We start from the raw sequence: 142,811 nt of genomic DNA, 5'->3' as shown, positions 1-142,811 counted from the left end.
CTGTACGATGGTAAAATGGACTCTCTCAGGAGGTTGTGGGCTCTCCTTCCTTGGAGGCTTTGAAGCAGAGGTTGGGTGGTCACCTGTCATGGATTCTTTAACTGAGATTCCTGCATTGCAGGGGGCTGGACTAGATGACCCTTGGAGTCCCTTCCAACTCTACAGTTCTATGATTCTAAGTCCCTCGTCCCATTAGTACAAGGATTTGCGCTTGCCCAGTGGAACTCCCCCCATAAATGTGTTCTGTGGGTTCCCCCAACCCTCCAGCCTTTGGGGATGGTGTGGGCTACATGGGGGAAAGAGAGGGGGAATGTTCCATGGTAGAAGCAAGGACATTTGATACTGCATCATCATCATCAGGGGTGCCAACTTGAATAAAATATTAAAGGATACCAGCTAAGCTCTGCCCTGCATAATCGATCACAAGCAGGGGCGTACCCAGGATCAAAAAAGGGGGTGGGGGGTGGGGGCAAGCCATGATTGTTCAGGTTGTGACATTTCAGCACGGAAAAGGCGAATGAAACCAAAATTTTAAGAAATTTATATATAATTATAGCAGTGCTTTATTACGGTAGTTCTTACAATTATTTGCTTGAATTTTTTTTATTCTAGTTACATGTCTTATACTAATATCATTTTTCTTGGGTTTGAAGAAAACTTGTTCAAAACTTTTGTTTCAATCCAGTCCTGATTTTCCTTGAAGAATTTCCGATGGACACTCATCAAACACAACCCAGTCAGTCTGTCCTCTCCCACTATACTTCTGAGCCAGGTCTTTACCCTTTAAATTTTAATTTTCTACAGAAATTACTTAACTTACCTTTTTGGAACCAGTTTCTTATATCCATTTAGGCAGCCTCGATGTCTTCTAAATGTAAATAAGAAGGTAAACTAATAGCGGGCAGCTCAGTTTAGCGGCGGGCAGCTCAGTTTAGTGACACGGAACTCACTAGACCCCTCTAGAAGATTCCCTCTTCTCTCTGCTAGAGCCCGCTAGGAACCTCTCCCTCCCTTGAATCCCAATGGCTGGCTGACATAGATTCCTCTACCAGTCGCTAAGTGGCTCTAGATACTTCTCGGTTTTTACACCATTTCAGTGTGGTAAACAACTGATTTTCGCCATCGCCCTACCTAATTTTGTTTCGTTTCATCAATTTATAACCATTTAATATATATTTTTTGCTTCTGGGGGGGGGCAACTGCCCCTCCTACCCCTCGCTGGGTACGCCCATGATCACAAGACATGGTACACGTGCACCATTTGAATGGCAATGCCCATTCAGCCGGGGGGGGGGGAGCTGAAAGGGCCCTGGCCCCTAGGAGTTGACTCCTATAATCATCATCCTATTCCCTAGCAATCAAACAACAGGTAAATGTGTGTCTAAAGTGGCAGGTCTTCATTGCAACAGCAGCAAGCCCAGCATCCTTTTCAGGGGACCAGAATTCAACTTGCCCTCCTCCTTCCCCACAGCACAGGAGCTCTAATGCAGCTATGTCTGTGACCTCCAAGAGTCGCCATGCCACCCAACACAGTCACCTTCCCACCGGCTACAGCTTCCTGCACACCTTCTGATGTTGACACTCCCTCCCTCCTCCCTCCTGTGCTCCTGGCATCTGCTGCCAGGGCTAAGGGGCCTTTGTTCCTTCCGTGCGCCTGTGTGTTTCTCTTTGACGTGTCCCCAACGGGTCGGGAGCCAACAAAGGAGCCTTATCGGCCGCAACCTGGGAAAGCGACGTGGGAAACAGCTGAAGAACAAACAGCCAGGCAGAGAGTTAAGGAGCTTTTGATGAGTCAACAGCCGGGAGCATGTGCCGCCAAGAGTTTGCAAATGCTGCGGCTGCATTGAGCCAGGTGGGCATGGAGGGGCTTGGCAAAGGCAGCCTCTCTGCTTTTACTCTCTATCAGAAATATCAACCCTTCCACTTTTCCCCATTCCCCTTCTGCTATCGCTATTGTCCTCTCCCCAGTCTGTATTGCAGACCCTCCAAGTGCCCCTATTTTCCAGGGACAGTCCCAGATTTACAGAAGCTGTCCCAGTTTCTCATTTGATACTGGAATGTCCCTATTTTCGGCTCAGGACCACAATACCTCAAGGACCGTCTCTTTCCATATGAACTTACCCGGACCCTGAGATCATCTTCTGAGGCCCTCCTTTGGGTGCCTCCTCCTCAAGAGGTCTGGAGGGTGGCAACACAAGAACGGGCCTTCTCTGCAGTGGCTCCCCATCTATGGAATGCTCTCCCCAGGGAGGCTTGCCAGGTGCCTTCATGATACACCTTTAGGCACCAGGCAAAAACATTCCTTTTTAACCAGGCCTTTGGTTGTTCCGATTTACATCCTATGCCCTTTTAAAATGTGTGGGAAGACCAGATCTAACTGCACACCTGCAGGACCACCAAGCTGCCAATCAGCAGAATGGTGCCAGGTGACTGAAAGGTGTGTGGATCCCACCCCTGTAAAAGTTCGCCCTTGGGGTGGGGTAAGGGAGAGGGCAAGCAGGATTCAAAACATAAGAAGGAAAGCCTGCTGAATCAGGCAATTGACTCATCTGGTCCAGCATCCTGTTCTTGCAGGGGACAACCAGAGGTTTGGGGGAAACCTGTAAGCAAGATCCGTCCACAACTGGAAAGGGGGGGGGGTATTGGTTTGCTTTCATTTGTTTGTTATGCATTTTTGTGCTCATATTTTATAATCTTACATTGTGGACCATCTGGTGCCTTCATTACAGTGTCGAAGCAATGATTCTTCAACATCAACTTTGTTGGACTTGGTCATGTTTTGCGGATGCCTGATTACCATCTTCCAAAGCAACTTCTCTATTCCGAACTTAAAAATGGAAAGGGTAATGCTGGTGGTCAACAAGAGAGGTTTAAAGACTGTCTCAAGGCAAATCTTTAAAAATGTAGCATAAACACCAACAACTGGGAAACACTGGCCTGCGAGCGCCCCAATCGGAGAACAGCCTTTACCAAAGGTGTCATGGGCTTTGAAGACACTCAAACTCAGGACGAAAGGGAGAAACGTGCTAAGAGGAAGGCATGCTTGGCAAACCCTCACCGTGATCAACTCCCACCCGGAAACCAATGTCCCCACTAGAAGGACATGTGGATCCGGAACTGGCCTCCACAGTCACTTACGGACTCACTGTTAAGACTGTGTCCATGGAAGACAATTTGATTCGGCTACAAATGATTGCCAAAGAAGAAGAAGCCTTCATTACATATTTTCAGGTGCCGGGCAAAAACATTCCTCTTCTCCCAGACCTTTGGGTAATTAAACAACCTGTGGCCTTTTAAACTGGGTTGGTTGGGCATTTTCTTTGTTATTATGTTATGTATTTTTGTGTTTTAATACTGTAAAGTGTCCTGCGATCCTCAGAAGAAGGGCAGTATGTAAATTTAAATAAATAAAGAAGAGCAGGCGCAGAAAACATTCTGGAAAAATTGTTTCCTGTTCTCTAAAATGCTGTGGTTCCAGCCCAGATCCCAGTGGGGTCAACTCATCATCAATCGTCATCTGTTTCTTTGTATCCCACTTCTCCACAAGCGGTTTTACAGCTCCTATGTTCATGGGTTCTCACACCACACAGAGGCCAATCACTTCCTACTGCCTTCATGCATCTTCTCAGTAGTTAAATTTACAAAGAGAAGGGGTAGCTCAGAAATCTGATTTGCATAATGGAAGGAGAGGAAACAGCTGAATGCCTGCAATGAGGAAGCAGGAGATGCGGAGCCTTATGCCTAATTTATTCATCTATAGAGCAGGTCCCTTCTGGAAGGGCAGTGGTGCCCTCTGCAAAACACACTTAGAAGACAATGCCTGAAGAAGAAGAAGCATGTGGCACTCGCCTCCCAAGATAAATAACCGAAATGTCATTAAAATGTTTTGTGCACGTGTGCTGAATCTTAGAATTGTAGAGTTGGATGGGATCCCGAGGGTCCTCTAGTCCAACCCCCTGCAATGCAGGAAGCTGAACCAAACACCCATGACAGATGGATAGATAGAACACTCTATGGAGGAGCAAATGATCTGTATAAATGCATCAAGGGGTGCCCCCCATTTCCCTCCCTGCTCACACAAAAAAGAGTCATAGAAAAATATAAGCAGCAGGCAGTGGAGCTAAGGCTGAAAATAAGGTTTTGGGAGTCTTTCGTTCTCTCACCTCCTTTTTGCCCCCACCATCCTCTGAGCCAGGGAAGACGGATGTTTGCAAGGAAGAAAAAGGGTTTCTCTGCCTCCCGGGAGCAGCAAATGTCTACTTTGTGAGTCCTAGAGACTGAGGAATGGTCATCCCATTCCACCCCATCCTTTGATTCAACTGATTTAGCAACCTTAACTCCATATATCCACCAGGGCTTACTAGCAGCGAATGCACGGCTGCCGCTTTGCATCCTACCCTCCAAATGCACCTAGTTAATAAGCAGCCGGGGTACCAATTTTCTCATTACGCGAACAGATTTCCAGTTCATATACCGAGTGCTCGCGACTCCTATAAGGGGCTTTCCTGCCAACTGTACCTCATTTGGCTGCCCCACTCCTGTCTGGATTTCTTGCCAGCGAGCTCTAACAACCAGGCTATTGTACTGAACCGAGGAGATTCCTGAACCTTTTGCTTTTTAACATTCATACGCCTAGGAGGGAGCCGTGAGCGCTGCCCTGAATGTCTTACGGCAGGGAACATTTCCCAGACCGGGGGCCGCATTCCCTTCTGAGAAGCCCTCTGGGGGCCACATGCCAGTTATGCTTGGGATCGGAGCCAAAAGCAGGTGGAGAAACAGCTGCAAATTTTACCTCTGTGCGGTCGGCCGATTTCCACACCTAACCATGTATTCTCTATCTGGGCAAGCAAGAGCCAGCATGCAGGGCTCTCCCTGGCTAAGTTTATCCTCAAAAACAACCCTGCACGATAGATTGCTCCCCATGCAGGCACATGGTGCTTTACAGAATATAAGAGGGCAGGCCCCTGCCCCAGTTTCACTCTCCAACATTTCTCCAGTGAAAATAGGGATGTCCTATTCAACATCAGGGGGGGGTGGCGCTGCGGGTTAAACCACAGAGCCTAGAGCCTAGGGCTTGCTGATCAGAAGGTCGGTGGTTCGAATCCCTGTGACGGGGTGAGCTCCTGTTGCTCAGTCCCAGCTCCTGCCAACCTAGCAGTTTGAAAGCACGTCAAAGTGCAAGTAGATAAATAGGTACCGCTGCAGGGGGAAGGTAACAGCGTTTCCATGCGCTGCTCTGGTTTTGCCAGAAGCGGCTTAGACATGCTGGCCACATGACCCGGAAGCTGTACGCTGGCTCCCTCGGCCAATAAAGCGAGATGAGCGCCGCAACCCCAGAGTCGTCCGCGACTGGACCTAATGGTCAGGAGTCCCTTTACCTATTCACCAGCAACCACCAAAATTTTATTATTTAGGTCACCCCAGCCCCTCTGGGTGGCTTACAACATATTAAGAAACATAATAAAATGTTGAACATGTACACACTTCCCCATTCAGGGCTGCTTTTAGATATCTTCTAAAGTATACATAATTATCTCCTTGATTCGGGGGGGGGGGGTTACATAACTCCATACCCTCCAACATTTCTGCGATAAAAAAGAGGGATACCCTAAGGAAAAGCAAGACATTCTGGGATCATAACAGAAACTGGGACAGCTTCTGTAAATCTGGGGCTGTCCCTGGAAAATAGGGACACTTGGAGGATGTGAGACTGCTGGGAGATGCTGTCCAGAACAGATAGAGGTCACTAGGTTGGTGAAGTTTGCATTAGGTCATAAAGCAGGGCTTCTGCTATGTCTACTTTTGCACAATGCCTAGCATTTTCAACAATAATAAAAATAAAGAATTCCAGAGAGCTAGTCCAAGTTCAGCCGGTGATCTTTGTGGTTAAGTGGGGACTTGCACACAGATCCCTGGACCAATTCCAGTCCTCTAATACACCATCCACTGCAATTTCGAGTCACTCAGGTCAGGTCTGGGGAATCTTAAGCCTTCCATATGTTGCTGAACTACAGACTCCATCATCCCTAGCTATTGAGCATGCATGCTGGGGCTGATGGGATTTGTAGTTTAGCAACGCCTAGAGGGGCAAAGGTTCCCCACACTTCATTTAGGGAGCGAAATGTCTGTGTGGCCATCTGAGATTAGAAACATCCAGAACCTGTATGAGAAATATACATCCTGGCTACGGGGTGGGGTGGGGTGGGGAGATGGATATTCTGAATCTGAATACGTCGGGTGTTCTTAGATCCTCTGAAATGTATTTGTAGATGTAACTGAAAGCCAGACAGCACAGTGTCAGATGCAATCTGCAGGAAATTATCCTTAATGCAAGTAGATTCTCTAGAGTGAAACATGCGTAGGGTTTTTTCCCCTTTCCACCTGAGGCGAAATGTTTGGCAACGTATTATGTTAAATCTGCATAAATTTACATCAAGCATGCGCAATTATGTAAATGAGGGTCTCTCGGTTTCTAGCTTTCATAAAGTAGTCCAAAGGGGCTGGCTGGCTGGCGGTGGGCAATGGGCCAGGAAGAGCTGTGAATGAAGCTCATGTGATGTCTGGGTCCAGCATGCATGCGCAAGAGGAGTCAAAGGGCTAAGCCAGTGTGGTGTAGTGGTTAGGAGCAGTGGACTCGTAATCTGGTGAACCGGGTTTGCGTCCCCGCTCCTTCACATGCAGCTGCTGGGTGACCTTGGGCTAGTCGCACTACTCTGAAGTCTCTCAGCCTCACTCACCTCACAGAGTGTTTGTCGTGGGGGAGGAAGGGAAAAGGAGAGTGTTAGCCGCTTTGAGACTCCTTAAAGGGACCCCTGATCATTAGGTGCAGTCGTGACTGACTCTGGGGTTGCGGCGCTCATCTCGCTTTACTGGCCGAGGGAGCTGGCATACAGCTTCCAGGTCATGTGGCCAGCACGACTAAGCCACTTCTGGCAAACCAGAGCACCGCACAGAAATGCCGTTTACCTTCCCGCCGGAGCGGTACATATTTTTCTACTTGCACTTTGACATGCTTTTGAACTGCTAGGTTCTACTCCTTAGGGTAGTGATAAAGCGGGATATCAAATCCAAACTCTTCTTAAGCAGGAAAATGGTATGTGGCCATGAGCCAGCCAATTGCAAGGCATTCCCAGTCCGGAGGATGTCAATGACGGCGACTGAGATGTGTGCTTAACTCTCCAAATGAAATCAATGGATGGGACCTCCGTGAGCTTAACATCCCCTCCCTCCCTCCCAATGAGTTATACTACTAAGCAATGCATCCAAACAGGTTCACCCATTGCCAAGAACTCCTGTCCCTGCAGTGGCCACATGGAAGAGAGAATTTCAGCAGGGGCAGCTTCTCCCTTCTGTGAGCGACCAGCTCCGGAATCGCCTCTTCCACTCCACAGCTTAGCACCTGTTCACCCAAAAGTCATCCAATGAGGAGAGATGGTGGCATAGGTTTGGACCCTAAGAAGGATCCTGTACCTTTAAGACATGGGCGGGGCACCTGCAACCTTCAAGATGTTGTCGGACAACAACTCCCATCATCCCAGACCATTGGCCATGCTGCTGGGGCTGATGGGAGTTGGAGTCCAACGACCTTCAGGGGGTCCACCCTGCTTGGAGTGGAAAGCTTAGAAAGAAAGCCTTGCATTCCTCCCTTCCCCAGCAAGCCTTAAAGGCGCAGGAGCCCCTGCTTGGCATATGGACCAGATAACCTTATCTGTGAAATACGGAGGAAGGAAATGCAAACTGCAAGATCTCGCCTTGGGATGACTTCAGCTCAGGCTGCACGGCTGTGGAGTCCCGGGAGCATCACCAGCTCCCAGGGATGGGATGGGATAAGAGCTATCAGCAAATGATGGTCTGCATGTGTGCATCTGAGGGCGGAAGGAGAGCAGGGCCCAAAGGGGGTCTTCAGCAGGTAGGCGATAAGCAAAATAACACCGTTATCTGCTGTAATTAGTGCAATCTCCCCCAAACTTCAGATAGCTAGGGCAGAGCAGCCCTTGGTTCTTGGCTTTGGTGCATGCATATATTTATCTAGATAGGGAAAGTGCTTTTGGACAGGGTGTTTAGAAGCAGACAAGCAGCAGTGGGTTGTGGAGTGGCTTGACCCCATTGGCGCTTGCTGTTCATTCCCTAAAATCCGCCTTCCCAAAGTATCAAACTCATTTGGCAAGTAGGAATTTGAGGTGGTGTGTGGTCCTCTGCTCAGTCACCCACCAGTAAGCAATGACGGGAGAGGGGTCTTCTCAGTTAAAGAGCCCTGTGCAACAGGCCCAGGCAACCTCAGTCTTGAGGACACAGTGTAGCCCTCCAAGCATTCTATATGGCCCTTGGAATTCTCCCCAGGCCACACCCCTCACAGGGCTTGCTTCAAACCCCCCCCCATGAGTTTTTGCCTGTCTAAGATGTGTCCTTGATCATGCCTCTTGCTTGTCTGGATAGACGATAGAGAGTGTGAAAAACAGCTGATTGCAAAAAGGTAAAAGATACACTCCTTGTTCCACCCACTTTTGCCCCTGGCCCTGCCCTGCATGTGCTCCTCAGTGTCAAGGAGCCAGCAGTAAATCACACCATTCAAAGTTGGAGTTAACTCATGATTAGCAAGAACACAACCTGCACAGACTTGGTGGAGTGTCGGGCCTAATGAGCACAGCAGCTCATTCCTGGTAGGATCAATTGCTAAGGCCAAAAGTCCCCGCCTCCCTGCAGCCATCTAAGTCTCCTCCTTTCCAGGGTTTTCTCAGAGCAATCGGAGACTGCGCCTGCATTTAGCATGCCACTGCTCCACCCATTTCAGCTCTCCTCTGGTTTTAGGAGACAAGCTTGGTGTTGCAAGAGGGGGTGACTTTTCACCCGCCTGACTCACCTCTGCCTCTTGGCCTCCCTCATCTCCTCTCCTGCTTCTGCTTCTACCGCTGCCTCTGGACTGCTCTCTGCCACAGAATCCCCCCGCTCACTAAGCCCTATTACCTCTTCAGCTTCCGAAATTCCTCTCCCCAGTCTTCTCCCTCTGACCACTCATCATTGCCCACCACCACTCCCTGGGCTCTGAGCCTTCTTCCCTTGAGGATTCCCCAGCTGGTTCCTCCCATCATTCCTCTGCATCCAACCAATCCCTGACTCTCAGAAGGCTGCCTAGAAAGAGGGTTCCTCATCCATCCTAAGGGAGGGCTGCCTGGAGCCAAACCTGGCATCCTTCCAGCACCAAACAAACATTGCATTGATCCGCCATGTCTTTTCAATGCATCACTTAAGCCGGCTGATGGCTTCATTTGCTCTACTGTAGGAGGTTCCTGCAGACCACTGGAGCATCATTCAGGTGGTCCTTGGCATGTCTGTAGAGGATGCTTGACATGTCAACTCCATGGAGATCCCATTCCCATACAATATGAGAAAGAAAAGAAGCAACAGAAACACCATTAAAAACCATACCACCATTACAATTGCTGCAAGAGGCACAAAAAATTACTAAGTGGTCACCAAGTAGTTTGGGGGCAGTTAATTTGGGAACCACTGATCTGCTGGATGTTATTACTCATTTGTTTTGTGTGTGTTTTTTAATTGAGTTTTTCTGGTCAGTTAGCAACATTGGTGGTGCTTGTCCTTGCTGCTGCAGGCTATGGACAGACAGTAATGTTGGAGCGCAGGGCTCCCGCTCTCTTTGGCCTGTTCCATCCTGTGTTCTAGGTATAGGCATAGAATCATGGAGTTGGAAGGGAACCCAAAAATCATCATCCAACCCCTGGGTGGGTTCGAACCACCAACCTTCTGGTTAACAGCCAGATGAACAGACCCATTGTGCCACAGGATAGGGTTGCTGTATTTCAAAGTAGTTGAGCTTTTTTGGGGGAGGGGGGCAAAAGTTTTTTTTTTAGTTTTGACCAAATGAAGTTGCTCAAATGATGTACGAAATTTGGATTAATATAAAAGTTGCAGGAGGAAAAGGTTAGTATAAGGACTCACAAAGGGGAGGAGAGGAGTTCAATGGATTCTTTGAAATCTTGTTTTTATGTTGGTTGTTGGATAATTGATTGTAAAATTTTAAAACTTGAAAAACAAAATATCGTGTGTATGTATGTCTGTCTGTGTGTGTGTGTGTGTGTGTGTGTATACACATAATTTAAAGTTTCCCAAATGAAGTTTTTGAGCTGTTTTAAAGGAAATTCACCAAAAAACTAGACCTCCGACATCAGTTGCCATATGTCCAGATTTTCCCGGATATTTAAGCGATTTTTGCCCGGACACTGCTTCCGACTGCAGTATCCCGGCTATGTCCAGCAAATTCCAGATGTATGGTAACCCTACCACAGGAGGGCAGCAGGAACAGGCAGTTCTAGGAATAGAGTGGTCTGCCAGGCCCCAGGTAGCCGGTGACTCAGCATTCTAGTGCCGATAAAGAGGATTTGCTTTTGGCAGACAAGTTGGCGGTGTCTCCAAAGTCATGTTCTTGAACTAACCTTTGAAGGTGGCCTTGGCAAGACTGGCAGAAGGTACTTGTGACTCAGATTGTTATGCTTGGCAGAAAAGGGTTACAGGGTATAGCGCCACCTGTTGGGAAAGGCTAGGAAGACAGTCAGTATGGCACAGCAGCTACAGTGCTGGAAAGATCTGAGTTCAAATCCTTGGGTTATACTTTCTGATAGTGGCCAGCCATTATCATTCTCTCTCCCCTTTACCAGTGTGGTGTAGTGGGTAGAGTGCAAACTGGGACCAGGGTTCATATCTCCACTCGAGCAAGAAGATCGCTGGGCGACCTTGGGCCAGTCACTGACCTACCTCGCAGGGCTGCAGGGAGGATGCAGCGAAGAGAGTGAGGGCCATTTACGCCACATTCAGCTCCTTGGAGGAAAAGTGGGGTACGAATGCAATAATCAAGCAGAGGTTGGATGGCCACCTGTCAGGGATTCTTTAGCTGTATTTCCTGCATTGCAAAGCGGGGTTGGACTAGATGACCCTTGGGGGTACCTTCCAACTCTACAGCTCAATGATCCTATGACTCAGTCTATCCATCGCTTACCTACCTCGGCAGGGCTAAAGTGGGAGAGCTACGTGGTGCTTCTTGGAGGAAGAATTAGATGCAAATTTGGTATACTGTATTAATGTACATTGGGATTAGTTGGGGCAGTTCAGCCTGCATCAAAGCTGAGCTGAAACTCTAAGGAAAATGTCTTTCTGAGGTTTTTTTTCCCCTTTTCTTTTTCTCTCTCTTTCTCCTGCCCAACACCCTGGAATGAGATTAGGCTGGGGGGGGGCACTGTGTAGGGTTTAAATAGGGGGCAAGTCTGCCGATATCAGTTGGTTCTGCTGCAGACATTTTTGCAGCAGTAAATAAATTAAATTAAATCAGCTGCGCTGATCCTGCCATTTCTTCACCCTTGGGAAACAGAAGAAGAAGGATTTGTCCTCCCCGTGGAGAAATTCTGGTGAAATGACCTGCCTGGTTCCTTGGCCAGAAATAGGGTGGGGGTATTTCTTCTGCGCCCCACCGTGGTGGAAGATGCCCAGGGAATTTGCTAAGATCCTTCCTCTCCTGCCAGAGGCCTCTGGTTTGTTTTGGAAGGAGCACAGATATCTGCCTGTTCCTCCTGCCCCGTTGGGCACCCAACTCAGCGGCTGCCGAGGTTCGAATTCAGTCCTCTGCTTCATGTCTGCTTGAACATGTAATTTTGAGTGTGGGCTATTGTGGTGGGGTGTGCAAGGCAGTGTGGTACAGTGGTTAGCATGCCAATGGCTATTAGCCATAATGGCTCCATGATCAGAGACAGAAATGCTTCTGAATCCCCGTTGCTGGAAACTGCGGGGTGGGAGACTGCTGTCGTGTTTGATTTCTGCTTGCAGGTCCCCCCCCCCCCAGGCGTGCATGTGAGAACGGGATGCTGGGCTACATGGACCACTGGCCTGATCCACCAGGACTCTCCTTATATTCCTGTGTCAGTCTAGGACTTGGAAGGCCTGGGTTCAAATCCTCACATAACCCTGAAGCTCGCAGGGTGACCTTGGGCCAGTCGCCATCTCTCAACCTGGCCTACCTCACGGGCTTGTTGTAAGGACAAAACGAATCACTGTGGGGAGGCAGAGGACACCATGCGAGCTACCTTGAGCACCTAGGAAGAAAGGGAGGTTCGAACCAGTAAATATGTAATCAATAATGCCTGTGGCATGTTGGTGCAAATATGGGTTGGTGGGAGCTGGCAAGTGAGTGCTAGGAGTGGGACAAGAAAGAGAAATAGTGACCCCATTTCCTCATCTGTTGGAAGCCAACCCGCCCCCCTCCCCACTGCCCATCCCATAAGTCATGGAATGTGTGTTTTTCTCTATCTTGCTACAAGAAAAGTCCAGCTTTTGCTGGTGGGGTGTGGGAGAAGCCAGAAATCTTCTGCAAGCTTAGACTGCCATCTACAGGCTCCTGGGTTAGTGAAGGGAAACAACTTCCTTCTTGGACTTTGACACAAAGGGCATTCTCATGCCCAGAGCTTAAATCCCCCCCCCCACAAAAGATACACCAGTGATGCAGCTGCAAAGCATCTGTGCATTGTGTAGGACATTAGATAGCCCTTGTTGATGGCATTCACCTGTGGGCCAGGTAGCCCAAGAAAGGATCAAGGCTTGCTTTTAAGTTTGGCATGGGGAAAGAGTCCTAAGACCAGGCATCCGCAAACTGCGGCCCTCCAGATGTTTTAGCCTACAACTCCCATGATCCCTAGCTAACAGGACCAGTGATCAGGGATGATGGGAATTGTAGTCCAAAACATCTGGAGGGCTGGAGTTTGGGGATGCCTGCCTAAGACTGAAGGCAGCTTATAGAGCCAAATGATCTCAAGAAGCTGTACAGAATCATAGAATCACAGAATTGTAGAGTTGGAAGGGATCCCAAGGCTTATCTAGTCCAACCCCCTGCAGTGCAGGAATCTCAGCTAAAGCATCCATGACAGATGGCCATCCAACCTCTGCTTCAAAACATCCAAGGAAGGAGAATCCACCACCTCCCAAGGGAGACCGTTCCACTGTCAAACAGTTTGTACTGTCGGAAAGTTCTTCTCAATGTTTAGTTGGAATCTTTCTTGTAACTTGAAGCCATTGGTTCGAGTCCTACCCTCTGGACTAGATGAAAAAAAAGCTTGCTCCATCTTCCATGGGACAGTGCTTCAGATATTTGAAGGTGGCTGTCATATCTCCTCTGGGTCTCATCTTTTCCAGGCTAAACATACCCAGCTCCTTCAACCGTTCCTCATAAGGCTGGGTTTCCAGACCCTTGGTCATCTTGTTTGCCTTCATCTGCCCATGTTCCAGCTGATCAACATCCTTCTTAAATTGGGTAGCCCAGAACTGGACACAGCATTCCAGAAATTGGGTCTGTCCTTGCCTACAGTTCTGAAAGAAGAAGGTGGAAAGGACACCTGGTTGGCTGGGGAGTCCAGCAATATATGGCGGTCCTCATCCCTACGAAAGATGGTCCCTGCTCCAGCTCACCTTCTTTCCCTATCAGTAGGCATATCCTTATTGCCTCTCCACTTCCCTGGCTCACATCTTGCCAGACCCAGGTGTATATTTGCTGGGCAGCCTCAGCTCCTCATCTGCGCTAATAATATTGGCCTCCCTTCCATGTTTGTCCTTGTTGCTGCTGCTGGCATCTGTCTGTCTCGAGAGACAATGGAGTGCACCTCTGGGGGTGAAGTCAAAACACTGCATTAGCAGCACCGAAGTGCCCTCCCTGGGGCACAAGCCTGGGCAGTGTGTCTGGAGGTCCTGGGCTGCCCTCGCTGATGGGGTCCAAAAGAAAGCAGAGCAACATGTTTGGTGCCAACTTGGCTGCAGGAGTTGCCGGAAGGAGGCAAACAAAGTGCCAGTCAACCAATTTAGGGACTCCACTCTGGATTTGCGTAAGCCTTGCTCCTGAGTCCTTTCTACTCCCGAAGATATCCTGCAAGGCAGTGGAGGTTTAGGATCAGAGTTTTTCTTCTCCTAGATGGGCTCCCTTCCCAGGTTGAGGAGCCTTATGCAAAAAAGCTTTGCACACTCAGTGTTTTTTAAACCTGGTGAATCTGCATCTGCATCACTGAGGACTAGAATGATTGATTCTGGACATACACAATTCTGGTAGCTGTATGGGACTGGGGAAAGAGCCCATAGGAAGCTGTCTTATACCGAGTCAAGCCATTAGTCTATCCAGACCAGTGTTGTCTACACTGACTGGCAGCAGCTCTCCAGGATTTTGGGCATAGAGCAGGCATCCCCAAACTTCGGCCCTCCAGATGTTTTGGACTACAATTCCCATCTTCCCTGACCACTGGTCCTGTTAGCTAGGGATCATGGGAGTTGTAGGCTAAAACATCTGGAGGGCCGCAGTTTGGGGATGCCTGGCATAGAGTCTTTCCTGTCTCTACCTAGAGGTGCCAGGTATTGAACCCGAGACCTTCTGCATGCAAAGCAGATGCTCCGCCACTGAGCTATGGTACAACATTGGAGCAAGGCAGAAGATCCCAGTAGTGTGGTTTTCAGCAGAGCCCCACATTTCTTGGGGGGGAATGCAGTTGTTTCCGACAGGTCCAGGAGCACAGCACACAATCTGCCTATTCAGTGGTGTGCAGGATTTGTTTTTAAATGCCTGGAAGCAAAACAACCACATCATTATTTCCTTATTTAGCCAGCAATCCTACCTTGTGAACGAGTTCAGCGGTTTGCAGACTGTTTCTGGGGAATACTGAGTTTACCTGAAAGTTTATTGGGGAGGGATAAAAAAATAGCAAATAATCTCCAGGAAACAGCTATAGCTATTTTTCTCCTCCTCACTTCCCGCTACAACAACCTGAGGGCCACATTGTTTCATAATCAAGCTTCCAGGGGCCACACACCCCTCCATCCTTCTTCGATGCAGGCAAGTGGCTTCTTCACAATTTGCAGACAAATTCCAGCCAGGTGCAAGCACTCAGGTGAGTGGAATGGAACTGAGGAGCAGGTGTGGCTTGGGGAAGCTCCTGAGGTCCAAACAGAGGACCCTGGAGGGCCATATTTGGGAGGTTTTTCCCAGCCATGCCCTAAAATGTGCAGATGTTGCAGGGGAGCATTTGATACACTCTAGGGCAAGGCTGCGCCAAATTTCTCTGGAAAGAAAACATCTGAGGACTCCCTACCCCCCATGAGAATATCCAACGCAGTGACCGTAAAAGTAGAAATGGGGAGACAGAAGAAAAAGGAAACACCAGATCACAATGACCATCAATGCAACCAGCTCTGTTTAAACACACAAGTCAATATGTGCCATCCAAAGATTTTGATATCCAAACAAAATTGACATTTATACAAAAGACCTTTTAAGGTAGCAATGACAGTGAGGTCCTCTGATCATTGCATAATAGATGGTGTTTGTCCTTCCAGGCTCAAAGCATAGGTCTCTTGGCTCCCTTAAGGGCTGGCAAAATCTGTTACTCTCCAAGCACCTTCCTCTTTCAAAAAGTTTTTCAAATGTGGATGTTGTCTTCACCCTAATCTGTATCTTCATTGGACATCAAACTGCTTTTACATATGAAATTGTTTCTTAAGTGGCGTGTTTGTGTGTATACATTTGTTTTTTGCTTGTTTGTATATACGGGATTTGTTTGTTTGTTTGTTGCATTTATATACCTCCTTTCTGCCAAGGCACTCAAGGCAGTTTACAGTTTTCAAGTAGCGTACAAGAATTGTTTTTAATCCATGGAACTGTACGGCTTTGCCTGCAGGAAATCCCCAACTCAGTCCCAGACATGTGCAGTTAGGACTGGGGAAGACACCTTCCACGAGGCAGACAGTCTGATGCGACGGGCAAGGCAAGCCCTGATGTTCCTGTCGTCGGAGATTTAACTTCTGCGAGCCAAGGCAAGCTGAAAAATGGCAACTGAAGCAACACACCCTATCCCATGGGTAGGCAAACTAAGGCCCAGGGGCCAGATCCAATCGCCTTCTCAATCCAGCCCACGGATGGTCCGGGAATCAGCGTGTTTTTACATGAGTAGAATGTGTCCTTTTATTTAAAACGCATCTCTGGGTTATTTGTGGGGCATAGGAATTTGTTGTTTTGTTTTGTTTTGTTTTGTTTTCAAAATATAGTCCGGCCCCCCACAAGGTCTGAGGGACAGTGGACCGGCCCCCTGCTGAAAAAGTTTGCTGACTCCTGCCCTATCCCAACCTTCGCGGGGCATTCTCTAAATGCAAAGAGGAAGGAAGGAAGGAAGGAAGGAAGGAAGGAAGGAAGGAAGGAAGGAAGGAAGGAAGGAAGGAAGGAAGGAAGGAAGGAAGGAAGGAAATAAGCAAAGCACATGGATAAGTCAATGTTCAAAACCCCTGCCAGGTAGAGAGTCTATTAATCAGGTCCATCCAGCATGGTGAAGAGTCAGGAGCAATGGGAGGTATGTTTCCAAACACCTGGAGGGCACTGCATTGGCTATCCCCAAGCTTGATCAAGGAAGCTCCCCAGACATTACCTACCTACAACTCCCATCATCCCTGGCCATTGGTCCTGCTACCCAGGGCTGATGGGAGTCTGAGAACCTCTGCAGGGCCGTAAGTAGCCCATCCTTGGATTAAGTGTACCTTGAGCTTGGATGAGAGCTGAAGCAGCTCCTCAGATACCCCGTAATGGAAGGCAATCAGACAAGGCCAAGTGACACATTGGACTGCTGGGACCTGGAGAATGGCTGATCCGGCTTGATAATGTGCAAAGCAGCAAGGAAGAGAGAGAAACTAGTAGTGACATCAGGGCCATTGTGGTGAGCAAGCTGCTGTTCCCCCCGTTGCATCTCCAACATTTCTCCGATGAAAATAGGGGTGTCCAATTCCATATGAATTATAATTTTATTATTTATACCCCTCCCATCTGACTGGGTAGCCCCAAGTGGCTGAGTGGCTTCCAACATGTATAAAAAACATTATTATTATTATTATTATTATTATTATTATTATTATTATTATTAACCATCCCTTTACATGGCTACCTTCAGATGTCTTCTAAAGGTTGCATAGTTACTTATCTCCTTGGCTTGGGGGGTTGCACAACTTCATACCCTCCAACATTTCTCTGATGAAAATGGGGACATCCTAAGGAAAAACGGAATGCTCTGGGATCAAATCAGAAAGCGGGGCGGCTTCTGTACATCCAGGATTGTCCCTGGGAAATAGGGACACTTTAAGGATCTAATCCTGAAAGCCCCGTCACCTTCGGCTCCCATTTTCAGGCTGTTCCCACCAGCAGATGACCCAGGCCCCAGCTCTGCTTCTCCAAAGTGTTGTGCCGGCATCTTTTGCAAACCAGCCCTGCAGACGGCTGAACGGACCAGCGCTCAGACGAGGAGCCCAGGGCTGGGAGCCAGCATCTCAGACAGACCTGTTTTCCTGGGAAGCTTGGCGCTCGCCAGCGCTGCTACCACACCCCCTCTCCCTGAACCCCAGGGCTGGAGGCCAAGGATGGCTTTGATTTACAGGCTTGGGTCCCAGCCAGCCTCGGGGACGGATTTGGCAGGGATCTCGCAGCAGCACCAGCATATGGCAGGGCAGCGGGCAGCCTCCCTCGACCGTGGCTTGCAGACCATGCAGCATCTGGGAAGCTTGGGTGAGCCAGGCCGGAGAAGACCTCATGCCAGCTGGGAAGTGCCAGGCTAGGTGCCAGTTCTGCCAAGCTGCCTCTGTAGCCTCAAAGGGACCTGCAGGCAGAGGAAGGTTGCTCCTTTCCAAGCTTCTACCCCACGCCACCCCACTTTAGCCCTCTTTCAGAGGCTTTGCCTGCCTGCTGGAATGCCAAGCCCAGTGCCTGCCAGTCAAGTCCCACTGTTGCCATGGAGCCATCAGGAGCCATAAACTCTCCCTTCGGTCTTGCCAGATCTTTTCAAAGGGCAATTCCTGCAGACCCAGGGAGGTGGCAATATATGGCCCCAGGGACAGGGGGGAGGGGGGGGGTCTCCTGTCCCTGCTGTGATTTGTACTGTAACTAAACAGATGGAGGCCGGAAGCGTGATAAATTTGCAGAGGTGAGGCTTTTTGTGTGGGAAGTGATCGGGGCTCTGTAGGGACACCACCCTGCTAAGAAAGATATATTTAAAAGAAAAAAAAAGAGGAAAAAATAATCCTGCGCCCAGGCAACTTTGGATTCCATGCCAAGAAACTTTGTTTTGCAGCTTTTAGAAATCCCGTGTAACGTGTGTAATTTATACTCTTTCTTTTTGCACGGTGGAGTCTGTGTCATTTAATTATGGGGAGGGGTCAAGGCACCCTCCAAGCACTGGAACGCCACCTGCAATCGCTGGGAAATCTTGTTTGAGATGGTAAGGTGGTGTCAGGCTGCTCACACTCAGTTTTGTGGGAATGTTCAGGGATGCAGGAGAGGATATATTGTTTGATTATGTCCTTTCCAACTTGTGTTAACAAGTTCTACAATTTAGCAGAGTACCATTCCCCTTTTTAAACTTGCACAGCGGATGCGTTTGCTCAGGCTCACTAAAACCTCTAAAATAAGTTTCGTTGGCAATTTCCCCTTCAGTCCCTCATAAAAAGATGGACAGGACACAGTCTTCTATAAAAGTTTATAAAGAGTTTACTCACACATTCTGTTCACAATTGAATCCCAGAAAGCAGACTTTAAGTTACAAAAGTAATATACACCTGGAAACTATCCCATAAGAGACAGCCCCTTTGCCCTCTCTTGGCATCTTAGGCTAAGCAGATGTTGCTTCATCAATGAATGTGGTGTGTGTGTGTGTGTGTGTGAGAGAGAGAGAGAGAGAGAGAGAGAGATGCCTGACCAGTCCTGCTCTTTTGTTACCTGGGCAGGTGAGGTCATGCCCACTTCTAGTCGCATGCAGAGGAAGTCTGTCCCAGCCTAGGAGAAACAGGAAGTTCCGACTGGCTGGTCCAGACATCCCCTTTTATGTCCACCCTAGGGATGTTGTACTTGACTGCTCTTGTGTTTCACATCCCATAAGTTTCCCCAAGTTTCCCTTCCTGTTTGCAAGACGAAGAAACCTGTATGTGCAACTTTTCCTGTAAATCGTGAGAATGCAGCTGCCCTAACTAGCAGCATTCAGGGAGACCACTGAGGCTCAGGATATTACACCATACCCTCCAACATTTCTCAGATGAGAATAGGGACATCCGATTTCTATTATTATTATTATTATTATTATTATTATTATTATTATTATTATTATGCCCCACCCATTTGACCAGGTTGCCCCAGCCACTCTGGGCAGCTTCCAACATATGATAATGTTTTTTTAAACAAACTTCCCTATGCAGGGAAGTTCCCTATGCAGAAGTCTTCTCAGGGTTGTATCGTTACTGATCTCCTTGGCTCGAGGGTTGCATAACTCCACACCCTCCAGCATTTCTCTGACGAAAATAGGGACATCCTAAGGAAAAGCAGGACATTCCAGGATCAAATCAGAAACCGGGACAGCTTCTGTAAATCTGGGACTGTCCCTGGAAAATAGGGACACTTGGAGGGTCTGCATTAAAGGCTCTGTGATTCTTCCCCCCACTTTTACTTCAAACTCAACTCAGCATGAGGAAGACAGTGCTTAAACCGAGAGCTGCATGACCTGACGCCCCAGTTTCATTTTTCAGATAGCAACTGCCTTCTTGAACAGAGAAAGATGTAGGGATGTCACTTTGGGGCGGCTGCACCCATATTTTGCCGCACACACCAACAGAAAGTTGACCAAGGGTGATTGACAAAGCATGTTTAGCTGCCTCTGTTGCAAGGATGGCCTAGATGTGTCTAAGAAATCTTTAGATGCTCAAAATTCTCCCTGCAAATTCACAGCTTTGGCCGGTAGTTTGCTGAGAGAGCTCCTGCAGGCTCCAGAGGCAGCCAACTCCGCTCAAGATATCTGAAGTAAATCAACCCAGCAGAGATCCTGTCCCGTTGTGTGCCCTTGTGGCCCATGGAGGGAGAAAGTTGCCCTGGGGCACAGCTTCCCGAAAAACCTGGAGGCGCTTGGGGGCTGCAGGGGGGGCAGGCCGTAATCAATGCAGTGCAGTGGGGTGACATGAGGCTGTCACCCGGGTCCCTTTGATTCCTTTAATAAATGAATGTGCTGCATGAGAGAAGCACTGTAGCATGTTAAGAGCTGTCATCAGAATTTATTGATGCCACAGGAGACGGTCGGAGTCAGTGGGAAAAAATGTGGAGATTTATGGACTCGCCAAGGCCTCCGGTTCTCCAGCCGCCCTCCCCGCCAGCTCTACCGGGGCCTAATAAATCCCTTCATTGTTCTCCTCCTGCTGTCCGGACAGTGGCATTGACTGTGCAGAAGGTTTGAGCAGCTCCTGTGCCAGTTGCTTGTGGGAAGGAACTTCTGCGGGGAAGGTCATCGCTTCCTCACAGTCGCCCCCAAGGCCAAGGTGTGGGTTGTATGATCTGGGGGCTGGCCGCTACCTCCAACGCTGAGGAAGGAGCATGAATCTGTTGCCTTCGGTTGGAGGTAAGAGAGGGGGTCGCATTGTTAACCACCTCCGATTCCAGGGGAGAACTCCCACCTCTCCATAGCATAGCGGTTAACAATCCGCCTTGCATGCAGAAGGTCTCAGGTTCAGTCCCCAATATCTGCAGGGAATGCTAGGAATATCCCTGACCTGAAAGTTTGGAGTCAGGGCAATCAACAATGCTGACCGAGAGGGATCAGCTCAGTATAAAGAAGCTTCGTGTGTTTTGTCATTCCCCAAAAAGCCAGCACTGTGATGACTCAAGGATGGCCATTGTGACAAAAGCACTCTGTGCATGCCCTCGAACTCCTTCACATTTGCTCTACAGGGAGCTGGGCAATGAGCGTTTTCTCTTTGCAAGTACAGCAGAGGAAGTGTACCTGGGCACTGAAAGGAAACTAATTGTCCTCATGTGACTGAAAAGTACAATGACCAATCTAAGTCAATGCCCATCAAGCACCTGATCCATTTCCCAGGCATAGTTTCCACCTGGCATTTAACTGGCTCAGGCAAGAACAAAAGCCTTAACTTCCACATCTCTATATGGGGTACTCCCATCGCTCATGTTCAAATGTAGGACACCTTGTCTTGCTGGGCTCATGACGCTGCCCTTTGGTTCCTAAGAATGCCAGTCAACATTGTGGTGGGAACACTTCAGTGACCAAATATATATTGGGGTGTACGTGTGTGTTGGTCTACCACATTGTTGGTCTACCACATCCGGTATCTTGAGAAGCACCACCTTCGAGGCAGCTTACCTGCAACCGCCTACCTTCCCCTGGAATGTGCATCCACCAGACATCATTGGGTATCATCTAGGGAGCCCTCCAGAGCTGGGGTGGTGAACCTGTGGCCCTCCCAATGTTGTTTGACTCCAGTTCCCATAAGCCCCATACGGTATGGCCAAATTTCATGGAGGTTCTAGCCCAGCACCAGCTGTTCCTCATTCCTGCCTCAGAGGGCAGTGCTACCCTCTCAATATCTCCATTTGCTCAACTGGATTCCACACACACACACACACACACACACACACACACACACACACACACCCTGGACCTTTGCCATCGTTCAATATCTGCTTCCAGTATGAAGTTCAGACTCTCTTCTGAGGAGGCCATCGTTGCCAGAGCAGAAATCGCTTCCCAGCCTCTCTCTCTGGCCTGTATATACGCAGAGCCTAATGGGAAGCAGATGCACTGGAGACAGGATGCTGGGTCAGAAGCCATGATTTGGAGATGGGGGGGAGTCCTGGCACAGAAGACCAGCCCCTGGGGCACATCCGCCTGTAGATGGACCCAGGTGGGAGCTGCGTCAAGGCCAGTACGCAGAGGAGAGATCAGGAGCCAAGGGTGGGTCAGGAGGCAGGCCCAAATATCAGAGAGGGTCCTGCACTTAAGGGAGGTGGAACTTAAGGAGACCTGGAACATGTCCCTCTGTTATGTACTGAGCTGAATGTATATTTCACCCTCCCAACTAGTTAGCACCCTGTTGTTCCAAACTATCTGATGAAGTTTCGTGTGGAGAACTCCGTCTGGGAAGTTGGAGCCAGTTCCTGCAAAGAAACTGCGTGTAGGCTGGATCCTGCTTTCTGCTTCCTTCCAAATGTCCACAGCATATCTTCATAACCCTATGGCTGCCAACCAAATGCTTCACACAAACACACACACAAACACATTCTGGTGAGAAAAGCAAATCCTATCATTTTACCATTAAATCTGTTCTGAACAATATAGAATTGGACCTTTAGTGTTGTGGAATCTACCCTCTGGAATGCCTATCACTTTGAATATTTAACAGGCACCATCTCTCTGACTTTTCAACATGTACAAAAGACTTTCCGCTTTCAGCAAGTGAAGGCATTTAAGTCAAGCTCTTTTCCCAGGTTGCCTCTGCATTGGAATTGCTTTAAAGATGTTTTGAAGATGTTTTATGGCCTGTTGTTTGCCACCCTGGGCTTCATTGGGAGGAAGGGCAGGATATAAATTCAGTAAATGCCAAACTAAGATGTGTTCGTATAAGAGCAGGGAAGGGAGGGCGAAATGAATTCATGAGAGTCCCACCACAGAGCCATATGCAAACTTTGGGCCAGTTTACTTGAAGGATCGCCTTACCCCGTAGCTGCCAAACTCAACCACGTCAGTCTGCAAAACTGGCACTGCTATAAGCACCACAAAATTTCATTCCGCACTTGCAAGGAATCGATCCTTCGGTGTGGCAGGACCTATTTTCTGAAATCCCTTTCTTACTGATCCTAGGCAGACGCCTAATATTCCCAGCCTCTGCTAGAAACCCTTTTGTTTAGGCAAGGCTGCCCAGAATGTGTAATTTTATTATTTATAATAAACAATTGTTGTAACTCTTGATTTCATCTCTCTTTTGATAACTTTCTTATGTCTACTGTTTTATTGCTGGTTTCTTTTTACCAGATATTTTATACTATTAGGTAAACTACTGAGATATTTTATTATATTTATTTATTAAGTAGTACATACATTTTTGCTAAATAAAGTGAAAGAGGAAAGTCGCCGTAAATTCATGCTCAGGATATGGTTAACTTGTAGAGTGGCCATGTGAAAAGATGAATGGCCCATTTAGTCCAGCATCCTGTTCTCACAGTGGCCAAATGGATGCCTGTAGGAAACCAACAAGCAGAACCTGAGCACATGAACATATTTGGTTTCCGGTGACTGGTCTTCAGAAGCCTTGCTGCCTCTAACTGTGGAGGCAGATTATGGCCTCTGTCATGGCAACTGGCCATTGATAGGCTCATCCTCCATTCCTCTGAAGCAGTGTCTCCACCCCCATCGTTCAGCCCAGACACTGAGGTCCAGCTCCGAGGGCCTTCCGGTGGTTCCCTCGCTGTGTGAAGTGAAGCTACAGGGAACCAGGCACAGGGCCTTCTTGGTAGTGGCACCCGCCCTGTAGAACGCCCTCCCATCAGATGTCAAGGAAATAAACAACTATCTGACTTTTGGAAGACACCTGAAGGTAGCCCTGTTTAGGGAAATTTTTAATGTTTGATGTTTTATCGTGTTTTTAATATTCTGTTGGGAGCCGCCCAGAGTGGCTGGGAAAACCCACCCAGATGAGCGGGGTATAAATAATAATTTAATATTAATAATACAGTATTCATATTAAAAGGGAAGGTGAGAAAGGCGAGTTTTAGCCTTTTGGTTTAAATAATCCAGGATGCTTTAAGGCAGACTGGATTCTCCTGGTATCTCCCTCTTTACAATAATCGCCCAAACAGTCTTGTAAAAGGTAAAAATAACATTCACACACTCAGGATGGTTGTTGAAGAGTAACAGACAGAGCAGCTTTGCTCAGGCAGGCTTAAAATGGCAATTTGGTTCCAAAGACATACTTAAGTCTAGCTTAAAAATGGCGTCTGAGCTTGGAGACCAGACTAAGCAGATGTCTTACATCTTTCGGGAAGAGCAGGAAGAGATGTGTCAGGGTTGTTGCGACTACTCTTGAGTAACAACCCTCCACATGCTTGTCTTTCAGAATTTTTTATTAGTGCACATTATTTACAGTGAAGTGAGCTGCTGGTGTCATGTCTCATCAGTCCGAATCAGAATCCGGCACTGCCCCCTTTCGTGATCTGGACCAACATAAGAGTCGCGGGACTGCAAATCTCCTCCCCCTTCTCCTCCTCCTTAATTCCGGCGTCGGTGGGAAAGGTCTGTGGCCCGTCTGAGTCCCATCCTCTCTTTCCTCCTCCCTCTCTTCCTGCATGAGGAGCAGTGGCTCTTGGATTTTGCCAGAGCTCTGGCACTCCCTCTGCGTCTCCTGACCTTCCCCTTCCGACCCTTCGCTTTCATTACTGCTGGGAGATGGGCTGCTCCTGATGAGGGGGGCTGTTCCCTATAAGCCTTCCCCTTACAAGATGGAAAGGGGAAGGGTGTGTGCCCAGGCAGGCAGAATATATAGAGTAGCTACTACCTCCCCCTGTCAGGGCACAGTGGAGGTGTCTCTCACAGTCCTCTCTAACAAACTTACAGGAAAACTCCATGAGCTTCAGCTTCTATCATGTGCCTATCTAGAAAATTGTTGGTTTGACTGCACTTTAAATACCCTGCAACATTCCTAGCGCTACCCGTAGATGCTGGCCAGGGATCGAATCTGGGAGTATCTCCACACAAAGCAGAAACTCTACCATTGAGTTATAGCCATTCCCCTATGCACTGCAAATACCATTTTTTATTGCATTATGTGGATTGGTGCTTTTCTGTTGCAGATTTTTATTGTTGTTCATTGTCTTGGGCAGATAAATAATTAAGGGCTCCCCCTAAGACGGCGGTTATACACTCAAGAGTTGCCGGCGCCCTTATGGAAAGAGGAAAGGTTGGCAACGTCTAGGGTTGAAAGCGGGACATCCCAAGTCTCTCTGGGCAGGGCGTATGTGGAATGGGTCCTTTGGTGATCTCAACCGATGATCAGCAACAGATGAGTGTGGTTGTTCGTTGCCAAGACTGATGTAGCCCTCCCTCTCAAGGGGGAAGAGAGCAACATCAACATCCAAAAGCGCCGTTCCAAGTTGTAACCTAATTTCTTCCAAACAGTAGGAATCCTCCTCCTGTTCACTTCCCGGGATGCATCCCGAAACAATTTACGTAACTTATATACAAGCCAGTAGCATATATTTTTTTTAAAACACATTTTAAAATTGCAAATACGTGAAAGTTTTATTTTATAACAAAAAACAAGTACAACCATAAAAACAACAACATCCCATACATGAAACCGTTTCAGATCCAAGAGAGCTGCCAAATGGGATAAGGCCTGTGGAAAGAGGAACATCTTCAGCAGGCGCCAGAAAGATAATAGAGAAGTTGCCTGTCTGATATGCAGTGGGAGGGAGTTCGGCAGGGTAGGTGCTACAGCAGGCATCTCCAAACTGTGGCCCTCCAGATGTTCTGGCCTACAACTCCCATGATCCCTAGCTAAGAGGACCAGTGGTCAGGGATGATGGGAATTGTAGTCCAAAACATCTGGAGGGCCAAAGTTTGGGGATGCCTGTGCTATAGTATATGCAGCCTACATCAGCAAGATGAAGAATAACTGGTTTTTATTTCTTGGTTTCTGTTACACAGTGTTTTGTCCAGCATCCATCTCTAGCAAACGCTCCCGAGAGCAAAGACCTCCTGCGTGCACATTTCTGGCTGTTTCTCAAAAGAAAGCCTGCCTTTGGCCACTAGGTGGCAACCACGTAGATATAGGGTTATGAGTTGGTGGTGTGGGGAGGCAGACCCTACTAAATTCTTAAATTTAGTGAATGATAGAATTTCTCTAAATGTTGGAATTTATCTAACATTTGGCATATTTAAGGAAAGGGGCCAACCAGTTGCCTGAGTGCGGCAGCCCTGTCTTCCGTTGTGATTCCCAGCAGCTGGAATTCAGAGGCATACTGTGTAACACAGTGGAGGGCCATCTTATCTGGTGGTCCTTGATAGCTTTATAATTAAAATTATAATTATTTATTTATACCCCAGCCACTCTGGGCGGCTCCGAAAAGAACATTAAAAACACAATAAAAGATCAAAAATTAAAAACTTCCCTAAACAGGGCTGCTTTCAGGTGTCTTCTAAAAGTCAGGTAGTTGTTTATTTCCTTGACATCTGATGGGAGGGCATTCTACAGGGTGGGCACCACTACCGAGAAGGCCCTCTGTCTGGTTCCCTGTAGCTTCGCTTCTCACAGGGAGGGAACCGCCAGAAGGGCCGGTGCTAGGGCTTTTGCGCCCTAGGCAAAATCACCTTCTGGCGCTCCCGGCACATGCGTCATGACGCTTGCGTCATGCCTCATGCACAAAGCCGCTGCTTCCCCCCCATAGGCGGGAGGAGCGCAAGCCAAAAGCAGAGCTCAGCGCCCTCCCGCCTATGGAGGGGACGCTGTGAGTTCGTCAGCGGTGGCGGCAGCAGCAGCGCCCATAGCTGAAGGCTTCAGCTACGGGCGCTGCCACCGCCACCGCTTGCTCATTGCATCCGCTGAGGAGCTCACAGCGTTCCCTCCCTAGGCGGGAGGGCGCTGAGCTCTGCTTTTGGCTTGCGCAGGCTGTGAACTCCTCAGCGGCGGCTGCAGTGAGTGAGCAGCGGCGGCAGCTGCAGCGCCCATAGCTGAAGGCTTCAACTACGAGTGCTACCACCACCACCGCCACTGCTCACTCATTGCAGCCACTGAGGAGCTCACAGCGTCCCCTCCATAGGCAGGAGGAGCGCGAGCGCACGCTGTGGGAGGGCAGCGGTGGCGCGGGGGTTTTGCGGGGCAGGCTGGCCAGCGCCCCCTCCATTTATGCGCTCTAGGCGACTGCCTAGTTCGCCTAAATGGACGCACCGGCCCTGACCGCCAGAAGGGCCCTGGAGCTGGCCCTCAGTGTCTGAGCTGGACGGTGGGGGTGGAGATGCTTCTTCAAGGATACAGGGCCGTTTAGGGCTTTCAAGGTCAGCACCAACCCTTTGAATTGTGCTCGGAAACTTACTGGGAGCCAATGTAGGTCTTTCAGGGCCGGTGTTATATGGTCTTGGCGGCCACTCCCAATCACCAGTCTGGCTGCCGCATTCTGGATTAGTTGTAGTTTCTGGGTCACCTTCAAAGGTAGCCCCACTTTACCTTCTTTGATAGCTTCGCCCTCCATACGCCAAGTGCAAAAGGCCAGCTCAGTGTGCCTGAACTTCTCAACCTTCACAGCCTGTAGCACGGAGTGGCTGTCCCACCTGCCTTTCCTCCCCCAGCCTTCTAGGACGTGGAAGATGGGGTTCTTCCTACAGTGACCTTGGATTCTGGCTCCCTCCTAGCAAGCGCTTGCGGAAATCAATGGGGATTAAGCTACTGCAATCAGCAAGCGGAGTCCTAAGAACGCTTTGTGATCTGTTGCTTGGCTGTGAGTCAGGCAGCTCCCACCAAAGGACTCAGTCACCAGCAAAGAGGATTAATTAATGTTTCCTTCTTAATCATTTTCTCTCGCTCTCTACTTTTCTGCACGGCTCTAATCTCAAGTTCCTCGGGACCAGGCGGTCCCCCTAATTCCCGCAGTACGGAGCTTTTCCAGGAGCAGACCTGCTTCGCGCTAAGCCTCTCCCCTCCCAGGCCTGGTGGTGCAAACCCCACAGGATGCCGTGGGGACGTGCGAGACAGTCTCTGGGCCCCATGGAGCACAATGGAGGCTCTCCAGCCGGCCGGGCCAGGCCTCTCCTGCGCCTATCTCCAGGGCTCTGCTGCTTACGAGGTTATAATGTGTTGCTGGAACCAAGCCGCCATCTGGACTCCATCCTTGGAGAGTGGAAAGTGCTCTTTGTCAGCGCCTGACCCCAGGGATCCCCAGCACACAGCAGCTGGAATGGTAATTAACCATATGATTAAAAACAACAACACAGAGAGACACACAACGTCCCACTTGCCTGGGCTCTGGGAAACAGAACTAACAGTGACAAACTCGCATTTATTTAGAGTGGGACACGCAAGAGCAATCTTTGCCAATGGCTGTGCCATTGCCCCTGAGGAGAATCACACGTATTGCCGCAGGCCAGACCTCGGCAACTTCATAACACACACACACACACACACACACACACACACACACACCAGAGTTAATGGGACCGCTTTTTGTGTTTGCAAAATGGCTCCCGATGTGATAACTCGAAGAGCGTGACCAAGGCTTGGGTCGAAGAAGGTAGGCCCAATATGGCTGCCGCACTCTCTGTCAAGCTGGCCCTCAAAATGGCCACCTGGCTTCCAGGATGTATGTCATGTCCCCACAGAAATCATTTGCTGCTTTGTCCTGAGCAACGAAGCAGTTCAGGGATGCCAATTCATTATAATGGCTCCATACCCTCCGACATTTCTCTGATGAAAATAGGGACGCCCCATTCCACAATGATACTTTTACAATTTATACCCCACACACACTGACTCGGTTGACCCAGCCACTCTGGCCAGCTTCCAACATATATGAAAACATAATAAAGCATTAAACATTTTTTTTTTAAATTCCCTATACAGGATTGCCTTCAGATGGCTCAGGGGTCAGATAACTCCATACTCTCCAATATTTCTCCAGTGGAAATAGGGACACCCTAAAGAAAAGTGGAACATTCCAGTATGAAATCAAAAACTGGGACGGCTTCTCTAAATCAGAGATGTCCCTGGAAAATAGGGACACTTGGAGGGTCTGATGATCTGATTCACACCTTACACTAAGCAAAACCAAGGCTCATTGGGAAAAAATAGGTTCCCGGAGAAGAGATATTGGCTCCTGCATACCTTCCCTCACTCTTCTTGTTGCTGCGCTACCAATGAAAAGTCATGGTTTGGCTTGGCATGTTTTCTGGGATTATGGTTTGTCTCGCTCCAGGCAAACGACAAGCTGTAACTAATATGGAGAAACCAAAATCTCTTCTTCAGGAGCCCAGGCACCTACATTTCCATCCTATGTCATGGTTTGGCTTCCATTAACTCAGTTTGCATGTGTGTAAGTTCAAAATGCCCTCTGCATTGCCCCGAAGCTAAAATTAGAGGGGAAGTTATGTGGAGAAGAGATTCAAAACTAGCCAAACGCATGTGGCACTCTTATTCAGGTTTTTTATATATATTAAAGTGGGCTTCAAAATACGTTACAGTACCTGCTCGTCAAAGAAGTCCTGAAACGGCTGCTACTCTTTTCTCCCGAGAGGGCGATGGGGAGATATTGTGCTAGGCTTCCTGCATTATCATGGCATCTCCAAGGAATTATAGATTAATCTTTCTAGCACTGCAGTGAACAGCCCAGGAGAAAAAATATCAGGAATTCTCCAAATGCATATTGAAATGTGAGTCTCATCCTATTATCAGCGTCTCCTTGGTTTAATGCATTGCTGTAGACTCGGTAATCCAATGATTTAAATAAATGGTTGCTCTTTTGAACACACTGCATTTAGAATCTTATTTTGTTTTATTGAAGCAAAATGCTCAAATGGCTTTTTGAGCTGCAGAGTTGAGCTGAAGGGAGAAACCGACATATTTGTCCAGAGTGACCCCAGTATTTGTGTTTTCCACATCATGGCGGAGGCCAGATCTTGACACTGAGAGCTAAACTACAATTTTGTTTGTTTGTTCCGGATCCAAAGATTATTTGATAATTCACTGTCATTGGTAGCTGGTCTTCCAATGTGCTGGGGACTAAACATTTCATGGCAGTCATGTCTGGTTCAACCAGTGATGGAGGAGGGATCAGCAAATGGACGTAGAAATGAAAACCAGCAGTTCTGATCCAATCAAGATATTCTCGCATCGGACAACCTCTGGCATAGAATGTCCACGTATGTCTGAGCTATTTGTTCATGGTCACCTTGTGTTGTGTTGTGTTGTGTTTTACAGGCCAGGCAATAATTATAAGCAAGACTGACTTGACAGCGGTACATGTGAATAGGATCTAGGGGTCTTAGTAGACCACAAGCTTAACATGAGTCAACCGTGTGATGCAGCAACAGAAAAAAGCTAATGCTATTCTAGGCTGCATCAACAGAAAAACAGGGTCCAGATTAGGGGACGTAATATTCTCCTACCTCTTTCTCCCCTCTGTTAATACCATGTTATTCTAGGTAAGGGCATCCCTTGCTCTCACTGCAACTTTATCCCCAAGAGGTGCATTTTACTTTTCCCAGTATTAACGAATGGCAAACATTTGCTTATATGGGGGAAAGCTATAGGGTGCATCACTGCGTTTAGGGTGCTAAACCTGCTACCTGGTCCTGGTGACCTTGTGTGATTTTTTCCCCCTCCCACTTGCATGGGGGCCATTTCTTGGTCACACCAGGGTGGGGCTGCAGGGCAGTGGGACAGAGGAGAGAGAGAGAGAGAGAGAGAGAGAGAGAGAGAACATTCCAAACTTGGGAGAGCTTTGCAGTGACTCTGTCCTGTCTGCAGCACTTCCCCTTATAAAACAACGGGCTCAGAGACAACCTTGGTACATAAGCAGGGGAGAAGTGCTGTGTTGGCAGAATCTGATCATGTTTCATTACTTGTAAATCTGTGAAAAGGCTGGGTAGAGTGGCAGAGTTCACGGAATAATGCCTTGGACATGCCACACTCACCGAGAATAGGAAACGCCGGAGGGCAAAGTCCTCGAGAGCTGAAGCTGCAAAAGGAAATCCAGCGCAGGCATCTGGGTGGTCATGCAATGCAGTGTTTCTGCTCCCAATATCATAGGTGGGGGGGGTGGCTGAAGCCAGCCCAGCCCTGGGCATCCTGGAGGCAGAAAAGCCATCAGATGTGCAAAGGTAGATAGGACAGGACAGGAAGCATTTGGAAAAGCAAAGAGTTGCCCACCTGCTGCACAGACCTAGGACAAACAATCAAACCACACGTTCAACAAAATCATGCATGCCACTTTGGAACGCATAGGGAGGAATCACATATTTGAATGCCCACCTTTTTTTAAAAAAAAACACACCTTCAAAACCCCGCATGTAGAGAGCTAATGTGTCAGGGAGAAGGATAGGCTAGAAATCCCTGACATGCTAGTTTCTCATGTACAGTGCGGTGTTTTTTTAACATGGCAAATTCTAACGGTTGCATTTTAAGAGCATCCTAAGAAGTAATGTTGCAGAGTGTGTCGTTTGCATCTTAATTCTTCTGCAATAGTTTAAGTTGGTGGCTATTTTCTTTTTAAAACTAAACCAAGATGTGTCAGGGTTCTTCCTCCTGCTCCCAAGTGTTTGTCGGTTTGCGATCGTGTGGCTCCCTGCAGAGTGATGTCTTTGTGTATTTTACTTTCCAAACTCCAGGACTGGGATTAAAAATAATTCCGATGCTGAGTTCCAGGTGAAGCTTGGCTCTGCTTAAGTCCCTTGCATGGTGTCTTTGTTGCTGTCTTCGCTTCAATGGCCTGAAATGCTTTGGGAAGGGAATTCATGTGGAGAGAAAGTGCTTCATCACAGAGCGCATAGATGGAATTCAATCCTACAAGATGTAGTGATGGTCCCCAGCTTGGGTGCCTTTAAAAAGGGATTGGACAAAGTCAAGGGCAATAAGGCTCCATCTGGAGTCCTTTGTCAAGTTCTGGGCAGCACAGGTTAAAAAGGATGTTGGCAAGCTGGAAGGTGTGCAGAGAAGGGCGACCAAGGGGATCAAGGGTCTGGGAACCAAGCCTGATGAGGAACGGTTGAGGGAGTTGGGAATGTTTAGCCTGGAGAAGAGGAGACTGAGAGGAGATATGATAGCCATCTTCAAATAGCTGATGGGCTGTCACATGGAAGATGGAACAAGCTTGTCTTCTGCTGCTTGGAAGGATAGGACCTGAACCAATGGCTTCAAGTTACAAGAAAGGAGATTCCAACTAAACACCAGGAAGAACTTCCTGACAGTAAGAATTGTTCAACAGGAGAGAAGAACTGCCTCCCTTGGAAGGTGGTGGACTCTCCTTCCTTGGAGGTTTTAAAGCTGAGGTCGGATGCCCATGTGTCATGGATGCTTCAGCTGTGATTTCTGCATTGCAGGGGGTTGGACTAGATGACCCTAGTCCACTGGATCACTGAGTCTCTTGGGCTGGCTGATCGGAAGGTGAAACCTGTGTGATGGGGTGAGCTCCCGTTGCTCTGTCCCAGCTTCTGCCAACCTAGCAGTTCAAAAGCACACCAGTGCAAGTAGATAAATAGGTACCACTACAGTGGGAAGTTTAACAGTGTTTCCGTGTGCTCTGGCTTCCACCATGGTGTTCCATTGCACCAGAAGTGGTTTAGTCATGCTGGCCACACGACCCGGAAAGCTGTCTGTAGACAAACGCTGGCTCCCTTGGCCTGAAATCAAAATGATCCTTTACCTTTTACCTTAGATGACCCTTGGGGTCCCTTCCAACTCTACAGTTCTATGATTTCTAAGGCTACCAATAGCTATGTTCTGTCACCAATGTCAGAGGCAGTTTCCTCCGAATACCACTAGCTGAGAACCACGACTCAGGAAAGCGCTATGGCACTCCTGTGGAGATGGGGGAGAAATCTGGCTCAGTCTGAATCTTAGTGGGAACATACCTAATTCATACCTTCGGAAACAGTGAGCTGCTGCTCTCATGCCTTTCTTGCAGGCTTCCCACAGGCATCTGGTTGGCCACTGTGAGAAGAGGGTGCTGGACTAGAAGGGCCATTGGCCTGATCCAGCAAGCTTGGCTTAGGTTCTTAATTGTGAACCAAGCCACCACTATCCTCTGAAATTTGAACTTCTGCTGATGTGGTGATGCGGCTCTCAGCCAGATAGGCCTAAGGTGTATGTATAAGAGTATCAGAATAGCCATGCTGGCTCATACCTGTCTAGTTCAGCATCCTGCTCTCACATCCTCCAGTTCTAGGACTATATTTTTACCTGTGAAATGCTGGGGGTGAAATGCTGTTGCGAAGTAGTAGGGCTGATTCCCCATACGTTGTGTTTTAGATTATCCCCATATTACTGGGCAGTCCGTAGTTATGTTGGATATCTAGGAATCTGACTCTGCTGCCACTTCTCTCCATGTCACTGGGAGCATGTGTAAACAATGCTCCTGTTTATATGAAGCTGAAATATACTCGGAGTCGAGAGTGAATTTCATGTTCTTTATTCAGTTAGTAGTAGCAATAGAGGAAGAAGAGAAGAATGGCTCTTTCCCCCAAAACGTCTGCTTATATACATTATTTACACAATGGGCCTTGCGTGATTGGCTACTTCAGGGCTGCACCTGTGGGCCAATCAGGTTGCAGATTGGCATCTGACAGCAGCCTGATTGGCTGCTCCTGCAGGCCAATCAGGTTGCTGATTCACTTCCACCTGGAGCTGGATTGGGTGGCTCCTGCAGACCAATCAGACTGCTGCATTCTGGATTCTAGGATTCAGCTCAGTACATAACAGAAGCGTTGTATGCTGGAAGGTTTGGGATTTCCTTCCCACTTTCACTTCAACCTCGCCTGGATGCAATTATGGGACGGGGGCGGGAAGGGAGGGAGGGAGGGAGAGTTCTATTATATGATAGACTCCGTTTGACAAGTGCTCACATTGCACATCTCATGAATTCCAGGGCGACGTGCTTAATTTGCACGTCCTATTGTACAACTTTCCAATCCGTGCCTCATGGCAAGATGGGCGCAGCACCCACAAATCAATTCAGCTGGCTACGCAGGCGTCAGGTGGTTTAGCCCCCCATTCAGCAGTATGGAGCAGATTGGGCACAACAGATAAAAACTGCAGCTCATGGTACAGCATCTGATTCTGCATATGGAATTTATTCTGGTTGGTGCAGGCAGTACTGAATTTGATGGCCCAATGGCGTGACCATAAGGCAATTTCCTATGTCCCTATGTTGCTGAGGACCGGCCCTGCCACTGGGCCAACTGAGGCAGCCTCACTGCCTCGGTTGAAGAAGAAGAGTTTGGATTTGATATCCTGCTTTATCACTACCCGAAGGAGTCTCAAAGCGGCTAACAATCTCCTTTCCCCTCCTCCCCCACAACAGACACCCTGTGAGGTGAGTGGGGCTGAGAGACTTCAGAGAAGTGTGATTAGCCCAAGGTCACCCAGCAGCTGCATGTGGAGGAGCGGAGACTCGAACCCGGTTCCCCAGATTATGAGTCTACCGCTCTTAACCACTACACCACACTGGGTGACACCTGCTGGGGGATGGAGAGGTGTTGGAGGGTGGAACTGTATGCTCCACCGCAGTCAGCCCTACGCCTCCTAAGCCGAGATGCAAGAAGGCATTCTGTTCTGCTGCCTATTCATTGCTGTTTCCATTCCACTGCAGGCCACCTTCCGCCCAGAACTATGCTATTTATCTCGCTGTCCACTATGGCAAAATCACATAACTTACATAATTAATAGCATAAAATTTAGATTGGCATTACCCAATTCATTTCAATGCAAATGTGGGGTGGGAGAATGTAATCAGTTATGACTCATTGTGGGCTGGAAGCAGCAACAACAGTGAAAACGGATCGCAATCACTGGGTTGATCTCTGTTCCAGACATAACCAAACATCGGCAGTTTCCACTTCATTTTCTTCTGAAATCTCTGCCATCCATTTTCTCAAGCCAGCCAGCTGCCCTCAGAAGTGGTGCTGGATGTTGTCCTGTCCAAAATTGAAGTAAGAATCATCTGCCAATCCAGCTTGGGGTGGAATGGCAGGTGCCATATTTTCCTTCTTTTCGGGCAGCAAAAGACCTTGAGCCAGCTGCCTTGCCAAGGCTTTAGGATTAAAGGGAGAAGGAGAGTGGCTTCTCTCCACCGGAGTTTCACAAAATGCAAACATCGGCCTCAGCTAGAGCCTCCGCCGGGGTGCCTAGTGTCCACTGGGACTGGTCAGGTGGAAGGCAGGAAGCCCAACCGCAGGTGGAGCCAGAGCCCATGACGGGTGGAGTGATCTAACTCTAATTTTGTCCTTATCAACCTCCTCCCTGGTAAGGTCTACAAGGGCAGCACTGGGATGAAGGAGGAGGAAGTGGACAGCCAGGGCCACTGCCAGGTTATTTGAGAGAAGAAGCCAGGTTCAGTGGATGCATAACAGAGGAACAGTTTTATTGCAAACAAGAACAGTCTAAAACAGTGATTCCCAAACTCTCCAGCTGTTTTTGGACTACAACACCCATAATCCCAAGCTAGTAGGAGCAGTGGTCAGGGGTGATGGGAATTGTAGTGCAAAAACAGTTGGAGACCCAGGTTTGGGAAACCCTGGTCTACAACATCGGCATGACTGACCACCTCAGTTGGACTCAGTGCCCCCTATGGCCGGAAGAGCAGTAACTCTGCATCACAGTCATCCTCTGGGCTACTCGTAAGTAAGAAAGGAGGAATCCAAGCTGAGCTTTGCGGGGCAGTGCTTCACCTGCCCTGACATACCTGCAAAGTACAGCTCCATCTCCATTTTGCAGAAAGGTGCAAATGGGTTGGGGGGAAAACGACTCAGGCTGCCTTGATTCGGTGCCACATTTCTGTTATGGAGCTCAGCAAACTGAAACGTTCCTTCAGATGCTCCCTGTAACCCTCAGCGCCGCAACTGTACACAAGCACACAACACACAGAGAGAGAGAGCAGTTTAGAATCCCAAGGGCACCCCATACACAAACGCACACCCCCTTGGAGCCCATATCTAAGCTGTCCTAAGCCACCTTTAAAGTTTGCTGACACTCCTGCCCCCACATCAAGGCCTGGTTTTGACCCAGAGGAGCACAAAGGGGGATTTAGCAAAAGGGAACATGTTATCCTGAGAGGCTCACCATCTCCAGAAAGGACAGAACACCAACCAGAGCCAGAAGGGAGGAAGGAGAAGAATTTCAAGGAGCGAGAAGGGAAAGGCAGTCTAATTGGGATAACAAGGCTGCAGCTGGGGAGGTTTGATTTGTGGCTGTCACTTTGCCTCTGTATCCCTTCCGTATCAATTAATCATATTTGCTGCCTCCGCCGAGCTCAGCGGTTAGATAACAGCTAACGAGAACCTCCATTTTATTTTGCTATTTATTCTCTCTCTCTCTATCACACACACACACCTATCACACCTATCACACCTTTCCGCCAAGGAGTGCATGGTCTGCCCCCTCCTCATTTTGTCCCCACTACAACCCCATGAGGCTGAGAGAAAGCAGCAGGCCCAAGGTCACCCATTTCCTGGCCAAGCCGGGATTCGAACCCTTCTCCCTCACATCACAGTCTAACACTCTAACCTCTACACCATACCGTCTCTCTTTCCACTCCAGCCTCTAGAGAAGAGGTGGCAAACGCTGCTCCTATGAGGGCTTTCAGGGAGAAGAGAGATGAGGCCAATCTAGTCCAGCATCCTGTTCTCACAGTGGCCAACCAGGTGACTATGGGCAACTTGTAGGCGCAGGTAAAATGAGCAGAGCCTCAAAGCCATTAGGCGGATTGACTGGTTTCTGTGGGCACATTGTCCAAGGTAGATCTGTACTCACTGCTGAGGATGTTCGTGAACCAATTGAAGATGAAAGCACTAATGAACCCCTGCATATCCTCCAACATTTCTCTGATGAAAATAGGGACGTCCCATTCCATAATGATAATTGTACTATTTATACTCCACACATCTGACTGTGTTGCCCCAGCCTCTCTGGGCAGCTTCCAACATATATGAAAACATAAGTAATACATTTTGTTGTTTAGTCGTGTCCAACTTTTCGTGACCCCATGGACCAGGGGTCCCCAGACTTACCAGGCTTTGGGCCGGTTCCCACCGCGCCGATCGTGCGGCGGGCCGGAGGGCAGGGGAGTGTGCGTCTGTGCAGGCCGGCGGGCGGGGGAGTGCGCGCCCGTGCGCATGCGCACGGGTGCTTACTGGCGCGCTGGCGCGCTTCCAGGTCGGAAAAAGCGCCAGAAATCGTTTGTGCGCATGCGTATGGGCCTCCCCCAACCCGGAAGTGCACCAGAAATGACCTCTTCTGGGTCGGGAGAGGCCCATACTCATGCGCAGAAAGGATTTTCGGCGCTTTTTTCCAACCTGGAAGAGCGCCGCCGCGCTGCACGCCGTAAAAGCGGGCGGCGAGCGGCGGGGGTCGTCGCGGGCCGGATTGGGAGCCCAATTGGGCCACATCCGGCCCCCGGGCCGTAGTTTGGGGACCCCTGCCATGGACCATAGCACGCCAGGCACTCCTGTCTTCCACTGCCTCCCGCAGTTTGGTCAAACTCATGTTTGTAGCTTCAAGAACACTGTCCAGCCATCTCGTCCTCTGTTGTCCCCTTCTCCTTGTGCCCTCCATCTTTCCCAACATCAGGGTCTCTCTACAGGGAGTCTTCTCTTCTCATAATACATTAAACCTCCCTATACAGGATTGCCGTCAGATGGCTCGGGGGTGGGATAACTCAAAACCCGCCAACGTCTTTCCAATGAAAACATGGGTATCCTAAGGAAAAGTGGGACATTCTGGGATCAAATCAGAAACTGGGATGGCTTCTCCTAAATCAGGGACATCCCTGGAAAACAGGAATACTTGGAGGGTCTGCTCTGGCGCAATGGTTACCTGGGACCAGGGCTTCCAAATTAAAAAGATAAAATGAAATAAGAGCAGCAGGGATCAGGTGAAATGGGTTGACAACTCCGTCTTCCAGTTGATGAGCTAACGGTCCTTCCTCTCCTTGTGATGGTGGCAGACCTTACCCCGCAGTTGTAAAATCCTCTCCCCTGCCTCCTTACCAAGAGACAGATAGGGCAGCCGGTCTACGCTCAAGAGCCCAGAGCAGAGGGGGTTAACCACGTTGAGCTGATAAAGAGGCACATCTCGGGCAAAGGCTGCTAGGGGAAGAGGCCCCATCTGGCTCCCTGCCTGATTTATGGGATCGTTTGGGGCATTATGGGCCTCCGAGGGATTCGGAATGGCTGCACTGCGAAAGGGCCAGTTTGTTTCCAGTTTGGCTAATGGGCTCCTGCTGTCGCTGTGCCTGCACATGGCTGAGCAGGGCCATTTGTCCAGGGCACTGACATTCATGCCCTGGATGGCTTGCCTTGCAAGAGCTACACAACAAAAGTAGGAGACACTGTTTTGCTCTGTCCAGTGCGTTTAAAAAATGCTGGTGGGGGTGGGGGGTGTTTCCAGCCAGGTGTTAGGAAGTGCAATCACGTGGCTGGATTTGGGAAGCTCAAAATGCAATGGGGTCTCAGCAAATATCTACTAACCTATCTACCTGTTTGATTTCTCTGTCTCTCTATATCTATGATATCTCTCTTTTGTTCATGCCTCTGTGGAGGAGGATGAATGGTGGTCTGAGGACTGCAACTGTTCCTGATTGCCATGACCGTTCCCTTGATGGCAAGGGGAGAGACATGGTTGAAATGTGATACTTGGAATGTACTTGCAGTCGGCTCGCAGCCAATACCATCTGCGCTGTAGAGCAGAGAGGAGAGGACTGGGTGGGTTTTGCAAGGCCCCAGAGACAGTAGTGAGGGACTGGGCAAAAGTGCAGTTATGCACTTTTTCTTAAAAACCTCCAAGGAAGGAAGGTCAAAACCCTGAAGCTTCCCAGAACACCAAGGAGCCACTTCGACTTCACGATGCCCATGGGGTTGCTAAGAACGATGGTGCCAACCACCCATTTCATCCTTGCCATTCCATAGTGAGACCAGGGCTTTGCCCATAGCATCCAGGTTCACATCTGGTTCCATCAGTCTCCAAGAGTGGGCCATCCAAATGGGCCCAACCATCCTTACGGAGGGGGAACTGCTGATACTAGCCCAAACTCTACAGGCCTGGCCACAACAAAGGAGTGCATTGCACACACCCCTCCCCAATCTTTGGTCCTCACTTGGGGTAAAGATGTCATCAGGGGTATTCCCAATGTGTTTGACCAATGACCATTTGAGACAGCCCCACAATACGGAATGGCAGCACTCCATGCTGCAACATTTTGTTGCCGGACCCACTTGTATCGGTCAGGATCTCAAGGGTAGCCCATTCTGAAGGCTGTTGTAAGTCAAGTCGCCAACCTGCAGATGTTCTGTATTGGTTCTTTGTATGGGGAAGGGAACCCTATGACGCAGAAGCCTTACCCAGGAAATTTAGGAAGAAAATATTTGGCTGTCTCATACACATGTGCACACACTTGGCTCGACCTCACCAACACTATTGAGATAATGTGTGTGAAACATGCAGAACACTCGCAATGCACTGTATTGTTGTTTTCTGTTGGGAATATAGCTCAAAGCTGTTAATATAAAAAATAAAAATAGATCACAAACTCCATTCACAAGACCACTTGACCTGGATTGAGGCCAAAACACAAACCAACCAACACCTTGAGTGTGTGGACACAGCTGTCCTAATTCAGCGCATGCCTTGCTGCTCATGCACTTGCCTCAGAGCACACCGACCTGCTAACCTCTGTCCAAATAGGCCTGAAGGAGAGGCCAAGCTCGAAGGGCAGTTGTGCACGAGAAAAGGGGCTCTTCCTCTTGTGCTCTGAGCCTCCGATAAGGGGCCGCCAGAGGTGTCCTCGAATACGTGCCAAGCGAAATGCGAGGGAACGGTTGGCTCGGTTGGTATGGCAGCGCAGACAGACACAGACGGTTTTATCTGCGGGCGAAGAGCAGAGGCCAGGCAAGGGAGTAATTAAAGAGACCTTTCAAAATGGAAGTGGGGAAATCTCAGTTCAGTTCATGCCAGGGTGATGTGCGTGAGGGGGGTGTCCTTCTTCCCAGCCCGCTTTGAAGGCCACGTTCTGATGTGCCAGCATTGCCTGGGCCAGCCAAGTGTGAGCGATGCCGACGGACAGCTTAATGAAGGCAGCGGCGCTTTCTGGGAGGCACGGCGAGGTGGTTCTGTTTACTGCCAACACGGAAAAGCCTATAATTAGGAAGCAGGAGTGAGGAACGAACAGAGGCCCATGACCCTGTGGCAGCAGCTTCTGAGGAGCGACGGGGGAGAGAGAGCTGGGGATGCAGTGCTTCGGAGCAGCCCTGCTACTCTCACAAGGCCCACCTCACGCTCCCCGGCTGAGCCGAGACACGGCCGCTTCCCACCCTGTGGCTATTGCACAGAGCTCTTCAGGGGATGCTGCAAACCATCGGCCTGAAGCGGAGTCGTGGAATCGGAGGGGACCATGAAGGTCATCTCAACAAGCCTATTGCTCAATGTGGGGTAGTAGGGCAGGATGCGGCTGTGCTTCAGCGGCAGAGCACCTGCCTTGGGTGCAGAAGGTCACAGGTTCATTCCTCAGTGGCATCTCTGGGTAGCATACCCTCCAACATTTCTCTGATGAAAATAGAGGTGTCCTATTCAACAACAACAACACTTTTACCATTTCATTCTCCCATATATATATATATATATATATATATATATATATATATATACCCCGAGCCGCTTCAGGTTGTGTCTTTTCCTGTTGTGTGCTCCGCGCCAAACCCGGAAGTACTGGGATGGGTTACTTCCGGATTTCAGCATGCATGCATGCATGCACAGAAGCACTAAATCGCACTTTATGCATGCACAGAAGTGCCGAATCACAACCTGCGCATGCACAGACGTGGGTTGTGAACGCTGTGGGTTGTGAACGTGCCTCCCGCATGGATCACGTTCACAACCCAAGCGTCCACTCTGTGTGTGTGTGTGTGTGTGTGTGTGTATTCTTTTTTACTTTTTAGAATACTCATTTAAACAACTTCCCTAAAATAAACACGGCTGCCTTTAGGTATTTTATAAATGTCAGGTAGTTGTTTATCTCTCTGACATCTGATGGGAGGGCGTTCCACAGGGCGGCTGCCACTACTGAGAAGGTCCTCTGCCTGGTTCCCTGTAGCTTTGCTTCTCGCAGTGAGGGAACCGCCAGAAGGCCCTCGGTGCTGGATCTCAGTGTCCGGGCAAAATGATGGGGGTGGAGACGCTCCTTCAGGTATACAGGACCGAAACCATTTAGGGCTTTAAAGGTCAGCACCAACACTTTGAATTGTGCTTGGAAACGTACTGGGAGCCAATGTAGATATTTCAGGACCGGTGTTATGTGGTCCCGGCGGCCGCTCCCAGTCACCAGTCTGGCTGCCGCATTCTGGATTAATTGCAGTTTCCAAGTCACCTTCAAGGGTAGCCCCACGTAGAGCGCATTGCAGTAGTCCAAGTGGGAGATAGCCATACCCTCCAGCCATACCCTCCAGCATTTCTCTGATGAAAATAGGGATGTCCTCAGCCCGCCGACCAGAGCTGAGCTCGTGTCATGCAGGGATATATAACCAACAGGGCGAGCCATTCCTGAGAGAGAAACCCAAACCGTTTGGTCATTCCTTTAGGCCTGCCTTGTTGTGGATTTATCTATCCCATGGCAATTATCTGGGCAGCTCAAACCAAGGCATGAGGGTTTGATGCTGTCAGGCCCAAAAAATTGAGCTACAGTCCCTCTGTGGGTACAGCTGGGCTCCAGCCGAGGGACTAATTTTTGGGGGGAATGAGGCTCCTTTGGTCTCTGAACATCGCCATTGAAAACACTGTCAGGGCTGCTTGTCCCAGGGATTTCCTTGCTCCGGCTTGGTCGTGGCGAAAAATACACCGAGGCGCTACAGAAACTCGCCAGAACCCTTTGGAGAAGGAGATGAGTGTTTGCTGTTTGATAGCCATCTTCTGCGCTGGAGGCAAAGCGGCTCAGTCCCTCCCAGGGTCTGCCAGTGTGTTACAGGAAAACAAGAACACTTCTTTCACATTATCTGGGCTCCCAATACTGGGAATTTTCATACGGAAGTGGTCTAAGGATTTACTCAGGTGGCCACCTGGTCAGATCAGCATTTCATCCTCCAGGAGTCTGGCTGGTTGCCAGAGGAGGAGAATGTAAAGCCAGAAGACTTTTGCAAGTTCAGTGTTTTATTGTTGTTTCCCTCCTCCTCCTCCTTCTTTTTAAAAAATGTTTTATTAAACATTTTCTTGTGTAACAAAAGCTCATAAAGCATCTCTACTTTCATCCCATCAGATGTCAAGGAACTAAACAACTATCTGACTTTTAGAAGACATCTGAAGGCAACCCTGTTTAGGGAAGTTTTTAATGTTTGATATTTTTATCGTGTTCTTAATATTCTGTTGGGGGCCGCCCAGAGTGGCTGGGGAAACCCAGCCAGATGGGTGGTGTATAAATTTATTTATTTATTTATTTATTTATTTATTATTATTATTATTATTATTATTATTATTATTATTATTATTATGACACTAATGGCATGGCCAGTGTGAGGTAGAAGAAAATATAGCATCTTTCTGAAGAAGAGCACTCTGCACATGGTCAAAGGTTTGGCGTGCTTTAATTGTTATTTTTAAAGCTGCTGCTGCCTCAAAAAGGAAAGCCATTCTGTACATGGTCATGAGTACTTTGCCATTAAGGTAAAAGGGGCCCCTGACTATCAGGTCCAGTCGTGTCCGACTCTGGGGTTTGCCATTAAGGTAAAAGGGGCCTCTGACCATCAGGTCCAGTCGTGTCCGACTCTCGGGTTGCGGCGCTCATCTCGCTCTATAGGCCGAGAGAGCCGGCGTTTGTCCGCAGACAGCTTCCGTGTCATGTGGCCAGCATGACAAAGCTACTTCTGGCGAACCAGAGCCGCACACGGAAACACCGTTTACCTTCCCGCCGGAGTGGTCCCTATTTATCTACTTGCACTTTGATGTGCTTTCGAACTGCTAGGTGGGCAGGAGCTGGGACCGAGCAACGGGAGCTCACCCTGTTGCAGGGATTCGAACCGCCAACCTTCTGATCAGCAAGCCCTAGGCTCAGTGGTTTAACCCACAGCACCACCTGGGTCCCTTACTTTGCCAATGTTGTTGTTGTTTAGTCGTTTAGTCGTGTCCGACTCTTCGTGACCCCATGGACCATAGCACGCCAGGCACTCCTGTCTTCCACTGCCTCCCGCAGTTTGGTCAAACTCATGTTCGTAGCTTCGAGAACACTGTCCAACCATCTCGTCCTCTGTCGTCCCCTTCTCCTAGTGCTCTCAATCTTTCCCAACATCAGGGTCTTTTCCAGGGAGTCTTCTCTTCTCATGAGGTGGCCAAAGTATTGGAGCCTCAGCTTCACGGTCTGTCCTTCCAGTGAGCACTCAGGGCTGATTTCCTTAAGAATGGATAGGTTTGATCTTCTTGCAGTCCATGGGACTCTCAAGAGTCTCCTCCAGCACCATAATTCAAAAGCATCAATTCCAAAGAATTCCAAATTCCAAAGAAGGGCAGTGCCAAAGAATGCTCCAACTTTGCCATTAGGTCGCTTTAAAACAAGGTCTGTTCAGGTTAAGGAATCACTTTGATGTGCGCAGCCTCGGTGCGTGACTTTTTGAAAATGATGGCAACAGTAGGGACAGGGGGAGAGACTTTGTATATTGGTGCAAAACAATATCAGCAAGCTAGAAAGAAATAGTAATACGTTTAAATTAAAGCTTCCAAATTAAATAACTATAGGGCTGGAATTGGTTTAATTGGTAGCTTTATCAACAGAAGGTGTAATTGATTAATGGGCGAGGACTCATCTTTAATCAGGGAAAGCAAATTTTAATCAGTGGGGAAATTAAAGGTATGCTTGTTTGTTTTTTCAGGCAATTTTTGCTTTGGCACATACTTAGATAGGGAATGAAAAATAAAATATTAAAGAGGTGTTTTGCTTCCCAGTAATGTATGGTAGCTTTCGTGTGTAAGATACCGATGTTTTATTTATTCATTTATTTTGTTTAAATCATCTCTCCTAGCCGCCCTCTTCAGTTAATGGGGAAAAGGGGCTGCTAGTGCAGCTTTTTGATGTTGAGCTTCAGAACATATTTTGCACTCTCCTCTTTCACCCTCATTAAAAGGTTCTTTAATTCCTGCCATAAAGGTTGTGTCATCAGCATATCTGAGGTTGTTGATATTTCTTCCCGCTATCTTAATTCTGGTTTGGGATTCATCCAATCCAGCCTTTCACATGATGAATTCTGCATATAAGTTAAATAAGCAGGGAGACAATATACAGCCACTGGTCCCATCACCACTGATCATGGCCACTGGTCCCATCACCTCCTGGCAAATAGAAGGGGAAGAAATTGAGGCAGTGAGATATTTTACTTTCTTGGGTTCCGTGATCACTGCAGATGGTGACAGCAGTGACGAAATTAAAAGATGTCTGCTTCTTGGGAGAAAAGCAATGACAAACCTAGACAGCATCTTAAAAAGCAGAAACATCGCCTTGCCGACAAAGTTCCGTATAGTTAAAGCTATGGTTTTCCCAGTAGTGATGTATGGAAGTGAGAGTTGGACCATAAAGAAGGCTGATCGCTGAAGAGTTGATGCTTTTGAATTTTGTTTTTTTTTTTTTAAACATACTTTTTATTAATTTTACAAAATACAAAAAAACAAAAAAACGGTACATACTTAAACCCCTTTTCCACCTCCTTCCTACCCACCCACATGGGTCCTCCCCTGCCACAGAAGTATCCCATGTTTGTGAACAGTCAGAAATGGTCCATTTTATGCTTGGATTTCTGTCCTCCTCCCCCTCCCCTGACCCCAAAGCCCCCCCCTGCCACCAGGGAGCTCCAGCAAACCAGGGCAGTACGCAGGAGGACATCCATCCAACCATCTATTGTTATACCAAAAAAAGAGAAAAATAGAAATAGGAAAAAAAGGGGAAAAAGAAAGGGCGAAGAAAAAAAAGAAAAAGAAAAAAACAATACAAAACAGAAAAATTTTTCTTGCATTCATAGTTGAAAAACCATATTTTATGGGCTTCCCCTCCCCCCCCTTCCCCGGTTTTCATCCCTTTTTTATCATCTGCAACAGTTTCTTACTTTATAAAAATACACCTTTGTATCTTATACAACTTATAAATCAATTGTTAACATTTTCATCTAATATTCAAATCACTGAAAATTCAAACTCCCATTTTCTCTTCCCGTGCCTAATTTTTTTTTTCTCCCTCTATAAGCCTCCATATTTTCACATTTTCCAAAATCCATTCACTTTTAAAACTATAACTATTCTCAATTTAACCTTACATCCCCGATTACCGGCTCCACCCCCCCCCAATCCAGCAAATTCCAAAATCAGCAGACCAGTTATAAACCTGTTAATCCATCCTTATAATCACAACATCACTTTCCCTTCACCCCACCCCCTGTTTACAGTCTCTTGCCATCCAGGTCACCATACAGGACCCCTGAATTTCTTCTCTTCTCTGCATATTTTTTCCTTCTTCCCTGTGGGCGTTCTGGAGTTCCAATAATACCAATCGTGCCCCCCTCAAAGACAGGGCACTCCATCCAACTTTTTGTAGAGTAGAGTCATCATTTTTTTCATGGTGTGTTTCATTTTGTGTTGAATCATCACAGTCCTCATCTTCATCTTTTCCTTCCCCATCATTGTCATTCTCACATTGCTCTTTTTCAGTGTCAAAAGCTTCATCTCCTAGAAAATCATATTCCGCCATCACCTCCTGAAATTTCTGCTGTAACTCCTGTCGTCGTGTCTCCTCTTGACATAACTCTATTCTTGTTTCCCACATTAAGGTCAAAACAGACCGCTGGAACTCAGGGGAACACTTTTTTGTTGACATATTTCAGTCCTGCCAAGGTCAAAACTTATCACGTGGGGTGGAATATGATCACAGTTTATTTTCTCGACTCCATTTTAACAAGCTGGCTGCATTCTTCAAGTCTTGTTAACAATAAAGTTCGAACTCACATTTCACAAGCACTTAAGCCAAAAAAGAAATTCCACAAAGTCCAGAAATACAAAGTGAAGTAAAAATTGACTATAAATCCTGATCAACTCACTGAATTGCCTAGGCTGCCGGCTCCCGAGGGAAAGAAAGGTTTTTCTTAGGCTTTACCTCATTGCTGCAGGGCAGTCATAAACCACAGTCTCTCTCCCCTTTTCACCCTGCATCAAAGGGGATATTCTCTTTGATGCCTTTGAGGGATCCTTTTGAATTACAAATCTTCTGTTTATGGCTTCGGGTTTCTATTTACTGTCTCTTTGTTGCCGTGGGGGGGGGGGTGGCTTCCTCTTTTCTCCCCTCTCTCCCAGACCAAATTGTTTTATAATCCAAATCGTGAGGTTACTTACAGTCTTTTCCAATCGTTTTATTTTCGGAAGAATCCAGCGCTCTCCGCCTTCGGCTTGAAGCTTCTCCCTGCTAGAATAACGTTGCCGCTCAAAATGGCCCCCGCGACTTCTACCCTCCTCGCTCCGGAGCTCTTATTAGAGCTAACCGAAGAGTTGGGGAGTCCGGATTGGGTCTGTGCCGAGCAAATTGCCCTCGGGACGCCCTTCCCGAGGTTCTAAGGGGCGCAGCGTTGCTCTCGCTGCCCTCCCCACTCCTAGCAGAGACGGGCCGTCTCGGAGACGAGACGAAACCCCGCCGATCGACGCTGGCGCTGAATCCGGAAGCCCGATGCTTTTGAATTTTGGTGCTGGAGGAGACTCTTGAGAGCCCCATGGATTGCAAGAAGATCAAACCTATCCATTCTGAAGGAAATCAGCCCTAAGTGCTCACTGGAAGGACAGATCGTGAAGCTGAGGCTCCAATACTTTGGCCACCTCATGAGAAGAGAAGACTCCCTGGAAAAGACCCTGATGTTGGAAAAGATTGAGGGCACTAGGAGAAGGAGACGACAGAGGACAAGATGGTTGGACAGTTGTTATGTACTGAGCTGCATCATAGAACAATAGGATCCAGAATCAGCAGTCTGATTGGTCCGCAGGAGCCACCCAATCCAACTCCAGGTGGAAGTGAATCCGCAACCTGATTGGCCTGCAGGAGCAGCCAATCAGGCTGCTGGCAGAAGTCAATCCACAAACTGATTGGCCCACAGGTGTAGCCCTGAAGTAGCCAATCACGCAAAGCCCATTGTGTAAATAATGTATATAAGCAGATGATTTTGGGAAAGGGGCATTCTTCTCTTCTTCTCCTTGATGACTAAGAGCTGAATAAAGAGCATGAAATTCACTCTCGACTCTGAGTATATTTCAACAGTGTTCTCGAAGCTACGAACATGAGGCTGACCAAACTGCGAGAGGCAGTGGAAGACAGGAGTGCCTGGTGTGCTCTGGTCTATGGGGGTCACGAAGAGTCGGACACGACTAAACGACTAAACAACAAGTGCAGCTTAGAAAGATCAGTACTGTAATGAGATAATATCTACCCTCTAGCTTACACTCTAAAAGACACCACACAAAAGGAAAAGGAATTTGATGGAAGAAAAGAAGCAAACGCAGACACTAGTCCTTAGCCACAACATCTTTCTATTAGCTATCTGAAAAGGAAACCAGAAAGAATTTTTGTAATGTGAATCCATTGGTTCAGGTCCTAGCCTCCAGAGCAGGAGAAAACAAGCTTGTTCCCTCTTCCAAGTGACAGCCCTTGAGATATTTGAAGATTGCTCTCATTTCTCCTCTCAGTCTCCTCTTTTCCAGGCTAAACATACCCAGCTCTTTCAACCGCTCCTCATCAGGCTTGGTTTCCAGACCCTTGATCATCTTGGTCGCCCTCCTCTGCGCACCTTCCAGCTTGTCAACATCCTTCTTATATTGCAGTGCCCAGAATTGGACACAGTATTCCAGGTGTGGTCTGACCATGGCAGAATAGAGTGGTACCATGACTTCCCTGGACCTGGAGACTAGATTTCTGTTGATGCAGCCTAAACAGAACAGTATAAATTCTGTGTCGTTTACTGTATGTTTGTGTGAATATGCTGTTCATTACTTGGGGTGGTGGGGAGCGTTGGCAATATCAGGGCTGGCCCACCCAGAAGGCAAGGTGAGACGTCTGCCTCAGGTGGCAGAATCAACAGGGGCGGCAGATTTTTATTCCCCTTGTTCCTGATACAGATCTTCACTCGCTCCTTCTTCCCTGGCAAGGAGGAGCCGTACATAAATACTAATAAAATTCCTTCAGTAGCACCTTAAAGACCAACTAAGTTTTTATTTTGGTATGAGCTTTCGTGTGCATGCACACTTCTTCAGAAAGCTCATACCAAAATAAAGCTCATACCAAAATAAAAACTTAGTTGGTCTTTAAGGTGCTACTGAAGGAATTTTTTTATTTTACTTCGACCCAGACCAACACGGCTACCTACCTGTAACCATAAATACTAATGGAACTGATTTGCAAAAATGATGCATGTTAAAATATGAGTGACACTGCACGCTCCTTTGTAATTCAAGAAACCTTTAATAAAAAATATAAGTAAAATAAAATAAATACTAATAGGAGAAGTATTAGGGGGAACACTTTAATTTTCTCAGCCCATTTCCAATACATTTCCCCCCTCTGCAGATCTGATGGATTCCCCCCCCCCCATACTAGGTATGTATAACGTCCACTTGGGAAAAATGCCACCAGTCTTGCTGGAACTCTTATAAATTCCTCAGATTGTTTGGCTACTAGGAAATCCCTAAATTCACTGTGCATTTTGCTTCAGTGCACTTCAGAATTTCAGTAACAACTTTTAATTTCTACCGAAAGTTAAGCACATAAGAAGAGCTTGCTGGGTCAGGTCAACAGCCCATCTAGTCTAGCATCCTGCCCTCACAGTGGCCAACCAGATGCCTGTGGGAAACCAGCAAGCAGGATTCGAGCCACAACAGCAACCCTCCCCCCCTCCTGTGGTTTCCAGCAACTGGTATTCAGAAGCATTGCTGCCTCGAACTGTGGAGGCAGAGCGCAGCCGTTGTGGCTAGTAGCTACCGATCACCCTCTCCTCCTCCATGAATTTCTCTAATCCTCTTTTAAAGCCACCCAGGTTGGTGGCCATTCCTGCCTCCTGTGGCAGTGAGTTCCGTAGTTTAACTACGTTGTCATGTGAAGTAGGGATTTCTGTTATCTGTCCCGAATTGTCCAACACTCAGCTTCGTTGGATGACCATGAGTTCTAGGGCTAGGAGAGAAGATGAAAAACTTTTCTGTATCTTTTATTTCCTTGCTCCTGCTGCTGTTGGAGGGGGGTGGCTTTCAGTGGGAGCTGCTGAGCCCAAAGAGTTGCTGGCTCCCTGCCAGCAGATGAAATGAAAGGAACAGCACTTTGTGGTAAATAAAACATCAGAGAGAGAGAGAGAGAGAGAGAGAGAGAGAGAGAGAGAGAGAGAGAGAGAGAGAGAGAGAGAGAGAGAGAGAGAGACTACCTTCTGTGGAAGTTTGTGCTGCAGCGAAGAGATACTGATCGAATATATATCAGCTTGGAATGCAAAAAAAGTGGGTTTTCAGGGTCTGGGGGCAAGACTGGCTGTTACGTTGGCAGATGCATAGGCCCAACACTGAGTTGCCCATCATAGTGTGAAATGATGGAGTCTGAAGCTGCCTTATTCTGAACCAGACCACTGGGTTCATCTAAATCAGCATGGCTGTCTCTGACTGGCAGCAGCTCCCCGGGCATGGTATGTTCCTAGTCCTGCCTGGAGACGTTGCCAACAATTGAACCTGGGACAATCTGGAAACCTAATGGGGAAACAACTAGATGACAACTATTGAAGGAATTTTTTTATTTTACTTCGACCCAGACCAACACGGCTACCTACCTGTAACCAGAACTATTGCAGTGTTACTGCTGTGAACACTTCCATCCTATACTCAGGTTGTGTATCTGGGTTGGCATCCCCTTTGGGGGGGTGAAGTCAAACTCTTGGAAGGTTGGAGTGCCTGCTGTGGCTGTAGAGACCGATACGAGAGAGACATGTTTCATTGCAGCTGGGGCAGATGAAGGTGTCCGGTTGTGCTACTACAGATGCACCATGGCGTTCCTTCTCTGTGCTTCTCCCAGAGCTCATTCCTCCTCTGGTGTCAAAGAACTATCCAGCATTAAATCACACCTTCCTAAGTTGGAGTTAACTCTTTATGAGCAAGAACACGATCTGCACACACTTGGCTGAACATCAGGCCTAATGAGCATAGCAGCTCATTCCCGGTAGGTCTTCACCCCACGAATCAGCCACCCAAGTCCCCTCCTCTCCAGGGATTTTATTAAGCAAGAGGGACTGCGCCTGCATGCAGCCTGCTGTCGCTCCACCCTTTTCGTGCCTCTTCTGGTTCTGGGAATCACAGGGGCAAGGGTAGCTTGTCACAGCAGGAGAGGGAGACCCCCAGGACTCTTCACTATTCAGAACCATCTCTGCCTCTTGGCCTCCCTCATTCTCCTCTCCTGCTTCAGCTTCTTCCTCTGAGTCTGGACTTCTCTTTGCCACCGACTCTCCCAGTTCACTAAGCCCTGTTACCTCTTCATCTTCCGACACCTCCTCTTCCCAGGTGGAATCTACACACATATAAAAACCGTTCTGAAAATGCCTTTTTTTAAAAAGTGTTTTTAAAAATACAGTGGAACCTCGGTTGTCGAATGGAAACCATTCCGGAAGACAACCAAGGCTCAAAGGGCTGTCAGCAAATTCAAGTGAAAAATTTGAGAAACACGCAGTGGAAGTTGTTCTACTTCCGAGGCACGTTAAAAAACGGAAGCATTTTTTTTCTGGGTTTTCAGCATTCAGGTTCCAAAACATTTGGGTTCCGAGACACTTGAAAACCAAGGTTCCACTGTACACTGAATTTCGCTCACCATTGCCATATTTGTTGTTGTTGTTGTTGTTTAGTCGTTTAGTCGTGTCCGACTCTTCGTGACCCCATGGACCAGAGCACGCCAGGCACTCCTGTCTTCCACTGCCTCCTGCAGTTTGGTTAGACTCGTGTTTGTAGCTTCGAGAACACTGTCCAACCATCTTGTCCTCTATCCAACCATCTCGTCCTCTGTCGTCCCCTTCTCCTAGTGCCCTCAATCTTTCCCAACATCAGGGTCTTTTCCAGGGAGTCTTCTCTTCTCATGAATTGGACAAAGTATTGGAGCCTCAGCTTCAGGATCTGTCCTTCCAGTGAGCACTCAGGGCTGATTTCTTTCAGAATGGATAGGTTTGATCTTCTTGCAGTCCATGGGACTCTCAAGAGTCTCCTCCAGCACCATAATTCAAAGGCATCAATTCTTCAGCGATCAGCCTTCTTTATGGTCCAGCTCTCACTTCCATACATCACTACTGGGAAAACCATAGCTTGAACTATACGGACTTTTGTCGGCAAGGCGATGTCTCTGCTTTTTAAGATGCTGTCTAGGTTTGTCATTGCATTATATATTGCGTTTAAAGCACACTTGAAACATTTTCTTTGCAGCTGTGTATAGCTGAGTCCCCAGTCTTCTCCCTCTTACTACTCATTGTTGTCCCACCACCAGTTCCCAGACTCTGAGCCTTCTTCCCTTGGGTTCTTCACACCATTCCTCTGCTTCCAACCAGTCTGTGACATCTGGTCATTGCTATGGATGCAAGACCTGACTGCCTGTGTAAATAAAACCAGGTATCCTAAAGACGCCCATACACTTTCACCTGATGGAAGCCAAACATTGGGTAAGCACAGTCCCACCCCCTCGAGTCTCTCGCTGCTCGGAGATTAGGGTGCACACAAACAAATCACAAGCAATGGTAGTTCCTGGGGCACTGGGGCATTTTGCACTGAGCAAAGATGGAGGAAGGAGGCTTTGTGACTTTTTTGAGGGGGAAAGGCTGGTAGCAAAGGGGAAAGTGGACATGGTGAGGCCCACTCACTGCAACAAGGCACCTGGTCTTAAGCATCTGCTGCAAACACGTGTGTATTATTATTATTATTATTATTATTATTATTATTATTATTATGCCAAATTGACATCCCTTCCCAGTCTCTTCTAATACCTCTTGGGCATTCACCGGAGTCTTGTCAGCATGGAGTCAGGTTTGCAACAAAGCAGTCTTTTCTCTGGGGAATCAGACCATAACATATGTCCCAATCTTTGTCCCAGGAAGTCTTTGGGTGGTGGTGGGGTCTGTGCCTTGCCAGATATTTCTCATTTTTCTCATTTTTCTCCCTCCCTCCTGCCCCCTCCCCTTGGCAGAGGCAGCAGAGGAAATCAGTGGGATATAAAGATCCAGCTGCCTGTAATGTTAGACCAAGGCTGTAAAATGGAAATTGAACAGGGGACTCTCCCCCACAGAGCAATTCCTCTTGAGCAAAATGGAGGGGGGGAGGAATCCTAACCTGGCTGGCTATGGCTGTCCAATCAGCAGCAGCTGGCTGAGTCACATGCCTCTGGTTTTATTTCATTTCAAGTCTCCCTTTATTGATCCATTCAGGGAATGTATTCCTGGTTGTTTCTACTGAGCCGGTAGTTTTGCATGCATCGTAAAAAATAAAATAAAAGCCAGCTCTCTGCGTTTCCAGCATGGGGGTGCTCCCTGTTCTCTAGAGGTCACATACATGCTGCCTCTTTCTTGTCGATGCCTTCCCCCGACAGAAAATATCGGTTTCGTAATTATTTCAAGGAATCATTGAATTTTAGGGTTGGAAGGGTACCCCAAGGGTCATCTAGTCCAACCCACTGCAATGCAGGAATCAAAGCTAAGTAAGCCCTGACAAGACGGTCATGCAAATTATGCCTAAAAGTGTCCAGTGAAGGAGGGTCCACTATAATCTGAGATAGTCCATTCCACTGTCAAACAATTCTTTGATGTTTTATTACGTTTTTATGTATGTTAGAAGCCGCTCAAGTGGCAGAGTATATATTTTTTTAATTAGTATTAGGAAAAGGTAAAAAGGTAAAGGACCCCTGGATAGAGCGCACGGAAATGATGTTTACCTTCCCACCACACCAGTACCTATTTATCTACTTGCACTGGTGTGCTTTTGAACTTCTAGGTTGGCAGAAGCTGGGACAGAGCAGTGGGAGCTCATCCTGTCATGCGGATTCGAACTGCCGACCTTCTGATCGGCCAGCCCAAGAGGCTCAGAGGTTTAGAACACAGCACCACCTACGTCCCTATTTTTATCCTTATGACAGCCTTTCAGATATTTGAATATGGCTATCATATCACCTCTCAGTCTCCTCATGGCTAAATATGCCCAACTCCCTCAACCATTCATCATAAGGCTTGGTTTCCAGGCCCTCTCCAACCTCAATTGCCCAAGATGAGTGGCAAGGGAGGGGCGATAGGGAGCCTGGACTGTGCTCTGCCAGTCCATTAACACAGCGCTGACCTCTCTGCCATCTTGCCCCTCCCTCCTACTTGATACAGCATCAAGTAAGCGCCATACCTGCCAAGTTGCTGTCAGATAAATAAGGGACTGGGCCGGAAATAGCAGACCGGAAGTAGCGCTGCCGCCATTTTGGAACTGGGCGGAGCATGCTCAGAAGTGACTTTTGATGCTGCTTTGCCCAGTTCCAAAATGGCCGCCACGCCAGAATTCGCACTGCACCCATTTTGGAAGTGGGCAGAGCAGCATCAAAAGTCGCTTCTGAGCATGCTCCGCCCAGTTCCAAAATGGCCGTCGCGCCAGAATAAACCGGAGGAAAACAAAAAAATCCGTTTTTTCAGCTAGGAACAGCTGGAAAAACAGGGATTTCCCGGGGAAAACGGGAGACTTGGCAGCTATGGTAAGTGCAGCTGCCCCTCCCATGGTCCACAGCTGGATGCAACAGGGATGTGAGGGATGGGTTGAAACCAGGGCCTAAAAGATGTTCCTGCTTACCATTTTCAGCATCCTCTGAGTCCTGATGCCCATCAGGCCCGTCTCAGTCTTGAGGGAGGATGTGCACTGTCTCCTTCCTTGGGGTAGGCAGTGTTGGGCAGAAAGCCCAGGGGGAGAGAGAGAGAGAGAGAGAGGAGGAGGAGGAGGAGGAGGAGGAGGAGGAGGAGGAGGAGGAGGGAAGTGGCAGAGTGCCAGGGGTGAAGAGAAGTCCATGTCAAACATTGTGCCATTTGTACAGTCCCAGCTGGTGAGGAGCAGCTCCGGCAGCTACTAAGCAGATGGCCGGCTAATTCATGATAGGATTACGGGGGCCTTTGGAAGTCATCAACCAGCCAGGGAGCTTTTGTCCCGTACCAGCTGGGCAGTTGTCTGTACTGGCATGGCTGGGGCGTTGGGATTTACGAGGTGGGCAGATGGTGCCAGCCCACCAGGGGCACCACAAGAAGAAGGAAATATTTTGGAAGAGGGATGATGGCAAGAGGATAGATTTGCTGTGCCTTCCAGCATCCTCAACGGGATTGAGAGGATGGCTGGGGATGTTGGAAGGCACAGCAAATCTACACACTTCTCAGGATGGGCAAGAAATGCAGTTCAATCCACATCTTAATGTGAGCCTACCTAAAGTCACTGTTCCCAAAGCAAGACTTCTCTGAATTCAGCAAAGCAGTTCTCCAGGTTTGGGGGTGTGTGTGTGTGTGTGTACAAAAATGCTTATATTTGGGGAAAGTGTGCAGGCAAAGGTACATGCTCTGGAAAACAACATGCAAAAAAAATGCATATGCTAATGAAAATTGCATGCAAAAGCCTTTGTAAACTGGAAGAAACATGCACAGAAATTTTCACAAGGACCAATCCAGAACTGAGGTTAAGAAAAATGAGGAACAGACTCAGCAGCCTTACATTGCAACCCTAAACATTTTTTTTACTCAAAACTAAGTCCTACTGAGTTCTATAGGATTTACTCTCTGGTATGTTCCTGATCATTCTCACAGTTGTTGTTGTTGTTACTGTATTATTATTATTCTTTCCCAACTTTTCCCCTGACAGCGACTCAAGGCAGCTAACAGCTAAATTATTATTTATTTCCATTTATCTGTGGGAGGTGTTGTGCATGATCCCTTCCCTCACACGTTCCTTCTTTACAACAATCCTACGAGGTTGGTTAGGCTGAGAGGTTGCAACTGGCTGAGATGCAAATGTAAATATGATGTCTATGTGTTCGGCAAGATCAAATGTGGGAGAAGCTTCCTGAGGCAGAATAGGATGCCCCTATTTTTTTTCTGAGAAATATTGGAGGGTATGGGTTTTCTGTCAAGATCAAGACATGTGGACTGGAGGCTGCGAAGCAGGAACGGGCCATGCTAGAGCAGCCCAAATGAAGGAGTCAGCCATAGCCAACAGCTCTATAGGAATATGTAGAGCCCTATTGGTATTTGGGCACCCAGGTGGCTCTGTGGGCTAAACCACTGAGCCTAAGGCTTGCTGATCAGAAGGTCGGCAGTTCAAATCCCTGTGATGGGTGAGCTCCCGTTGCTTGGTCCCAGCTCCTGCCAACCTAGCAGTTCGAAAGCACATCAAAATGCAAGTAGATAAATAGGAACCGCTACAGCGGGAAGGTAAACGGCGTTTCCATGTGCTGCTCTGGTTTGCCAGAAGCGGCTTTGTCATGCTGGCCACATGACCTGGAAGCTGTACGCCGGCTCCCTCGGCCAATAATGCGAGATGAGCGCGCAACCCTAGAGTCGGTCATGACTGGACCTAATGGTCAGGGGTCCCTTTACCTTTACCTTTACCTCTCTACTGACTTCAAAGCTGCAGTACCATCCCTGGGCATCTGAAGTGATGCTGCTACAGCATAGCGGAGAATAGGTCGTCACCTCACTCCTCTGGAGAGCTGCCATGTTAGCACTTGGGTAGTTGTTCCCAGTTAAAGACTCCAAGGCATCATTCAGGGATGTTTGTTTGTCCACAGCAGGGAGGGGAGAGAAATTTGATTTTGTGTGAATGTTAATGAGAAACTGCCTAATATCTGCACTTTTCAAACCAGCATGAGAACCGAAAAACAATTACCCTTTGAAATTTGCGCTTCTCTGAATTTTGCGGTGACATCCCTTAACCCAAAAAAATGCATGCCAAAGTTCATCTGTTAGGAGAAAGCGTGCATACAAAGGCATAAGTAACATGCAAAGTGTGTGATATTAGGGGAAATGGTTTGCAAGAAATGTGTGCGTTAGGCAAGACTGCATACAAAACTGTGTATATCAGGAGGAATTAGAATTGAAATGCTGGCCAGGAGGATAAAAGAGAAAGAAAGAAAGAAAGAAAGACACGAATCGCTGCAAAGAATGGAATTTAAGATTGAAGAAAGGAGAAACGGAAAGAAACCGAAATTGGCAGATTCATAGAATCATAGAATTCTAGGCCTCTTGGCATGATCAGCTCCATGCTCTAATCCCTAAGTCCTTACTGGTCATCATCTTCAGGACTGCCTGAAATTCTTCTGAAGAATAAAATCTGGGGGGGGGGGGACATTATACCGTAAGAACATAAGAAGAGCCTGCTGGATCAGGCCAGTGGCCCATCGAGTCTGGCATCCTGTTCTCACAGTGGCCAGACAGAAGTTTGTGGAAAACCAACGAGCAGGATCTGAGCAGAAAAGCACATCTCCCCTCCTGTGGTTTCCAGAGGCAGCTGTGGAGGCAGAGCCTAGCCACCAATGGCCCTCTCTCTCCTCCACGAATCTGCCTACTCTTCTTTTAAAGGAGCTGCCACTGTGGTCCTCTGCCCAGTGCTGTTGGACTACAACTCCCATCCTCCTTTGCCATTGGCTCTTCTGGCTGTGGGTGATGGGAACTGGAATCCTACAGCATCTGCAGAGTATTGCATTGGCTACTACCCCAGTTGTGACACAGTGTGGATTTTGCGCAAAAGGAAGCCCGCAGTTCGGCTGGGCTTGCTCGATCCCAGAATTGCTCTCTGGCTCATGGCTGCTGTCACAGGGGACAAAACCCCAAACTTTAAATCTCTAACCCTACATTTAACACACAAGAAAGACAATCCAAACAAAGGGTGGTCAGGGACCTTGGTGTCTTAAGTGGCAAGTTTGCACTTTGGCATGTTCAAATGTTGACCGCCCTCAAATCCAGCTCTGCCCCCTAGGTGGCCCTTGGGGTCACTGGGATCCTGGCTGTGGGGATGTGGCCCACACATCCTTTCGCCAGCAATCTCTGGAATGCCAGTAAAAAATTGAGAATGCTGAGAGGGTGAGGAGAGGGACTTTGCTGCTGCCCCAGCCTGTTGATCTTAGATAAAGCTGTTTATTTCCTTACTGAGAGTGTAGCCAGTATAAATGTGAGTTTACCCAGTGGGGTGTGGCCACTGTCGCATGCTGACTGCTTCTAGGAGCCCCGGGTGAGAGCTGAGTGTAGGGTGGGAACCAAAGGCAGACAAAGTACCCCAGAAGGAGCACAACACGTCCCCCACCAGAGGTACTACCCCTCCCCTAACACCCTATTACCTGGTCGTAACAACAGGGGTGTTGTTGTTGTGGGGATTAAATGAGCAGCAATGGCCTTTGATGGCTGGTGGCTACTAGATACCTGACCAACCCAGCCTGCTTGGGCAAGGACTGGGAGACAAGCTGGACTGTAGCCCACCTGGGGGAGGAGAAAAATGCTTGGTGATTTTGCTCACTGCCTCGGCAACTGCAAGCCACCAAGCTAAGTTTGTGTGTGCCTGCCCTTTGTGCTGGGAAACTCTCGCCCCTTCCCTGCCCAGCAGTGCCTGGGTGCCTGCCTCCACCGCTTCCTGCTAGCTAGCTAGGATGGGGCATATATTTTACAGTTAATTTTCCCCACATTGCCTGGGGCAAGTCCCTATGTCCTACAAAGGGAGAAGGAGTCTCCTGGCTCAGCGCTGGACTATGGATCCCTTGTTTGGAGCCTATAAAACGAGCATATCTGTTTGGAGGGCACAATAACAGTGGCATTCCAGAGGGCCTGCGTCGGTCTCGAATCAAGCTCCTTTGCCCTCCCGCCCGTCTCTCCCAGCCGCTGCCAGGCCTCCGTCTTGTCCCCCAAGACAGGCCTTTGGCAGCTGTGTGTCTCCCTGCCGTGGCTCCGGGGTCATTCCCTGGTCACCGCTCAGGTTTGCCTTTTGCCGTCATCCTAGACAAATGAAAGCCTCTTTCAGAACAGGCTGGTGCTCCGGTCCAGGGTGGGTGGGGGTGGGGGTGATGGCTTTGTGGAATGGGCAAGACTCCAGCTCCTGTGGGGGGGGGGGGAGAAAGAGAGAGAGAGAGAACGCACACAGTCCTCACCTGAGTTGAAAGGGGCCGCCTTGAGAGATCTGTGGGGCCATTGTCTAACTCCTGGACAGCCCGGCGGGCAAGGAGCCAGCTCCTCCGCAGAGAGATTCCAGAGCTGTCAGCGGAGATGAGATGGGCATCGAGGTTGGCGTCTTTGTTAGGGCAAAATGAGAGGGGGAGAATGCAAGGCTGCCCGGGCCTGATCCTGCACTCAACCCACCCAGTGGAACATGGCTGAGCAGCAGCTCGGGAGCACTTGGTGTTGAGGGCAACTTGTCCTTCTTGGGTGAAGGGCACCTCCAGCCCTCACAACACTGTCTTTTCTCACTTTAAGTGGTTGCTAGGAAGCCACCTTATACCAAGTTAGACCAATAATAATAATAACAATAATAATAATAATAATAATTTATTATTTATACCCCACCCATCTGGGCGGCTTCCAACAGAAGAATAAAACACAATAATGTATTAAACATTAAAAGCCTCCCTGAACAGGGCTGCCTTCAGATGTCTTCTAAAAGTCTGGTAGTTGTTTTCCTTTGTGACATCTGTTGGGAGGGCGTTCCACAGGGTAGGCGCCACTACCGAGAAGGCCCTCTGCCTAGTTCCCTGCAACTTGGCTTCTCGCAACGAGGGAACCGCCAGAAGGCCCTCGGTGCTGGACCTCAGTGTCCGGGCAGAATGATGGAGGTGGAGACGCTCCTTCAGGTATACTGGACTGAGGCCATTTAGGGCTTTAAAGGTCAGCACCAACACTTTGAATTGTGCTCGGAAACGTACTGGGAGCCAGTGTAGATCTTTCAAGACCGGTGTTATGTGGTCTCGGCGGCCGCTCCCAGTCACCAGTCTAGCTGCCGCATTCTGGGTTAGTTGTAGTTTCCGAGTCACCTTCAAAAGTAGCCCCCCTGGATCAGTATTGTCTACACTGACTAGCAGTGGCTCGACAGGAGTTTTCCCTGGCCATTCCAGGAGAGAGGGCCTCCATCCAACGTGCCTGACCTGTTTGCTTTCTCTGCACCTGCAATCTCCCCCCACAAAACTCCTATTCACGAAGCTGTTATCTGAGCATGCCCAGTAGCTGTCTCAGAAGTACACACCTCAGGCCAGCTGTGAAGAGGGTGCGGGCTTATGCTTTCAAATGAGCAGGGCCGTCTTAAGCATGTTGGGGCGCCGTGGTGCAGAGATCGCTCCGGCGCCCCCGCCCCGTTTCTTGTCGCGGTTTGTGGGCGGGCGCGGCTCTGTCGTGCGCCGTCCCCTGGCGGCCCGGCGCCCTGGTGCCCTGGTGCCCCGCGCCACCAGCCTTCCCCTAGAGCCAGCCCTGCAAATGAGGGTGTGCTTCCTTAGGTGCAGACATATAGCATTTCAAGTTTGGTTATCCTTACAATAGCCATGTTTGGTGGGCAGCGTTGTTATAATTCCCAGTGAGCAGGTACTGGGGTGAGGGAGAGAGAAGTATATCTAAGCCTGTCCGATGAGTTTGTGGCTGGAATGAGAGGCAAACAGAAGCCACCCCAACACACACACAACTTTTATCCAATGCTAGCTTAAAAGCAGAAGAAAGAGCCTGCTGGATCAGGCCCATCTAGTCCAGCATCCTGTTTTCACAGGAGTCAACCAGATGCCTATGGGAAACCTATTAGCAGGATTGGACCGCAAGAGCAACTCTCCCCTCCTGTGGCTTCTAGCAACTGGTCTTCAGAAGCATCATGGCCTCTGGCTGTAGAATCAGAAAAGAGCCATCATGGCTAATAGCCTTCAATAGACCTCTCCTTCATGAATTCATCTCATCCTCACTGGTTTTCATGTAGAGGGCATTCAGTAATTCATCGAAGTCATTCCTGATTCCTGGATTTATGGGCTTTCAGGCATGGTGCCCCCCTGCCCGTATGGTCCCCTTAATCTGGAACAGATCAGAACATACAACATGGGGATTTTATGAAACCTCATCCAGTCTCCATGGAAATTCTGAGCAAAATGGCAGTGGTCACAACTTCTGGGCAATGGGCCCTCTGTTGGTCTTTGGGGAGGGGCTATTGCCCAATGCCCAATCTTGTCACCTTTTGGATCTGGCTCTGATCCAAAGCATTATCCGGCCACTCTGTTGCGATAGACACAGATCTTACTGCAGCAGCAGTCAAACACCAGGAGTTGAGGAAGGCTAGACCCCAACATCCTGCCGGATACAATTTTGAAACACCAAGGAAAAATGCGCACAGCCAGTGCCGAGCGGGGAAAATGAGCAAACCGCAGACGATGACAGCTCTATAATATCACCATCAGAGCCTTGTAAAAACTCCAGTCTCTCTGCAGAGTCATGGTTGTGGCAGAGGGTGGTCGCCTCCAAGTCTCTGCTTTTGGCTGAGTGTGCAGATCAGAGTGGAAAATAGGGGAGGTTCAAAGGGCTAAAGGAAAGCGGTGAAGATCATTGGCCAAGAAACCCAACAGGATTGAGCAGGAACATAAGAGCATAAGGAGAGAATGTTGGATCAGGCCAATGGCCCATCTGGAGGCGGTTGGAGGATGGATGGCGGCTAACAGATTGAGGTTGAATCCTGACAAGACAGAAGTACTGTTCGTGGGGGACAGGAGGCGGGCAGGTGTGGAGGATTCCCTGGTTCTGAACGGGGTAACTGTGCCCCTGAAAGACCAGGTGTGCAGCCTGGGAGTCATTTTGGACTCACAGCTGTCCATGGAAGTGCAGGTCAATTCTGTGTCCAGGGCAGCTGTCTATCAGCTCCATCTGGTACGCAGGCTGAGACCCTACCTGCCTGCAGACTGTCTAGCCAGAATGGTGCATGCTCTAGTTATCTCCCGCTTGGACTACTGCAATGCGCTCTACGTGGGGCTACCTTTGAAGGTGACTCGGAAACTACAACTAATCCAGAATGCAGCAGCTAGACTGGTGACTGGGAGCGGCCGCCGAGACCACATAACACCAGTCTTGAAAGATCCACATTGGCTCCCAGTACGTTTCCGAGCACAATTCAAAGTGTTGGTGCTGACCTTTAAAGCCCTAAATGGCCTCGGTCCAGTATACCTGAAGGAGCGTCTCCATCTCCATCATTCTGCCCGGACACTGAGGTCCAGCACCGAGGGCCTTCTGGCGGTTCCCTCGTTGTGAGAAGCCAAGTTGCAGGGAACTAGGCAGAGGGCCTTTTCGGTGGTGGCGCCTGCCCTGTGGAACGCCCTCCCAACAGATGTCAAAGAGGAAAACAACTACCAGACTTTTAGAAAACATCTGAAGGCAGCCCTGTTCAGGGAGGCTTTTAATGTTTAATAGATTATTGTGTTTTATTCATCTGTTGGAAGCCGCCCGGAGTGGCTGGGGAGACCCGGCCAGATGGGCGGGGTATAAATAATAATAATAAATTATTATTATTATTATTATTATTATTATTATTATTATTATTATTATGTCCAGCATCCTGTTCTCACAGTGGCCAGACAGATGCCTTTGGGGAACCCACAAGCCCAAGAGAACTCTCTCCTTCTGTGGTTTCCAGGAAAGGTATCCCTTTCCCTCCCTTCATGGAAAAAATAATTGCTGAGGGTAGGGTGAGAGGCAATAGATTAAAATCAGAGGAAGGTGCATTAAATGTTAGAGTCCCACAACATTTGGACTATGCTCTACTTGGAGCCCAACAAAATCTGGAGACCCACAGGTCCCCCTATCCCTGGATTAAAGAGTCTATGGATGCAGTGACATAGCACGGGTTGCCCGTGCCCGGGGCTGTGCGGAGGGTGTATGTGAGGAAGGGAAATGGATGGAGTATGCATATTCAACTGCCTAATGATGTCTGCGTCACCCAGGAGATCACAACTGCAGAGATAAGAAAAGAAGAGTCGCTCTGTTGTCTGGAGAGGTCACTTCCTGGTTCGTATGGAAAAGCCGTTTTTAACACTGCCCAGCAATGGAAGCATGCAGCTGTATTGTGGCAGCACTGGGTGTTGAAATTTTGCACCCCTAACAATTCTGTGCCTGCTGTAACTGCCCCATACCCCACTATGCTACACCACTGTATGGATTGCAACCTTGGCTCATAGAAGAATTCATCTGTGGATGGCCCCAATGTTGCTGTTCCTCCAGCCCAAGCAAACCCTTATGTGATTTGGCAATGGTTATGGCAGGACCCAAAAATGTCAGCCACAACATTTGACTTCTCTTCTTCTGCTGTCATACAGGCTATAAACTGGCAGCAGTGCCCTTCTGCATTCTGTAAACTCAAGCAGGCATCCTCTACACAAAAGAATAAATGTTCACCAATTCAAAATCAGAAAGCAGCCTTAAGAAACCAGTAAGGATTCATTTCAGCCTACCGGGACACTGTGTTGTCGATCTTCAGGATGACATCCTGGAGAGAAGCAACTTGAAAGGGAAACTCCAGTGTGAATCTGCTGAATCGCAACTCATCAAGTAAAATAAAAATTCTATTCTATTCATTGAGGTCCGAACTGAGACAATGGTTTCTCTGTCTCATTGCAGGCATTTATTGACTCAGCAATGCTCATTTCTGTTATCACCAATCCACTGCCTTGAAATGTCATTTTTGCATGTGTTTAAGTTCTAATTTGATTGTCAAAGCCTGTGCTTTTTGACTATTGTGCCCTTTAACTTCCCCTTTACACACACACACACACACACACAGAGAGAGAGAGAGAGAGAGAGAGAGAGAGAGAGAGAGAGAGAGAGAGAGAGAGAGAGAGAGGTGACAACTAAACATCACACTCTATGCAACTGAGTGCATCACAAAAGTTTATCCCATTATAAAATCTATCTTAATTTCAGGGGACAAGAAGACTCTGTTTTTTCAGTTCAAAATGTGGTCCCTGGTCAGTTGCCTGCCAGGGGATTGAATAAAATGAGAGGTCTTCCTCCGCCAACTGGGAGATCTATTAGAGCATTGGTAGCTAAAACATTGCCCTCCAGAAACTGCTGAACTCCAGCTCCCCTCAGCCCCAGCCAGCATGGCCAATGGTCAGAGCTGATGGGATTTGTGGGCCAATATTTGGAGGGTACCACATTGGCCATTCATACATTGATAAGATTTTAAATTCTGCCACATCCCAGCCCCCTATGTTTCCAAGTTCCCTTCCAGACTTGCATTGTACAATTTCTCCTAGTCTATTCGTTTTCCATACACATTGCTTGGCCGCACAACTGAATTTCAATAATCAGAGAAGCGCTAATTTCAAAGATGTTCCCATTCCCGTGTTATTTCAGAAAAGAGCAAATGAGGCAGGTTCACCTTTAAAAGTGAACCGGAACAAATTTCCCCCTCCCTTATCCCTACTTGGGAACCAGCCCTGTAGAATTCAGCAGTTCTTATTTCTGAGTAGACGTCCATACAATTGCACACTTAGCGCTTACCTGCAAGAGGCACCCATCATTTCTAGTGCAATACTGCCACCTTCTGGAGATTCTGTATGAATTACAAGACCCTAATGCAGTATCTTTGGAGAGTGGTGCTCATGGATGTCTTTTCATGCATGTTTCAGATCCCCCCCCCAAACTGTGCATTTGTGGGGAGGGGAGGCTTTATCCATCCATTCAGCAAAGAGGGTGTGTGTGCTTTAAAATGTCCAGGAGCTTTAAAATGTCATAACTCCCCTCTCTGGGAAGCGAAACTGTTATGGATAGGGAATCATGCGGGAATATGCAAACTTAGTGGGATATGGGGAGAAGTATTTCTCCTAGGAACACACATCCATTTCCATCACAGCTGTTTTCACAAAGGTTATTAGACTTTAGTTAATTAGATTAACAGAGAGAGAGAGAGAGAATGAGAATAGCAGGAAATGCTACGGTTGGTGCATAGCTGCCAAGTTTTCCCTTTTCTCGCGAGGAAGCCTATTCAGCATAAGGGAAAATCCCTTTAAAAAGGGGATAACTTGGCAGCTATGGGTTGGTGTAATTTTAGTCAGCAGATTAATCAACTAGAGTTTTGGTTAACTCATTGACTGGAGCCCATTTTAATTAGTGGGGCTGAGCTTTCAGGGCAAAATCGTATGTTTCTGAAGCAATCTCAGTTTGAAAGTTTTAAAACAGTGATTCCCAAACATTTCCAGGGCCATTGCTTGGCCTATCGCTCAACATCCCAAAACCCAAAGTGCTGCATCAACAAGCACAAAACAACCCCTCTACAGCGCCACAAATGATGTAACGCTGGAAAGTGTTGATCACTTCTCCTACCTGGGCAGCTATCTTTCCACAAGGGCCGACATTGATGCTGAAATCCAGCATCGCCTGAGCTCTGTGAGTGCATCTTTCTCCTGATTGAAGTGCAGAGTGTTTGAGGACCGGGACATTTGCAGGGAAACCAAAATGCTTGTTTACAAAGCTATTGTACTACCAACCTTACTGTATGCTTGTGAAACATGGATCACTTATGAACGCCATCTCCAACTCCTCCTCAGATTCCATCAACGGTGTCTCTGAAAATTTTTACACATCACTTGGGAAGGCAGGCGAAGTAATGTCAGTGTACTGGAAGAAGCAAAGACCACCAGGGTTGAAGCAATGATTCTTCAACATCAAGTTCGTTGAACTGGTCATGTTGTGCGGATGCCTGATTATCGTCTTCCAAAGCAACTGCTCTATTCCAAACTTTAAAATGGAAAGCGTAATGGTGGTGGTCAACAAAAGAGGTTTAAAGACACTCTCAAGGCAAATCTAAAGAAATGTAGTATAAACACTGACAGCAGGGAAACACTGGACTGTGAGCGCTGCAGTTGGAGAACAGCCTTTACCAAAGGTGTCGTGGGCTTTGAAGACGCTCAAACTCAGGATGAAAGGGAGAAACGCGCTAAGAGGAAGGCATGCTTGGCAAACCCTCACCATTATCAACTCCCACCCAGAAACCTACTGTACAGTATGTCCCCACTGTGGAAGGACGTGTGGATCCAGAATTGGCCTCCATAGTCACGGACTCACTGTTAAGACCATATTCATGGAAGACAATGTTACTTGGCTATGAGTGATTGCCAAAGAAGAAATAGCATTATTCAGAATAGTAGTTTGCATGACCCACTATGGAAGATAATAACACAATAAAATTCAATATAGTAGCAGATAATTGCACATTTATGCAAATCAATTTACAACCATTTAGTTTAATCGAGTAAAAAAAATGGATGAACTTGATACAGGGATACCAGCTTTTCAACCTCCGATAGTCATTTACATCTTCAGTGCACCCCACTGCAACCCACTTGACTCTTAGCAAAAAAGAAAAACCCACAGGTAATCCCAACCCCCCTCAGGGAGGTATTGGCCTTTTTGAGATCCACTGCTTTAAAGTGGAAAATAAACTCTTAAAATCAGCTCATGGGTTTATTAGTTATTTATTCCTCAAAACCTTTCTGCCACATGATTATAGAAAAGCCTGTAAAGAGTTAATTTTTTTAAAAAATTGAAATAATTAATAATTAATAAAAATATAATAATTATAATAATTAATAAAGAGAAGTCTAAAGTGACTTCAAACATTTTAAAATAATTCATCAGTAAAAGATATTCAAATATGTCAGCATCTGGACAGCCCTTGCATACTTCCTTAGCGGACCCCCCCTACCATCACCCTTGGCAATTTGGAACATGATTTATCACAGAATCATAGAATTGTAGAGCTGGAAGGTACCCCCGAGGGTCATCTAGTCCAACCCCCTGCAATGCAGGAATCTCAGCTGAAGCATCCATGGCAGATGGCCGCCCAACCTCTGCTTAAAAACCTCCAAGGAAGGAGAGTCCACCACCTCCCGAGAGAGACCGTTTCCCTGTCAAACAGCTCTTACTGTCAGAAAGTCCAGGTTGCAGCCTCCAAAACAGGAGAAAACAAGCTTGCTCCATCCTTCACCTGAAAGGTATTTGAAAACGGCTATCCTATCTCCTCTGGTTTCTAATCAGCAGAGAGACCTAGAAGGGCTGTAGCTCAGGGGTTGTGCACCTGCCTTGCATGCAGAAGGTCCCAAGTTCAAAACCTGGCATCTCCAAATAGGGCCGGGAGAGGACCCAGTCTGACATCCTGAAGAGCCCCTGCACATCAACGCCAGTAATATTGACCTAGATATTACTATCAGAATTGGGACTTCTAAAGTCAATGGTTTCTATATAGAAAGCACGGTGAGGAGGAAGGGCAGGGTCCACCATAACCCAGAGCTCAGGTGCTCAAAAGTAGAAAGGATCCTTTGCCAACCTCATGCCTTCCAGATGTTCTGGACTACAATACCTATCAGCCCAAGACAGAACGGCTGTCAGGAGGGCATGAGATTGGCCATGTCTGCTTCATAGTACCTTAGTTCTCAAACTTAATCCATTCTGGAAGTCCGTTCCAAAACCAAAGCGTTCCAAAACCATGGCGCACTTTCCCATAGAAAGTAATGCAAAAACGGATTAATCCATTCCAGACTTTTAAAAACAGCAATTTAACATGAATTTTATTATCTAATGAGACCATTGAGCCATAAAAAATGAAAGCAATAATCAATGCATTGTACTATAAAATAAAGAAGGCAGTATTGTAGATGATAAAAATTAAAATTATTATTTTTTCTTTCCTGCATTGATGATAGTCAATGTTTGGATGGGGGGGGGCTTTTGTCCATTTCCGCAGTCACACAATCAATCAATCAGTAACTGAACTGGGTTCCACACAGTCACAAAAACAAATTAACCAAAAAAGCCTCAAAAAGAAAAACGCAAAATAAATAGCAAAAACAAAAGCGCCAAACTTAATCCATTCCGGAAGTCCATTTGACTTCTGAAATGTTCAAAAACCATTGAACAATAGCCGACAGCCGCATGATCAAACGTTCGACTTCCGAAAAACGTTCGGAAACCGGAACACACACTTCCAGGTTTTCGGCGTTTGGGAACCAAGGTACCACTGTAGAGAGATGTCATGCCAAGGCTGAAAAGAGTCGGATTTGTGGATGAGTTGCAAGGGCTACTCACCCAGGCAGCTAAATGAAACTTCCATGTACAGAGACAGTATACCTCCAAGTACCAAAGTTTAGGAAAAGGCTGACACTTTCGTGCCTTGCTACTGTAGTGAGTGCTCAGAGGAATCTGGCTGGCCAAGGGTGCAAATGGATGGCTCTTGCTTTCGACCTTCTTACATTGTCCCCATAGCTATGCAATACAGATTTGGAGAGTCCCTTGAAAATTGTTTCTATAGCCAAACAGGGATCAAGGAGTTCATATTGGCTGGTCATTTTGCTTATGTCCTGAAAAACCTTTATTCAGAATGGGCTTCCCCAGTAATTTGGAGGAGGTGGATTATTTATCCTGTTAAAAAGTTGTGGGTTTAGGTGCCAAAGAGAAATAATTTTTAATGGATTTCCCCTGTCTTTTACTGGAACAGATTTTAAAGGCTTCTTAGTTCCAAGCCCTTCTCCATCCGTCTCAAGATTCCCATTTGCAGATCATGTTCCCATATTCTTTTTCAACGCTACCTGTGCCCCAGAGGTTTTATCTATAATTATTTCATAGATGTCCGAGAGATAACCTTTGCTGTTAGTGCCTGTTTTGGCTATAAAGTTCTCAAACATTTTGAGAGGTCTCGTTCAGTTGTTTCCACATTTTTTGGACTCGCAAACCACTTGAAAACTGCTGAAGGTCTTGGTCAGAGATTTTTTCTGCTTATAGTAGTGTGCCGTGCTAGATGTCGTATGGTTTTTAACTGCAATTTTATTACTTCATTTATTTCCATAGAATTCAAAGTGGAACACAATAAAGTAAAGAAATGAAATAAAAATAAAAATGCAATTAAATGTTTTTCAAATGCAGCATTCCTTGAAACTGAAACTGCCGGGCGACACCATCTCCACAACAGGCACTCTTCCAATTATTTACAGAGGATTATGCCATTGTGTATAGCAAGGAATTAGTTGGACATTTTCTCATTGCAGCACAATTCACAATTGCAAAATCTTCGAGGGCCTCGGGCAGGGCCTAATCTAGACTATTGGAATGTGAAGGTATAGGGGACGTTGTGTTGCTTGAAAAACTGACATCAGACTGAGAGTTCTTGGAGGCCAAAGTAAAAGAAGATAAATTAATTTTTGATATGGTATGATTTTGTGACATAAATGGACGGTCTCCATCTTCAGCTTTTAAATGAAATTGGATTATTTTGGTTCTGGAACTGTTCATACCTCCTTTATAGTGTTCCTCATTTTGTTACCCTTCTATCCTGAGATGGGGAAAATGGGGAAGTTTTTTTTTTTAAGGTTCAGTAGATCCCTTATTTATTATGTACCTGTCCAGAAAGTTAGTGCAAATTTTATCTGTTGTATCTAGATTTTCTATTCCCTTTGATAAACATTATACTAAAATGTTTTGTATTTTCCCATATGTTAAAAATCAATTATTATTATTATTATCAAAACCATTTTAAAATCAACATGAATGTTTAATGCAACAGATGTACTACCTCCCATCTTGAAATCTACAGACATGCCACGGACCACCTGAATGAAGCATGTCCGCGGACCACATTTTACGAACCCCTGATCTAGTTGCTTGGCTAATTAATTCAGGCATTGAAACAAATGGGTAGAAACCAATAATAATAATAATAATAATAATATAAAATAAAAAATGTTATTATTATTATTAAAAATACCCAACACCTTTTTGTTGCACCACTATTTGAGCACCAGGCTTGGGTCTATAACCTACATAAAAGCCTTTTAGATGGCATAAGCCTTCCCCAAATTTTAAATAAAGCGAATTTGTTGTTTTCAAAGAAAAATGGTTGGGGTGGGAATGAGGTGGTGGGAATGAGGAAGTAATTTTTTACTCCAATTTTCCCTGACAGTTAAAATATTTTTTAATAAGGGATTGGCAATGGTTCCTTCCTTCCTTCCTTTTCTTGGCTAAGTGTCATATAGGAAGCTTGTGGAGAGAATTGCTAACCATATTTTTTATTTTCATCACCTTGCAAAACTAGATTAGATACCGCGTGGTGGTAATATAACGTTGGGTAATTTTGTATGCCTAAACCACCCTTTTGAGTCTCTAAATAAAACTTTTGTATTGTCATGGTCTTTCTCATTTTTCCAATCTTACGTTCAGTTCACCACATTTCTTTTTTCCTTTTCCTTTTTTAAAACACATCATGAAAAAATTTCAGCGCTTTAGAGCACATCGCTTCTAACAGACACAGTTTTGCATACATTTCCCCCCTAATACATGTGTTTGCATATTATTTTCACCAGCATATGCAATATTATGCATATTATGCCCCAATACATGCATTTTGTAAAAACACATTTTGATCGGGGAAAGACTTGGAAAGCTGATGACTGTGTCTCAGTTCACTTAGTGTTCTGGAAAGTGTGGATTAGGTAGATTTGCAGTGAGATGTGAACAAAACTGGATTTCTCCGCTCTCCTTTGTTCTTGTGAATTTAGCAGCAGTCTAAGGACAGAACTGCACATCATAGGTGACCCATTGGCTGCTACCCCAAACAGCAGATTCCTCCTTTAGCAGAACTGTTTGTTTTCACAAAATAGCTGAAAAGAGGGTAAAGACAGGCAGGAAGGAAGGCAGGCAGGCTACTATTTGCCCTGTGCTTTCTGAAAGGTTTTTCTCTTGTTGCTCTACTTTCCCTGAGAAAACCTGTTGTTTACCTCTGAATCAGAAGAAATGTCAATCGGGTTTTCTGCAGATTCAGCAGTGAACAGAGGGAAAACGGCTAGGCAAATGGAGAACGTCTCCGACCCGTGCCTAAAAAGCACAGAACGAACGGAAGGAAACCAAAAACAAATGGAAGTGTGGATAAACCCTAAATCTGGATTAAATGGGCGAGAAAATATAGGATGGCTTTTGGACGAGGACGGTGTCATACAGACAGTGCAAAAATATTGTAAGCATGAAAATACGCTTTGTCGCCCTAATCTTTGAAACAATGTGTGTGTGTGTACAACTTCGTTGGACTGGTCATGTTGTGCAGATGCCTGATTATCGTATTCCAAAGCAACTACTCTATTCCGAACTTTAAAATGGAAAGTGTAATGCTGGTGGTCAACAAAAGAGGTTTAAATTCTCTCCTGGCAATTTTTTTAAAAAAATGTAGTATAAATACCAACAATTGAGAAACACTTGCCTGCGAGCGCTCCAATTGGAGAACAGCCTTTACTAAAGGTGTTGTGAGCTTTGAAGACACTCGAACTCAGGACGCAAGGGAGAAATGTGCTAAGAGGAAGGCACGCTTGGAAAATCCACACCGTGATCAACTCTGCCCGGAAACCAATGTCCCCACTGTGGAAGGACGTGTGGATCCAGAATTGGCCTCCACAGTCACTTACGGACTCATTCTCATTTTCTTACTCATATTTAGATGCTGCCCCTCAATGAGGCCCAACTTAGATTCACAAAATGTTTAGGGGTATGCGTATCCCTGCGTACCCCCATAAAAAAGCACTGCATATATCATAGGAAAACGGAATTGTAGAGTTGGAAGGGACCACAAGGGCAATACAGGGATGTTTTGCCCAACGTGGGGCTTGAACCCGTGACCCTGTGATTAAGAAGTTGATGGGGGGGATAAGAGGGGAAGGGGAAGGGTTATATCTTATTTTCAGGATGTATAAATTAGACAATACAAGTATAGATGTAACATCAGCGCTTTATTTGTTTTGACATTATTTGTAATCAAATGAGTTATAAGTTAACAACTGGAAAGTAAACTGTATTCGAATTGTTTGATGTCATTTATGTACAAAAAACTAATAAAGATTATTATTATTATTTTTAAAAAAAGAGTCTCATGTGCTACCAACTGAGATGTGTGTATGGAGAGAGAGAGAGAGAGAGAGAGAGAGAGAGAGAGAGAGAGAGAGAGAGAGAGAGAGAGAGAGAGAGAGAGAGAGCGCATGTATAACTCTATCCTATTATTGTGACTCTAGACCGGAACTCAAGGCAGCTAACGCAAATCAAAACAAGACAGACAAAATGCAAAAAGCTCAAAACATAAAATAGAATCATTTAAAAAATAATTAAACTGTAATAGAATTAACACTATATTTGTAGAGAGAAACAACAACCAAGGCTATTAAAGTGGAAGAAAGACCAGTATTGAATCCACACCCAACCCCAACCCCCCAAACCTGCTGTGTAGAAGCAGCAACGGTTAATTTGGTTAGATCGTGCAAAAATTATTTCAGGTTGCAGCAAGGTATGCTGGAAGGAAGCAATACCCCCAGCCCCTCTGGAAATAGAAAGAGTGGAAATCTATATGCCATGAACGTTGTGTCGATATTCCAACGTTAGCCCCGTTTGCCACAGTATGGAGAGTTAAAGTGAAACATTCATTATGCCTTTCTAAACCCTTTATTTGTATTGTGGCTGCTTTATCCATCAGGGACAAATTGAGGGTCTTGCTCTATTCCGAGATCTCCCTGTTGGCCTCGTTGGTTTATAATGAGCACATTTCACTTGTATTGGAAATGTCTCCGAAATGGCTACGTAGTATATTTAAAGGATGCAAAGCACGGAGGGCGTCGCTTGTCACCGGAAGAAGTGGCTGAGAAATCAGGCAGGGATTCTCCGAAATATTTACGGTGTCTACAGTTGGAGAGTTTTGTATTGCACAGACAGAGGTACAGTGAGTCCTTGCTTTCTAATAAAGACAGACTAAAGGGATTATTGTTTCAGCTGCAGGATTTGTTGTCACCGTTGGAAATAGATGAGGGTAACGGTTTCAAGACCAGGTGGGAGACAAGGCCCCCAATTCTGAACCGATATAGGAGCAAGGTGGAAATATACAGAGTGCAAGCCTACATGTGTCTACTCAGGAGTAAGTTACTTTTATACTTGCAGCCTAACATGCCAGCCCCTTCCTTTTGTATAGCTATGAATGAAAACTGCTGTAACTATTATACCAAGGAAATTTGACTGCATAATATCCAATAAAGAATAATCCCTTGTGCGAATCAGACAAGCCTGGTTTGTTTATTTGTTTGTTTTATATTTACAGGTCTTTTTTATTACATATTCTAATATAATTTTAATACTTACAAATCATTTCTGAGGGCTTGCTAAAACACAGGACTGTTCCGGGCAAGCTATTTATTCAGCACTTATCTTGATTTGCTTGCATTGCTCTTGCCTAGTGGCTAGACTAAAACCAATCATTATTGAGCATGACTTCTCGTTTGTTTACAGGTTAGTTACATGACAACGAGCACAGATTGCAATTTGCTTACAGGGTGTTTCCGTGACTTCCCGTCCATCATTCATTCATCCCACATTTCATACCCTCCAACATTTCAACATATCCCATTCCATAATGATAATTTTAATATTTACCTGTATACCCCGCATGTCTTACTGGGTTGCCCCAGCCACTCTGGGCAGCTTCCGACATATATGAAAACATAATAAAACATTAAGCATTGCCTTCAGACAGCTCAGGCGAGGGGGGGGGGGTTAATTCTAAATCCTCCAACATTTTCCCAATGAAAACAGGGATATCCTAAGGAAAAGTAGGACATTCCGGGATCAAATCAGAAACCAGAATGGCTTCTCCAAAATCAGGGAAGTCCCTGGAAAATGGGGACACTTGGAGGGTCTGACATTTTTGTCAATGCCTTTCCTTCTTGCTTTCCGAACTGCAAAAAGTGTGTGAGGACATTTTTTAAAAAAAACGTTTCCTTGCTCAGTCTAGGCTAGGGCAACCTTTGACCTTCCATATGTTTGCTGAACTACAACTCCCATCAGGCCCAGTGGCCAAGGGTGATGGGAGCTGTAGTTCAGCAACATCTGGAGGGCCAAAGGTTGCTTATGCCCACCCCTGCTCTGGGACAACAGAGCCCATTAATCCACTTTTAATAGTGCAAACCTAAAGTTCTGTCGTACACTTGAACGCCTCCTGTAAAATACTGTCAGCCTGGAGGCAGACATTAATTGTGTAAAATAAAATCGTGCCCCGTAAAAAATTCACCCAAAAAAATATGTCTATTCATGCATACCACAAAGAAATTCGGGCACAATACCAAGTGTGTTTGGACAGGATGAGCCAGGAGGGGGATTTCCTATGTGGTTCATTCACACAATGGGGAACGAAGGGTCACTGATGATGTCAGTGTTGCATAGTGGTTAGAGTGTTGGACTAGGACCTGGGAGATACCAGGGTTCAAATTCCTACCCAGCATTGAAGCCAACTGGGTGACCTTGGGCCAATCGCTGCCTCTCAGCCTAATGTGAGGATTAAATGGGATTACAACTTTGTGTGCCATTTTGAGCTCCCTGGAGAAAAAGATGTGTTATAAATGCAATAAACAAACAAACAAATAATAACAACTTACAGGTTCAGGTCTTGGTACGGCTCCTAGATCTTTAAGAGTTGCTGAGAAGAGGCATCTTTCCACCAACTGCAGCAAAGTAAGACAGGCCTGTTGGCTGCACATGATGAACTCTCCCCCAAATCATTGCAATTTCCAGCATGGCAGGGCCTCCCCATTTACTTCGGAGCAAGTTCAGTTTGGATGGAACTTGAGAGAAAGGAAAGACCTGTGATCCTAGCCAGAAGGCTTGCAGCCCAGGCTAAAATCCCAGGGGAAGCCAACAGACATGTCAACGTTGTGCTGGGGGAGCAGGGCAGGGGGAGGTTTGATGTGTTTACATGAAAACACGGCAAAAGTACACGGTCTGGTGCATGCCGCAAACAAGGCTTGCAAGCCCAGCGGCGTTTCCCCTGGTGCTATAATAACGCCTCTGTGAGCCTCTCCAAGCCCTGGAGCTGCTGCAATTGAAAGGGAGGTGACGGGGGGGAGGCAAAGTGGCTGCTCTCGGGGTGACCTCTTCCCTCCCTGCCCCCTCCCCGGAAGCGGGGAAGTTCTGCGCATTAAGGCCAGCTGCAAACGTCTTGCATCCACAAAGGAGAGAGAGAGAGAGATGTTCAGGAATGTGAACTGAACGTGGCATGGCTTCTTTCCCTAGAGCAGGGGAGGAAAGACTATTTAAGGTCAAGGGCCACATTCCCTTCTGGGGAACTTTCTGAGAGCCACCTGTTGGTGGCGGGTGGGGACAGAGGCAGCAGTGGAAAGAGCAAAGAATACATCTTTAACCTGTGCCACAGACTAGCTGGACACAGAGGAGCAGTGGGAGACACCAGATAGGGAACCCCCCAAAGGAAGATGGCACAGAGACGGGCATTGGTGGTGAGACAACAATGAGTGGTCAGAGGGAGAAGACTGGGGTGGGTGGGTGGGTGTTAGAAGGGGCAACAGGGTTTAGGGAGCAGGGGGAGGCTGTGGCAGAGAGAAGTCCAGACAGAGGCAGAAGCTGAAGCAGGAGAACAGAATGAGGGAGGCCAAGAAGCAGAGGTGAGTCAGGCTGGTGAAGAAGCCTAGGGGTCTCCCCCCTGGTCTCCCAGAACCAGAAGAGGTATGAAGAGGGTGGAGCAGAGACAGGTGCACCGGCGTAGTGTCAGATTGCTTGGGATGGACTCAGGGAAGAAGAAGACATAGGCAGCTGAAAGGCAGCATCTGAATTTCCCCATCCCTGCCCTATAATCTGTTTTTCCCAGCTTCTCTTTGTACCTCATGACTTTTTCTTCTCCATGACCTGGAGGTAGCTGCAACAATGAGAGCTGTGTGCAGGGACACCATCTGGGGTGGGGAGGGGTGAGGGGCTGAGGGCCCCCAAAAAAATTCCCAGGAAGAGGCCTGGTCCCCTCAACATTCCTCGGTAATGTGTGCCACGCGACGTGCCGACGTAACACGCTGGGAGGTAGAACAAAGCCCCCATGGCTATTAGATACTGCTAGCTTTGTCCTCCATGAGCGTGGGGAGATGGGGGGAAAGGGCTGGCTCAGTGCCTACCCAGCTGCAGCCTGACCCACTCCTCTCCCAGCGACCCAGCTGAGGCGCGACCCCCTCTGCCTGGGAGGGGACATGGATGCTGATCAATTCGGACGGGCTTCTCCGAGCCATCAACAGAGTGGCAGCGGATCGTTTTGGCGCAACACAGGGCCCCGGGCGGGTCATAACCTTCTAGTTCTTGCCAAGAAACAGATACTTTCAGGGTGAATAAATGGGCACACAAAGGGCTGGGGTGAGGTGGAGTTGGAGGGAGGCACAGGCCTCTCTGTGCTCCGGCTCCTTATTTCCTGGCAGAGCAACCAATTCCATGAAGCCGCAACCTTGGACCCATTGGAGCCAACTCCTAGGGGCCGTGGGGACTACACTAAAATATTTGAGGGGGCTGAGCTCCCACGAAGTTGATGGGCGTCCCCATTCAAATGATGTGCATGCACTGCAACATGTGATTGATTATGCAGGGCAGGGCTTACCTGGCCCCCCACAATATTTTATTCAAATTGGCACCCCTGCTTGGACCTTTGGGTCTGCAGGTTGGGGCACCAACAATTTCCACCTTCCAGGCTCGTCCTGCCCCACACATCAGAGGTAGATATAGGGCAGTGTGACTGGTTTCGCTACACTGGGCACTGAACTTAAGGGGGTGCCGTGGGGCACCACAACTATGACCTAGCGAATAGAGTATAACAGAAGGCAAGAAGGGGGGGCACCCAATTTTGGCCTTGAATAGGGTGCCACTGAAATCTGAAAGATGGAAGTCTGCCTCAGCCATTCTTCCCTTCCTTCAGGGATGTCTCAAAGTTCCAACTGGGTTCAATCCTGGCCTTCTTGGTTGACTTTCCAGCATTAGGGGAAAACCAGACCTCTGTGGAACCTTCTGCGTCTCGGGGAAAATCGAGTTGGGAAACTCTGCTGGAAACTTTAACTAGTTGTATGCAAGCAGCTGACGGTGTCGTAAAACTGTTACTGACCTATTCCACCAGAGATTGCACAGCTGAACATGCCTCATTACAAACAAAATCCCTGCAGTTAACAAAATTTGCACAGTAAAGAGAAGGCCAGAGAGGGCTTTTTTTCAGCTGGAACTCTCCAGAACTCAGTTCCATCACCCCTCAAGTGGGCACCATTGCCGTTCTAAGAGAAAGAGGGAGGCATCCATGGTGAGTTTCGGCACCTCCTTTTCTAGAAACATAGCTCAGTGAGGCTACTTGGAGCTTTTGGAGGTGGCTTCGCCATAATGAAGTGAATTGGGCCTCCGTTTTGCTTCCGGGCAAACTCTCCTGTCATACGGCAACTCTACAGGAGTCTTTGTTCTTTGGGTTAATTTCCACGGAGTCCCCAAAAGGCCCAGGCCTCACTACCACATTTGTCAACACTGTCCCCTCACATGGGGAAATGAAAAGCAAAAAACCTAGTAGAATCAATATAAGAAGCCAACATTTTCTTCTCATATATGAAACCCTTATGTCCTTCGTTTGCCTTGTGCTGTTTTTCCTCACTGCAACCTCCCTTCTGCCACCCAAGCTCTGAGGTGTTTTGTAGCCTGTTCTCCCAGGACATGAAGATACCGTAGAGATTTGGCACCCTGCTGTGTTGAGCTATTGGCTTTGGTTTTTTGAGATATTTATTGCTGGCAGTTTTAAAGAATCTTGAGATAGCCGTTGTTTATTTCTCAGGAACGCTTTGCAGTTTTTGCCAAACACAACTTTTCTGTCCGCTTGAAATTTTTGTTTTACTGCGTTGTAATGATCAGGCTTTTTTTGATTATGTAGCAGCAAGTAACATGGGCTGGTTACTGGTTCAAATAAGCATCACCTCTGCCAACACATGTGTTCAATCAGAAGAAGAAAAGAGAGAGAGAGCTTTTGTGCTTCGGCTTCGTTTTGCAAACTGTCACTCTTCCTAGGCTGCGAGCTGCAAAATTGAATCCAGCTACACTACAGAGTCGAGAGACGGCTGGTCCTTCCACCTACCCCGAGGAACCTGGCCACTCTTTTGCACCAACTACAGTTTGAGAGTCTACCCGAGAAATCAAAGTGAAGGCAACTCCTGGCCTATCCAGTCTAGCACAGGGCTGTAGCTCAGAGGTGGAGCATTTGCCTTGCAGGGCTCAGATTCAAACGCTGGTATCTCCAAGAACGCCTGGGAAAGGCCCCCAACTGAAACAATGGCGAGGTGCTTCCATACCATCCAAATGTCCTGATTTTCCAGAGACATTCCTGGAATTAAGAAAGGCATCCCGGCTTCTGATTTGATTCCAGAATTTCCCTAAATTATGGAAAGTGAACACATTTACATGTTTGATCCAATTTTGCATAATTTATACTGTGTGCTGTGCAAAGAGGTAGAAGCTGTGCAGAGCACTAAAGTCAACACACGAAAACACGCAAAGTCTACGGAGGCACCTCTCTGGCTTTCTGAGATCTCTGCACATTTCAAACAATAAGGGTTATTTACAATACCATCCTCTCCTGAGCATCCTCTTCCAACTCGTCGGTGCGTGTGAGGCTGATGCTGCCATGTGCATCCACTGTAACAAATTGCATTCTGGGAATTGTTCTCATCTGAGGGATGTTGGAGGCTATGCGCTTCTAGGCATGGTGGAATACACTAAGATGCGGTACAGGTTGAGAGTTGGACTCTATGACCCTTTGGGTCCCTTCCAACTCTATGATTCTATGCTTCTAGATCATGGGTTGGCAAACTAAGGCCCGCGGGCCAGATCAGGCCCAATTGCCTTTTGGATCTGGCCCGCAGACAGTCCGGGAAGTGCCGCGTGGATTGCCAGCGTACACGTTCTTTCCCTCTCCCTCCCACGGCGGTGGCGGCACCTCCTCCCTCCCTCCTCCTGGCTTCTCCCCACCCTGCCATGAGGAGTAAAGGGGCTGGGCTTTGTTGGTGCCAGCAGCCTGCAATGAGCTGCTGCCATTTTAAGCAGCCCCTCTCCGGAGCCCTTTCGCGCACTGCTCATCCTCCCACCACAGCCAGCCCCTGTCGCTTGCAAGACACAGGTAAGCAGCCACCGGGGCTCGTCAGGTGCTGTGGAGGAGAACGTCGTGAGGGTGGCTTATAGTCCACACACACACCCCAAGGTCAGAGGGACAGTGGACCGGCCCCCTGCTGAAAAAGTTTGCTGACCCCTGTTCTAGATGGACCACCATGGTCTTACTCAGCCTAAGACCCTGTCCTATGCTCTGTCCTCACAGTGGCCCAACCAATGCACATGGGAAGTGCACCAGTGGGGCATGAGCACAGTAGCCCATGACAGCACTTCGAAGAGCGGTGATGGCTGAACCACTGGCATTCACAGCTTCTCTTCCGACCTTGTCATGCGCAAGAGGAAGCTGGAGGTGGTTTGGGGGTGGGTGGGTGGGATTGCTGGAAAGGATGATTTAAACGAACAGAGATGGAAATCTACGTCCAACCGGATTAACCACAGGGGGAGTTTAAGCCAAGCTGACCCTCCCCTACCCTTGGCAAAGAAGCAGCCTGATGGTGACCTGGCCGTGAACCCAAACCCCATTAGCAGCAAGGCCAGATTCCACCCCCCCTTTTGCCGCGAACGCAGGCTGTTTCTGTCCCATTGTGAGCCCCAATCCCTACACTCGTATCACAAAGCTCTGTTTCTCTGTTGGGGGCAGGGAGGGTGTCTTTCCATCACAGAAGCCTTCTCTCCAGCACCTGCCACCCTCCCCAAAATCCCAAATAGAGAGCACTTAGCTCTCCTAATTCAGCGGAGACATTTGGTGGGGAGGGAGGGGGAAATTTGGGGCAGTAGAGGGTCTGCACTGTTGTCAGACACCCCTTACCCTTGCGGGGCAGGAGGGCAGGGTTCAGTCCCCCCCCCAAGCTCCCTCCAAACACTAAACATCACTGGGGCTACTGGCGGTGTGTTCCTGCCGTCATCATACCTCCAGGAGTCAGTGCCATTTCCCTTCTCCCTTCACATCCACACCATGCATTTAAAGCATTTTCATATCACCTCAACAGCCATGGCTTCTCCGAAACCCATGGTTCCCAATGTGGGGCACATGCGCCATGGGGGGGGGGCAATTTTATTTTTAAGGGGGGCAATTATTAACAGTGAATGGCCTTTTAGGCTTCATCCACATGAATAGGAGCTCACTTTTTGAATCATAAGAATTACCTGTCACGGGGTGGGGTGGGGGTGGTCATCAGGATTTTAGAGATACTTAGGTGGGGCATCGCCAAAAATAGGTTGGGAACCAGTGTCCTAAACCATCCTGGGAACTGGGCAGAGAGTTGTTAGGAAATCCTTGTTCCCCTCACAGAGCGGCAATTCCCAATGTAGTTTAACAGTCCACCTCTCTGGGAAGTTTCGCTCTGTGAGGGGAACCGGCGTCTCCTCACAACGCTCAGCACCCTTAGCAAAACACTCTTTCCAATATTCTTTATGGGTAGCCATGGGCATTTAAAGCAGTGTGGTACCAATTGCAATGCACGGTGTGGATATTTCCTAGAGTTTTCGCGTAGACCTTTTGCCCTGATAACCCTCTAGGCGCGTGGGGTGCTTCTTCCCATTGACTTCACTCCCCACAAAACGTTTCTGTCAGAAATGGAGTCACGCTTAACGTCTCCGGCATCCTGGGGCGCTTGTAACAGGCGAGCAGGGCCGAAAAGATGTCACTGCAGAGAGGAGGGGCAGAGCGACCGGGCTGAACTTGTGACCCCGTGTTTCCCGGGGGCCTGAGCAGATGCCAAGTGCTGTGCGCCCCCATCATGCGCCATGGCACTGCCAACAGGTTCGCATTAACCCGCTCTGTCAGCCCCCTTGCCTCCGCCTGCCTGCCCCGCGCCCACCCCCTGCCTGGCGGGGATTAGAGAACATTCCGGTTCACTTGCAGGCCACTGGGTGAGCCGCCTTGGCAATCCGCCCCCCCCCATGCACACACACACACACACACACACACACTCACACCGCCAACCCACCCACGGCAGCCAAAGTTATATTTAGCAAGTGTGCAAGTTGGACGCTGCGTCAACACCTAGCTCTGTGGGAGACGCATGGAGAGAGAAGGTTCCGGACAGGAGGCTAAGAGGCCACTTGGTCGGGGTTTAACCTCTGACCCTCTTCTCCACACATCTGGTGGGATCCAGAGTGCCTTCCTCAACAGACCAGTTCCCTGGCTCTTTTTCGAAGGAGTAGACGTGAAGGGCAAGCTAGTTTCCCCCCCAGTTCTGTGGAGAGCAAGATTCAGGGTACAAGAAGGTCTCTGCTAATGTTACAGGGGCCTTCCTTTATTGAAGGTTTTTTCCTTTTCCTTCAGGGCTCCCACTCAGGGCTCTGGATGCTCAAGGCTTTTGTTCAATCTACTTTTCAAGGCAAACTCACCTGATTCAGATTTCCAGAGCGAACCAAGCAAATGGGAGCACGGTTAGCCCTTGGTTTTTGCTCATCTCTGAATTTTGCCATCAAGTTTTCTGCTTTTAAAAAAAGTGTACAAAATGTGCATGTGGATGCATCTGTTTAGGTTGCAATGCCTACCGAAATGTGCCTCCTAGGATAAAATGCATATAAAAAGGCTGTGCTGTCTTTCTAGAAAAAAGAGGTGCCGGAACTCGCCATGAACGCCTCCCTTGTTCTCTTATAATGGCAATGGCACCCAACTGAGTGGTGCCAGAACTGAGTTCCGGCTGAGAAAAAGCCCTGTAAAAAAGGTATTTTTATGATGAAATGCATAAAAATATATTATTGTGTGGAAAATATGTTCAAAGTTGTGAGTGTCCATGCTTCTTTTTTAAAAAATAATTATAATAATTGTAGATAGATGCAAAACCAACAGAATTATGAAGGACTATCTGTGAAATGGGACGCGGGTGGCGCTGTGGGTTAAACCACTGAGCCTAGGGCTTGCCAATCAGAAGGTCGGCGGTTCGAATCCCCGCGACGGGGTGAGCTCCTGTTGCTCGGTCCCAGCTCCTGCCAACCTAGCAGTTCGAAAGCACCTCAAAATGCAAGTAGATAAATAGGAACCGCTACAGCGGGAAGGTAAACGGCGTTACCGTGCGCTGCTCTGGTTCACCAGAAGTGGCTTTGTCATGCTGGCCACATGACCTGGAAGCTGTATGCCGGCTCCCTCGGCCAATAATGTGAGATGAGCGCGCAACCCCAGAGTCGGTCACGACTGGACCTAATGGTCAGGGGTCCCTTTACCTTTACCTTATCTGTGAAATGGGACGCAGGTGGCGCTGTGGGTTAAACCACTGAGCCTAGGGCTTGCCAATCAGAAGGTCGGCGGTTCGAATCCCCGCGACGGGGTGAGCTCCTGTTGCTCGGTCCCAGCTCCTGCCAACCTAGCAGTTCGAAAGCACCTCAAAATGCAAGTAGATAAATAGGAACCGCTACAGCGGGAAGGTAAACGGCGTTACCGTGCGCTGCTCTGGTTCGCCAGAAGCGGCTTTGTCATGCTGGCCACATGACCTGGAAGCTGTATGCCGGCTCCCTCGGCCAATAATGTGAGATGAGCGCGCAACCCCAGTCGGTCACGACTGGACCTAATGGTCAGGGGTCCCTTTACCTTTACCTTATCTGTGAAATGGGACGCAGGTGGCGCTGTGGGTTAAACCACTGAGCCTAGGGCTTGCCAATCAGAAGGTCGGCGGTTCGAATCCCCGCGACGGGGTGAGCTCCCGTTGCTCGGTCCCAGCTCCTGCCAACCTAGCAGTTCGAAAGCATGTCAAAGTGATAAATAGGTACCACTACAGCGGGAAGGTAAACAGTGTTTTCGTGTGCTGCTCTGGTTCGTCAGAAGTGGCTTTGTCATGCTGACCACATGACCTGGAAGCTGTACGCCGGCTCCCTCGGCCAATAACGCGAGATGAGCACCGCAACCCCAGAGTCGATCACAACTGGACCTAATGGTCAGGGGTCCCTTTACCTTTATCTGTGAAATGACTAAGGACAAGAAATTGATGGCTAGGTCCATCCCAACTAAAGGCTCGGCGTGTCCTAAGAGGGAAAAGCTTTTATTCCTTCTCCCTAACATAACTGTTCTTACCACAAACACCAGGATAAGAGGGTGTGTCTTCCAGCTAAAGCTGGAGCTCAGTGGGACATAAGAAGCCTGCTGGATCAAGCCAAAGGCTCATCGATTCCAGTATCTCATACTCACGATGACCTATGGGAAACCCACAAACTTTGAGGACACGACCTATGGGAAGCGCACAAGCAGGGCATGAGTGTAACAGTGTTCTCCCCACTTGTGATTCCTGCTTTTCCTCCATGAATTTGTCTAATTCTCTTTTAAAGCCTTTCAAGTTGGAGGAAAATCTCTGTGTCTTGTGGGAATGGATTGCATAGTTTCAGTATATGCTACATTGCCTAATATCCTTTAAATGCAGATACTCCACGGTTCAGTTCTTAGTGGTGCTTTTAAAGGACCACCACTGCCAGTCAGAGTAGCCAATGCTGCAAAGAATTCATCCATCATCCAACTCCGTATGAAACCTCTTGATGAGTTCAGAGCCTGTTTTCTCACTACAGAGATCAGTCGCTTCTGTGTGTACATCATTTGTTTCTGGCAGGGAAAACGCAGCATCTCTTTTCATCTGGGAACAAGCTCCGAGAAGTCTGTTGGTAAATATTTAAGCTTGAGAATTCTGCAGGGAGGGTGATCTCTGAGAGCTAAATTTGTATGGAATCTCAAGATGCTTTCTAAGGGAATGTCCTAAATTCTTCAGCGAGGTGTGGCAAATTCCAGAGCCTTTCAGCTTAATCAAATTGTCCTGGATCTTTTGTCTCTCTCTTTACCCTTCATTGCAAGCAGAGGGAGAGAGAGAGAGACCTCTACAGTTTGGAAAGATATACACCTTCTATATCTACATTTTACTCAAGTTGTGTGTGAGAGCTTTAGGCTGCCTTCCTGTGGTCCCTGGGAGAGGATATTGCGGCCAAGGATGTTTCAGTTCTCCTCTGAGTATGGAGAAAGAGAGAGATCTGACCTTGGAGGGCGATATCAGATTTCATGCGGACTCTCCCAGGTGACACAGAAACCATTGCAGGCCAACACTGATGGAGGTGAATGGGAGGTTGGCAGACGCAGATCAGGGGAAGGGTTGGATCCAAAAGTTCAAAAATCTTCCCATTCCTTTGACACATCCCTGAAACAGGAGGAAATATATACCAGCTGTGGAGTTGACATATACAGTTGAACTTTGGTTCTTGAACAGAATCCATTCCGGAAGTCCATTTGACGTCCGAAAATGTTCGAAAATCAAGGCACAGCTTCTGATTGGCTGCAGAAGCTTCCTGCACTCATTTGGAAGCCGCGGAAGCCACATCGGACGTTCGGCTTCCAAAAAAAGTTTGCAAACCGGAACACTTACTTTCGTGTTTGCGAAGTTCAGGAGCCAAAACGTTTGAGTCACAAGGCGTTCGAGAACCAAGGTAAGACTGTATACAACCTTCTCATTGGAAATAACAGAAAGGGGACTAATTAATTAGTTAGTTAATATATTTACATCCCACCTTTGCTCCAAAGAGGTCTAGGTGACATCCGTGATTCTCCCCACTTCTCCTCACGACAACCCTGTGAGGTAGGTTAGGCTGAGAGGTTCATGGTCACCAGGTGAGCTTCATAGCCGAGTGGGAATTTGACCTCTGGTCTCCCACCCACAATGGGAACGTTCCTCTCTCCCTTTTGTCCTGCCACCTAGCACCCAGCAGGGCTCTGGAGTCAATGGTCTGTGCGGTTTCTGGTCCCCTTCTTCCTCTGCCCAGTTTCAGATAAAGGGCAGCCATTTCTATTCCCATTTTACAGTTTAGGAATGGAGACTGAGAGTCCAAGGCCAAACAAAGGCAGGACTTGAACTTAACTCCCAGCAGTTTCTAGATGTATTTTAGAAGGGAAAGAGTTGGAAGAGAACATTTCCCAGAATGCAATTTGTTTCAGTGGATGCACATGGCAGCATCAGCCTCACACGCACCAACATTACGAGTTAGAAGAGGATGCTCAGGAAAGGATGGTATTGTAAATAACCCTTATGGTTTGAAATGTGCAGAGATCTCAGAAAGCCAGAGAGGTGCCTCCGTAGACTTTGCGTATTTGCGTGTGTTGATTTTAGTGCTCTGCACAGCTTCTACTTCTTTGCACAGCACACAATATAAATTATGCAAAATTGGATCAAACATGTAAATTTGTTCACTTTCCATAATTTATGGAGTTACCTGGCATGTCATTTCAGGCTTTCCTCTTCCTCTGTGCAGCTATCAAAGGGATAGGAACCCTCTGCTTTCCTTGGCCCCCAAAGAACCACCATGCTGTGAGAGATCACCAGGTAGAGAGAGCCCTACAAACTCTTCCCAGCTGAGTTCCATCAGAGAACAGGCCAAGGGCATTTTGCCCTGTGGACTCTGAACCAAGCTGGCCTTGGCTGCGCCACTCCTGTGTTCAAATTTCAAAGAAGCCATGCCAACCTGGACCAGACCTGCAGCAGGCTTATTGCATGAAGTTGGAGCTTTGCATCCTCAAAGGGGACTGGACAATTGGTTCAGAGCCACAGCCAACCCACCAGAGCTGGAGGGATGCAGAGGAGATAGCCCATGCACAGGGTGGCGTTTTTTGTGCAATGCCCAGCCTGTACCAACCATTTGGGCTCATGCTTCTGGGCTGAGCGTGTCTACACTTGGCTGCATCTGCATTTCCCACCTAGCCATTCTTCCTTTTATGCAGCCATAGGAAAGCGAATGCCCTCCTCTTTCATTTGGGATGCTATTAGTGGTTTTCTGTTATGTTCTCATTTATGGTGGCACAGAGCCCCCTGGTGGAACAGGCTTCCTCTTGACCTTCTCCCAAGACCATCTAGCCCAGCATCCTGTCCTCCCAGAGGCCAGCTGGAAAACTCTCTCCTCCTCTGCTTTCCAGCAACTGGTATTCAGAAGCATTGCTGCCTTTAACCGTGGAGGCAGAGCATTGCCATCAATAGCCCTCTCCTCCATGAACTTACCTAGCTATCAAGGTTGGCAAGCTATACTTCAGCTATTTCCCTTTGTGGTAGTCCTTTGGTACCTCCCCTCTAGGGTGACCATGCGTTTTGCAAAGCCCCCACACCTTCGCTGGGTATATCGGAAACTTAAATAGTGCCTCTCAGCTACCTGAGTCCTCAGCAGCTGCCCATGGGTGACATTCAATGATAGCAACTAGTGAGCTGCCTTCAAAAGATGAGGCAGTTTCATACATTCAGCTAGCCTTTTATAGACAGTATTAAATTATCTCAGGCAGCTTCAGTAGGATGTCAGTTTATTTTTGTTGTTTGTACAGAAATCCAAGAGAGAGAGACAAACGCAAGAAATTGAGACACATGGAAAGATTGCTGGGATGCAATCCTGTGCTGGCATCTTATATGGGCACGGAGACTGCATCACGGTCGTCACTTGAACCCCAACCACAGAGAAGCATCGCCACATGCTGGCCTGCTTGTGTGAACTACATGCACACTCTCGCTCTCCCTCTGCCACATGGTGCAAGCCATTTTTATTTGCACGGTGGGAAATTGTTATTGGAGAAGTCGTTTCAAAAGCTGCCCAAACCCACCTCCATGTAGGGAAAATAGCGTTACACGACTAGCACCATCATGTTCATAGATACCACGTGGCACAGTGATATTGCATGGAACATCTCTCCTTCAGGGCCACTGCTTTTCACACGGCTCATACTTGACAAATGTGATGATACCCTGGAAGGCAGCTTTGCATTTCACAACTACCTGGTCACCATAGGCGACTGGGGACTCCATGCAGGCGAGTGAATAGGCTGGTGGGGGGTGGGCAGATTGTGCTACTCCTTTGTCGACCTGCTCGATTTCTGTGCTAGCCAGAGGAACTGCTGGCCAGCACAGAATTGAAGCAAATGATGGAGGAGTGGCGTCATCAGACCCTCACCCACCAGTCCACTTGGTAAAATACTTTTTTTTAAAAAAATGCCCTGATAGGCTTTGGATAAGGCTTCCCCCTTCCAAATCCAGCATGAAAATTCCGGCTACATAGCAGGCTGCCAAATAACAACAACAACAGTTGCAGAATACCAACTGGATGTCCACGAGTTCAGGCGTTGTGAGAGGAGAAAAACTTTCTCCATGCCACACATAACTTTATAAACCTCTACTAGGTCGTCTCTTTCGGGCCTTTTCTCTAAACCAGAGGTTTTCAACCTTTTTGAGTCCATGGCTCCCCTGACCAACTACATAGAATAGAATCATAGAGTTGGAAGAGACCACAAGGGCCATCCAGTCCAACCCCCTGCTGAGCAGGAAACACCATCAAAGCATTATTGACATATGCCTGTCAAGCCTCTGCTTAAAGACCTCCAAAGAAGGAGACTCCACCACACTCCTTGGTAGCAAATTCCACTGCCGAACAGCTCTTACTGTCAGGAAGTTCTTCCTAATGTTTAGGTGGAATCTTCTTTCTTGTAGTTTGAATCCATTGCTCCGTGTCCGCTTCTCTGGAGCAGCAGAAAACAACCTTTCTCCCTCCTCTATATGACATCCTTTTATATATTTGAACATGGCTATCATATCACCTGTTAACATTCTTTTTGTGACACCCCTGTGGGGCTCAGGAACCCAGTTATGTCACCCCCTTGCCTGCAGAACTGGCAGCCTCTCACCCTTTTTCAAACACCCTCCCTTGTGGAGCGTTCCCTCAGCCTCCTCTCCCTCGGGAGTCCTCTGGGCAGCTGTTGCTACCACCCCTAGTCTCTGAGCTGTCCCACCACCCACCCCAAAGAGAGGTGCCTCCTCCCACTGCCCCACAGGGGCCTGGGACTTGTCTGTCCATTCCCAACAGCCAGGGCTGGCTGGCTGGCTGGGCTCCCTCACCCACTTGCTCACTTACCCCAAGGCTGCCTCAGCTCCTGGCAACCAGCACCCCCCCGGCCAGCCCCAGAGGCACCACTTGCCTGCAGAGCTTGTAGCCAGGGCTGCTGCAAGAATAAGCTGTGCAAGTCTTTGGGAGGCAGAGACGCAAGAGGGCATCAGAGGAGGGAGGGAAGGAAAGAATGAGAGAGGCCAGTGTTGTCCGCAGCACCCTGGCCATCATCCAAGGCACCCCAGGGTGCCACGCCACACTGGTTGAAAACCACTGCTCTAAACTAAGAAGGCCCAAGTGTTGCATCCTTTCCTCCTAGGGAAACTACTATTCTCCTTAATCATTGGGGTTGCCCTTTCCTGAGAATTCAGCTCCATTCGATCTTCCCTCTCTCAACTGCCTCCTGACACCAGCTATCCCTGCACAGCAAGGGGTCAGGCTGGATGACCTTTGAGGTTCCTTCCACCTCTATAATTCTACAACTCTATTATTCCGTTGAGCTCATAGAAGCAGAAGGAAAGGAAGCAGGGTTACTCCATCAGTTCTGCTGAGAGACCAGCTCTGCCTCTCTCCTTGAGCCGCTTCCATTCCAGCTGGCCATTTTTAGAACTTTGTAAACTAAGATGAGTTTGAGTCTATCCTCCTACCCCTCCCCGCAAAAAAAAGAAATCCTTTTCCTTTGGTGTCATATTTTTAAGATTGCAACCTTGAGAGCAGGGAAGCTTATTCTCCATAACCCACTCCAGGTGACCTTTTTTTCATCCGAAGAGTGAACTAAAAATGCTTCAAACAAATGCAGGTCTGAGCGTGCAAATTTCCTAGTGCCCCTTTTCAGTGGGATTAATTATTGCAGAATGTGGTTGCATGGCTAACCCAAAGGTCATCACAAAAATAACAAGCAGGAAGGGAGGAGGAAGTGTAAGCGGTTGGTTTGTTTTCTAAAATATAAGGCATATATCAAGTGTCTAAATAAATATTGACTGAAGTACTAGCAGATTAGTATTACTGCAGTGGATCCAGACCGTAAGAATGCAAAAAGAGAAACAGTCAGCGGAGTTGGGAGCCCCCTGAATTTTGCCTCTAGCCATTGCGTTTCCCCTGTAGCCCCCCCCAGAAGACATTTCAAACCCCACCCCGAAACCCATGGCTCATTTCCAACTTTGGAGCTGGCCTGAGGGATGTGTGGTTCTGAGTAGCAGGGGTTGGAGAGCCACAGAGTTCAGCACTCCCCTGACACCAAATCCTTATCCGATGGAAATGACATCCACACCTGCTGCTCAGACAGCTGCCTGGTGTTAATCCACCCTCCACGACGCAGCTCAGCCCCTAAACAGCACCACCGACAGATTCGTGCAAGTCTGTGCTCAGGGTCGCAGTTTGAGTGCAGCCCAAACTTCCAGGATGCAGAGTGATTCTCAATTACGCTCCGCCGCCTCTCGCCAAACAGGCCCAGGGTCACACCTTGCAAGCAGGGCAAGCTGACGCCGTTGCCCACTGTGCCAGCATGTGCAATATTGCAAGGAAACAATGCCAGGTGCCATTGGGTGGCAACAACTACAGGAAGGGGCAGAGAAGAAGGGAGAGGTGCAGCGCCAAGAGATGCAGAAACCAATGTCTTCCAGCAGGGAGGAGGAACCTGTGACCCTCTAGATAGAGCTGTGCTATAACTCCCATCATCCATGACCACCCACTGGCCTTGCTGGCTGGGGCTGATGGGCATTGGAGTCCAGCAACAGCTGGAGGGCAGCAGGTTCCCCATCCTTGGAATGAAGCAAGCTTTAATATAGTGCCCACGGACCCCAGGTGAAGAAGAAACTGGAAGTGGCCACATACAGACAGCAGTCCAGGTCCAAACACGAATCCAGTTCCATGGCTTGCCAGGCCCCGGTTCAGGCTAGAAAATGAGGAATGCCATGGAAGGAGATGGCACTCTTTGCTCTTAGGTGGCAGCATGGAGCCAAGTCCTCGGCCAGGTGGTGGGCGACAGGAGAGCTGGCCAGGAGGAGCAACCTGAAATAGCACGAGTTGGTGGCTGAGCTGCGATTTGCTCAATGGGTTGAGACAAGTTCTTTCCCGATCCCCATCCCAGCAGGAGAGCAGCAACATGGAACCGGGATCCAGCCAGGGGGTGCCCAGCACCAGTCAAAGAGACACCTGCAGGAAAAGGACAGAAGCAGGAATGAGGCAGACCAGGCTCGTTGGGGACACAAGTCTCTTCTTCCCATAATCCATATTGGAACATCTGAGGGTTGCCATCTTCGCTATGACCCCAATGTCCCACTGCTGGTCAGCCACTACTAGTTCCAACTTTATTAAGGCGTACATGTCATAAGGAATTTGTGCACCTGCTCACATGGAACTGCAGCTGCCATTCTGCTGCCCATTCAGCCAGTTTGGAGGAATCCTTCCTTTTCATGTTTCAACCACCCTGAAGGAATGAAGCCTTCACCCTCATCCACAACTGGAACAAGAACCTAAGCCCCTCGTTGCTCTGTTTGCACATCTGCATCTTGTCTTGCTAGCCTCAGCCTTCAGACTGCGGTTCCTTACTGTTAAGGTCGAAACAAAACAAAAAAAATTCCTTCCAGCAGCACCTTAGAGACCAACTAAGTTTGTCATTGGTATGAGCTTTCGTGTGCATGCACACTTCTTCAGATACCACTGTTAACACATTACGGTTAATGTGTTAGCACATATGGGGACATGATGTATTTTTGCACAGTGACAACCACCCAAGATGCTGCTGTTAGGCAGGTTCACATTAGAATGTGAACCAAACTGATTTCCTCTCCCATCCCAGGCTCCTATGAATTTAACAGTAGTTTAGGGACAGAACTATAGGTGCCACCAAAAACGGAGCAGCTGTGCTTCCTTCCTCTCCTCTCTACCCCAATGGGATTATAGCAGGGACGTGGGTGGCGCTGTGCTCTAAACCACTGGGACTCTTGGGCTTGCCAATCGGTGGTTCAAATCCGTGCGATAGGGTGAGCTCCCGTTGCTCTGTCCCAGCTCCTGCCAGCCTAATAGTTTGAAAGCATACAAATGCAAGTAGATAAATAGGTACCACTGCAACGGGAAGGCAAACAGCATTTCCATGCACTCTGGCACTCATCACAGTGTCACATTGTGCCAGAAGCAGTTTAGTCATGCTGTCCACATGACCCAGAGAAGCTGTCTGTGGACAAATGCCAGCTCCCTCGGCCTGAAAAGTGAGATGAGTGCTGCAACTCCAGCCTTTGACTGGAGGACTGGGGTCCTTTACCTTTACCTTGGGATTATAGCAATGCAAAAATATGCAATGTCGCCACACTGCAAATTCCCCTAACTTAGTCTAGCTCCACAGCATTAGGTGTCATTGGGAAAGGACCGTCTCTTGCAGAAGAACATGCCTGCAGAAGGTCCTTGGTTCAATCCCCAGCATCTCCAGGTGGATAAGTCAATGTGGAGAAATACTTAGCTACATGGACCAATGGTCTGACTCTGAATAAGGCAGCTTGCTAAGTTCCACATCATATATGTTCGGTCTCCTGATTTGTAACTGGTAGACCCCTTCAGCAACTGAGCTTCAGATTCAGTAGCATTCCACAGGCAAAGTTTCATATGTGGACAGACGCAGGGCAAAAACGTTTTAATAAATAGAGCAAAATGTACATACTGGTGCAACTTATATGCAAAACAATAAGAAAACATGGAATTGCAAGCACCAAAACACCCTCAATTATCACAATTAAGACATTGAGGGAAAAGGCCTCTTACATTTATGAGTGGTGATTTTAAAGGTGGTGGGGTTTTTTTCGTATTAGCAAATGTGACCATTTGTTCCATATTGCAAAAAAGAGGGACCACCACCAAGTTATCTGTCTGGCCCAACCAAAGGTATACATGTTCTCCCTTGTCCTGCACAACAACCAGAAAATGATTTCAAACAAAATCCAGGTACGTCCCTCTCTCTCTCTCTCTCTCTCTCTCTCTCTCTCTCTCTCTCTCTCTCTCTCTCTCTGTGTGTGTGTGTGTGTGTACACTCAATAATACATTTTTTTTAACCACTATGCAGACATGCCTGGTAGAAAGAAGACCAGAGCAATCCCCACCACCACCGCTTCTGCATCTCCTTGCAGGAAGACTCCATCACCAGCTTCTCCAGGCCTCACTCCAGGAGTTTGAGAAGCCACACGCTCAACCATCAGACCAGGGTGGTGGTGGTGGTGAAGGAGACATGTGCTCTCACCTGGGTGAGCAGGACCTTCTCTGTTCCTTCAGAAGCACCTCCATCCGACGGGGCTGTCATGAGCGGCATTCATCTTCAGATGTTTGCGATGACACGTATCTTCTGGGCGGCTCCACCAGGTATGTATATGAGAGCCCCACCATGATCTGCCAGAGAAGAGGACTGGGTCAGCAGAGTGGGGCTGGGGAGGGGGAGAGGAGGAAGGAGGGATAGGGAGGACTCACTGTGACCCCAGAATGCACTTACACTGCTAGGGCACTGGGCACTCACCGTGAGGAGACTCAGCAGACCCATCATCACCCCCAGCATGATGTCCAAGTGGTCGGTCAAGCCTCCAGCCCACAGAGGCCCAAGGATGGTGGCCACGCCCCCTACAGAGCGACGGAGACCCTGACTGAACCCTGCAGAAGAAAAAAGCATTTAAAAGAATATTTATCAGTGTCTTCAGTCACACTCCAAAAAAGGCTCCCATATCGATTAAAAAATAACAACAGCAAATCATTCCCTGTCATTAGGCTTACAATAAAAAGACACGGCATGAAAGAAAAATGGACAGGAAGAGGAGGAGGAAAGGAGCTCGAGTGCCCGTTCTTCGTTACAAATTCTGTTTGGGTTGTGTGTTTGCTTTATCTAAAGTCCTGGGCTGCTCCTTCAGCCTGCTGTGCCTCAGACAACTCTCCATGTCACCCAGCCACAAGCAGTGGCGAAGACGGAACTGCAATGTCACTTCCGTTACTTGACAAGCGGACAAGCGCACAGCGAGGCAGAAAGAGCAAACCCAGGCGAGTCATTTTCCCAAGCCTGGAAGGATGTTGCAACAATGTTTTGCTGCTCTCAGGAGTGGGAGGTGTCGAGAGGCAGATCTTTTTTCCTTTTTAAAGGAAAAGGGGAAATCATGCCACAGAGCAATCTAACACCAGCCAACAAACAAGCCGTGCAAACAAGTGCTCCAGAGGGCAAATGCCGCACACAGTAAGTGGACCCAGGAAAGTGCAGCCTGATCAGGAAGAGAATACTAGCCTGGGAAACTGAAATCCTGGTAGAAATAAGACACTCTGCCCTCTGGTAGCCACGCCAGAGGGAGAGATGCTAGATCTTTTGAGATTGTTGACCTGGACCAATCTATCCCCGAAATGGCTTTAAATGCAATATGAAGCTTTCAGCAAGCAGGTGGTTGTGTCCCTGCATCAGCAGAGTTGTGCTTTGATGCCACCTGTCCAGACAGTTATCAGGAGGGTCACAAGGGTCAACTAGCCCAAGCCCCCCACAATGCAGGAATCGCAATTCTGGTGCATGGCAGTTAAGGTACCTTGGATCAAGGGGGGAAGCTCTACCACCACTCTAGACCAGAGGTCCCACCCATGACATAAAACAACAGGGGAACTATTTAGCCACTGAATGCTAGAATTTAAGGAATCGTTCCTTTCTCCCCACCCCCAAAAAAACATGACTATCCTTTAACTATCCGGTGCTCTGAAAAGCACTGAAAGATTCCTTCTCTGGCACAAAGAGTGTGTTGCTACCCTTGTAGGAAGGCATGGAGAACCACCCGAAGTGCACAGATAAATCTTCTTCGAAAGTAGATGATGCAAGACTAGAAGTACATGTCAATGTGTACACATGTGTGCACATGGCTCAGTACAAACATGCAGCAGAACATGAGTAGAACCTTGAGGTGTCAGCATGGGACTGCATTACTTCACGCTAAAGGAAGAGAATGCCAGTTCTGAACACTCCCCGCAGGCCTTAAAAATTAGCGTAATAGGGTGAGATTCTATTCCCATTGTGGTGTAGTGGTTAAGAGCGGTGGACTCGTAATCTGGGGAACCGGGTTCACTTCCCTGCTCCTCCACATGCAGCTGCTGGGTGACCTTGGGCTAGTCACACTTCTCTGAAGTCTCTCAGCCCCACTCACCTCACAGAGTGTTTGTTGTGGGGGAGGAAGGGAAAGGAGAATGTTAGCCGCTTTGAGACTTGTAAGGGGGTGGGCTTACAGGAAACAGCCACCCATCCAATCCAGCTCTTCTAATGGCTCAGACAACAGCGGTAGGACAGGAGACAGGAAGGAGGAAGTGAGCGGAGGGGGGCAGGGCTCAGGCAGCATACAAGAGCTCTACCTGCAGCCTGTGATATCAGCAAGGAAGGAGGGGCCAGCAGAGAGTTCCAGCGGGGAAACAGCAGAGGGGCGTACTTTCAAATTCTCCCCGGAACTGAGGCGATCAGCGGCTCGCAAACGCAGGGGGAGGAGCTTTGGGGCCCCCAAACTACTCTGCTGGGAGAGGAGCTGAAAAGCGCCATTGGGAGAATCTGATAGTACTGAGTAGACATGTTTTCATGAAGCTCTTGCCTTGTAAATAGCTTTCACAATAAAAGCACTAAAGACAAGATGGTTTGGAGTGTCGTTGCTTGAGGGTAGCCAGCAACCACCCTGCACAAGACTCTTTCGGGTAGTGATGAAGCAGGATATCAAATCCAAACTCTTCTTCCTCTTCTTCCCGGTTATCTTGGTCCATTATTATTTTCCTTCATGCAGTATTTCCCCCCCCTAACTACACACACGAGCTTTAAAAACAGTGGCATCCCCACCTACAGCCTGAAGTGACACAGTCCTATCACACCTCACTTGTTGGACTGGTCATGTTGTGCAGGTGCCTGATTATTGTCTTCCGAAGCAATTACTCTATTCCAAACTTTAAAATTAGAGACACGCCCTTACCTTGCGTTCTCTCGGCCGTGACTTTAGAAAAGAGCGACACTTGGGAGACTGCAACAAAGGGAAGGCCCAGGACTTGTAGGAAAACACCCACCACCATCTCTGTAAGGAGGATGGCAAAGGTACCTAGGAGGAAGCAAAGCACACGGGACTTGGTGAGGAGGAGGAGCGAGGTGGTGGAGAGCAACAGGGGATGATCTGTACGTGCGAGTGGACCACTGAGGGGGAAAGGCATTTCCTCCCATCCTCTCCAGTGCAAGGTTTTCGATGGAGCCCACTTAACACACGGGGGGGGTCTTACCTTCCAAGTCCCGGACTGTAGAATCCGGGACCGGCAGCCGTGTGACACCGGAAGTTGCGTCGACATAACTTCCGGTGCCGCTTTGCCCTTCTATGGGCACCAAAAATGGCCGCCGCTGGCTTCAAAAGTAGCTTCTACGCATGACTGGAAGTGCGTCGACGCAACTTCCGGTGTCGCCCCGCCCATCTATGGGCACCAAAAATGGCCTCCGCCGACACCGGAAGTCGTGTCTACGCACTTCCGGTCATGCGTAGATGCGACTTTTGAAGCCGGCAGCGGCCATTTTTTGTGCCCATAGAAGGGCAAATCAGAAAGAAAAAAATGGCCGCCGGCAGGAGAAAATAATGGAGAAAAACGGGAGACGAAGTGATACGGGGGAGCACCGGGAAAAGGTAAGTACAAACGGGGGTTTCCCAGGGAAAACGGGGTACTTGGCAGCTATGGGGGGGGGTCAGCTTGTACGCACATGCCCATCCCTTGTCTGTGTGAACAGACACACTGGAGAAAACAAGGAGGTGTCCGACATGATTGTCATAAGATCTGCAATTCACATATGCACAGCATGATCACGTTCATGCTGCAGCCATGCGCCGCACAGGGAAAGGTGAACCGGTGCTTGGGCTGTGTCTGAACAGGCCTTGCACCAAAGCAACCTTGTGGCCTCTTGAATGGTGAGGTCCAACATCGGGCACAGCCATTGCATTCAAAGCCGCACGGGCAAGACTTAAACCTATGGATTTTGCATCAGAGGATGCCCGTTCACCTCCCAGTGTCAGGTGCATGAAACAAAGAACAAAGCCACACGGTTGGTGAACGGAAGGCTAAGGTTACCTGTATTTTTACACCTCCAGGGCAGATGGAATTACATCTGCCTCTCTCACACAAGTAAAGGGGTTTTATGCCCTCCCCAAAGCCCACATTAAAGATTTGAGGCCGTCAAGTCGTGCACCCACAGCAGTGGCTAGAGGAAGAATGATTGCTGCGAGGAGCACAAAGAGAAGAAATGCCATGGTGCACCTGCAGCAGCCCCCTCCCTCTGCCCCAGCTGCAACAAAGCATGTCTCTCCCATATCAGCCTCTACAGCCACAGCAGGCACTGTAAATCTCCAACGGTTTGACCTCACCCCCAAAGGCACACTTCTCCATTGTCTCCAGGGACAGGTGGATGCCAGCAGAGAGGGTGGGGAGGCACAAAGAGATACAAATTGGTTACCCCAACAAATAAACACATGTTTTACCATGTTGTGGTTGGCGGCCAATGATTTAGATCCGGGATGGGGAACCCTTTTCGTCCCAAGGGCTGCATTCCCTTTCGGGTAGGCTTCTGAGGGCCAGATAGTAGTGGTGGGTGGGGCCAGAGGCAAAAGTGGGTGGAGCAACTAAAGTGAATTTTACCATTGTACAATAATCTGGTTTCTAAGCAGGAAGCATTTCAGCAGGGGCAGTGAGGGATGTCGGGTTTGGGCCCAAGGAGAGTTTCAAGGTCCAGACAAAGACCTGGAGGGCAGCGCTGGGCTCCCAGGTCCACAGCCATAGAATCAGCATTGTAGAGGTGGAAGGGACCAATCCCCAGCAAAGCAGGAATCTCAACACTCCTGGCTCTGGGACCACTTCTTATTGCTCTCCCAGTTCATTTCAGCTGCAGCTTTTCCCAACTGCAGCATGGGAACTGGGAATTTTGTCAGAGCTGGCTTCCGCTTCGTATAGGCATGGGGCCGACCAAGAGCAGGACACCAGTTTCACAAAGAGGATCAACAGGACCATGGAAGGTCCTTGGCTGCGTCTTGTCAGGAGCTCAGCAACGTTACCTCGGGGCCGTACTAGGAAGAACAGGCACCAAGCACAGGCTATGTTGCAGATGACCAGGCCAAGGACCAAGAGGACACGGTCAGACAGGCGAGTGCTCAGGCAGCGCACCAGGAAGAAGCCAGCAATGACCTGAAGGCAGGGGGAGAGAAGATGGTCATTTTGAGCATCATAGTCTTCTCACTTGACTAGACATCAACGGTGCAATCCTATGCATTTCTACTGAGAAGGAGGCTGCGCACCTTAATGACTTAACACAGGGGTTCCCAACAAAATTTTCTCGAGGACCCCTCATCGAGCCGCTATTGTGACAAGGACCCCCATTAATTCCTAATCCTAAAATTAAAAAGTGAGAGCCAAATTAAGAGTCTTTTTATATTTTATATTTATACGTTTTTTACAGTTACAACAGAGTACTCCATCAGTATACAGTAAGTTTTAATTTTCAGTTCTTAATGAGATGAGTTAAATCTGTCCTTTGAGTCCATTATTTCTGAAATATTAGGTTCCAAACTTGAAACTTTCACTCTGAAATCCGACTGCATGTCGAGCCGATTCCTATATTTGTTTTTCATGAAACACATGGAAGAAAATGCTTGCTTTGTTTACAAAACTACTGTTTTGCAAAGAGGCAGCGCGCGCCAGGGAGGAGGGAGGGGAATGGAGAAGACAGGGTACCTGCGCAGTAGCGCACAAATGAAGCCGACGGGTGCAAAGCATCTTGGGGAGGTGAGCGTTAGTAGAATGCTACTGCTCTTTGCAAAACAGTAGTGTTTGTAAAGCACCACCTAACGGCATACAGCAGAACTACTGCCTCTATCTAATTCTAGTTTTGCACTAGACTCTGCTCATGCAGGAAGCGGCCAAAACAAAAATATGTTATCATACGAAATATATTTAATATATTTTTTATTCTAATAGCATCTTGCGGACCCCTCTGGCATAGCTCGCGGACCCCTGGGGGTCCCCGGACCACCTGTTGGGAACCACTGACTTAACATATACAGCAGAACCATCATTTTCAATACAACCTTCACCCCCAGGCCTTGCAAATCAAGAACTATAGTTGATGATCTGATAGTCTTTACTTGGACCGCATTATTTTAACTCATGTCCCACAACTCCTAACAACTTCTATGCTATAGGGTTTTTTTACAAAAAAAAATCTTTTAATTTTCCTTCGTTGTTCTCTCTGTTTTATAAAGTGAAGTAATAACTTAAAAAATCATTTAATATAAAATAATGAACAGTACTTTACCATGACATATTGCAACATTTCTTATTGAAAATCCTTATTCCATTGTATTAGGTCTAATGATTTGCTTGGCATAATTCCAATTATTGTATTATTATTATTATTATTATTATTATTATTATTATTATGCCACTCATCTGACTGGGTTGCCCCAGCCACTCCCAACAAAAATAGTAAAAACACAATAAAACAACAAAAACTCCTTATTCTTTCATTTTTCTGTTACTCTTTCCAGGTAATTTTTTCCTTAGTTTGCACTTATCCTGGTTTTAAATTCTTGATAGCCTGATGTTATATGAGTCAGAATATTTTTTCCCATACTAAAAATTCCTGTAAAAATACGTTTTTAAAAAGGGACAACCATGAGCATCTTAAATTTGGTTGGAAATGGATTGTTGTCAACCAAAACCCAGCATTATATAACCCTGGATTAAAAGTCAAGCTGTCTTCAAGGGCAGACCCACACACAGCAGTCAAGAGGTGCATACACCGCCCACAAAAATAGCCAAGCCTTAGTTATCAGTTTACCAGACACTTGGTGAAAATGAATCATGGCAGGGAGTGGGAGATCTCTGAAAGTAGGGATGAAGAACTGGATCTGGCTGATGGACTGGATTCCCAATACCTTACTCCCATAGAATCATAGAGTTGGAAGAGACCACAAGGGCCATCCAGTCCAACCCCCTGCCAAGCAGGAAACACCATCAAAGCATTCTTGACATATGCCTGTCAAGCCTCTGCTTAAAGACCTCCAAAGAAGTAGACTCCACCACACTCCTTGGCAGCAAATTCCACTGCCGAACAGCTCTTACTGTCAGGAAGTTCTTCCTAATGTTTAGGTGGAATCTTCTGTCTTGTAGTTTGAATCGATTGCTCCGTGTCCGCTTCTCTGGAGCAGCAGAAAACAACCTTTCTCCCTCTTCTATATGACATCCTTTAATATATTTGAACATGGCTATCATATCACCCCTTAACCTTCTCTTCTCCAGGCTAAACATACCCAGCTCCCTAAGTCGTTCCTCATAAGGCATTGTCTCCAGGCCTTTGACCATTTTGGTTGCCCTCTTCTGGACACGTTCCAGCTTGTCAGTATCCTTCTTGAACTGTGGTGCCCAGAACTGGACACAGTACTCCAGGTGAGGTCTGACCAGAGCGGAATACAGTGGTACTATTACTTCCCTTGATCTAGATGCTATACTCCTTTTGTGGTCTACCAAGACTCCTAGATCCTTTTCACATGTATGGCTCTCAAGCCAGGTGTCTCCCATCCTGTATTTGTGCCTTTCATTTTTTATTGCCCAAGTTTTTGCCTCCCGTTAGCCAACTTTGGCAATGTCATAATGATGACAATTTTGCCAGGGGCTAAAGGAGGTTGCCATAACCAGCCTGTCAATCAACAGTAACTGCAATAAAGCCTGCAATAGACCCAGATGCCAACTTTGCTGCCACATACACCCAGACAACACCATTACTGGCCCCAACAACATCCAACATACCATCTCAGGACTATTTAATTGCTCATCTTCTAACATTGTGTATGCCATCAAATGCCAACAGTGCCCTTCAGCTCTCTATATTGGACAAACAGGCCAAACCCTACGCCAAAGGATAAATCCAAAAAAAGGATAAATGTACATAAATCTGACATCAGGAACGACAAGACATATAGGAGAACACTTCAATCTCCCAGGACATTCTATACAAGATCTCAAAGAAGCTGTTTTATTACAGAAAAGTTTCAGAAACAGACTGGAAAGAGAAGTTTCTGAATTGGAACTCATTACCAAGCTTAAAACCATGGAACCACCTGGGATGAACAAAGACATTGGATTCTTATCTCATTATGCATGATCAAGCTTTCTTTAGCGCCTCAGCCCTTGCTATTTCCCCGCAGTACCAACTGCAGTCATCAGCAGTCGTTAACAGCCCTCAACAGGTTTACTACTCCTATGAGCCCATCACCCATTCCCATCACCCCCAACCCCCACCCTCTGAATATACATAAGGTTCTGGTGGATTCTGTTTCAGTGTATCTGAAGAAGTGTGCATGCACACGAAAGCTCATACCAAAATAAAAACTTAGTTGATCTTTAAGGTGCTACTGAAGGAATTTTTTTTATTTTGTTAGGATTTTAGCTATCCTTAGCTGCTGCAGCAAGTACTGTTAGGTTTGGTGTAAATCACATGAGTGTCTGAGAGAGTGTGAGAACGGAAGTCTATCTTATCTCTTCCGCCTAAGGGTTGTTATTGTATGTTAGTTTCACTTCTGCCGTGTCGCAGTTCTGTACTGTTGGCTGGAGAACACAGACATGAGTTATGGAGTCTCTGTATATAATCTGTAAATAAACATAGTTTAGATCTATGGATGTTTCTTATTGCTGCATCATGCTAGAAGACTTGTATGCTCTTCTCATATGAGGAGGGTCGCATATTACTGGCACTCTGAACTGAAGGGACATGCCACCCAGAGAGGGCCTCCCGGGAATCGCTCAGGGGTCTTGGAGTCCAGCGTCTCCCAGAGAGCGTCATCCCGACAGTAACAGCACCTACCTTCCTTTGAAGCTGCTCTTCCAGGACCTATTTGTACTGGGAAGGCACCTTCAAAGGTATAAGCACCAATCAGGACTGCCATACCTCAAGGACTGCCTCTCCCCATATATGACCCGTCCCAAACTCTGCATTCACTATCTGAGGCCCTTCTTCATGTGCCTCCCCCACGAGAGGTCCGGAGGTCAGCAACACGAGAACGGGGCCTTTTCTGCAGTGGCTCCCCGTTTGTGGAATGCTCTTCCCAGGGAGGCTCACCTGGCGCCTTCATTATATATATTTTAGGTGCCAGTCAAAAATGTTCCTCTTCTATCAGGCCTCTGGCTGATTAATATCCTACAGCCTTTTAAATGTATCTGTGGGAAGCGGGAGGGTTATTGTTTTGCCTTGGCTTGGTTTAATTGTTTTATTGTGTTTTATCTTGGATTTTATTCTGTGAACTGCCCTGAGATGTTCTGATGAAGGCTGGTATATGAATTTAATGACTAAATGAATAAAATCAGCTGTCACGGGGACCCCTTCAAAGTCCTTTTGGAGGAAGAGGCTTGAAGCCAAACAGCTTTCCCCAAACAGAGAAAATGTGTCCTCTTTGCTACATTGAGTTTCCAGTGATTAGGACACTAGATACTAGCTTCCCTCTCTAGTATCACTAACCAGGTGAGTAATCAGGGCAGGATACCTCCTCCCACGCCACCCTGAGACAGGAAAGGGGTGGCTTGTGCTATATAACCTTATCACATTTTCTCTCAAAGTTAACAGTTTGCATAGAGTTTAAAAGCCTGACTAACCTGTTTAACCAGCGGCAACAGTGGGAGAAATTGGGCGGGGAGCACGCTTACATGCAAATATACACACCACAGAAAGTGACATCCCCCTCAAAAACAACCTTCAGTTCTGAAGAAGTCAGACAAGGTCACATTTTAAGGTGGGGGGAAGAGGGTACCCAGAGGGATTCTCTCACCTCGGTCCCTCTCCTGAGGGCTCTTTGCCACAGGGCTTGGCACTCACCTCCACACCGCAGAGGAAATACATGATGCTGTTCTCCAGCTCCCCAAAATTCAAGAACTTCTGGGTGATTGGGGTCACCATCGTCTAGAGGAAGAAAACATACGTGAGCATCCAGGAGCATAGGGGAAACCAATGCTCACCTTTACGTTCCAACACCACACTAAACGGCCTCTACCCAGTATACCTGAAGGAGCGCCTCCACCCCCATCGTTCAGCCCGGACACTGAGGTCCAACTCCGAGGGCCTTCTGGCGGTTCCCTCACTGCGAGAAGTGAGGCTACAGGGAACCAGGCACAGGGCCTTCTCGGTAGTGGCGCCCGCCCTGTAGAACGCCCTCCCATCAGGGGCCAAGGAAATAAACAACTATCTGATTTTAGAAGACATCTGAAGGCAGCCCTGCTTAGGGAAGTTTTTACTGTTTGATTTTTTTTATCGTGTTTTTAATGTTCTGTTGGGAGCCACCCAGAGTGGCTGGGAAAACCAAGCCAGATGGGTGAGGCATAAATAAATTACTACTACTACTACTTAAGAGACGTAGGAAATGGGGATCTGGGAGATGGCTCCTAAGATGAGGTGCCCCCTCGCCACACAGGTAGACCTAAGATCTTCAATGTACAGCTTTCGTCATCTGATGAAGACGCTCCCCTTTTCTCTGGCCTTCGACGCCTCTAGATTAGGACCCACCCTATTCTTTGGCCCACATTGCTTGGCACCGATTTTAATTTCGTGTTACAAATTGCTGGAAATGCAGCCAGGAGGACTTGAGGTGCAGGGCGGGGAACAAAACAAATACTAAAAACAAAGACGTAGTGAGAAATAATTGGCACTTCCCAAAGGGATAATATCGGTGTGAGAACCAGCCAGGAAGGGAGGGGGAGAATCTATACAATGAGCATGGGTGTGGTCAGGGATTTGCCTGAGCATGCAACGCATCAAAAATGCCACCTACCTCTAGGGCGGTTTGGTTGAAGAGTGTAATGAACTGGGCAGTCAGCAGAACCACCACCTCTTCCCTCAGGTACTCTGCAATCACAAATCTTGTTGAGGCACAAAAGAGCCAAAACAATGCTGACTGGGGCATTATTTCATTTCACTTTTAATCTGTATACCGCCTTTTTATGTTACTAGACCACAAGGTGGTTCACAAGCTGAAGAAGCAACAAAGATTGCACACCTCACAACAATCTAATCCGATACCAACAAAAAAAAGTCACAACTTTAAAATAAACTAGCCTAACTTTAAAATAAACAACTAATATCAAATGAAACATCCATTAGAATGTAATAGTTAACAATAAAGTTAAATATCAGCAAATAGTAATTAAACAGTTTACACTTAACAATAAAGCACTAATAAACCGTAATCAATAAAAAATAATGGCAAGTCACAATGCATAAAATACCATGAAACATGCAAAGCCAGGTAAAAGGATCAAATTGAGAAACAAGGACATGTACAATTATTATTTTTAAATAAACTTGACTTTAACCTTAACTTTGCTCCTGCCTGCCTCCCATTTTGTCCTTTCCTTGGAAGATGCTCTGTTCTCAAGGCCCTCTTCTGCCACGAGAGCTACTACCGGTATGTCCCCACCAGAACATTTGGAAATTGGTTGGGTTGTTTTATGAGATGGTGATGAGGAAAAGAGTTGAGGCAGCATCCTCCAGCATGCCAACTGTCTGGACCTGCAGACCAGTAAAGGTAGGCTCAGCTCTAGCCTTCTCCATGGGCCTTCTTGTAGGGCAAGCTTTGGATCAGAGATGGAGAACTTCAGGTCCAGGGATCAGATGTAGCCAAGGACCTGGGCCCCGGGGCTCTCCCCGAAGCCATGTGTCTTGCTTTGTAATGTTTAATGTTTTATTATGTTTTTATATGTGCTGAAAGCTGCCCTGAGTGGCTGGGGAAACCCAGTCAGATGAGTGAGGTACAAATAAAATTATTATTATTATTATTATTATTATTATTATTATTATTACAGTGGTGCCTCGCTTAACGAATGCCCTGCTTAATGAAATTTCCGCTTAACGAAAGGATTTTTCGAGCGGAGGTTGCCTCGCTAGACGAATTCGTTTTGTGAAAAATTCGTCTAGCGAATCGCGGTTTCCCATAGGAATGCATTGAAATGGGCAAAAAAATAAATCAAAAAAATTTCAATGCATTCCTATTGGGATTCACTAGACGAATTTTTCGTTATAAGAAAAGACCTGTGGAACGAATTAAATTCGTCTAGCGAGGCACCACTGTATTATTATTATTATTAGCACCTGCAGTGAAGGCAGAGAGAGGATAGACGCCAGTCTATATAATAATATAATAATAATAATTTATTATTTATACCCCACCCATCTGGCTGGGTTTCCCCAGCCACTCTGGGCGACTTCCAACAGAAAAATGAAATAAAATAATCTATTAAACATTAAAAAGCCTCCCTAAACAGGGCTGCTGCAGAAAGGTAAAAGGCCCACCCATTGCTCCTCCCACTTTTGCCTCTGGCCCTGTCCACCACTGCCAGGTGGCCCCTGCGGGGCTGCCAGGAAGGGAATGTGGCCCCTTGTCTTTGATGGCCCCATACCCACCACAGAAGAGAGCTCACCTGTCATGGAGCTGAAATCATAGGAGGGAGTCTTCTCCAGAGAGGCTTCTTCATCAGCCAAGTGTCCATTGGGCACATAGCGACCCTCGTCGCCTGACACAGCTTCCCGGCGCTCCGCGGAAGTGCTGCCATAGCTGCTGCTCTCCGCTGCCTCCTCGTGTTGCACAAGAGGCTTCTCCTCCTCCTCCTCCTCTTCCACAGCATCCCGCACAGCTGCCGCCGGGGACTTCGAGGAGTCTCCCAACGGCGGTGGCAGCAGGTCGTAGTACAGCGTCGCAACAATGATCTGCAGAAGCAGCCACACCATGCACATGAAGAGCTGAAGAAGCGGAGGAGAGAAAAAACTGAGCATGAGTGCATCGTCCAGAGCATTCTTTTATTTATTTGTTAAATTTATGTGCTACCCGTCATCGGAGGAGACAAGGGTGGTTTGCTGCAACAACAAGTCCCCCCCCCTTATTTGTAATGTACATAATATCTTTTTTCTGTTTGGTTTTCTATTTCTTGTTTCTTCTTTTGTGCACTTGTAATTCCGTACTTTTTATGGACTCGGCTACATTAGTAAAGAAACACTGATTTGAATGCACTATAAACATGCAACACCAGATGGGGCCAGAGAGCAGAAAATTTTAAAGCACAATTTTCCATAGAGATTTTTTTCTTTTTGTTATAACAATCTAGTTTCTGACTTATTTATAGCGTTGTCATCCGTCCGTCCCCCCATGTCTAGATCCACCCTTTTTGCAATAAGGAATATATATATATATTAAAAGGGCATGGGGACTTATAGCCAGCCTGCTGGATCATGCCATTAGTCCAGCATCCTGTTCTCACAGTGGCTGACCTGATGCTTGTGGGAAACGAATAAGCAGAATCTGAGCACAAGAACACTCTCCTCTCCTGTGCTTTCCGGCAACTGGAATACTGCTTCAGAAGCATGGCTGCCTCCAACTGTGGAAGCAGAGCAAAGCCATCGATAGCCCTCTCTCCTCTTCCATGAATTTCTCTAATCCTCTCTTGAAGCCATCCAGGTTGGTGGCCATCACTGCTTCCTGCAGGACTGACTGCCATAGTTTCAGCTATGCGCTGCGTGAAGAACTAATTTCATTTATCTGCCCTGAAACTTCTCACATTCAGCTTCTTTGAATGAGCCCCCGTTCTAGTGTTAGGAGAGAGGGAGAAAAACGTCTCAGTATCCACTTTCTCTGTGCCACGTATAATTTTGCAAACTTCTGGATCGAACAATATTAAGGAGAAAAGATACTGATAACTCGTTTGCTAACAGTTCAAGACTAGAAGGACACTTCCACAAAGTCTATTACAAACTCGGTTTTTAAAAGCCTTATTTATAACTGCATCAGAATAAATGGACTCACTAAGTCTGGATTCTCAGAGGGGAAGCGGACCTGTTGGACTTAGCAGCTGTCTGGCGATTATTTTTGCACCTTATTTAAAGACGCAGTCAGCACATTCCATCCAAATATGATTTCATCTGGTGCTGTTTTTGATTATATGAGTCTTTGATCCCCTGTTTCTGTCTTATGCTGGAATACTGCCACTTTACCTCTTTTGTACAAGCTCTTTCTGATTTTTATATTTTTTAAATCTTTCATCTCTTTACTCGATACCTGACCAGGCTCAAATGCTTTTCTTTTTCTCTTTTGTTGAATTCTCGCAATGCTCTGTCAGCCTTGTTACACATTTAATGAAATAATAATTTAAAAGTTGAATAGTTGGGGGAGCTTGCCTCATCCATGGGATCAAATGCACCAGGCTGGATTATACATTTGTTGTTTAGTCATGTCCGACTCTTCGTGACCCCATGGACCATAACACACCAGGCACTCCTGTCTTGCACTGCCTCCCGCAGTTTGGTCAAACTCATGTTCGTAGCTTCAAGAACACTGTCCAACCATCTCATTCTCTGTCGTCCCCTTCTCCTAGTGCCCTCAGTCTTTCCCAGCATCAGGGTCTTTTCCAGGGAGTCTTCTCTTCTCATGAGGTGGCCAAAGTATTGGAGCCTCAGCTTCAGGATCTGTGCTTCCAGTGAGCACTCAGGGCTGATTTCCTTCAGAATGGATAGGTTTGATCTTCTTACAGTCCATGGGACTCTCAAGAGTCTCCTCCAGCACCACAATTCAAAAGCATCCATTCATAGTTGCTTATACATAGTTGCTAACAAATTGCTTCTACTCACCCCAGGCGATGTGAACTTGTCAACCACGAAGGGCCCCACCTGGAAGTTACAGAGGCGCAGGAACAGGTTACAAGCTGGCCCTGGGGGGCAAACGTGGCAAGTCAGGTGTCTGAAAGCAGCATGGCAGCAACGTACAAAAGCTTAGAATCTTAGAACTGTAGAGTTGGAAGGGACGTGCAAGGCTGTCTCATACAGGAATCGAACCTGCAATTTTGGCGTTATCAGCACCACGCTCTAACCAACTGAGCCACGCAGGCTGCAACCTCCATGTTCAGCTTGTTGCGGCATAACCTGCCCCACCCACAATTCTCAGTAGCAGCAATCCTTTCAAGCAGAGGCGCAGGTTGCTGATAGAGATTTGGCTGGCCACTGTGAGACCAGGATGCTGGCTGAGATGGACCACTGGGCCTGACCAAGCAGGGTCTTCGGATGTTCCTTTACACTTCTGGCTGTGGAAGAGGGGCTCCTCCTCTCCTCTGCAGCCAGATCAGAAACACAACTACCTTTTAGAAGGTTGGAAACTTTTATCTGCTTATTTACAAGGCTGAGACACATACTGGGAGAAAGAGATTTTGTGCTAGCCACCAGACAATGGCTTTTTTCACCTGCCTTGCCCAACCCTCCAGACCTAGGAGTCTTTCCCAGACCATGACTTAGGAACAGCAGAAGCAGCTGGGAAGAGAGGATGAGAGTTCAGGAATTCTTATTATTTTAAAAAAAAACTTTTATACATTGTGTGTCTTTGCTTTTAAATTTGAATTGTTATTTTGTGCGTGGTTACTTTTATAGATTATAGTTTAGAAATTATTGATTGTAATTAAGAGTGCATTTCTGTTTAATAATTATTTGCTGGTATTTAATTTTATTGTGTACTATTATATTCTAGTGGATGATTGAGTATTACTTTATTTGCTGTAACTTGTTTATTTTAATGTTACATTTTAACGATGACATTTCTGCACTGGATCACACTGCTATAAGGTGTGCAAACTTTGTTGTTCCTTCGGCTTGTGAGCTGCCTTGTGTATAGCAATATAGAAAGGTGGTATACAAATAAAAAATGAAATGAAACGAAATGAAATGAAATGCTGCTTTTCCATGCAGAGGCACTTGCTACATCATCACATCAAGGAACCGGGTCTGCAAACAAGCCCAAATAAGCCTTCATTTGTACTGCGCCTTTTTAAAAAAACCTACACCTTTCTCCCTCTCTGTGTGTGGATTTCAAATTGCAACGTTTGCACTGCACCCAACTTTGTTCCTCTTCCAGCTTCCACACTGGAATAACTGGAATAATTAAGTTACAGGTAGGTAGCCGTGTTGGTCTGAGTCGAAACAAAATAAAAAAAATTCCTTCAGTAGCACCTTAAAGACCAACTAAGTTTTTATTTTGGTATGAGCTTTCGTGTGCATGATGAAGTGTGCATGCACACGAAAGCTCATACCAAAATAAAAACTTAGTTGGTCTTTAAGGTGCTACTGAAGGAAATTTTTTATTTGGAATATTTAATAAATGGTTAAGCAGGTAAGGGCTGCGGATTATGTCTCCCGCTTGCTCCATATGAAACAAAGCAAGCATGTTATGCCATACCAAGCAGTTAACCTGCATGTTCTTGTTCATCAGAGCATCAGAAGAGACCTACTGGATCAGGTTAAAGACCTCTGTCTCAGCATCCTGCTCTCACCGTTGCCAGCCACATGCCGACGAGAAGTGCCCAAACAGGACCCGAGAGCAAGAGAACTCTCCGCACATGTGAATTCCAGCAACTAGGATTCAGAGACATGCTCTCCCTGATAACAGAGGCAGCTCTGCCACGGTAGACATTAACCCTTGATTGTCACATCCTCTGTGTGTTCCGTCTTCTCCGTGGCAATTGCAGACCGAACAAATGGTCTTAATTGGAAAATTGGTCCACAAATGGACTGATCTCTCTCTACCTTTGCTTTCCACCTGAGCCCCAACATACATCCAGGGAGGTATGGTAATAACAAAAAGCCTCGAGGGGGGGGGGATGCATAGCCAGGGCAGGATGAAGACCTTTTAGAGGACCTGAGGTTTTGGTGCCCCAAAACATATCTAATTCAAAATATAAATAACAATAAACCACAGAACAAAATTTGATTTGTCGAAATGAAACGAAACCCACAGCAAGATGGGAAATGATGTTTGGCTTTGTATACTGTACTTCCACCTTATTTATATTTGGGGGGAAATTCTCTCCTTTTCTTAATTGATCAAATCCTCAAAACTAATCTTACATAACACATCAGCTTCTATACTTAGTAGAGATAAGGCACCCAACCTGCCTCGTTGCATATTTCCTCTGTTGGGATTTTTAATAGACTTCCACTGAGAAAATGAACGCTCAGCTGAGCAATTTGTAGCCATCAATGTTAAAAACCTGGCAATGGAAAAATTCCTGTGGTGCCCCAACCCCCCACTTCCCTTGGTGCCCTAAGCATGTGCTTATTTTGCTTAATGGTTAACCCAGCCCTTTTCATAGCAGACAGGAAGGTTTTTAGAGGGGTGGGACAGAGGAAATCAGCCTTACCAATGAGTAGCCCGACCTGCCGGCACGCCATGACAGCCGCAAACACCGTGGCACGCTCCTGGAACGTGGTTGTTCGGGTGAGGTAGCCAAAGATGGAAGCTCCTGCCCCCGTCCCCACACCTGCAGGGGAGGGCCAAGCACAAAGAGTCAGAGGGAGGGGGGAACAGAGGCCAGAGGCCATCCTGGCTATAAGTCCTGGAAGACCTGCTCCCTGCCTTGCACAGCTTTTTCCACCTGGCCTGGGAAGGCACGTCCTGGACTGACTCCAACTACAAAAAAAATAAGGCTGCTGCACAGAATCTTAGGCTGGAATATTGCTTGTGGGTGCTTGTGGCTGTTAATTTTTGTATCTTTATTTTTAAATCTTATTGTGACTTGTGGGTAAATGATTATCAGATTGGTTGTGTACTGTTTGATGCGCTTCATTTATCGTTTATGACCGCTTTTGTTCCGCAGTGGTATCTTGGTTGTCAAACTTAATCCGTGCCAGGAGTCTGGTTCGAAAACCAAGGGACAGCTTCTGATTGGCTGCAGGAGCTTCCTGCACTCAATTGGAAGTCGTGGAAGGCACGTCGGACGTTGGGACTTCCAAAAAACCTTTGCAAACCGGAACACTCACTTCCGGGTTTGTGGTGTGCGGGAACTGATTTGTTCGACAACTAAGCTGTTCAACAGCCAAGAGTACCACTGTATTTGTAATTACACAAATTTCTTCATGTTGCAAGATGCCCTGAGTATGGTTTTAAGTATGGAAAGATGGCATACAGAGAAAATGGTGTGTGTATGTATTACAAATCCATCACTAAAGCACGGGGTGGGGAGCTACTTTTGGCCCGCAGGCCGCGTTCAAGGGCAGGAAACCTTTGGGAGGGTGCATTCCAACAGTGGGCGGGGCACTAGGTGGAAGTGGGCGGGGCAAAAAGCAAAGCAAAACAAGGAATGCAAAATTCCCCTCCAGCAGTATCCATTTTAAATGGGGGGGGGAGGAAATAAAAATAAAGGAATACTCTTTCCCTCCCCATTAGACAACAACAAAAATGCATTCCCACCCCAATTTTTTTTAGAAAAGAGGAAACACAATGCTTTTCTCCAAGACCCACCATCCAAGTGCAACTATTATTCAAAGAAAATCTCACATGCGCAAACATAAACACACCCTCCACTCCAGCACTTACCTGCCACCAGCCGACCACTCAGAAGCATCCATTTGGAACCACCGACAAAGTACATGAAGTTCCCTGGAAGCAGAAGACACAGAAAAGACAATCATGAGTTGCAGAGGAAACCAGGCTAAATGAATCAACTTGCTCTAGAGAAAGCAACTCTCTCCCCATTATTGCAATCCACTAGAATGCAGGACCTTTTTTCTGGGACCTCCCTCTTTTTGCAGCTGGGATTCAATCACATGCTGGTCGATGCAGCTTGCATGGCTAGGGTGGACTTTGCGCTCTTGTGCAACAAACCCACTTCCCCCAAAGGATACTTTTTGCTGTAAGGAAAGCTTTGACCCCAAACACAACCACTGCCCCCTGCCGCCGCCACTCTCAATGCAACCCCCACTTACCTGCTATCTGAAACAAGTTGGCAAAGAGGATGATGGCCTTGGTTTTATGGGTACGGTCAGACCAATATCCAAAGAGCGGGCCTGTGATCAGCCCGGCAAAGCTAAAGGCAGAGATGCCCAGGCCCAGGAAGTATGGCTCAGCATTGAGAGTTTGCAGGTAAGCCCAGAGGGTTGGCAGGATCACAGCTGCAGAGAGGTGAACAAAGAAATTCCAGTAAATAGAAAGTATCAAAAAGAACACCCATTAGAAGTGGCTTCCAGAAAATATTATTATTATTAATAATAATATTGCTGGTATTTAAATTTGTATACCTGCAGGTCTCAGGGCAGTTACAACATAGAAACACAAAATGCATAATAAAAATAAATACAAAAACAACCCAATCACCCCCAACACATTTTCAAAGGACATTGGACATCAGACGATGGGAAGTCCAGAAAAAATTAAAAATCAACCATTTGGATTACAATTTGGTTCTTTTTTCTTTAGTTTATTGTTTTTAATTGAAATATTATATTTGGAACATTATAATTGGATGTTTGTATTGGAAAACTTTGGCCACCTCATGAGAAGAGAAGAATCCTTGGAAAAGACCCTGATGTTGGGAAAGATGGAGGGCACTAGGAGAAGGGGACGACAGAGGACGAGATGGTTGGACAGTGTTCTCGAAGCTACGAACATGAGTTTGACCAAACTGCAGGAGGCAGTGCAAGACAGGAGTGCCTGGCGTGCTATGGTCCATGGGGTCACGAAGAGTTGGACACGACTAAACGACTAAACAACAACATTGGAAAACTAATAAAAATGATTTAAAAGAAAGAAAGAAAGCAACAGTCCTCTGCCATTATTGCTTCCCAACCAATGGCTTTCCATGCGGCAGGCTGCCTATGCTCCTGAATACTTCATGGTGACTAGGAGTCATTAGTATCAGGAGTGACACCGTGCAAGCTGGAGTTATTTGTTAGCAAGAAACTGATCTGCACAGACCATACCCGTCAACTCCCGGATTAAAAAATCCGGGATCAGCAGCGGCGCGGCACCGAAAGTCGCTTCTACGCATGTCCAGACATGTGTAGAAGCAACTTCTGGTGCCGGCGCTGCCCAATTTCCGGTGCCCAGACATGGGCAGAGCGGCACTCGAAATCGGTTCTGTCCAGACATGTGCAGAAGGAGCCTCCCTGGCCAGCAGGAGCTGCTTTCAAAATCTGGGGGAATTACGGGATATTTCGCCATTCGGGATAACAGCGGGAAACAGCTTTAAAAACGGGGGTTTCCCGCGGAAAATGGGACACTTGGCAGCTACGGCACAGACTAGGTGGAGTGTCAGGCCTCATGAGCACAGCAGCTCTTCCCTTGCTTGCCATACGTCAGGAAAATTCCTGCTGTGCTGGTTTTGGGGTGTAAAAATGTTGTCGGGGGGGGGGGGGGGATTTGCCAAATTGGCAAAAAGTTAAGGAAAACATGGATGTATGGCAACGTGATGGGAAAAGCAGCTCAAAAATCTTAAAATCACTAACTTGGGGTTAGATTTCCCCCAAAAAGCTCAATAATTTGGGGGGTCTGCCTATAAAAAAGCTTCACATACCCATGGATCAGTTGCTGAGACTGAAAGTCCCCACCTCCCCTTCCCTCCAGGGCTTTTTCCAAGCAATAGGAGGCTGTGCCTGTGTGAAGCTAACTTCCCCGCCCTTTTCATGACTCTTCTGGTTCTGGGAGACCAGGTGGGAGGAGAGCTTGTCGCAGCAGGAGGGGGAGACACCCAGGACTCTTCACCAGCCTGACTCATCTCTGCCTCTTGCCTCCCTCCTCTCCTGCTCAAGCTTCTGCTTCTGATCGTGGACTCTCCCAGCTAATTAAGTCTTTGACTGGATGTTCATGAGTTCAAGTCTTATGGGTGGAGCTGTTATTGGTTGGTTGTTTGGTGTTGGGGTGTGTGGGTGTTGTTCTTGGTTTTATTATGTGTTTTGTGTTTTTATCTTGTATTTTTATGTCGCAAACTGCCCTGAAATGACATATGAAGGGCAGTATACATTTTTAATAATAATAATAATAATAATAATAATAATACAGTCATACCTCGGGTTGCAAACGCTGCGGGTTACACGTTTTCGGGTTGCGGACCGCGCCAAACCCGGAAGTACCGGAACGGGATACTTCCGAGTTTTGGTGCTCGCACATGTGCAAAATGATGTCACACGCATGCGCAGAAGGGCTGAATCACGTCACACACATGCGCAGGCTCGGCGCTGCGGGTTGCGAGCGCTGCGGGTTGCGAACGTGCCTCCCGCACGGATCACGTTCGCAACCCAAGATATGACTGTAATAAGGAAGAACGTGTTTCTCTCCACTTTCTCCAGGCATAATTTTGTACAACTCACAATCATGTCTCCTCTCACCTTTTCTCTAAATGAAACATCCACCTAGTCTCTAAATTTTAAATCCTCCAAGGTTGCAACTTTTCCTCATAGGGAAATTGTTGCATCCCCTTTATCATTTTGGGTTCCCTTTTCTTAACACCAAAATCAAGTATTACAAGAGTGGGAGAAAAACCTTCCCTCTATCCACTATATCCACACTACACCTAATTTTAGGGATCTTTATCACATCCTCCTTTAGTCACGTTTTTCTAAGCTTTATCCCTCCAAGTGTCCTGCAACTATTATTGATTTCGTACATTTGTCTCTTGGCCCTCTTCCATGAGGCCTTTCAGAATTTCTTCTATCCTAGCACTGACAAAGACCCAGGCCTGTTCAGTTTCTGCAAGGCTGCTGCTTCCGGCACCTTGAGAATAGTGAGAGGAATCTCACATTCAAGGGTGAGCCAATGTGGGGACTTGGGAGCTGTAGTCCAACAACACTGGCATCATCCCTGACCTTGGCAATGCTGTCTGGGGCTGATGCCACCTGTGGTCGCTATTGCCTACCCCCTCTGACTCCAATCATGCTTACTCCAGCATCTTACCCCAAGAACATTTCCATATTGCAGCCCAAGCCTATTATGTCCTTACTCTGGAGTATGGCCTGCTAACCTCATCCGATCACAGGGCAGAGGAACAGCAACCGAAACAGCCAACCTATCCAACGACAATTGGCAAGCTTCTAGAAGTCAAAGGTTAGGAAGCAGATGCTAGTTTCCTGGGAGAAAACCATTTGCATCCGGAAAACAAATTTGCAAGGCACAGCATTCTAGACTCTGCCGGAGCAAACCAACTGCACAGGTTGAAAGTGGTGAGAAGTGAGAGTTGGCTATGTTCAGCTTGGAAAAGAGGAGACTGAGAAGAAATGCAATAGCCATCTTCAAATATCTGGAGCGCTTGCAAATGGAAGGGGGTGCAAGCTTGCTTTCTGCTGTTCTAGAGCGCAGGACTTGATTCAAAGGATTCAAGTTACACGAAAAAGTATTCCGACTAAACACCAGGAAGAACTTTCTGACAGTAAGAGCTGTTTGACAGCGGAACGGTCTCCCTCGGGAGGTGATAGGCTCTCCTTCCTTGGAGGTTTATAAGCAGGGGTTTGATGGCCATCTGTCATGGATGCTTTAGTTGAGATCCCTGCATTGCAGGGGGTTGGACCCGTGGGTCCCTTCCAACTCTAAGATTCTATGATTCTAAGTGATGAGCACAGCAAAATACTTCCAGTCACTTCCTCCCACCTATCTGGGAATGGCAGGAAGCAAAGCAGGTGTGTGGGGAAAGTTCAGGGCTAAAGAACTGCACCTTCTCAGACTTAACCACGCAGTTCATGTGATTATCTACAGGCCAGGATCTCTTCAAAGCAGGCATGCTGAACAACTGGCAGAGGCACAAAAACCTCAAAACATCCAATGTGCATTCCTGGAGCATGCAATAAAGATGAAAATCTATCTACAAAATCTGCATTGGATCAGAGGATCAAGCCAGGGAGCCTCCCAAACTGGATTTCCTCCATCACCAAGCTCCTCCCCTTAAAACCTGGGCTTCCTAGGGGCAGAGTATGCTACCAGTACTTCAGCAGCAAGGGAGCCCTTTCTGGAGGACCTCTTGGCCAGATAGCGCAGAACAGCCTCCTTTTCCCCTTTGTGGTGTGTGTGTGTGTGTGTGTGTGTGTGTGTGTGTGTGTGTGTTTAGCTTATAAGCACCAGAGCAGGGACAGTTTTGTTTTGCTCAAATGCAAGTCACTCCTGGAGACCTTTTTGACTGGAGACCTGGGTACCAGAGCTGTAAAGGCGTAATAAAAATAATAATAAACACCAGCATGATAAGACCAGCTTCAACCAAAAGGGTATGTGTGTGTCATAGGAGCCAACTCATAAGAGCTGAGGACCCTTTGAAACCCCTCAGTAAAATATTTTAGGGGGTGTACCCCATGTTGATGGGATGGATGTTGCCATTCAAATGGTATGTGTGTGTGCCGCATCCTGAGACAGATTACATGGGGCGGGGCTTACCTGCCCCCCATATTTTATTCAAGTTGGCACCCCTGGTGTGTGAAGGGAGGGAGGGAGAGATCAAGCTACATATAAAATTGTGGGGTACAAAATCTAATAATACACACACAAATAACACCAGCATGTTGAGACCAGCCTCAACAAAACCCGCGTATATATGTACATGTGTAGGTGTGTGTGTGTGATGAAGCTATATATAAAATTGTCAACTCTGTATCCAGGGTCCAAACACTCCCCTGGTACTCTCTCTCCCCACCCCCACCCCACTTTGCCGATGCCCATCCCAGCCATGCCCAGGGAAGCTCACCGTACTCAATCCCTCCCGACAGGAAAAGGAGGCCAATGGTGAGGTTGGTCCATTTCTTCTTCCGCTGCACATCCATAGACACCTGGCGTTGGGTTCTCCCCGGGGACAGAGGCGGCCCCTCGAAGGAGCGTGGGGCCGAGGTCGTCGTCTCCTCGCTCCCTCCGGAGAGCTCAAAGGGCAGCTGGAGGTGGCGGCGGTGCCATCTTCCTCCTCCTATCCCTCACCATTCTCCCTGCCTCAGCAGCAGCAGTGGCAGCAGCAGCGCTCCTCTCCAGCCCTTTTTACGCACACGCCCATCCAGTCGCCCCTTTGGCGCTCTCCCTCTCGCAGCCCGCAACCTGCGCGTTGCTGCGGCTGTTCTGCCCGACCAAGGCAGCTGCAGCCGGGAGAAAGTTTATTGAATGATCGGCGAGCGGGCGGGACGAGCGCGCGCAGCAGCCAATGGAGAGCGCATCCTCGTCCCCCAGCCTACCCGGCTTTATCGCCCTCCTGCTGCTAACCTAGTATCGGGAAGGAAAAGCGCCGGGCAGCCAATGGGAGCGCGCCTCCTCATAGACACATGCAAAGCAAGCAAGCATCCCTAAGTCACCTGGCCGAGAGCACTCCCCGTTCGTGCAGGAGGCAGGTCGGGCGCCCCGCTGTATTTCCTTAGCCCCGTCCGCCAGATTTTACGCACACGCGTCTTTGAAATGTAAGGAGCTGCCTTTCACTGAGTTGCGCACCTGGCACAGGGTTGTCTACTGGCCAGAGGCCAGGATTGCAAGGCAGGGAGCGAGTCCCATCCTTACCTTTAGATGCCGCCGCCCTCAGGATTGGAACCTGGTGCCTGCGCTCTGCCGCTCAGCTACGGCCCTTCGGAAGTGGGATTTTGCTTCCAAGCAAGGAGTAAAAAGCAGGGCTGTCAATGGATGCGGAAACCGAACAGGCTTTCTTTTTTCTGCTGGGCATGCAATGCTGGGAAGGACTTCACCGGCTGAATTTCTGCTTTTTGCTGCAGCTCTAAAACGCACCCAGAACAGCAGTCTGGTAGCTCCTCTGAACAGCACATAGCATCATAGAGTTGTTAGGGAGCCCGAGGGTCATCTAGTCCAACCCCCTGCAGTCATAGCTGCCAAGTTTTCCCTTTTCTCGCGAGGAAGCCTATTCAGCATAAGGGAAAATCCCTTTTAAAAAGGGATAACTTGGCAGCTATGCCTGCAGTGCAGGAATCTCAGCTAAAGCACCCATGACAGATGGCCATCCATGACGTGAAGGAGTACAAGGTTGTACTTGGCAGTTGTTGTTTTTCTTCCCTTTATGACACTTAAGCTGCAGCATGGAGGTGGAAGAAATTAAACGTGATGCTTCTGCCCGCATGCAGATTCAGTGATGGGTAGAGCTTCACCAGTTGGGTTTGTGGTAGGCACTACACAAGCCAACAGCCCAGCAGTCCTACGTGAAATAAGTCAGCAGCTTGATTTGCTGGCTTGGCTGTGCAAATATACAAGCGATACTTGAATGCGTTTGGAAGAACATGTCTCCCCAAGGATGTTCCTCCGATGAAGAAAGACCAGGTCCAGCTCAGTAACTTTTGCTGTCTGAGGCAAGATGGCACCCTCTACCAAGGTGCATACAGAAACCACCTGGACTGACAGGTGAATCATACTCCAGTTCGGGTGAAAGGACAATTTCTTGCACTGCACTGAAGGGCAGCAGGTTGGCACAGGGGGTACAAAGCAGGCCATGTGGCTCTCACTGCTCTGTTCCCTCCCCATCCCTCAGTATATGGTCAGTCAGTTGCATTCAGCATGGGGCTGGGTCACAAGTGGTGCAAAGAATCCATGGGGGGGGGGCTTAAGTGCTATGCTAAATTGACCAACTACAAAGAAGTTGCCACGCTGAGTAGTGGCATTTCTGTCTATTATGATGCTAATAAAATAGGTGGCGGTTTTAGAGGCAGGCTAAAATCTTGGAAGCCAGAACTGGTCCAATCCTGTGCAGATGGAATGGGGAAAGTTGCAGCAACGCAAGAGAGGAAGAAACCGCTCAACTCCCACAATACCATTGGCTCGATAACTGAAATTATTTAAAAGAGCAGCTGCCAATGTACTACTGATCCAGGCAATGTAAAGGAAATGCTTTAATTAATATGCAGTTAATAATTCTCAAACACTCGTATGCATCGTTGAATATTCAATGGCAGCATTTAAAACACTTTTAATATATATATATATATATATATATATATATATATATATATATATATATATATATATATATCTCGTAAACCGCCCTGTGATCCTCAGACGAAGGGCGGCGTGGAAATTTAATAAATAAAATAACCACACGGTGCACCGGTAATACTTAAATTTATGTAAGTTAAAGGGGTTTTTTTAAAAAAAAAGTACACGCAGGATGAAAAATAAAATATATAAATGAGATAAAATGCATTTTAAACAGGGTGCTATACATGTACAGATAAATATAAATATACGTATACTCTAAGTCTATACACACAAATATATATTTATTCCTCCTGCCCCGCAGGTTTAAAGGTCGGGATCTGCGTGCGCAGCGGAAGGACGCCGACGGACGCCCCCTCCCCCACCCGCCATTCTCGCCCTCGTCCTCCTTCCAGTCGCTGGCGCCCTTTCCGCGCCACCCCCTCTGCCCTGTTCCAGCATGTCCGTTTGAGCCTCAGGCTGCTGACGTCATCGTCAGGCGCCCGCGCCGGAAGCGAAGGGAGGAGAGCGGAGCCCCATGCGCACCGCGAGCGCGCGCGTAGCTATAGCAGGTCGGGAGCCCCCAGCTCCGGCTCTCCTGCTCCTCCCGCGTTGCCATGGCCGGCATCCTCTTCGAGGACATCTTCGACGTGAAGGACATCGACCCCGAGGGCAAGAAGTTCGACAGGGGTGAGAGGCAGGCGCTCGTTTTCCAACCACGGGGGCCACAGTGGTATTTTTCCTGCGGGGTGGGCTGGATGGCCTTTGGACGACCCCCGTTCATTCATCCCGTGAATCTATCCTTTCCCGTTTCTGTCTGGCCACCCTGCTCCTGGACACGGAACCACATCCTTGCTGCTTCCCTGCTCTCCTGCCCGCCAATGTGTGTGTGATGGATCGCACCCAAAGCCAAGGGCATTTATAGCCGAAACCCAATGGGTGCAATGGCGGATAGGATTGCCCCCTTAAAAAAAAATTGCCTTGGGTACAGCTGAACAGACACAAGTTAAATGTGCCTAAGTTGCGGACTTCCTGCGTTTGCATGTGCATGTGCAGTGTACCCTTTCGTTTTCCCCTCCAAGGCTCTTGAGGTGGAGTGTACAGTACTTGGTTTCTTTCTCTCCCTTCCCCTCACCCCCAGTTCCCCCCCTCCCATTTTACCCTTGCAAACTACCGTGTGAGGCGGGTTGTGATAGCGCCTCTGAGCTTTATGGTTGACAGGGAATTCAAATCTGAATCTCCTCCCCCAACAGCATCCTATTTATTTATTTATTTATTTATTTCAGTTGAATGGGCGCAGAAGTCCCTCTCCGCCTTAGGGTCAAACTTCTCTTCAGGGGATTTTGGAATTGGTTTTTAAAAACTGTTTTAACGGTTTGCAAAACTCCCTGAGACACCTAGAAAAGGTGCTTTGTAGATACATCATACATTAAATACAATCTCAAAGCAGTTTGGAAATAAAAACCATTTCGTATATGTATATAAGGCATTTGAAATCCAGTGCACCTACATACTAGTCCAACACTTTAACAGTTTGAGTCGAGCCACTAATTTTATATCTGCCTTCATTAAATAAATAAACAAAGGTTGCCAGTGTGCTGCAGTGCAAGAGTATGTCTATAGTGGTGATGATTACTGTTATTAGCAGTAGTAATAGTGCTATTTCTACTATTACTACTGCAATGCCTAAGTTTACTAAGTCTACTTGGCTTAGTAGGGCTTGAATTTATGAAGCAAGAGTGATGGGGAAGGATCTCTTAACAATTCAGATGCTAATAACCATGGCAACAAGAGAGAATGCGGCCCTGGTGTTGTGGTGAGAGCTTCTGATTACAAATTGAGAGACCCAGGTTCAAATCACTGCTCACTTTGGTGACCCTCCATTTCAAAATCCCTTCAGATCTTGGCTCAAAAACTTTACAGTTTTAGGTCCCTTTCTCTTTGATCTCTGAGCCAGGGTTTCAACAGATATTTTGTATTTAAATGTGCAACTCTTCATCCTTCTCCCTGGCTCCACAAAACTGAGTCTGGAGTGACTTGGCATTCCAGCAGAAGTGGAGGTGGGGTCTGCCTTCTATGCCTCTATCCCCTAATAACTTGACACCCAGATTTGTTTCCCCCCCCCCAGTCTCCCGACTGCATTGTGAGAGCGAGTCTTTCAAGATGGATTTGATCCTGGATGTGAACATACAGATCTACCCTGTCGATCTTGGTAAGTGAGTGCCATCAGGGGCCTTGCCTGGCCGTGTTTCTCTGACCCAGAGCTAGTTAAAAACTTTTTTAGCCCATGGATCATTTCCCCTGTACTCCCACCCACCCCAACATTACATGCCAGCAGTGGATGTGTCCATAGCAAAAGCAGGCACAGCCATCCCATACTCATAAACACAGACCAAACACTCATCACACTTACGCATTCCTATTGCACACTTGCCCCATGCAAAGATTTCCCCTCGCTTGTTGTTTGAATGTCCCCATATCTCTTGAAACACATGCTGGTTTTTTCCTGGAAATTCAGCTGCCGAATCTGTGATGTATGAAGCTAGACAAAGGCATTGCGACATGAATCTCACAAACATCAGCTGTAGTGAAAAGGCCCGTCGCTGTCATTTTTGTTTTCCTGTGCATTTCAGGTGACAAATTCCGCCTTGTGATCGCCAGCACCTTGTATGAGGATGGGACCTTGGATGATGGAGAATATAACCCAACTGATGACAGGCCATCCAGGTAATGGGGGGCCAGAGGATGGCAAACGGAGGACTAGCCAAGGAGAGGACTTCACAAATCAGTCCCGTGGTTGTGTGCCCTTCCTTTCAGCTTTCTGCAAGGTTGAAAACTAGCTTCTTTTTGTAGTACCTTCAAAACCTACACTAGATGGTATCTGTCTGGCTCGAGAGACAATGAAGTTTGCCTCCTGGGGTGAAGTCAAACCGCTGTGTTAGCAGCACCAAAGTGACCTCTCCAGGGCGCAAGCATGAGCAGTGTGTCTGGAGGTCCTGGGCTGCCCAGGCGACATGACCCCTATCTTGGCCTCGCTGATGTGGTCCAAAGGAAAGCAGTGCAATATGTTTGGCAACAGCTTGGCTGCAGGAGTTGTTGGAAGAAGGCATACACAGCCCCATCCAACTGTCTTAGAGACCCACAGTGTGTTCACATTTGAAATGTAAACACAATGGTTCTACTGCCTCCAAGGGTCGGGGACCTGAAGCCCAGGGGCTAAATGTGACCACCCAGGTCTCTCTGTCTGATTCTTGGAGCTCTCTCCTGGCTGCACCCCTCTCTGGCTCTGCTTTGCACCACTACTTTTGCCTTGATGGAATGTCTCCCCTTTGCCTGTCTGGATGGAGGATTGAGAGAGATTTTGCTCCGCCCACTTTTGTCTCTGGCCCCTGATAGGTTGCACAGTATGAAGTGCAAGCCCTTGAGCTGAGTTAGGTTTTCCACCCCTATTTTCATCCTCTGCAGTTTGCTCCTCATGCACAGGGTGTCTGTCTGCCTTGCACTCCTTAAGCCATGCCTCTCATGAGATCCCTCTTAAGTTCTTCTTGCTCCTCTTGAGTCCTCCTGGGCCAGAGAGGAAAGAGCAATAAAAGGGGTGCTTTTGTTTCCTGCCAACTTGCTGCACAATATTTTGTTACCCTCTATGTATTTTACATTTATATCCTGCCTTTCCTCCAAGGAATTCAAAGTGGCGTGTATGGTTCTCTGTTCTCTGCACACACACGGATCCCCACAACAACCCTGTGAGGTGGCCGAGGCAGAGAAAGAGACATTCTGCCAAGGCCACCCCTGTTGGAAGGCGGATGTGAAGCCAAGTTTCCTTAGATTTAGTCCAGCACTCTGGCCGCTATGCCATACAGCCCAAGGATGGAGTACCTGTGGTCCTTCACTTGTGTTTGGCCTACAATGCCCATCATCTCTGGCCATTGACTATGCTGGCTGAGGCTGATGGGAGTTGAGGTCCAACAAAACTTGGGAGGGTCGGAGTTTGCCCATTTCTGGTATGACATGCAGGACACCTGGTGAAGGCACCTGAACTTACTGTTCCCCAGGCTGCAAGTGGATTTAGAAAGAGGAAATCTGCAGGCTCTGTAATCTGCACTATTTAAAACTTGTGATGCAGCTGAAACAGATACGCAGATCTTTATTAGCATGTTGTTACCTCTTGAAGTGATGTGATGGCCACAAACCACACATATTCTCTCCTTCTCTTCCACTGTTCCTTTTGACCCCAGGGCAGACCAGTTTGAGTATGTGATGTATGGGAAGGTGTACAGGATCGAGGGAGACGAGACGTCCACAGAGGCCGCCACGCGCCTGTAAGTGTCCCCCCCCCCCTATTTGCGAAAAGGGCTGGCCGGAAACGAATAGGTACATACCAGTAATAACCTTCTCACAAGCTCTCTGAGCGCGGAGTGTAGCTCTTTGTGATGCTCAATAGGAAAGGACCTAAGCGACTGGATTGGGAGCAGTGGGGAGTGAATAGGAAGACGGTAAGAAGTCTTTCCGAGGCTGTTGGAGGTCTGTCCTTTAGAGCAAATAGAGCACAGCCCCACCAGTAATATGCCCTCAGCCAGCCCCACCTTCCTGGCATCTAACTTACAGCCAGGCAGGCAATGGCTTGTCCTGTCATTGCCTCTGGCGCCACCTGCTGTTGAGCTCCCTGCCTTCCACCCCACCAGACCCATTGAGCACCAGCCATAGAAAGTGAGGGCTGAGAAGGGCGTCCAGCAGAACTTGGGGCAGGATGTGGGAGTGAGTTCCATAGTATGGTGCACCTGCAGTTGCGTGACCCTGCTGGGGTTGTTTTAAGCCCCCGTGGCTGCCGTGGTCTCCCTTCCTGCTTCTCACCTTTCTCTGGCCCACCCTTCCTCCTCTAGCTCTGCCTACGTGTCCTACGGTGGGCTGCTGATGAGGCTCCAGGGAGATGCCAACAATCTGCATGGCTTTGAAGTAGACTCCAGGGTTTATCTCCTGATGAAGAAACTGGCCTTCTAGCCACCTTGGGAGCTGTCATGGCAGCAGCGTGGACTCAGTGTGGGGCAGCGTGGGCATTTGCTGCCCTCCGAGTACATGGAGGGAATCTTGCTGGCCTGTTAAAAGAAGCATCTCTCCCCAGCTCCTCTTCTCCTCTTCCTCCTCACATCCCCCCAGCCAAGCCTCTGCATCAACAGCCTCAAGGAAGATCATCTTTCTTCGGATTCCGCCAGGACTGCAGTGTGAAAATGTATCCCAAATGTCCCCTTGGTGGCAGCAGGCAGAGTACCAGGCCGACTGAGAACATCCTCTACAACTGGGAGGTTGAAAGGGCTACATTTTGTGCTCCGGATTTTCTCTGTGCCTGTGATAAACTGCCATTTTTATTACACAGGTGATTGTGGTAAGGACCACAGTTCTGTGAGAATCAGCATTGCCATCCTAAGCTGGGTTGGGGACGGCTGTCTTAGCTGGGGGCCTGGGGAAAAGGAGGGAGCCTCTGTTTGACCTCAGTTTCTTACCTTAATTAAACGTAGCTTTTATATATATATATAGATATATTTGGCTGTTGTATATACGCTAGAAAGTTCGCTGCCCAAGCATTTGAGAACAACAAGCTTGCAAGACTGCAGTCAGAAATCCATATTCTGCAGATTGAATTCACTTATCTGCTTGCTTTTGGAGACTTTCTGATTTGTCATATATTCCTAATGTTCAGGATCTGGACTCTTCTACACACACACACACACACACACACACACACACAATACTGCAATCCTGGCCAAGTTTCATCTCAAATAGCAAAGGAGACATGGCCTTCCTGGGCAGAAGGACAGAGAGCAAGACAGATGAAGAGAAAGCCGGCCTGATAATGTCAGAAAGGAAAAGGGGAATGACAAGATTCTGGACTAGGACCAGGACTCTGGCTTTTCTGATATAATAGATTTCCCTTGGGGGTTCGAGTACACAAAATTCATACTTTATTCAGCAATGCAAGAATGCATGAGAGCTTTCCATCAGGGGACACAGTATGTAGGCAAAATATACTGTATGTCATATTGGCCGTTTCACCCTCTAGCCAACCAGCCTCTGTTAACCGATTGCCCAGTATCTCTCGTTCAGCCACAGTCCTTGGAAACACTGACTCAATCCTTTTTTTTTTATTATTGTACGTGCAGAGCCCTCCTTGCACTTTACCCTGGGGTTGTTTTTCACTTCAAGGGATCCTTACGGCTGAATTTTTAAGTGGTTCTTAACCAGTTTTGTGCCCAGGCCATATGCTTGCACACATGATGCTGCCCTCCCTGATAATGAGCCTAACAAAAGCATTCATTCAAAAAACCTCACTTTGGAAGAGCTTTCCGCAGCCTTGTGCCTCTCCGGCTGCTTTGGGCTACAGTTCCCATCGGATGGGAGTTGTAGTCCAAAACATCTGCAGAAGCCCGGCCTACTGTGCCAAAACAACCAAACCATGGGCTGCGAGTGGCAGCGTGGTGTAGTGGTTAAGAGCGGTGGACTCATAATCTGGTGAACCGGGTTCGCTTCCCCGCTCCTCCACATGCAGCTGCTGGGTGACCTTGAGCTAGTCACACTTCTCTCTGAAGTCTCTCAGCCTCACTCACATCACAGAGTGTTTTTTGTGGGGGAGGAAGGGAAAAGGAGATTGTTGGCCGCTTTGAGACTCCTTAGGATAGTGATAAAGCAGGATATCAAATCCAAACTACTACTACTACTTCAATCAACATGTGTTTTGTAGCTTTCTGGGATTTTTCTATGATGCACCCACTGCGTGCAAGGAACAGTCACCTCTTCGTACCCTGTATTTTGCTCACCTATCCCCATGTGGCTGGTAAGATACAACAGAGCACATTCTGGGGTGTTATGGTTTTTTTCTTTAAAAAAAAGCATGTGTCTTTATTGTTCTAAGGTTTTGTGTAGAAAGCCTTTGTGCTCTTCCAGCACAGAGTCTCAGGAAAGGCCGGTTCTGATCCAGTCTCTTAAGGCACCATACCCTGCCTCCTTCTGAGTGGGTACAACAAAAACAAAGATAATGGGCTAATGCTGCCAATTTCTTCAAAAGTCCAATACAAAACAAGCAGCACGCAAGGGCACAAGATTCAATCAGGTTTCAATCAAGTATTATTAATCCAAAAAGAAAACAATAAGAGAACCATATACAAGTGCTGACACAGAAGCCAAAACCTAACGTCAAGCTGATAGCATGTACAAATAAATACCGAAAGGCAAACCAGTCTTTATGATCTTTGAGGCTATATAGCTAGCGGTCAGCAAAGTGGCAGCAGGTCGAACGAAGTGTCAATGGTAGACAGGCTGCCGGCGTTTTTCGCCTGTTTCGCCCATATGACGGGCTTCTTCAGTAGTTTCTCCTGCTTTCAGTTATGTTTAGTGCATTCACTGGTGGTATAAACCAGGTCTTATTAGTATTCAAACTAATCAGTCTCCTGCTGCCACTCATAGGTGGAAGGGAGGATCCCACAACCATAGGCAGATGCAAGAGGTGTTCCCCTTTTGCTCAGGTGTCTCCTGCTGACCGAAGCCAGCTGTTCTTGTTCCACAGCTGCCCACGCCGTGCACCCTGGCTATTGGTGTCAGGAGGAGAACAGAAGTTGGGTGACAACTTTTAAATGTGCCAGAGGCTGCCCCCACTTTAACCAAATACTCTGGTTGTATTCAGGGGTTACTTCTAACTGGACCTGGCCCTACCGTTGGGCAGACTGAGGTCACTGGAAGCAACAGCAGTGACATATTCACAGCTGGCCTCACATCCATTTAACTAGGCCATTAACCGGCACAGGACAGGATAGGATCCCATCTCCAGGATCAAAGTAAGAGACCTGTGTCAGCTTCTGTGTGTGGAATTGCAGGAGGTGGGGGCACCCATCTTGGTTCAATTTCTCCGGTGGACCGTGTTCAAAGCCGTATAGGAATAATGTGGAGGCTTGTGGTCAGACCTGCCTCCAATGTCCCTGGCACACTCCACCCCAGATGGGGGAAGGCCTGGAGAGGAATTCTAAGTGTTTTCTATTCACTGTGCCTCCTGCAGCTGGAAGCCCTGATACTGAGGAAGTCCAAGCGCCCATCATGGTCTCTTAGAGAGGAAAGAGCTGCTGTCCTTTCTCTCAAGATGTTGAGTAATGCCCACTTGCCCCAATGGCTTTGCACAGAGTACGGGGCGGGGCGGGGCGGAGCTCCTAAAATCTCAGTCCCTTTCCCAAGCAAGGCGATGAATGGCTCCAAGAGTATAAGATCATGTGAGGAGCTTGGCTGCTGCCTTGAGACTGTAAGTCCAGTATCCATTCATTACAGCATATCCTCCCAACATTTCTCCAATGAAAACAGGGACATCCTATTCTATCCCTCCCAACATTTCTTCAGTGAAAAGAGGGGTGTCCTCTGACATTTTCCCAGTGAAAATAGGGAATCCTATTCCATCTCCTCCAACATTTCTCTGATGAAACCAGGGGTGTCCAAAGAGAAAGTGGGACATTCCGGGATCAAATCAGAAACTGGGACAGCTTCTGTCTTTTCAGGACTGTCCCTGGAAAATCGGGACACTTCCCAGTCCAGTCCAGTGCCTCTGGGAAGCTTGCAAGCAGGACCTGAGTGCAGCCACACACTCTCCCCCGGTGATGCCCTGCAGCTGAAAGACGGGTGTGCTGCCTCCAACAGTAGGATGTCGCCATCGTGGCTGGCAGCCGGTTCTTTCCAGTAACCTAGCTGGGCTCGCTCAGCTCTGGAAACACTTTTCTGCAGGCAGCTAGAGCAAGCCTTCACGATGAGGGTCTCCTCCTTCCTTGGGTGTGTGGTTTTTTTTCCTGACCCCTGTGGTTTGAGGGCTTGGCTAGGCTTGCTCTTCCACACCTGGCCACCAGAGGGCCTACTACTTGTGCTGTGCTTCTCTCCCTTGAAGGATCAGGCCCATGGGGGGGTCTTTCAGTTGCCCCTCGAGGTGTTCCGACTGGGAGGTTGCAGGACTGCAGGGTTGGCAGCCCTCTGTTGATCTTCCGCACTGCAGGAGTCTTTCCACAAGTCATGGAAGAGGAAGCGCAGCTTTCCCCGCACAAGCTGTTTGTAGGTCTCAAAGATTGTCCTAAGGTTTCTTTCAGGAATTAACTGGGAGCTGCTCTCGGGCTGTGCAGTTGGGTTCTGTTCCTAGAATGAGAAAAGGAAAACAAGTGTGTGGGTGCCTGTCAGGGCTAAGGGGCCACAGTGAAAAAACATTATTTTTGGTAAACTGCTTTGAATGTTTTTTTAAAAAAACAAGCATAAAATTTCTGAAATGAATAAATCTTGAATGCAGGATGATAAAAGGTCTTGGAAATCATGCCTTATGAGGAACAGTTGCAAACTTTCTCGCCAGAGTGGTACATGCTCTGGATATACAGTGGTACCTCTACTTACGAATAACTCTACTTACAAATGTTTCTACTTACAAATGGAGCTCCGTCCGCCATCTTGGATGCTGTTTAGATAGGATTTTTTCTACTTACGAATTTTTAGATAGGGTTGCTTCTACTTACAATTTTTCTCTCTCAATGCATTCCTATGGGATTCGACTTACAAATTTTTTCGACTTACAAATGTGCGTTAGGAATGCATTAAGTTCGTAAGTAGAGGTACCACTGTATCCTGCTTGGACTACTGCAATGCGCTCTACGTGGGGCCACCTTTGAAGGTGATTCTGAAACTACAACTAAGCCAGAATGTGGCAGCTAGACTGGTGACTGGGAATGAAAGGCGGGACCTTATAACACTGGTCCTGAAGGATCTTCACTGGCTCCAAGTATATTTCCGAGCACAAGTGTTGGCTACAGGTAGGTAGCCGTGTTACACATTAGCAAGAAATTTCTGCCGATAAGTGTTCTTCCACAGTGGAATGGACCACCTTGGCAGGTCAGGGGTCCCGTTTCCCAGGACACAGGGAGGACGTGACCCCCCCCCAAGCCCTGTCTGGTTTCCCCCCCCCATATGAAGTATTCGTAGTTTGGGGAGGCTCTGTGTGGGTCCCCCGGTGGGTAAGGGGGTACCTGTAGGTAATGTGGGGGAGAGTCTCCCGTTTTCCTCATGGTGGAGGTGGTTTTGGGGCATGGTCTGGTCTGCTGGCGGGACCGGGCCTGTCCCTCCTGCCGTCGGCGGAGTCGGCGGAGGTGACTTGTGGGTCCGGCCTGAACGTGGAGGTGGCATCTGGGAAGGTGGACGTGAGGTTGGGGCCTGGCCTGGCTCTGCAGGAGGTGTCGGGGCGACAGACGCGAGATCGGGGCCAGGCCTGATTCCAGAGAGAGTGGCGATGGGAGCGGGCCTACCTCTCCCGCCGTGCCCAGAGTCGAGGGAGGGGACTTGTGGGCCCGGTCTGGCTCTGGAGCGGCCTGGTGAGGTAGGAGGAGGAGGAGTAGGGGGCAGGGGTGGTGAGGTCGGAGGGGAGCCAGAGGGTGGGTGGGGTGTGGCAGCAGTACAGAAATGGCATCTGTTCCTTTGCCGTCCACTGGAGGGAGCTATTTCCCCCCCCCACACACAAATTCATGTTTTTACCTGTGACAGGTGTCACATCTGCGTAATCTAAGTTTATGGAAACACTCGCATATTGGACAGGAACATTGTGTCCAAATGGCAACTCAATCAGTCAAGCGGTTTTGGAGATAGGTCATGAAACACAAACATGGACCTTTTACATTTTTATATAGAGAGATTTTGTGTTTTTATTTTGTATTTTATGTTGTGAACCGCTGTGAGGTCTACGGATGAAAGGCAGTACACAAATTTAATACACCACCGTCATCATCATCCTGGGGAAGCCCCCTTTGGCCTCTCACCTGCCACCCAAAGTTTCGGAGCTGCAGGAGGAAGGAGCTGGCTTTCTCATAAAGCTGCTGGAGTAGTGGCAAGGCGCAGCCCTGGCTCAGCTGGTTTTGGGCAGCTGCTGTGCCATCCACCAAGTTAGCCAGATCACGGAGGGTTTCTTGCCCTTTGTCTTGGTTCTGAAAGAGTAAGAGAGAGGGGCAGTCGTTGGGTGATTCTGACATTTCTTATTTATTTATTTATCGGTTGGTTGGTTGTTGTGGTCGTATCTCAGCTTTGCTCCATAGATCTGAAGGTGGTGTCCAGACTTCTCCCTGCCCGTGGCCCAATATACCTCAAGGAGCATCGCCCCCCCCATCATTCAGCACAGACACTGAGGTCCAGCGCTTCTGGCGGCTCCCTCACTGCAAGAAGTGAGGTTGCAGGGAACCAGGCAGAGGGCCTTCTCGGTAGTGGCCCACGCCATGTGGAACACCCTCCCGTCAGATGTCAAAGAAATAAACAACTTTCTGACTTTTGGAAGACTTCTGAAGGCAGCCCTGTTTAGGGAAGTTTTTAATGTTTGATGTTTTATCTTGTTTTTAATATTCTGTTGGGAGCTGCCCAGAGTGGCTGGGGAAACCCAGCCAGATGGGTGGGGTATAAATAAATTATTATTATTATTATTATTATTATTATTATTATTATTATTATTACCACCATATTATTATTATTGTTATTATTAATCCTCACAGCAAACCTGTGAGATAGGTATAGATGGGAGATTCAAACTCTGCTCTTCCAGGTCCTAGTATGTCATGGAGCGGCTGGACGCTGAGGAATGGCGGAAGAAACCAGCTGAGGAACTCTCAAGGCTCAGAGCCCAGGGATTGGTGGCGGGACAAGGATGAGTGGAAGCAAACTCCTTCTCCTTGTGCTTCTTCTGGCGTAATCAAAGCAGCACCACAAGAGGGTGGTGTTGCCTTGCAGGAGTCAGATTAGATTAAATGGAAATAGGAGGACGCAGAACAACCCAGTGAGGACCAAGCATCCGTGGCTGCGGAATAGCAGGGTCTGTTGCAGGGCCTGTGCGGAATGGAGTATCCTAGGCAGTGGCAGATCTACATTTTGGGGGTCCTGAAGCTTGAGCAACTAGCAACGAGGCCTGGGTAAGCCCTGTTACCTTCTTCAATGGGGTTGTTCCACAACAGATCACTTTTTAAAATGATAATGATGACGACAACAACAACTTCCGCTACTACACCCCAGATTTTGATTAAAGTTGCTGTACTGGGTTGTCTCACACGTCCAAGTCAACACAGTGAATAAATATTTCCTATGCCTTACGGTTTTCGAGTTGTGAGCGGGGTGAAAATTAAGGAAACGTTATATGCATAGTGCATCACAGAATGGTGAAACCGAATCTACTAGACCCATTTTTTTTTAAAAAGGAATGTGGACTGAAGTCATTTCTGGGGCATGGGCCCAGCCAGGATTTATGTTGGGGGGTGGGCAGGCATGATAGCCCCATGTCCTGTTCCAGAACCAAGCTACCTGCGACGTGATTGGTCAGTTCACAGAAGCCATGCCTATCGTTCAGTTGTGTCACTAGAATGCACCACAGCATCATCCTGGTGACCTCAGTGAGTATTTCAATTCCAAATATTCTGATTATTTCTAGTTTTAGTTAAGTATTTATTTTATTTATTTTCTTGATTTGTGGGGAGGAAGCTGCCCTACCCATCCCACCTGGCTATGCCCATGTTCCAAGGCCCTTCTGAAATTAGCAGCCTCGAAGCGGAAGCTTCATTAGTTTCATAGCAGATGCCATGGCTGGCTGGGAACCTGAGTGTGAGCCCTCCAGCCTGCCATGGCATCTTCTTTTAGGTCAAATGCTTGTAGCATTTGGGTAAAAGCCATCACAGCTCAACAAGCCCAGGCCCCAGCCCTTGACCCATAGTGGGTGAGTTGTTGATTTTTTACATACTCACTGTCTTTGCCATCCACTCTCGGAGGCTGAACCCAACCAGGGGCAGCTGCACAGGCTGCTGGAGAAAGGGGAGTTCCCCGCACTGGCTCTGCGGAAAGGACAGAAAACCCCTGAGAGGAGAAGCAACCAGGCCAGCAGGCAGGAATGGCCAAATGTGCAGGGCAAATGCAACCACCTGGCACCTGGCCCCCAACAAGTTGCACCCCGCAAATGAGGTGCAAAGCAAATACGGCCGAACTTCATGGGTACCCGAAATAACATGGTTTGGGGCTGCAGCTCATCTTTCCATTGATATATAATTTTATGGTATTAGTACTCCAAAAAAAATGTGTTATGAGCCATTGTTGCCAAAACAAGATGACACCTGATTAGCTCTCTAAACACTCCTGTTTCTTGTTATTTGGCTATAGCTTTTGATAGAATACAGATAATTGAACATACTTTGTTGCATTACATTCTTCATTAAATTATCTTTCCAATGATATATAAATTGATGGTATTACTTAAAAAAAAAGGTGTTATGAGCCATCAAACCTCAAAAATACACTTTCTCCAAAAGGTTTCCACAGTTTCAGCCACTAGTGTAGACACATGGTTCTCACCCTGCATTTTATCCACACAACTGCAGGAAATAGTGGCTGCCCCAACGCTGTGTGCTGTGTGGTTAAAAATTCTACTGAGCTGGTTGGGGCTGATGGGAGTTGCGGTCCAAAACATTTTAACCAGTGTTTCCCAAACTTGGCTGTTTTTGGACTACAATTCCCATAATCCCTGACCACTGGTTCTGCTAGCTAGGGATAATAGGAGTTGTAGTCCAAAAACAGCTGGAGACCCAAGTTTGGGAAACCCTGCACTAGACTGAGGAAGGTGTCCTTCATTGCAGCTGGGCAGTATTATCATGGGCCGGCCCACCCATGAGGCAAAGTGAGGCAAGTACCTCAGGCGGCAGAATTCACCAGGCAACAGGTCACAGTACAGTATCAATCTTTCTCCCTCATTTCTGATGTAGATCTGCCCTCACCCCTTCTTTTCTGGCGGCGGGAAGGAAGGCCCCATTTTGGGGTCTGCCTCAGGTGCCAAATGTCTTGGACAGCTCTGAATATTATTCTGGGCCACGTACCACATGCCCCCCACTCAGTGAGTGGTGCAACCTTAAGGAAAGACTGTGGAAGCCAGCAAAATATGCCAAGACTCCAAGGGCCCCGATCTGCCCAGGTGAAGTGTAACAGCATTGCTTACCACTTTCTCCTCCAAGTCCATGGCTTCGGTGATGTACTTCTGGATTAGCCGCCTGTCACAAACCAGTCTGGTGGGACTCATCTCGAACAGGTCCATATGGAGCACGAATACAGTGAGGAGAAGGAGCCCTAAGGGAGGTTTGAGGGAGGAGAGACAAGAGATGGTTTTCCCAGGGTGAGGCTCATCCATTGCACTGCGGGTGTGCTGACCCCTGCGATTTCCCCAAATGCGGGAAACTCGACTGCATAATTTTATTTTATTTTATTTTTTTTTATATTCCCACCAACTTTTTTAATTTATCGTATTCACATAGCATCGGCCAGCAGCACAAAAAAAAAAACACAACTTTTCACAACGGGGAAAAAATGCATGGTCATAGAAATGTCTGCATTTACTTTTAAAAAAGCAGGAAGGGTCTTGTACAAATCTGCTCAGAGGTTCTCTTTTCATCCTGCTCAACTAACTGCTTCTGCAACCAGCAGGCCTTACTACCGGGGTGGCGTGGGGTGGGGGAATCAGGAGCGACTTTGCTGCCACCCCCAGGCCCCACCCCTTCAAGGATTGCTACAACAAGGCAAGGGCACTCCAGTTTTCTCTGGGTTAACTGAGCCGGCAAAGAAGGGTGTGAATGTGAGAAAAATCATGGGGATGTAGCATCTTCACGGAACAGACGAGACACAACCAGGAGAAAGGGAAGGGGGGAAGGAAACCACCAACACAAGTCGAAGAACACACAGCGGCTTTTCGCGCCTTCTCCCTTTGGCTTGCTCAAGTGACCTCGCACATGGGATCAGAGCGCCACAGCCAGCCATTAACAGAGGCCGCATGGCGACCCGCTCCGCTTCCTTCAGCCACCCCTGCACCTCTTCCTCTCCCCGTCACATTTCGTCATCCAGGCCATAGTCCACCACTTCCGGGAAATCCCCCACGGTGACGAAGCGAGGCTTCACGAAGGCGCCGTACTTGAGCTGGCACTCAAAGTACTGCTTTCCGTTGACGCTTCCGTCGTGCTTCCCCACAGGCTCATCATACTTGATGCCGACCCAGTAACCAGGCTTGAACTCCGTTAAGCCAACGTACATCACTGTCCCTCGTTTGTTGGGCTGCCCTGCTGCCCGCACCTCACACCTTGACCCCACGGAAATGGCTTCCGCCAGGGCCTTCTCCTCCACCAGCTTCTGCTCCCTCTCTGCTTCCTTCTTCATCATTTCTTCCGCATTGTAGTGCCCCAGCTTACTTGTTTTCATGAAGGAGCGTGCTGTATCTCTTCGCTTGTCATATTCATCATCGGTTATCTCGAATTTCTCCACGTTTGACACATTTTCATATTCCCCGATGGTTGCACCACTCGTGTCAATAACATGAATCCTGCACCCGTCGTCGATGGGGTAAGACCCCAGCAAGGCCTCGTCGCTGTCGAGTTTCATCACAAACTTGTCATCTGGAGTATAGAGCTCAAGGTCCATGCATGATGCCGGACTTCCCACAACCAGTTCCAGCTTACACTTGAACTCGGCGAGGGTGAGCCCCCGGGCGTATCTCTTGAGGGCCCGGAAGGAGTTGAGGGTGCTGCTGATGGATACGGACACCACCGCGGGGGTCCCCGTCACGACGCTCATCCCGAACCGGCTGCCCGTCCCCCTCGGACAGAAGCACTCGACTGCATAATTTGTGGACAAGATGGCCAAATGTTTGGTATGCTCTGAATCAGCTTGGCAGGTGGGCTCCCTAGACTTCCTTCCTTCCTTCCTTCCTTCCTTCCTTCCTTCCTTCCTTCCTTCCTTCCTTCCTTCCTTCCTTCCTTCCTTCCTCCTCAAAGAGGTTCTCCCCCTCCTCATTTAACATTGGGCTTTCCTCTCAGGTCAATCTATTTCACAGGGTTGTTGGGATTAAATCAGGAGGACAGGAAACCACGTATTGAGAGCCATGGAGGAAAAGCTGAGAAATAAGTGTGATGAATGATGATGATAAAATTAGGTGGGACAAGGAAACCCTCAGCCCCGGGTAATGAGAGGCTGAATTTGGGTGAGTTTGCAGGCAAAGGATCTGTCCACAGACTCCACAATTCCCTTCCCAATCCAATTCCCCGGTTAAATTTGCCCCTCCAAAGCGGAGCTATCAGGCAGATGACAAGGACATAACAAGTACCTCTCCTTCCTACACACAGAGATTGTATGTGCACACACACCTCCTTTGACCCAGAAAGAAAATGTTCTGCGTATGAATAGAGGACCAGGATGATGGTGAAACTGGATTTCAGACATTATTGGTTCAATGTGCATTTCAGTTACAAAGGGGTGGGTGCCTTCTCCTTCCTGTTCAAACACCTTCCAGTATTGTATTAATATTTGCTGTATTCTGGAATGGTGTGTTGTGCACATGCCAAGGCTTAGCAGCTGAACATGTGAGGCTGCAAAGGGGCCTCTGAGCATGTGCAGAGAGCCTGGCCTTCAACACAGAGAAACCTTAACCAGACCTGATAATTGAGGTGGAGGGAAGGATCACCTAGAGGGAGAGGGTGAAGGTTTTAGGCACAGCACTCTCCACCCACCCGAATGCTGGAAATAGCAATTTCAGTTTCGTTACTTCTCCAGAATTTTCACCGCTGGCCTGAACTGGGCTTCATGAAAACAAAACAGGATCCAAGTTCTTTCCTCTGCTAATTAAAAGACGTCACCCAATGAACTAAATCTCACGCTGCAATCTTGTCTTGCATCTGCAGAAGTGTGCATGCACACGAAAGCTCATACCAATGACAAACTTAGTAGTTGGTCTCTAAGGTGCTACTGGAAGGAATTTTTATTATTTATTTTGCAATCTTGTACCCACTCATGAGTAAGCCCCACCAAATTCAGCAGGACTGATTTTGGCATGCAGGGGATTGTACTGTTATTCAATGACCCACATGACCATTTGTCAATGAAGGAACTAGTCCAATGAGCATGCATCTGCATACAATTACCCGTAAGCAACATTTCTGGGGGGGGGAGCACCACCCTGCTTTTTAGAGAGGCGCTGCTGTGTGTAACAGCAAGACTTGTCCTTGGGGAAATCCATAGTGGATAGGAAGTCCTGGAGAGAATGGTAGAGTTGGAAGGGGCCCTGAGGGCCACCTAGATCAACCCCTGCTCCTTCTCAGGATGCTCTGGACTGGAGGCAACACCATCCACAGCCCCTGAGACTCAGCCAGGTCTGCCGGAGTCAGACTCCTCGCTCCAGCCCATGCACAGAGTGCCTTTCCCTCCAGCCATCTAGGACTGGGGAGAAGGAGGGCTCCCAGCAGAGAAGGGTGTGTGGCTGACCCACAGGCCGGTCTCCCCAGGAGACCTGCCTGTGTCTTCTGAGATCCCTTGGGGCGAGCCCAGCACTCACGGTTCAGCTCCATGCCCAGCTGGCATCCGCCTTGTCACAGCATCTTCCTGCCAGGGAACAGCGGCTGCCTCCCAGCTCCTGCCTGGCTTCCATGGACGGTGTCTTGAACGATGCCACAGCCACGAGGGCAAGCCAAGGGGGCTCCGACGGGCTTTCTGCGTAGCTGCCGGCACCTCTGAGCCAGCACCGCGCGGCTTCCTGTTGTGCAGCTGCTGGTGACCTCTGGTCAACGGCTTCCGAGCAGCAAGCCCGAGCCTTCAGGAAGACTTCCCACTTCCAGACATTTCCTCCTTGGCTGACGGAGGAGGCAAGGAATGACAAGGCCGCTAAGGCTGGCTGGCTAGCTCGCTCCCTGGGGCGAGAGTTTCACAGAATTGTAGAGTCAGAAGGAACCCCCGAGGGTCATCCAGTCCAACCCCCTGCAGTGCAGGGATCTTGTGCCCAGTGTGGGGCTCGAACCCACGGCTCTGAGTTTAAGAGGCTCATTCTCTACCATGGCCATTCCTCGCGGTTTGGGGCCAGATGCACAGTCCTGGTGCGCCTGTTCGCCTCAGTTGGTGAAATTGGGGGGTTCTAGCGAGCACCACGAAACCTGGAGCTGGGCTCCCACGGCCTCGTGATGAAGAGCCTGGCGTCCGTCAAGTTTCCTCTGGTCTGGATGCATCTGTTCCAAAAAACCTAGCAAAAAGAGAGAGAAAGGAGCATCGTAGCAACCCAGAAAGCTGCCTTACACTGAGTCGGCCCAGTCTTGTATCATCAGCAGCATCATCTCCTTGCACCATGAGGTCTCAGGGTGGGTCACCAATCATAGAATCATAAATTTGGAAGGGATCCCAACTGTCATCTAGTCCAACCCTCTGCCATGCAGGAATCTTTTGCCTAATGTGGGGCTCAAACGCACGACCCTGAGGTTACGGTTCCCATCTCATGCTCTCTCCCGACTGAGCTATCAAATGGACACAGATAGGATGACTTTCACAGGGAGAAGTACAATTCTCCTGGAGCTCTGAACAGCTTTGGATACCCAACAGCCATAGGCTGCGTTGACGCGCTAGACCTTTTGACCACATTTTTAAGAACATAAGAAGATCCTGCTGGATCCGGCCAATGGCTTATCTGATCCAGCATCCTGTTCTCACAGTGGCCAGCCAGAGGCCAGTGTGAAACCCAACTCTCTGTTCCTGCGGTTTCTCCAGCAACTGGTATTCAGAAGCATCGCTGCCTTCGACAGTGGAGGCAAAGCACAGCACAGTCATCTTGGCTAGTACAATCGTACCTTGGTTGTTGAACGCCTTGCGACTCGAATGTTTTGTCTCCCGAATGCCGCAAACCCAGAAGGGATTGTTCTGGTTTGCAAACGTTCTTTGGAACCCGAACGTCTGACGCTGCTTCCGTGGCTTCCGATGGACTGCAGAAAGCTCCTGCAGCCAATCAGAAGCCGTGCCTTGGTTTTCCAACATTTTCGGAAGTTGAAAAACCAAGGTACGACTGTAGTCGTCAACAGCCTCCTCCTTCATAAATTGTTGCTGTTGTTGTTTAGTCGTTTAGTCGTGTCCGACTCTTTGTGACCCCATGGACCAGAGCACTCCAGGCACTCCTGTCTTGCACTGCCTCCCGCAGTTTGGTCAGACTCATGTTGGTAGCTTCGATAAATTAGTCTAATCCTATTTTGGAAGCCATGTAGGATGGTGGCCATCCTGCCACAGGGGAAGTGAGGTCCTTATGTTAACTGTGCTGGGTGAAGGAGTTATTTCATTCCTCTGTCCTTAAATGAGGAGGGGGAGGACCATGTGCACTACCTTGTGCTCCTTGGGGGAAAAGGTGGGATATAAGTGCAGTGCAGTGCAGTGCAATGCAATATTTGCAGTTGGTCACCCCAGGCAGGGGACATTCTCAGCCCTATCTGTAGATGCCAGGCACCTGCAACCTTCTGCATGCCAAGCAGATGCTCTGCCACTGAGCTACCACCCCTAGAGGCTTTCCATCCGGCCTCTGGCATGGCCTGCGTATTCGGATTTCCCTGCGGAATTTCTTGTCCTCTAGCTCGGCCTGCCTGTGGCACACAGTCCGCAGCGCAAACTGTGCTTCCCGTCAGAGGCCTGCCCTGTTCCATAGCAAGTGCCTGTTTGACAAGCCAAGCAAACAAACCCCTCTCTCCTCCTGCTGCCTCTCAGGAGCCACCCTGCTAGAGAGCTACCTCCATGCTTACCTTGGGACGTCTCGGCTCTCGTGTGCCCCAGGTCTGTGAGATCGGCCACCTTGAGAGCCGGAAGGGACCTGACCCCCCCGTCTCTCCCATTTTTTTGCCTGGGGACCGGGAGAGGGCTGTGGAGCTGCCCTAGCTGCATCCGGCACCCGCTCAGGAGTGGGCGGTGAGAGATAAGGGAGGTCAACCACCTCCTCGTGGCACACGCAGCACGGCAGACGGACTCCTGTCCGGGTAGGGACGTGACGGGAGTCACATCTTGCAGTGGGGTGCTTGCGGGAAGGAAGGCACCGTACAAGGCCACACCCACCCCAAACATTTAAAGCACAACTGAAGCACATGGCAACCTCCCCCCTGAATTCCAGGAACTGTAGTTCCCCCCCCCACAGGGTGCAATTCCCTCAGTTGTAACAAACTGTGGGTCCTGCGCCCCGGAAAAACTACAGTTCCCAGGATTGAAGCAGCATGGTGTTGCTTTAAAAATGCAGGACATAGGGGACATTACCCCCCCCCACACACACACATTTCTCCAATGAAAATAGGGACGTCCCATTACATAACAATAATTTTACTATTTATACCCCACACATCTTACTGGGTTGCCTCGGCCACTCCAGGGCTGACATATATGAAAACATAATATCAAACATAATAAATACAGTGGACGCTTGGGTTGCGAACGTGATCCATGCAGGAGGCACATTCGCAACCCGCAGCATTCTCAACCCGCAGCACCGCGTCTGTGCACGCGCAGATTGCGATTCGGCCCTTCTGCGCATGCGCAAAGTGTGATTTAGTGCTTTTGCGCTTGCGTGAGCATCGAAACCTGGAAGTAACCCATTCCGGCACTTCTGGGTTCGGCGCGGTGCGCAACCAAAAAATGCACAATCCGAAGCATCTGTTAACCGAGGTATGACTGTTAAACATAATACAGTTGTGCCTTGGAAGTTGAACAGAATCCATTCCGGAAGTCCGTTCGACTTCCAAAACGTTTGGAAACCAAGGTACAGCTTCCTATTGGCTGCAGAAAGCTCCAGCAGCCAATCAAAAGCCGCGGAACCCAGGTCAGACATTCAGGTTCCCAAGAACGTTTGCAAACCGGAACACTCACTTCTGGGTTTGCGGCGTTCGGGAGCCAAAACATTTGGGTCACAGGGCGTTCAACTGCCAAGGTACGACTTTAATACATAATAATACATACTAATAAAAACATAATAAAACATTAAACATCCCTATAAAGGATTGCCTTCAGATGGCTTGGGGGACAGATAACTCTAAAACTCTCCAACATTTCTCCAATGAAAAGTGGGACATCCTAAGGAAAATTGGGACATTCCGGGATCAAATCAGAAACTGGGGCAGCTTCTCCTACAACAGGGGTGTCCCTGGAAAATAGGGATACTGAGATGGGTCTGAAGGGGCCTTAGACACAATTCGCTATACCTTGGTTGAAACTGCTGTCACCTGGAAAAAGAGTCTGGACATAAGAGCTTGCCTCCGGATTTCTCTGAAATGCACCCCTTCCACCCTGGGGTCCCTTGAAAAAGGTGTCGGCTAGGAAAGGACTGCCTGGCAGGAGAATGCTAGAAGGATGTTGCTGGAAAACAGGGGAGGGCAACTGTCAGCCTGGAGGCCGGATGCAGCCCACAGGAACTCCTCATCTGGCCCTCACCTGCCTGCCTCGCTTCTCCACCCATGAAGCAATTAGGCTTGAAAACAGCCTCCTGACGGAGATTCAACAGCGTTAAGTCTGTTGCTAAAAAGAGCCTTGTGGCAGCTTAAAAGACAACAGATGTATTGGGGTGGCGCTGGCCCAACCAAGAGGCAAGGTGAGGCTACTGCCTTAGGCGGCAAAATCCAAGGGGCAGCAGATGTGGATGTCATTTTTCCCCGCTCCCCCTCTTGTTCCTGATGTACATCCTCCCCCATCCCTTCTTCCCTGGCAGAAAGGGGGACATCATTTTGGGGTCCACATCAGATGCCGAAATGTCTTGGTCCGGCCCTGCATTTGGGTGTAAATTTTCAGGAATTCGTGCAGCGGTTCCCATAGATTTTCCTCCCCATGAACCACTTGAAAACTGCTGAAGATATTGGTGGGCTGCCTAATTATTTCTTTGCCTGTTGTAGCAACAGCGGTGCTCTGCGCTCGGTGCTGTACAATTTTCAATCTTTTTTCCTTTTTCCTTCTTTTATTTCTTATATATTGCATTTTCTTATATGACAGTTTGGATTCCACAGAATTCGTAGCGCTATGGCTCTCTCTGGGTCTGCCACCATAACCGGGCAGGCCAAAGAAAGCTCTCTCTGGGTCTGCCACCATAACCTTTCCCCTTCTTCTTCTCTTCCCCCCCCCCCCCAAGTGTGATCTTCCATTGCGGCTTGCTGGCGGCAAGAGAGGTTTCTCCGCACAGCAGTTCTGGAAAATCACCACCAGATGGCAGCAATAAATAATCTCCAAAACCGTGGAAGAGACCGGACCCTAAATGATATAGGAAAAGGGCCGTTCGTTGCTTTCGGTAATGGGGTGTCAGGGTGAGTTATAGGGCAGTCTGATGTGTGTTTACCTACTGTGGGAATGACTCTCAGGAAAATCGTAACGTAGGATCATAAAATCAAAGAAGAGGTTGGATGCATTGCTGGGGGTTGGACTGGAAGACCCTCGGGGTCCCTTCGAACTCTACAATTCTATGATTCTCTGATGTGGAGGAAAATGGAGGTGCCTAGGTATCATATGGTGCAGTTGGCTCGCTCCCTCTCGTTTTCCTATTGGGTATATTTGCACTTTTCCTTGCACAAAACTAAGGCACCTGTCCTTTGGGGTCTGCAATCCTTTGTGCGCTTACCTAGGAGAAAGCTCTACTACAACAAAGTGGGTCTTACTTCTGAGAAGACATGAATCGGATCGCTCTAGAGTCGTTTTGCCAGCTTGCCAAATCATGCAATTTTATATGCTCAGTTATAAATGGTGCTCAGTTATAAATATCAACAACCTCAGATATGCAGATGACACAACCTTGATGGCAGAAAGTGAGGAGAAATTAAAGAACCTTTTAACGAGGGTGAAAGAGGAGAGCGCAAAATATGGTCTGAAGCTCAACATAAAAAAAAACCAAAATCATGGCCACTGGTCCCATCACCTCCTGGCAAATAGAAGGGGAAGAAATGGAGGCAGTGAGAGATTTTACTTTCTTGGGCTCCTTGATCACTGCAGATGGTGACAGCAGTCACGAAATTAAAAGACGCCTGCTTCTTGGGAAAAAAGCAATGACAAACCTAGACAGCATCTTAAAAAGCAGAGACATCACCTTGCCGACAAAGGTCCATATAGTTAAAGCTATGGTTTTCCCAGTAGTGATGTATGGAAGTGAGAGCTGGACCATAAAGAAGGCTGATCGCCAAAGAAATGATGCTTTTGAATTATGGTGCTGGAGGAGACTCTTGAGAGTCCCATGGACTGCAAGAAGATCAAACCTATCCATTTTGAAGGAAATCAGCCCTGAGTGCTCACTGGAAGGACAGATCCTGAAGCTGAGGCTCCAATACTTTGGCCACCTCATGAGAAGAGAAGACTCCCTGAAAAAGACCCTGATGATGGGAAAGATTGAGGGCACAAGGAGAAGGGGACAACAGAGGACGAGATGGTTGGACAGTGTTCTCGAAGCTACAATCATGAGTTTGACCAAAGCGGGAGGCAGTGGAAGACAGGAGTGCCTGGCGTGCTCTGGTCCATGGGGTCATGAAGAGTCGGACAGGACTAAACGACTAAACAACAACAACATAAATGGTGCATTTTACGTTGTTTAAAACAAAAACAAAAACAAAAACAAAAAGTTTGGGTTAGATAGTTGAATGTATTTCCATTCCCCCCAAGATTTCCAGTTGTTGACACCTCAACCTCAAAAAACTAAAAAACAAACAAGCACCATTTCCCCTCCTGGTGAAAGTCCTTATCACCTGCTAATGTTGGCACTTCCACACCGCTATTAAGGCACAGCTACAGGGGTCAATCAAAAAAAAGTTGGCAACTCTATTGGGTACTAATCTGAGCTCTTTGTTCCTGGAGAGCGAGACAAAGACATGTGTTAATGATCTGAGCTGTGATTTGCTAGATGTTCAATTTAATTGGAGCTGCCAAAATCAGGCCGGGGCAGGTGTCCAACTCTCTCTCCATGAAAAGGGACAAAGCGAATACACATTGAAAAGATTTGCGCCAACTACCTAACATTTGTTTAGTGAAAAGCATGTGCTAGGCGCTGAAGAGAGGATTCGCCTGGCTGGGGTCAGTGGTCCCCTCTCCTCCCCCTTCATCACAGGCCCTACCTTCCTCCTCTCCCTCCCTCCCCCCAACACCTGCAGCCTGCACATTTCTCTGTGCTTGGGACATAGCACTTTCTCTAGGGGCTAATGGCAACTTCCATGGTAAGCAGGGTAAAGGGATAGGCCGCAGGCATAGGCAACCTTTGGCTCCCAGATGTTTTGGAACTACAACTCCCATGATCCCTGACCACTGGCCCTGTTAGCTAGGGATCATGGGAGTCGTAGTTCCAAAACATCTGGGAGCCAAAGGTTGCCTATGCCTGGAGGGGATGGTTGAGGATCAACCCTTCCGCTTCCAACCACCCTGTCTGTTTGGCAGGCAGTCTTGCCTATCAATAATCCTTTTGCTGGGCTAGTAACATCTGTGCTGCTGCTGTCACATACATAAAAAGTTTTTTTCAGTTCCTTTGGAATGTCGATACCTAATAAAAAGGCTTCTGCTTTTCTTTTTCTTTGTTTTACAAAAGTTATTTTGTAAGCTACTAGCCCAGAGATGGAAATAAGAAAGAGCCCCTACTAGAGAGGAATGGCAAATTAAGCTGTTAGACTATGCTGAAATGGCAAAACTGGCGCTTTTTTCGGGGGAAATAAATACTGTACAGTAAATGGACAAAAGTACAAAGATTCACAAAATGTTTGGGGTATGCGTACCCCAGAAAAAAAGCACTGGGCAAAATTGACCAGGAAACTCAGAGACCAAGTAGACAAGAAATTCAAGAATGAATGGGAAAAGTTTATAATTTATTTAGGAGACCACTGTAAGCAGATGAAAACATTCTTGCTTAGTCATGTCCAACTTCATGACCCATGGACCAGAGCACGCCAGGCACTCCTGTCTTCCACTGCCTCCCACAGTTTGGTCAAACTCATGTTCGTAGCTTCGAGATTATAGCACCCACCCTAATAAAGCAGCACAGCTCCTGGATGGACCAGTTGCCATGGGGCTCCCATTCAGAATGGATGCCCTACCCGGATCAGGACCTCCTAACAATTTTCTGTTGGAGAACTGCGACCTTCAGCACAAAGCTTACCCCCTAACCACCCAAAAAAACCCGCCTCCAGCCTGTTTTCCTGTGTGCATCCACTCACTTGATTGTCATCCTCAGGGAAATTGATGGAGCTCACATCAAAATCACCCCAAAATCTCCCCTCTGGATGTTTGGGGCATCCAGTGCTACTAGCTCCAGCCAGCAAAACCGCTGAGGGAAGCAAATCTAAGTAAACATTTGTGAGATCAGAAATATCAGCACCTGAATTGGTATAGAGATATATAGATCACAGAATTGTAGAGTCGGAAGGGACCACGAGGGTCATCCAGTCCAACCCCCATCAATGTAGGAATATTTTTGCCCGACGTGGGGCTCAAACCTACAACCTTGAGATTAAGAATCTCATGCTCTACTCGTCCCAAAGACTTCCTCAATGTGCAGTTCTGCTGGAAAAGATTACTTGTGTTTCATTTGTGTGTGTGTGTGTGTGTGTGTGTGTGTGTGTGTGTGTGTGTGTCTGTGTCTGTGTCTGTGTCTGTGTATCTGAAGAAGTGTGTATGCACACGAAAGCTCATACCAATAACAAACTTAGTTGGTCTCTAAGGGCTTGCCGATCGGAATCCCTGTGACGGAGTGAGCTCCCATTGCTCTGTCCCAGCTCCTGCCAACCTAGCAGTTCGAAAGCACGCCAGAGCAAGTAGATAAATAGGTACCGCTCCGCCGGGAAGGCTCTGGTTTCGCCAGAAGCAGCTTTGTCATGCTGGCCACATGACCTGGAAGCTGTCTGTGGACAAACGCCGGGGCTCCCTTGGCCTATATGTAGAGCGAGATGAGCGTGCAACCCCAGAGTCGTCCGCGACTGGACCTAGCGGTCAGGGATACTTTTACCTTTTTTAATGTGCTACTGGAAGGATTTTTTAAAATTGTGTGTGTGTGTTTAACAATGTGCAAAGCTGTCCTCGGGCCCTGGATCCACACTCAGGCCCGGCTCAGAATTACCCCAGAAGTTTCCTCCTTCCCTGCAAGGATGCCGCTGGGTTCTCATCCTGGCATTAAAGCCATCCTGTTAGCGGGCTACAGGGGGGTTGTGCGGAGGAGAGGGTTGGGGAGGGGAGGCCTTTTGAAGCCCCTATAAAAGCCCACAATTACAGCTGGACAAACTGGGGCAAACAAAAGAGAGAGCCTGGGAGACTAATCTTTCCGCCAAGCAAACAGATGGGCTTGCAGAGAGGCCACAGGGAGGGGGGGGGACATTGAGAGATTGAGGGTCCATAAACATCATCCAGTGGCTTCCCAGAAGAGATGCAATTGTCTCTTGGTTTTCTCCAATGCTGTGTGTCTGATTCTATTGTGTTGTAGCTAGTGGTACTGGTAGGTGCCTGAAACCCTGAAGAGTGGCTGCCTGTCAGTGTAGACAGTACTGAGCTGGATAGACAATTATATAATTCAGCTTCCTTTGTTCCTGCATATGCTTTCTCAGCAGTTCCTAGCTTTTTCATATGGTGACCCACAAAACCAAATTCCCTTCGTATGCTGATCTATTGACTTACTGTCATGCTAAATTTCTACCTGGGGTCTTTGGCAGCCATTGGTTTTGTGCAAGGCAATGTTTTCATAACCATGACTTGAGACAATCCAAGCAAGGACCTTGTGGCCAAGCAGCACAGGGTCTCCCATGAGCCAGAGTGGATCCCAAGTGTTACAAGCTAAGATGTGAGTCTTGGCAATGTTTGGTTACAAGTGTCAACTCCGTATTATAATAGGCCAGCAAAATAAAAGTTTTAAGAGGCATTCATTAAGATGGTCAAGGGTCTGGAAACCAAGCCTTATGAGGAACAGTTGAAGGAATTGGGTATGTTTAGCCTGGAAAAG

At 47.9% G+C, this 142,811-nt stretch overlaps 4 protein-coding genes across 6 annotated transcripts; 1 reads left to right on the top strand and 3 right to left on the bottom strand.

The window, feature by feature from the left end:
- Positions 1–81,862: 81,862 nt before the first annotated feature.
- LOC118093869 (major facilitator superfamily domain-containing protein 8) lies at positions 81,863–114,260 on the bottom strand. Of its 2 annotated transcripts, XR_004693701.2 has the most exons (13): positions 113,853–114,260; positions 109,120–109,305; positions 108,731–108,793; positions 107,556–107,675; positions 105,004–105,083; positions 102,807–103,125; positions 101,162–101,235; positions 100,213–100,296; positions 95,405–95,534; positions 93,299–93,421; positions 90,853–90,983; positions 90,583–90,728; positions 81,863–88,508 (listed from the first exon to the last, which is right to left on the bottom strand). XR_004693701.2 is itself a non-coding variant. In XM_035133649.2 (12 exons), the coding sequence occupies exons 1-12, from the start codon at positions 113,926–113,928 to the stop codon at positions 90,639–90,641; spliced, it is 1,476 nt and encodes a 491-aa protein (XP_034989540.2). In that variant the 5' UTR covers positions 113,929–114,260; the 3' UTR covers positions 88,517–90,638. The 2 variants fall into 2 exon arrangements, 1 of the variants encoding a protein (XP_034989540.2); XM_035133649.2 differs by lacking the exon at positions 81,863–88,508 and having other exon boundaries at positions 88,517–90,728.
- Positions 114,261–116,572: 2,312 nt separating this feature from the next.
- On the top strand, positions 116,573–121,783 carry POLR2H (RNA polymerase II, I and III subunit H). 2 transcript variants are annotated; one of them, XM_035134014.2, is made up of 5 exons: positions 116,573–116,743; positions 118,182–118,265; positions 118,687–118,780; positions 120,289–120,372; positions 120,934–121,783. In XM_035134014.2, the coding sequence occupies exons 1-5, from the start codon at positions 116,671–116,673 to the stop codon at positions 121,049–121,051; spliced, it is 453 nt and encodes a 150-aa protein (XP_034989905.1). In that variant the 5' UTR covers positions 116,573–116,670; the 3' UTR covers positions 121,052–121,783. The 2 variants fall into 2 exon arrangements, with proteins under 2 accessions (XP_034989905.1, XP_060130325.1); XM_060274342.1 differs by lacking the exon at positions 120,289–120,372.
- A 394-nt stretch (positions 121,784–122,177) lies between these two features.
- Positions 122,178–135,766, bottom strand: THPO (thrombopoietin). Its single transcript, XM_035134068.2, has 6 exons — positions 135,637–135,766; positions 133,428–134,105; positions 130,056–130,183; positions 128,818–128,904; positions 126,862–127,026; positions 122,178–125,203 (listed from the first exon to the last, which is right to left on the bottom strand). The coding sequence occupies exons 2-6, from the start codon at positions 133,438–133,440 to the stop codon at positions 124,985–124,987; spliced, it is 612 nt and encodes a 203-aa protein (XP_034989959.1). The 5' UTR covers positions 133,441–134,105; positions 135,637–135,766; the 3' UTR covers positions 122,178–124,984.
- On the bottom strand, positions 130,334–131,719 carry LOC118078540 (tubulin-folding cofactor B-like). Its single transcript, XM_060274341.1, has one exon. The coding sequence runs from the start codon at positions 131,672–131,674 to the stop codon at positions 130,934–130,936; it is 741 nt and encodes a 246-aa protein (XP_060130324.1). The 5' UTR covers positions 131,675–131,719; the 3' UTR covers positions 130,334–130,933.
- Positions 135,767–142,811: the final 7,045 nt, after the last annotated feature.

This window comes from Zootoca vivipara, chromosome 5 (assembly GCF_963506605.1).
Source record: "Zootoca vivipara chromosome 5, rZooViv1.1, whole genome shotgun sequence".
Classification (NCBI taxonomy): Eukaryota; Metazoa; Chordata; class Lepidosauria; order Squamata; family Lacertidae; genus Zootoca; species Zootoca vivipara.
The sequence above is the reverse complement of the archived record's forward strand: the minus strand, read 5'-3'. Positions and strand labels throughout refer to the sequence as shown.

Excerpts from the sequence above, each read along its gene's own strand:
- LOC118093869 (XM_035133649.2), bottom strand. The coding sequence starts at position 113,928 with ATGGATGTGCAGCGGAAGAAGAAATGGACCAACCTCACCATTGGCCTC. Across the intron at positions 103,126-105,003 it reads ACAAGTTCACATCGCCTGGG|CTCTTCATGTGCATGGTGTG; the intron begins GTGAGTAGAAGC and ends CCGCTTCTTCAG. Across the intron at positions 90,729-90,852 it reads GTCTGCTGAGTCTCCTCACG|ATCATGGTGGGGCTCTCATA; the intron begins GTGAGTGCCCAG and ends CTTCTCTGGCAG.
- POLR2H (XM_035134014.2), top strand. The coding sequence starts at position 116,671 with ATGGCCGGCATCCTCTTCGAGGACATCTTCGACGTGAAGGACATCGAC. Across the intron at positions 116,744-118,181 it reads GGGCAAGAAGTTCGACAGGG|TCTCCCGACTGCATTGTGAG; the intron begins GTGAGAGGCAGG and ends CCCCCCCCCCAG. Across the intron at positions 120,373-120,933 it reads ACAGAGGCCGCCACGCGCCT|CTCTGCCTACGTGTCCTACG; the intron begins GTAAGTGTCCCC and ends TTCCTCCTCTAG.
- LOC118078540 (XM_060274341.1), bottom strand. The coding sequence starts at position 131,674 with ATGAGCGTCGTGACGGGGACCCCCGCGGTGGTGTCCGTATCCATCAGC.
- THPO (XM_035134068.2), bottom strand. Across the intron at positions 127,027-128,817 it reads GAGAGTGGATGGCAAAGACA|AACCAAGACAAAGGGCAAGA; the intron begins GTGAGTATGTAA and ends TTACTCTTTCAG. Across the intron at positions 125,204-126,861 it reads TCCGAAACTTTGGGTGGCAG|GAACAGAACCCAACTGCACA; the intron begins GTGAGAGGCCAA and ends TTCTCATTCTAG.